This window comes from Dama dama, chromosome 26, assembly GCF_033118175.1.
Source record: "Dama dama isolate Ldn47 chromosome 26, ASM3311817v1, whole genome shotgun sequence".
Taxonomy (NCBI): domain Eukaryota; kingdom Metazoa; phylum Chordata; class Mammalia; order Artiodactyla; family Cervidae; genus Dama; species Dama dama.
Window position 1 is genome coordinate 40,627,343 of NC_083706.1, and position 137,370 is coordinate 40,764,712.

The following is a 137,370-nucleotide window of genomic DNA, read 5'->3' on the forward strand; positions in this document are numbered from 1 at the left end:
GGGAAGACCCTTAAAAATATAAGAAACAAATAAATAGCATGATGACAGTAACTGTTTTAAAGTCCTTACTAAGTTCCTGCTACTGTGCAAAGCACTTTAGGTGGATTATCTCACTCATCCCAAAATCACTATAGAAGGTGGGCACTGTTCTCTCCAGATGAGGAACCCGAGGTGCCAAGATCCTAATACCGTGGTCCCAGTGTCATTTCTCTCTCACACCCACCTCCGCTCAGCAGAGTGGATGTTTTTCTGATTCCCTCTTCCTTTACTCTCACCTCTCTTTGAGCCAAGGGAGGATAGACTGTTACAAAGTCACAGAGATTAGTTGCACCATAAGGCAAAGTGAAAGTGAAGTCGCTCAGTTGCTTTTTGGGACCCCATGGACTATAGCCTACCATGCTCCTCCATCCGTGAGATTTTCCAGGCAAGAGTACTGGAGTGGGTTGTCACTTCATTCTCCAGAGGATCTTCCCAACCCAGGGATCGAACTCAGCTCTCCCGCTTTGTAGGCAGACGCTTTACCGTCTGAGCCACCAGGGAAGTCTACCTTAAGGCAAAGCCTTAAGCAAATGCAAGCCACCCCCAAGGCTGCATCACTGCCCTACCAGCTCCTTTCCTCTATTCCTGCTCATCTCTTGGGTCCCCAAGACATGAATGATGAGGGAGAGGGACATGCCACTACCAGCGGAGAAAGAAAAGGGTCTTCTCTTCCTCCAGCAAACTGTCTCCAACCCATACCATTGCAGAAAAAGAGTTAATAAACTACTGAAAACCTTGATTTCAGCATACTTTTAGAATAACGCAGTTGTACTATGCACAAAGTAACTCATAATATACTTGGTTTATTAGGATCAAGCAATATTTGATAGTGGAACTTAGACGATATCTGATAAAAGTGGTTTTTTGTTTTGGGGTTTTTTTGTTTTGTTTTTTTGCCACACCCTTTAGCTTGTGGAATCTTAATTCTGCAACCAGGGATCAAACTCATGCCATCTGCAATGTAAAGTGCGGAGTCTTCACCACTGGATCACTGGGAAAGTCCCCTGATAAGAGCGTCTTGGATTCATGGCAGTTCTTTGTGAAACTGCACACAAGTAGTTTAAGTCAATGATTTCCCTACTTCTGTACTTGCACTCCAACACAGGAATCAAGGGAATTCTTTTTAAATGATAAATCATGTCTTTCCTGTGCTCAGATCCATCCAATGACCTCTATCTCACTCAAATAAAAGTCAGAGAGGGAAATTTAAGTCTTTACCCATAGATGAATGGATAAAGAAAATGTATACATACACATAATTCAACTATAAAAAGGAAATCTTGCCATCTATAAAAAAAAGGATGGACCTTGAGACCATAATGCTAAGTGAAATAAGTCAGACGGAGAAAGACAAGTACTGCATGATCTCACTCATAGGATCTGAAAAAAAACTGAACTCAGAAACAGACCAGATGAGTTGTTGCCAGAGGCAGGGGTTGAGGGGGAATGGATGAAGGTGGTCAAAAAATAGAAACTTCCAATTACAAGTAAGTCTTAGATATAATGGTTATTATGGTTAATAATACTGTATTGTCTACTGGAAAGTTGTTGAGAGAGTGATCTGAAAAATTCTCATGACAAGAAAAACTAATTTATAACTATGTAAGGTGATGGATGTTAACTTGACTTACCATGGTGATCATTTTACAATATATACTTATATCGAATCATTAGGCTGTATACCAAAAACTAATACAGTGTTGTATGTCAATTACATCTCAATAAAACTGGAAAAATGTTAAAATAAAAGCAAGACCCCAAGTTCTCGTCATGGCCTTCAGTGGATCAGCTGAAGAGCTTTGAAACCCACAGTTTCATATATACACTACTATGTGTAAAGTAGATAGCTAGTGCGAAGCTGCTGTATCGCTCAGTGCTCTGTGATGACTTAGAGGAGCGGGAACCTTGCAGAGGCAGGGGCGGCCGGTGGCAGGGAAGCTCGAGCGGGAGGGTATGTGTGTATACATATAGATGATTCACTTTGTTGCATAGCAGAAATTAACACAACATTGCAAGGCAATTACAAGTTGGACCTTAAAGAAGGCTGAGCACCGAAGCATTGATGCTTTCAAACTGTGGTGCTGGAGGAGACTCCTGAGAGTCCCTTGAACTACAAAAAGATCAAACCAGTCCATCTTAAAGGAAATCAACCCTGAATATTCATTGGAAGGACTGATCCTGAAGCTGAAGCTCCAACACTTTGGCCACCTGATGCGAAGAGCTGAGCCATTGGAAAAGACCCTGATGCTGGGAAAGATTGAGGGCAGGAGGAGAAGGGGACAACAGAGGCATGAGATGGTTGGATGGCATCACCAACTCAACAGATGTGAATTTGAGTAAACTCTGGGAGATAGTGGAGAACAGAGGAGCTTGGCATGCTACAGTCCATGGCGTCACAAAGAGACACAACTTAGTGACTGAACAGCAATAACAAAAGAACGTTTTTAAGTTAATATAAAAAATTTTTAATGAAACCCATAGTGTCTGGTTTGGGGCCTGAGTCCTTCCAGCTCCACAGGTGATTTGCATACGCAGGCAGTGTGGAGAACCAGTTCTGCAGGATCCAACCTCGTTTTCCACCACCCTCCTGCTCTAGGCCACTGGGTTGCTCGCTGGTGCCTGTGCCTGGTTTTTGCAGGTTCACCCATGGCTCAGCCATCTCTCTTTGTTCAAATAAAAGGTACTTACCGAACCACCTTCTGTGTCCTCTCCCCTCATCCTCTCTCTTCTCTATCTTCCCTCCTTGCTTTATTTGCATCTATAGCAATTGTCACTATCCCATATATTTACTAGTTTTTCATTGTATTTCCTGCCCTAATCCTCTCCACTAGAATGTAAACACCATCATGGCAGGAATACTTGCCTGTTTTGCTTTCTTATACGTTCCATGGACCTAAAAGAGCATATGACACTTAGTAGGTGCTAAATAAATAGCTGTTGAATGAAGGAATGATTTACAATTCCCTCACCTTCTTGATAATTTACCAGATAAACCCCATTCTTGTAGCTAAAAACAAATATGCTTTAGTCTGAACCTTGTTTGACAATTTATCACAAAATCTAAAATAATAGGATATGAATTAAAGTAGACAGTTTCTACTTGGGCGGGGGACAGGGGGGTGGGGCGGAGCTGTTCCATTTTGTTAAAATCAAACATAGTCCCTGAACTCCTGCTTTTTGCAGAACACCACGTAATTAACTCCTATTTCTTCAGAATGAGTGGGGAATTGGTGTTTTGTGAACTGAAAGTGATAGTGTACATTAACCATTCAGGGATTGTCAAATTTCAAAAAAATTAAGAGTCCAGAATGAAGCTCAGTTTAAACTTCCTTTGATTAATCAGAAACAACTGTAGAATTTTACTGTGACTGGATGTCATCATTAAGAATATTATTTGAGTTTTCTAGGAATACATGAATACATGCTATCTCAGGACTGCTGCTAATCATACGAGCAATAGAAGACAGTGCCTGCCTTAAGAGTTTACAGTCTAACTATGAAGACACATCATAAAAACTAAATCATTAGAAAACAAGTGATGAGGCAATATATCAATGAATGGTCATTTAAGTGACACAAATTAGGAACATAAATGAGGAACATAAATGTAACCTTAGTAGCCTTCCAGGAGGAAATGATTGACAACTGGATTTTGCAGAATTTAAAAGAGAGAACAGCAAGCAGGTTAACTCACTTAACAGAAGTACAGTGCTTTGATTTTTAGCACTTCACTCTGTAAAGAGTGAACGTTTGAGTAAATTTTTGACAACATGGGCTGATGAAGCTCATTTCCCTGTGCCTTGATTCACAAAGATTGAACTCCATCTGCATTGGCATCAGAAAACTTGTTTCTTAATCAGGAGTCCATAAGCACTGAACAAGTCCAGAAAAAAAGCACAGTTTTAGACTGAGTGATTGATACAATTAAAGTTATTAGTAAGTAAGGGCTTAGCTATAAATACAGAGCTGCAAGTTCAAACAATGAGACTATGCCTGGTAGCATTTCTACAACTTTTGGCTTACTTTAAAAAAAGAGCATAAAATTAACTAAATGGACTTCTTTAAGTAGAAGAAGAACTAATCATTAACTTTATTTTTGAAAGAACTAAAGTCTGTTATTAGCAAAGCTCCCATAGGTAAATTAAGAAGCATAAAATGTGTATATTAAGAAATCCAACATATTTCAAACTTGGAACAAAAGCACCCCTGAAGTTTCTATAAATCAATATACCTTAATTAAGCAACAATGAGCTTATTCAAAAGTTAAGGTTATTTCATAGTTAATCATATGACCTATTTCCTTGACAATCTTAATTAAATTCCTTTGTTTTTCTTTAATAAAAATGTATAACTCAACCTAATTATGAAAGTTTTCATTGTTACTCAATATATGAGGATTGAATTAAAATTTTTCAACTAGATGAATAAATTGATTTTTCCAGGCATGTATCTTTATTAGTTTCCCTCACTGAAAGCTGACAAGTTGGAAGTTTTCAACTGAGTTTTCCTTCCCAGTGAAAACAGCCCTGGGAACTCCAGAAACTGCTTTCTTGGGCCAGGCTTTGTGTCCACAAGCCTCCAGTTAGGGAACTTACTAATTACAAAAAGACAGTAGAAAACTTTTGAACTGTCTCTCTTCTTTTTCATTTAGAATTAGGGACAGGGAATGGGGGGATGGAGAGAGGAGAAATTTGTAATGAAGTGCAAATGGAATTATTTTATTTTGAAAATCACTTAGTGTAAAATGTTCTGAAATATTTTCTAACATTAATGTAGAATCAATTTATTTTATGTAACCCATCATCTTATTCACCTAATCCACCTCATTTAATTCTAGAGAGAAATCTGGGAATGACTATTGAGACATTTTTGGTTGTTATGTTCTCCAGTAAGCTGTCATTAATTCACTTCTTATGTGTGTTGCTGTTATTTATTTGCATGGGTTTTCTGGTTTCAAAACAAGACTGGTCTCAGATGCAGCTGTCCTGGCTTGTTGTTTGAATCTTTGCACATTCCAGTAGCGTCTTCCACTGGAATGTTGAATTTAATGAATGAAAGACCAGATGCTCCAGGTACGTCAGCCTGGGTGAGAACTGCATATGTGACAGGGCCCCCGCGTCTTTTAAAAAGTGTTAATAAATTACAAATCATTTCAACTCTTCAAAATTACCATACTCTAAATATAAGCTTAACATGATCTGTTAAGGAGAAATTTATGATATCTTTCAAAACGCTAGTAAGACCACTTCACAGACAATACAACTTCATTTACATGACCTGATAATATTAGATGAATCATCATAAAAGTGCTTATTCTGCTGTGACAATTTAATTGATGAAAAACCTCAGTAATTCAATACAATGTTTTAAAAGCAATCGTTTCAATGGTAAAAAGGCAGAGACTAGAGAATGTCAGACACTCAATAAGAGAAAGTTTTTAAAGCTATAGATAAATGAATAGCTAAAACTATCACTGTACAAATCCAGCATCACTTTTGCTCAACAGTCATGGCATGTGTACATGTATGTCACTAGTTGTGTTAGTTTGCAAGGGCTGTAACAGTTTGCTAGGCTGTAACAGACTACAACAGACTGGGGTAGATAAAACAATAGAAATTTTTTTTCCCTCAATTCTGGAGGCTGTCTGTAGGACTGATTCTTCCTTAAGGGCATGAGAGAAGGATGTATTCCACCTCTCTCCCCTTGGCTTATAGATGGTCATCTTCTTATGTCTTCACATAGTCTTCCCTCTGTACCCATATGCACCCAAATTTCCTTTTCTCATAAGTCACAGTTGATTAGGGCCCACCCTAATGACCTCGTTTTAATTTTATCTCTTTAAAGGTCCTTTCTCCAAATCCAGGTTTCCCAGGTAGCTCAGTGGTAAAGAATCTGCCTGCCAATGGAGCAGACATGGGTTCGATCCCTGGGTCAGGAAGATCCCCTGGAGGGGGAAATGGCAACCCACTCCAATATTCTTGCCTAGAAAATTCCATGCACAGAGGAGCCTGGTGGGGTAGCAAAAGACTAGGACACGACTAGCAACTAAACAACAAAATACTCCAAGCACAAACATATAAATTAGTAGGTGGAGGGCTGGAGTGCACAATCAAACTATAACATTAGCTTTATCAATGGTTTCTAACATAATTTTACCACCTGCAGGTTTGATAAGCCAAGACACTCAGCTAAAGCAGCTGCATTGATCGTATTATAGCTTCTTTCTCCTACCTAATGCCAAGGTCACATATCCATTGGTATTGCTTTTTAACAAATAGTACCACATATGATATAAATTATGTTCCCAAATAAATAAATTGTTACTGCAATGTATGCCATAGTAAAAATACTTGTTAACTGGAAAGACTCTTGAAGAGTCAGTAGATCTGGGTTCTAGTGTCTCTTCTAACTGCCCAGCTCTGTGACCTGAGCTCTCTGAAGCTGAGCTTCCTCACAGAATTGTGATGATCAAATACAACCATAATGTAAGAGCACACTGAAAGCCATCAAGTGCTATGCAAACATAAGTAATTTTTTAAATGTTTTTAAAAGGAAATATAATTCACATATAGAAAGGCACATAATCATACCATTTAAACTGCAGCTTTGTTTCCTTTCCAGACATTATACTTTTGTTTTTCCTTCTCATCTTACTATACCTCCAAAGCTCCCAGTACAATGTTGACTAGTTTTCATCATGAATGGATGTTACAGTGGACTCTTAATATAGACTCAAAATTCTCTGGAAGAATTTGTGGAGCCTTTACTCAACCCAATTATCTCTCCTTTGAAGACAATATGTCTTTCTCTTCTCTGATTGCTTTTAGGACTTTGTTTTTGTCACCAGTTTTGTTCGGCTTCATTAAGATGAGTTTAAGTGAGGGTTTTGGTTTGTTTATTTTCATGACTTACCTCACTTGAGAATTTATAATGTGTAGATTAGTATCTTTCATCAGTTCTGGAAAATTCTCAAGCACATGTCTTCAAACATTACTCTGTCCTATTTTCTCTCTCCTCTCCTTCTGGAACTTCAATTAAAATGCTAGATTTTCTCTCAATAGCTCTGTGTTTTCTAACTCTCTCCTTATTTCTCCACTCTCAGGATAATTTCTTCTGACCTATTATATAGTTCACAGATTCTATTTTTAGCTGCCTTTGATCTTGGGCTAAAACCACCTACTAAACTAAATTATTTCACATATGTGTTCATCTATGTCTGGTTTTTATATTTGATGGCTTCAAATCCAGCACAATCTCCCTTCCCAGTTGTCTTTCTGCCTGGTTATCTTTAATCATGCACTGCATATTTGTAAAAGGAATAATTTCTAGGAATAATACTGTAAGCAGGCTTACACTAAAGGCACTTTCCTCTAGAGATGATTGGTGTTTACTTCTGCCAAATCTTGCATTACCAACCCCAGACCACCTTACACTAAATTCAAGGTTTGACCTTCCCAAAGATCTGAAGGAAGTCAAACTGACTAGGAGATTTGAGTGGAGCTCAATATCTCTGAAAATATGTGTGATATTCCTTGTGAATGCAGTTTTGTTGGAGAAATATACATAGTTTTAAAGTCAAAAGACATCATTTTAAATCAAGACTGTATCACTTTCTACATGAATAACCTCGAAGCAGCCATTTAACCTCTTTGAAATTCATTTTTGTCATCTATGAATTGAAGAGTATAGTATTTACTCTTCAAGATATTCTAAGGAAGAATTCAAATATGGAAGACATTTTACAAAGCCTAGGACACACACAGAAAAACATTATTTGTCTTTATTTCAAGGCAAACCCCATAAAATGATGTTATAGTCTCTCACTTGATAGAACCTGTTTGAGAATTTTGCAGATAATCTCAGCTAAAAGGATTAACTCCATAACTAGCCAAGTACATTCTTTCTACTCAGTTGTTTTTGAATTAAAAATGTACACCTAGCCCCATTATTACTATTAATCATAGCTTTTCATTGGGGATTTATTTAAAGAATATTTTCATGCTAAATAAATAAAGAGATTTAATTTTTTTCCTTGACTGGACAGCTAATTCTGAAATTTTTTGTATATTTTGAATACAACGGAAAATGAAAAATGTTACTGTGGAAGAGAAAAACTATGTTAAGAATCTGTCTAATTTTAGTGGAAATGTTCATCTGTGAATATAGCATCAGCTTGAAATATTTAATATTTATAGTCAAGAGACTATAGGGAACTTCCCTGGTGGTCCAGAGGTTAAGACTTCATTTTCCAATGTAGGGGGTGTAAGTTCAATCCCTGATCAGGGAGCTAAGAAAACCAAAACAAGAAACAGACACAATATTGAAACAAATTCAATAATGATTTTTAAAGTGGTCCACATGAAAAAAAAAAATCTTTTAAAGAAAAAGAGACTATAGTAATTGCATTAGTGTCTACTGTCAGCTGCTGTTGTAAACTGCAACAGAAAGTTAACAGTACAATACAAGTAGGGGTAAAATTTGCTTTTCTTACACCCAGGATTTTGCTAGATAATAATGAAGCTAAATAAACTAGATGATATTTTTACTAGAAAAAGAGAACGCTTCTGGATGAAGACAGAGGGATTTTTTTCTTTCTATTGTTATCAAAGAATGTTGGTCTCAAAGTATTAACAATACAGGAACATTCAGAAAGAAATAAGGTAAACTGAGAAGAAGGTAAACTGAGGATAGACCCGGCAATCCTGATCGTTTGTGAGTGAATCCATGTAAAGGGATTCATAGGTATAAATATGGCTGATTCACTTTGCTATTCAGCAGAAAATAATGCAACATTGTAAAGCAACTGTACTCTAGTTAAAAAAGCTTTTCTTTAAAGTCTATTCATTGTTAAGTTACTCTGATTAAATTTTAAGCCCCTATTGGTATATTTGGCGCGAGATCTCAACTGTCTTATGTCCTTCACATAAAAGGAAAATCAGACAGAATGATTTTGATCAACATGACATGTTTGCTGAATTGTGGATTTAAAATCAACTGGAGTCAAATAATCTTATTCTAGAACTGATTCTGCCAATAACTCTGATCTTGGGCAAACATTTCCTTTCTACACAGGTCAAATAAAGTTGCATAAAATGGTCTTTAAAATCCCTTCCAGTTGTAAAGTTCTGTGGGTTATTTTAAAATTCAGTGTAAGACTGGAAGTGACTCTTTAGAATCATTCTCTTTCCTTCAAACTTTTCCTGGTTGAACATTAGTCCTAGAGAACAGAGTAGTGTTATGCCACAGAACTTTATATCGGTCATGTGTCTAAAACCGTCTCTCCCACCCCTTACCTCACCCCATTCTACCGGCCCCCACACACACGCACACATACTCCACTGTGGTTAAAAGACAGACCCAATGTCAAACTGAGGAAAGGACCAGGGGTTTCAGCAAGAAATGAAGGAGTCAAAGATAGGGAGAGTTGGGCTGAAGGTTAAGAGAAGTTGGGGGAGTCTATCCCAGTGAGCCTTAGTTTAAAGGCCTAAGTCACTGGCGTGGAATGTTCTGGACTCTGCATCTGGCTACAAGGAAAGGGAGGAGCCTGACTCAGTTACCCAAGTTCATAGGATGCACCTCAGCTAAAATGAAGGCATGTGTAGACTGAAACACTGTATCAGGTACTCTGCCATTCAGGGCTTAGGGAGTTTTGCTAAGAGATAACTGGGGTAGAGACTGAGTGATGACAGGAAGCTACCTTCCCTCTCAGCCTTGGAATCATCATGGACTGGGATAATAGGCAGAGGTCCACAGTGGGGTTGGTCAGATTTCCCCAGATACATCTCTGTGGGACCTTGGGGGCTCTTGACATGGTGGTCAGCAACCATATAACATCACCAGTGACATCAAGAGCAGATCTCTGGCGTGTGAGGCAACCAGCACCAGACGGCATGGCAAGGAGCCAATAGCTACAGAGGTTAGCCCCAAGGGACATTAGAGTTCTCTCTCCTCTAATGGATATTAACAGATGAATTACAATAACCCTGAAAAAAACCTGGAAATCCTGCTAATCAAATTACAGAATCTCGGGGGTCATTGTAATGTGGAGTAGTAAGGTAACAGTTGAGGCTGTTGAAGCCAGCAATATACAGATTATCTTTTCAACCATTAAAATTTCTTAAAATGAAGTCCAGTGGAGAGTCAATACAAGGATGGAATGGTGATTTCTGCATATTATATTTAAACATTCATCAAGAAAATATTGTTAGGAGTAACAAGAAGCCATGTTTATAAATCCTAACTCTATGAGTGCAACTTCATTTTAAAATTTATTTTTGTTTATTTGTTTGATCCATGTGACAGTTATTTTGTGTCATAGAGCTATAGTACCTTCATCTATTGTTTCCATGTAATATTTTGTCTTCAGGCTTGTGTGTAGTGACTGAGAAGAGTGCTATATATTCAAAAAATGCTTGTCAGAAAATACTATACTGAACATGTCAACATCCTTTAAAATCTTATTTTTATGATTCCAAAATAAATCACTTTTATAAAGCTATGAACTCAGTAGTCACTGAGCCACCATTTTGCAGGACAGAATGAAACTTACAGGATTAAGGCATATTTACTCATTATATTCTTACTTTATTTGATACAAACCTGTTATGCCATTTGTAAAACAGTTTTGACAAAGAGATATAAAATCAAATCTACTTTCAAATTCAAGAAAGAAATCACTTTGGCATATATAAAGTCTTAAAAGTCCTGCACGTTGAAATAAATCCGCTTCTATGGACTTCCAGCCTGTTCTGTTTCATATAGTCATTCAAAAATATGCCCAAGAAAGGCTCAGGAACAGATCCCACCATGCTTACAAATGCTAGAAAACTATGACAGTATATGTGTGTGCATATTTTTTGTGTATATTTACACTTTATACATATAAATATGCATGTGTTTTATTTATGTGTGCATATTTATATATAAATAAATTAGAATAAATTAGAATTACTACTAAGTCTTGTGTTCAGTTCATTTTCCAGTTTTTCTAAAGTGGCCAAAGTATTACGTGTGAAAAAGAAGTATTTATCAGAACACTATAGGTGAATAGTTTATGATTTCGAAAGACGTTCAGAATCAAAGGTAGCTATTTAGCAGCTGAGTTCCAACTTCAAAGAATCTAATTCACCAAGGGCTTCTGAGACTGTGCTCTTTGAAATCCGTCCACAGCCTTGGGCCAAGGCCACACCCCCCACGGCAGCTCCCAGCCAATGGGCGTCTGACAGGGTTAGGAGGGCGGGCCTCTTCCGGTGGGCCCTGGGACTCCTCTGATGGCGATTCTTACGCCAGGACTCCCCCAGAGGCTTGCTGAACTTTCCCTAGAGGACAGGACAGTGCAGACTGCCACCGCTCCGCCTGCTGTCCCACCACTCAGCACCGCTCAACCTGCTGTTCCTCTCCCCTTCGTTTGGGGTCAGGCCGAGGCCGCAGGCCGATGCCCCTCCAGCTTCCCCGAGCTCCCTCCCCGTTTTCTCTCGCTGGTGCTTTCCTAAGGAAGTTCATGTCCATTTGGTCCTATCTTGGAATCAGCTTCTTAGGGAACCTGAAATAACACAGGCTACAGAGCAATATAGCATATAATTATACTTTGTTTTTTAGCCATGAAGTCGTGTCCGACGCTTTATGACCCCATGGACTGTAGCCCTCCAGGCCCCTCTGTCCATGGGATTTTCCAGGCAAGAATACTGGAGTGGTTTGCCATTTCCTTCTCCAATTATTTCCTTCTCTTAATTATTATATTTTGGTTAGAGAGAAGAATATACCTGTGCAAGTCTTTATGAGTGTGCACATATGTATATTTACATTATGTATATATGTACATATGTATATCTCTGTTTACAAATTTTAAAAAAGCATAGAAGAGTGGTTCTCTCTAGATGGAAAGAATATAGGTAGCTTTTGGTTTATCTGTATTTTCTTAAATTTCTAAATTAAGTATGTGTTGTTTTTAATCACTAAGTCATGTCCGATTGTTTGCGATCCTGTGGACTGTAGCCCACCAGGCTCCTCTGTCCATGGGATTCTCTAGGCAAGAATGCTGGAGTGGGTTGCCATTTCTTTCTCCAGGGGATCTTCCCAACCCTGGATCAAGGGTCAAACCCACATCGCCTGCACTGGCAGGCAGATTCTTTACCACTGAGACACCATGTAAGCCCTAAGTATGTGTTACTGTGTAATAAATTAAAAGCAAATTTCTATGTTATTAATTTAATTTGATCTGTGACAGATATATTTATGCCTAATTTTACATTTTACCAGATTGGTGGAAGATACATCCATTCATTCATTTCTTCACAGAAACATGTATTATGCCTGTTACGTGCTAAGAACCCTGACAGAAGCAAAGGTAAAGATGAATCAAGACATCAGGGAAGCTGGAACCTGAGTGGAGGTGAGTGGCCGTGAGAAGTGCCCTGAGAGGCACAAAGTGCTGTGAAAGCCCAGAAGTTGCAAAGAGGCCGGGGTCTCACTTTTCAGCTAGACTCAGGAGGAATAGGTAATTTTTAAAATATTTTTGAATTTTATTGATACTACCTCAGCACTTTGGATCCCAGTTTAAAAGGGGTTCAGGTTTGAGAAGGTATGTTTATACTTTCTCATGCGTCCCAGTGCAAGTAACATTACTGATGGCCCTTTGCACTTCCCATGGCCATTTTCCTGTCCACCAGCTTTCTCCTTCTGGGGATCTCCCCGCCAGCCCAGTCCTGAACCTGAATTAAGGAGTCATTATCGAGGATCACAGTACTCTTAGTTTTCTAGCCAACTAATACAGTTTCCTCAAATTCTTCTCTCAAGCAGAAACAGAGACACAGACACAGAGAACAGATGTATGGACATGAAGAGGGAAGTAGGGGTGGGATGAACTGGGAGACTGGGATTGACATATATACACTGCCATGTATAAAATAGGTTACTAATGAGAACCTACAAAAAATTCTTCTCTCAGTTTAAAGGAGTTCTCATTAATTCAAAAGATGCTCTTGGTTTTCATACTGATCTCACCTTCATTTGTAATGATGGGCACAGTGGGTTTTGCCAGGCAGCTCAGTATCCTGCTGACTCCTCCTCCTCCTTCAGTAACAGAAGTCTGGGAGTTCAGTCTTCAAGTGTCTGTTTTAGTTGGATGAGCTCTCTTTTGGGAGCTTCAGAAGTTGGGTATGTCCTTCACCAGAGACAGACATGTTATAAAACAGGTCACCCTTTGATGAGTAGAGATGGAAAAAATGACAGGTGCAACAGCAAGAGGTTAGGTCCCAATGCTCTACTTTCAGTTCACAAAGCAATTGATTTTACAAATTAATAACACGTACCTGGTTTATCTATGGAAAACAGCACAGGTAAGCCACGACTTGCATCTCCCAGGATCTCCCATCATTTCGTCTTTAGGACTAGACTCACTTGTTTAAAAGGGGTTTACTGCTGCAGTCTTTCCAAATGTGGGAGCCATTGCTTGGAAAATGTTGAAAATTATTTTGTCACAATTAGAACATCTTTCTTCTCATTCAAATATCTTGCTGAAATGTCAAGTATTAATATAAGTGGGGTAGAGTTGGAGTGGGAGTGTGCATTATTAAGATAATCTAAAATCAAATTCTGCCACATGAGCCCGTCTTGTTATTAATACTTGACTCACCACAAGCTTGAAATTCAAATGCTGCAATAGCTTGTCTCTCTGAACACATTTCCTTTTTCCAAGAGCCCTATCCAAATCTCATGAGACTGTTCAGACTCAGGAACCATTAAACATATAAAAGCACCTCCAAGTCATTTTCTTATCTCCAAAGTCCTGCCTGTTCTTTGCCATTCATAGATGAGCTGTTAGAAATGAAAAATCCTGACATTATCTTGTGGAAAGAAAAGTAATTTGAAGGAAAAACAACAGAACACAAAGTTCCTCAGTGAAATGCTGACTTTGAGTGTAACATAGACAAAGCAGTTATTCATAAATCTGAGGTAGCATTTTTTTGAATTTTATTTAACCAAATGCTATAGTAGCTGAAACTAGAGTCTAAGGTGTTTCCTTAACATGTCATTTTTTCCTCCAATTCATATACATAGACTTATTATTATAAAGTTCTGCAGAATTCGTAAGGTTTTCCATTTTGCAACAGTAAGCATTTCAGCATTTATTTTGGAAAAAAATTGTTTAGAAAAATCTGTGAATTTTTCTAGTAAGTAGACCAATAATTAGGTCTAGAATCATGAAGATTACTCAGTGTCTCTCCTCACCCCTGCCTCTGAACAATCGAAGTTAGTTTTCATTTTTTATTTTTTGTTCTTGCATTTATATAGGAATTTTCCTCTAAGAGAAGTAAGAGGAAGAGTAAGAAGAGAGAGTGCTATTCAAAATGTCTATAGGATTTGGACTAAATTGTCTTACTGAAGACCAACTTCATACTCCATTCTCCTGGTGGGTTCACCAGGGCAGGAAAGCAGAGTGGGGTGGGGGTAGACAGCATATACGGAGATATGAAAGACCATACAAAGCTTATTATATCAATTTTGTAGTTTGTAAACTTTTTTGAGAATAAAAACTCCTTTTTAATCTAAGTCTCCTAATCAGGTGGCTCTCTCCATCAACGGCAGGTGTGCTTTAGTCAGCTCAGTGTTCAGACTATGCTTGGGAATTATATGAAATCACTGACTCCTTACAATAGCCCCCTGATCTATGGAGTTGGGCTCCCTTCTCCATCTCCAAGTCCTGAGGTTGAAACACAGTTCTTTTTTGTTCAGAGATGGGCAGCCAGTGTCATGAGTCACAGAACGATTCTGTTAAGCATGAGGCCCCTGAGTCACACAACAAAGTAGGTTGAACTAAGGATTTTCAACCTTTTTTTGTGCAATAATGGCTGAAGAGCCAAGAGGACTTAACATCCAGATAACACTGCAAATAAGATCAGGTTCAGCAAGGATAAGGAAAGAGGGACAGGGACCAGGAAAGGAGTTCTCTTGTACCCTAAAGCCTTACATACATGGAAATTTTCACAGATTGGGGAACAGTAAGGCAGGATGGAAAACCAAAATAGGATCAAACTACCTGTCTCTCCTCCAGTCCACCTCCCCCACTTCCCCACTCCTGGTTCTGGCCAGATAACCTGCTGCAAACTTCAGGCAGCCAGTGCTGCTCAGATTTCTTGTCCATTGCCCTATCAAGGCTTCTTTCTCTTCGATTCTTTTAACCATCGTGGAAACGAGGTCAGTACTCTATGATTGTCATTCAATCCAAATTCTTGAAATATTTTATTATTTACAAAAGATTTCCCTACTGACTTAGGATAAGAAAACTATGAATGTACAAAACCTGAGAGTCCTAATCATAAAAATTTCAATCTTCATGGCTTAGTTAAGCAAAGATTATTCCTAAAGGAATTTTGAAAGAAAATATTTAAGAAACAGCTTTGTTTATTTTTATTAAAGAGTTTTATTTTGTCTGTGGATGTATAAATAACATATTCATTGCTAAGAATTCAGAAAATAGCACTCCCCACCAAAAATATAAAACAAAATAAAGATGATCTCTCTTTTTTAATTAATTAATTTTTTATTGAAAGATAATTGCTTTACAGAAGGATGATCTCTCATCATCACTCGATGTCATGTTTTGGAACCTATCTTTTGAGAATTTTTTCTATACGTATACATGCACTGTTTTCAATGGGACCAGCTTTTTTTTTTAATAATCTGTCAAGCAATCTGCCTTCAGTATAATATGGTGGCATCTTTTCCTGTCAATGTGTGTAGAACATCACCCTTTTATGAGACTGACGCGCTGCCCACTGCGCTAAGAAGGCGCTTGCATCACCCTTTTAAATCACTGCATCATGCTCTTTATCAATGCACCATAATTTAGCCCTTTATTTATTAAGATGTATTCCAGTTGTTTTCTATTTGTTTTACTGTCAAAAGGATGACTGAAGTAGAAATCTTTGAACATACGCCTTCATATGTTTCTTCTTAGGAATGGAATGGCTAGGTCAAACAATTTGCATATTTAAAATACATGTTATTAAACAGTCTTTGTAGGAAGCTTACACTATTCTGCTCCCACTCCCAGGATATAAGAATGCCTCTGTCTCCCCTATACCAACATTGGGCTTTCATTTTTTTTTAATTTTCACCACTAATAAACAGCAAATTAAATCTCATTGCTTTTGAGTGAAATTGATTAATGAGGACGACTTTATTTTTCTGTGTTCATTAACCAGTAACAACACTTTTTAAAATAACCTCTTGATGTCCTTTGTCTTCTGTTGGCCTGTAGGTTTCCAACCTTATGATTTTTAATAAGCTTTTGTGTATTAGGGATAATAATATTACTCTATATAGACTATAAGCTCCATAAGGGCCAAGACCATTTTCATCATCACATAGCCCACCTTTAGTATAATGCCACACTCAAGGGCAGACACTCAAAAAATATCTGTGGAATGACTCACCTTGTCCCTCATATTTGCTGTAAATGTACTTTTTTCAGTTTATGTTTTTCTCAATCTTTTTTCCCCCCATCCAAAAATTTTTAAAATTCATGTAGTAAAAATTTACCAACACATTCTTTTACATATTTGAGTCTTATAGTTCCCATCTAAAGATTATAAAAAATAATATCAGCAGGCATTTGTGTGTACACCAAATGTGCCAAAACTGTTGCAACCACTTTACCTATGTTTCTTCATTTAATTCTTGTAATGAGCCTTTGTCTAGTAATCACAATCCCCTACTCCCACCTCAATTATTTTTCTTTAAAAAAAAATCATTTTAGCTCTTCCTCTCAATCGATTTCATTAATTTTAATATGTAATACTTCCATATTTTCTAAATCAGGAGGAAAAGTAATAAAATGAGATGCCCATATATATCATATGAAATCACTTACATGTGGAATCTTAAAAAGAATTGGTACAAATTAACTTATCTACAGAACAGAAACAGTCACAGAGGTAGAAAAGAAACTTATGATTAACAAGGGGGAAGCAGGAGGAGGGATAAATTGGGAGGTTGGGATTGACATATATATATTACTATAAATAAAACAGGTAACTAATCAGAACCTACTGCCAAGCTCAGGGAACTCTACTCAATGCTCTGTAATGGCCTATATGGGAAAAGAGTACGTACAATTGATTCACTATGCTGTACGGTAGAAACTAACATAACACTGTAAATTAACTATACTCTAATAAAAATTAGGATGGGGAACACATGTAACTCCATGGCTGATTCATGTCAATGTATGACAAAACCCACTGCAATGTTGTGAAGTAATTAGCCTCCAACTAATAAAAATAAATGAAAAAAAAAACGAAAAAAAAATTAATTTTTTAAAAGTGAGAAGTCTCCCTCTCTCTCCCTCATCTCAGCTGCCCCTGTTTTCCTCCCCAGTGTGTGTATGTGTATGTGTGTGTACTTCCCCCCTTTTTGACACAAACTGCAGCATGCTATACACACTGTTCTGAAATTCTTATTTAATAAAATATCCAGATGTTCTTCAAAATCACTTTGTCAACATTTGATTGTGGTTGAGTTAAATTTATCATCTTGGAGACAATTTTGCTCTTAAAATATTGTCTTACAACTCAAGAATGTTTATTTTTTTTTAAAGTTTTCTTTTGTTTTCTTCAGCAAAGCTTTTCATTTTCTTGTAAATCCTAAATATTTCTTAAGTTTTCTTCTGAGTAGTTGGTCTCTTCAATCTTTCTACATCTGATAGACTGGAAGAAAAAAATACCTCCTTTTGAAAAAAAACGTCATTTGCTTTATTACCAATGAGGTAACACATTTTCATACACTTATTGGCCAATCATATTCTTGGTAAATTCAATCTCTCATCTTTAAACATCTGAATGACAGAGGCTTGAAAAGGTGCAGAAAGCAATTAAAACCATTGTTCAACACACTAAAAATCTAATATACTATTCCCACCAAAAGCACTTCTGTTTCTGTTAATTAGGATAACAGTTCTCCATTCTTCAGCCTTTTTTGATACATTTTTTCCTTCCTCACACATTACTTTATTTCATTTGCCTAAAATGACTTTTCATAAAATCTACCGTTGAAATATCTCTTGCTCCTGACTCTTCCTTTTTATTGCCACAAGTTTGTTCAGGTTATCCATACCTTTGCCTAGAAATGATTGGCTTTGTGATCTTCTCACTCACTCTCTTCCTTCTGCACTGGAATAGAGGATAGATGAATCACAGATTCGGGGCTTCCGTGGTGGTTCAGAGGGGAAAGAATCTGCCTGCAAAACAGGAGAGATAGCTTCAATTCGCGAATCAAGAAGACCCCCTGGAAAAGGCCATGGCAACCCACTCCAGTATTCTTGCCTGGGGAATCTCATGGACAGAGGAGGCTGGTCGGCTAGGACACGAATGAGCAACTAAATACACACAAAACAGGATTCCAAGGTATATTGCGTTGCTCATAAGACCTGAATGGAATGCCACTGCCCAATAAACTTAGTTTATAGTGCTACTTTTTCTGTCTTGTCTCCTACCATCATCCTGCATTCTTCCTACACTTCAACAAAACTAAACTACTTAATATTCCCAAAATGTACTCTATGCCTTTCTGACTCTCTGGTTCTGCTTTTGCTATTACAGGGACCTGGAATGCCTTCCCTATTTTGTTGTTTGCTTTTTTGTTTGGTTTTGGGGGTTTTTTGCTTTCTTTTTTTCTAATCTTTTGCAATCCCATCACTTCTTCAAGGCCCATCTGGAATATCATCCCCAAGAAACCTTTCCTGTGATCTCCTCCTCTTTTGAATTCCCAGAGTAACTTTGTTTCTCATAAACTGCCCACCCTATTATTATCATCATTATAAATTGTTTCAGCAAAGAGAAGATGTCTTGCAAGATGGTAGGGTGAAAAGGAGCTGGGCTATGTGATCAGAGAATTTGTTCAAAGCCCCACTGTTCACTTAATAATTGTTTTAGATTACTCAATCTAAAGTAAGTCCTTTAACCTCTTGAACCTTCAAAATCTTTAGCTGTGAATTGGTGGCTGTAGTAAGGTATAAAACAAAAGAAATTGTGATGAACAGAGAAAATACATATGAAAAAAAACCTTGTAAATTGTAAAGTACTGTATAATAGTGGTTTATAACTGGTAAAGTTTGTATGGTTCCCGCCACATTTGTGTTTCACACTAGTGTATCAGTCTGTTATATTCTACATCAGACCATAGCAACATTTTTCTGATAGGGTCTTGAGATCTAGTCTCAGAAATGGAAAACAGCATAACTGGTTGGCTGGGAAGATAACAGACTTTTTAAATAATGGTTTTATAGTTCTCCAAAGGTGAAGACAAGCCTTAAAAGTACTGAGCACCCAGGTCTAGTCTAAAGATAGATTATAGATTGTAAACACTTGCTAATTATGCTGACATAAACTATTCTAAATGAAACAGATTTTTATTAAAGAGTTTATGATCTAAGGCGAAAGGAAACGGAGACACAAAGGTGAGAAGACTAGCCGTTCTAGTTCCCTTGGTTTTCAAGTCTAGTCTGGAGGCAAAGGGTAGCTGAGTCAGTGAAAATGACTGTTGATTTCTCACAGATCTATCTATTATTATTATTCTCCCGGAATTCTCTATTATTACTGTCTTTTTAAATTATTCATGACAACTTCTGGTGCTTCCACTCACCGTGGCATTACACAACACACACATACCATATTTTGTATGCATGAGAGCCCATGACATAAATCACATTACTGTATTTACCCTAAAGAAAATAAGGCAACAGTGAACGAGTGACCTTCATCCTTCGTATCTCTGTCTCCTTCCCATAAGTTTTTAATCCCATTCCCAACAATCTTAAGTAAAATTCTTGCTTTCTACATGTATGAAAACTTAGAGGCCCCCACAACCTCTTTCTTGTCTCTCTTTCTAAGATTAAATTTCTCTACAATGTTACCCATTGTCCTCCCTTTAGAAAATGTTAGTGAAGTACAAAATATACTCAATAAAGTACCTAAAGCATGTTTAACTTTAGTATATATAGAGCTCGATGGGTTTATGCATGTGTTTAAATGCAAACAACCACCACCCAGATCAAGATGTAGAATATTCTGGTACCTCAGTAGGCTCCTTCATGAATCCTAGGCTCCTTCATGAATCCTAATCAAAACTCCCCATCTTATAGCCCCCATGGGCAGCCTGCATGCTCAGTCGTGTATGATTCTTTGTGACTCCATGGACTATAGTCCGTCAAGCTCCTTTGTCCATGGACATTCCCAGACAAGAATACTGGAGGGGGTTGCCATTTCCTTCTCCAGGGGAATCTTCCCAACCCAGGGATCAAACCTATGTCTCCGGCACCTCCTGCACTGGCAGGCAGATTCTTTACTGCTGTGCCACCTGGGAAGTCCATCAGCAATTAATTCTTTTTAAATATGCAACATTTTATTAAGATATAATTCACACACCATATAATTAAACTTTCAAAGTGCAAAGTTCAATGAATTTTAGTATACTCAGCATTACTAAACCATCACCAATATATAATTTTAGAACATTCTCATCACCCCCAAAAGAAATTCTGTACCAGTTAAAAACCACTCCATATTCCACCCTTTCCTCCATCCCCTGGCAACCATTAATCTACTTTCTATCTCAAGAAAGATGATTTACTTATTCTGGACATTTCTATAAATGAAAATATACAATATGTGGTCCTTTGTGACTAGCTTTTTTCTGTCAGCCTAAGGTGTTCAAGTTTCATTGCTGTTGCAGCATATTTCAGTACTTCCTTCCTTTTTATTGGTGAATAATATTCCCATTGGTGGATATATCACCCTTTGTTTATCCCTCTATCAGTTGATGAACATTTGGGTTGTTTTCACTTTTTGACTCTTATGAATAACTATAAATATTCATCTACAAGTTTTTGTGTGGACACATGCTCTTATTTCTCTTGGTTGTGTATGTAACTTTTTAATTTTGATGAAATCCAATTAATCTATTTTTTTCTTGTCACTTATGCTTTTGATATCATATCTAAGAAACCACTGCCCAACTCAAGGTCATTAGGGTTTATTCCTATATTTTCTTCTAAGACTTTTAAAGTTTTAGCTCTCATATTTAAGCTTATGATCTATTTTGAGTTCATTTCTATATAATCGTGTGAGGTATAATTTGAACTTCATACTTTTGCATATGGATATCCAGTTGTCCCAGTACTATTTGTTGAAACAAGAATTCTTTCCACTCTTAAATTGTTTTGTGGAAAATCAATTGACTATAAATAAAAGGGCTAGTCTATTCTTTTTATTGCTAAGTAATATCCCATTGTATGAAAATACTACAATCTATTCATCCTTCTCTTGATAGTCATTTGGGCTGTGGCCAGTTTGGAGTTATTAAGAGTAAAGCTGCTATGAACATTCATTATTGGGCTATTATGAATAAATATGCTATGTACACTGATGTATGTGTTTTCTGATGGACATATGTATTTATTTCTCCTGAGTATATACACAGGAGTGAAATTGTTGGTGTATAAAAGTTCTCCAGAGAAAGAGAAACAATAGAATACTTAGAGACAATGAGGGAGAAATTATAAGGAATTGGCTCACATGATTATGGATGCTGTCAAGTCCCAAATCTACAGGATGAACAGGCAGCCTGGGTACCCAGGGGTAGTCAATGCTGTAGTTTCAGTTCAAAAGCCAGCAGGCTGGAGAACCAAAGCCTATGTTCCACTTCAAGTCAGAAAGCCATCTGCTGGACAATTTCTCCTAGTTGGGGAATAGTTGATCTTTTGTCCTATCCAAGCCTTCAGTGGTTGGATGAAGCTCATCCATATTGTACTCAAAGTCCACAAATTTAAATGTTTATCTCATATAAGAACACCTCATGGAAACACCCACAAAAATGTTCAGTCAGCTGTTTGGCCACCAGGCCCAGCCAAGTTGACTTATAAAATAAATCAACATATTGTATTTAAGTCAGAAAGTAGACAAATGTTTAGCTTCAGTAGACACTGTCTAAGAGTTTTCCAATGTGGCTGAATCATTTTACACTCCTGTCTGCAGTCTGGGTTTCCCTGATGGCTCAGACTGTAAAGAATCTGCATACAACGCAGGAGATCCAGGTTTGATCTCCTGGGTTGGGAAGATCTCCTGGAGAAGGTAATAGCTACTCACTCTAGTATTCTTGCCTGGAGGATTCTATGGACAAAGGAGCCTGGCAGGCCATAGTCCATGGGGTTGCAAAGCATCACATGTGACCGAGTGACTAACACTTTATTTCTGCAGTGTGTGAAAGTTCGGGTTGCTCTACACTCTTTTTTGCTAATACTTGGCGTTGTCAGACTTTTTAATGTCAGCCATTCTGGTGAATGTTACTAATATGTCATTGTGTTTGTAATTTGCATTTCCTTTAGAGGAAATTATGTTGAACACTTTTCAGTGGACCTACTGGCCATTTGGAAATTGCCTTGCAGGATACTTTTTCAAAAGTTTTCCCTTATTTTAAAATTGGGCTGATTAATTTTTCTTACCAATTTATGGAAATTTCTTTAATATATTTTGAATGTGAATCCATTGTCAGATATATGTATTGAAATATATTCTCTTCCATACTCACTTTCCTTATAGTGTCTTTTGATTAGCAGAAGCTTTTTTTAACTTCCCATTTATGTCTGTGATCCATCTTGAGTTTTTAATAATTGTTTGTATATGGTGTGAGGTAGGAGTGAATTATCCTTTTTTTCCATATGAATAGCCAGTTGTTCCAGCACCATTTGTTGAAAATATATCCATTCCTCGCTAAATTGCAACAGTGACTTTGTCGTAAATCAAGTTCTATTTCTGGATTCTCTATTATATTCCTTTGGTATATGCATCTATCCCTGTGCCAATACCACATTGTCTTAATTAATGAGCCTTTTAACAAGTCTTTAAACTTGGTAGTGTAAAATCTTAAGTTTGTTCTTCAAAACTCTCTTGGTTACTATAGACCCTCATATTGCCACATAAATTTTAGAATTGCCATTCAATTCACGCACACACAAACACATAGAAATGTTTTAGGATGTTTTGCCTTCCTTAATTATTTTTGTCTCATAATATGTCCCTTGTCTTAAAAAACTAAACTCTTTTTTTGAATTCCTCCCTCCAGCCTATAAACACAGCTAAATGTCTTTTCTTTCCTGCCAAAGCAAAACAAACAAACAAAAAAAGCAAACATTTTTCAACCTTAGAGTTACCTCAAGTTACCATTCTCTGTCTTTGCCATTTAATATTTTAAAATACATGTATATGTGTTTTAATTGCAAATTTTCTATAACATATAAAGTTCAGAAAATACATATACCATTTTTAACAGCTCCAAAACAATTATAATTATTTTATATATTTTAGTGGAGGGCAGAGGAGCCTGGCATGCTACAGTCCATGGAGTTGCAAAGAGTCAGACATGACTTAGCTGAACAACATGACTGAACAACAGTATCTTACATACGCACAAATATGTATACTTTTTGCTGTTATTATCCTTGTCGCTAGTGCTTTTTTAGTTTTCTATCTTCTTCTACTTAATAAGTATTTTTCCATATTGGTTTTCTATCTTCTTCTACTTAATAAGTATTTTTCCATATTGTTCCATAATCTTAGTTATTTTAAATGGCTGCATCACATACAATGGAGTACACAAATTCAAATTTTTAAAACGGTAATGTATTCAGAAAGTTCAGTTGCTTCTAGTTTTTAAGTCTTATAAATAAATATTGCTATAAACACATTCATTCATATAGCTTTCCCTTTTGTAACTACTAAACTTTCTGAAAGAATAGTCAGTATTTCACGCCTCTACCTATCTGCTTACCCCTAGCTCTTGAAAGATATCTGCTTCTACCTTACTATGAAACGACTCTGAAAGATCACAGTTGTCTAGTTGGCAACCCAGTGTGCCTAAACCTGTATCATCCTGAATCTCTCCATAGCACTTAACACTGTTGGCTTTCTTGAAACTCCACCCATTACCCCTTGATTTATGTGTAATGTTGTCATTATTCAGTTGCTGAGTTGTGTCCAACTTTTTGCAACCCCATGGACTGCAGCACATTAAGCTTCCCTGTCCTTCACTATCTCCTGGAGTTTGCTCAAACTCATGTCCATTGAGTCAAGGATGCCATCCAACCATCTCATCCTCTGTTACCTCCTTCTCCTCCTGCCCTCAATCTTTCCCAGTATCAGGGTCTTTTCTAATGACTGAGCTCTTCGCATCAGGTGGCCAAAGTATTGGAGCTTCAGCTTCAGCATCAGTCCTTTCAATAAATATTCAGGACTGATTTCCTTTAGGATTGTATTTGTAATCCTTTAGGGTGTGTAATGTACGGCCAAGGTGTGCCTACTTCTCTGACCGCACTTTCCTTGCATCCACCTTATTTTCTGAAATTGTGCTGTAGACCCTCTCTACCCCTCCTCTCCTTTGGCAATCTCATGGCTTCATTTTATCTCTGCAGAGGACATCCAGTGCATATTCCCAGCTTTGATCTTCATTCTGAACTTCAATCCCATGTTTTTACTTGATGATCATTTCTACCTAGATACCTCACATTAGAAGGACTTTCACAAAAATCATCTTTCCTTCCATAATTTCTCTTCTTCCTATGGACCCTAGTCATTTATGCTTTAATTTTGACTTTCACCTCTCCATCTTTGACTCCTTGACACTTGTTCCATCATGTGAACCCGAAGCTGTTTCATGAATAGGCATGTGATTCAACTATGGCCTAGGAGATGGGAGGGAAGTGAGAGGGGAAGTGAAAGGTGGTCCTGGGGGAACATTTTCCCTCTCCTTGTGCTGTGCTTAGTCGCTCAGTTGTGTCTGACTCTTTGTAACCCCATGGACTGTAGCCCTCCAGGCTTCTCTGTCCATGGGGGTTCTCTATGGGTTGCCATGGAGTTACCATGCCCTCCTCCAGGGGATCTTCCCAACCCAGGGATCGAACCCAGGTCTCCTGCATTGCAGTCGGGTTCTTTGTATCGTCTGAGCCACGTGGGAAGGCCTTCCCTTTCTTCAGAAGAACTCTTTTTCTTCCTCTGGACATCAAGACCTCAAGAATTGATGCCTGGGACTGCCATTACCATCTTGCTATTATCAGCTATAGAATGATGCCAACACCCAAGACATTAGAGCAGAGATGGCAAGAACCTGGTCTTTGATAATATTATCAAGCTTCTGAATCTTTCAAGTCTGAAGTTTACACTACTTTGTAATTACCAAACTTGTGAAATATAAATTTTCTTATTGCTTAAGATTGAGCAAGCTCTTGGGGCTGGTGATGGACAGGGAAACCTGGCATGCTACAGTCTATGGGGTCACAAAGAGTCAGACACAACTGAGAAACTGAACTGAACTGAAGCCATTTAAAATTGGAATTTATTATATCCTTACTTATAGACCACTTTATATCAACTCACTCTCTCTCATTTGGGCTATTGCAAAGCTATGTGGTCTTTAGGCCCTCAAACCTAATCCATTTCATAATCTGCTGCTAGATTATCCTTCCTAGAGAACTATTTGATCATATCTTTTGTCTTGTCCAAAGACCTTTAGTAACTTCCCATTGCCTAGAGATTAGTCCAAGCTCAGCAGCTTACCATTTGTGGTTTTGTACACCCCTATATTATTGTAGCTCAGTTGGTAAAGAATCTGCCTGTAATGCAGGAGACCCAGGTTTGATTCCTGAGTTGGGAATATCCCCTGGAGAAGGAAATGGCAACCCACTCCAGTATTCTTGTCTGGAGAATCCCATGGACAGAGGAGCCTGGCAGGCTACAGTCCATGGGTTCACAAGAGTCGGACACGACTTAGTGACTAAACCACCACCACCACACCGCTATAGATACCACCTGCCAATGCAGGTTAGACCCAAGAGACACGGGCTCGATTCCTGGGTTGGGAAGATTCCCTGAAGGAGGGCATGGCAATCCACTTCAGAATTCTTTCCTGGAGAATCACATGGACAGAGGAGCCTGGCTGGCTGTCGTCCACAGTGTCACACAGAGTCGGACAGGATTGAAGCGACTTAGCGCTCATAGGCACAAGCGCGGTCCCTTGAATATACCTCTCCTTTTCCCGATTTGTTCACATTTACTCTGCCTGGAATATTCTTGCTCCATTTCCACTTGCCTGTACACAATCTTCTGGAAATTGTCCCTGATGTTTCCCCTACTGCCAGTCTATGCAAGGTAGTCTCTCCTTCCTCTAAACCTCTGTGGTGTTTATTACCGTCTACTTTGTATTGACGTTATTGGTATTTATACAGTGTACTATTCTTGTCTACTATCAGTGCTGTACAATAGAACTTTCTGTGGTGATAGTTAATGAGCACTTGAGATATGGCTAATGCAACTGAGGGCCTGAATTTTTCCTTTTAATTAATTTAAATATAGCTACCGGTAGCTAGTGGCTACACGGTACTAGACTAAAAGGCTCTTGAGTGTAGTACAGGGATTGTATCTTGTTTTATCTCTGTAATCATTGGAGAGAGCATCTGAAAGGCACAGTATGTTTTGTTCCCTCTTGTTTTCTCCACAGAGCCTTGTGGATAATAGATACTGCATATTTATTGGATCACTAATTATAGATATCATATTTACCAAATACATAAGTAAGGGTTCCTAACTATTTGTTCCAAATTTAAATAATTTAAATAAGGGAGAAGGAAAGGTTGAATGACCAAAACTCCCATCTGTTACTGAGAAAGATGGCTGGTTCCATTGTGAAAGGATATCTGTCTTTCGCTATCTTTCATTGTGCAAGAGTATCTCTATTTCTCTACCTCACAACATTCCTTCTTTCGGTTAAGTAAGGAACTCTGCGATTTAAGGCTCAAATGTTTTATTTTGCAGTAATTCCATATAGTGAAAAATTGCAAGAAGAGTATGGAAATTCCCATTTTCACCAAGTTTTTAAAAAATATTTAAACGTATTTTAAAATTTAAAAATAGCCATGTAGTTGCCAAGGGTTGTGGGAAGGCAGTGAGGGAATTAGTGTTTAGTGGATGTAGTTTCAATACTTCAAGATGAAAAAGTTCTAGATATTCACAATAATTGAATATATTTAACACTACGAAACTCCAATACTTTGGCCACCTCATGCGAAGAGTTGATTCATTGGAAAAGACCCTGATGCTGGGAGGGATTGGGGGCAGGAGGAGAAGGGGACGACAGAGGATGAGATGGCTGGATGGCATCACCGGCTCGATGGGCATGGGTTTGAGTAAACTCTGGGAGTTTGTGATGGACAGGGAGGCCTGGCGTGCTGTGATTCATGGGGTCGCAAAGAGTCGGACATGACTGAGTGACTGAACTGAACTGAACTGAACACTACTAAACCGTACACTTAAAAATGGTTAAGATGGTAAATTTAAGGTTATGACTTTTACTACCCCCTCCGAAAAAAAAAACCCAGACTCCCACTTTCCAGCATGAGAACAGTTAAACCATCCTTGAAAAATAAGCTATAATGTTGTCATAAACTCCAAAAAAGGAAGTATCTTTCTTTTGTTCTGTGAAAGATCCTTCTTGGAATCCATCTGTTCTTGCATTTTGGAAATCTCACTTTTTATTAGTCCTTTGTTATGGCTCATTTTAAGTTCTTTGTTTTAGAAGATAACTTTTCCATCATATTTGAACTTCAACAGAAATTGATTCTTCAGTAAAAAAAAAAAATTACCTAGATTCATCAGTTTTTATCAATCTTTCTGTATACGTGAATGGGATATGTGAGAGATATGCATAAGGGTTATAATTTCTTTTTTCTGATCCATTAGGGAAAAAATTGCATACATAAGTTTCCTTTACCCCTTAATATTTCAGTGTGTTTTCTTATGAACAAGGATAGTCTCATACACAATATATTCAGGAAACTTAAATGGATACCGTACTTTATAGTTCATATTCCACCCACACTGATTATCCCAATAATGTCCTTCATAGCACTTTCCTCCCCCAATAAAGGATCCAGTTCAAGGTCACAAATTGCATTTAGTTGTCAGGTCTTTAGTTTCCTTTAATCTGCAGTTTTGTTCTGCTTTCAGGACACTGACAGTGTTTTAAGAATACAGGCCAGTTATTTTGTAGAATTTTCCTCTACTTGGGTTTGATGCTTCTCATCGTTAGATCCAGGTTAAAGCTTTTTAGCATTGCTTCAAGGATGTATTTATACATACCTTCTCTGCCACCCACTGGTTCTTAGACTTGAGCTATTCATACTTATTTGTATTCCTAAGATTATAAAACATTATATTTCTATTAAAATGTGTATATTTATTTCATTAAATAAATTTCTAACAATAGTTTGGATAAAATACATAATTCTACCATTCCAAAAGCAATAATTGGCTCTATATTTTATAGTGGTTTTGCTTAAATTTATTAAATAATGGATTCAATTGCTCTAAACTCATTTCATCAATTAATTTAACATTTAGTATGGATATAGTTCCTCGGAGAGAACTAATGTAAAGTATTAAGGTTCAGTGATCTTTTTTATTATCCAACATTGAACACATTAAAACTATAGTCTTCCCATTTTTTAAAATCCTAATTTACTCCTCTTAATGATATCGACAATAGAAAAAGTACTTAAATTCTGATATAGCAAGTAACAGTACTTTCGGCTTTTGATGTGAGTAAAGTTTTGAACTGGTGCCCTATCCCAATATTTCGAGGATTTTTAAATGATACTGGCAAAAGTACCTTAACCATAGAGAATGTGTGTGTTTATGTGTGTGTACACGCGCTTAAAGCCTCTGGCTGTATCCGTAGAGAAGCCTGTATTTCTTAAAGGGTGTGTATGTGTGTGTCTGTGTGTGTGTCTGTGTGGAAAAGACTATTTTTAAAGGGTGTGTGTGTGTGTGTGTGTGTGTGTGTGGAGAGAAACCTGTACTTCTTAAAGGGTGTGTCTGTGTGTGTAAAGCCTGTACTTCTTAAAGGGTGTGTGTGTGTGTGTGTGTGTGTGTGTGTGTGTGTGTGTATAGAGAAGCCTGTACTTCTTAAAGGGATGTGTGTGTGTACACGCGTTTAAAGGCTCTGGCTGTAACCACAGCGCTCATTCTGGAGGATTTTTCTGGGGAGTAAGAATCGTTTCAAGAAACTGGCAGGGAGATGGACATTTTGGACAGGGACAAAAAAAAAAAAAAATGCTGTAGTGTTTTGGACACCATTAAAACGCCGAATGTTTAAATATCTTACATTGTGAGAAATGTGTGAGTGTTGAACATGTTTTATTTCAGGGGGAAATTAAACAAATATTTCTTTAAGAAGATAGAAACAAATCTTTCCTTCTCCTCCCCCCCCCCGCCCCGCCATGTAAAAGTGTCTTTGGCTCAACTTCTAGGACTTCTAGGAACGTGCAATTAAAATAAAATCGAAACAACAAAACCCTCGCAGCATTTAGACTGGTTTTTCTTTCCAGGGCTCAAGAAAACTCAAGAGCCCAACACGCTTTTCTAGACTCGAAGCTGCGAGCTCCGAGCCTTTTAGGACGTATCCCGCACACCCTCGGGACGCCGCCGGTCTCCCGCTCGGGTCACCCCCGTCAGCCTAAGGCCTCCTAGCCGCCGGCCTCCGAGGGGGTGTGTCTCCGCCCCGCAGCCGCCGCACACCCGCCTCCGCCGCAGGCCCACCTGCCGCCCTCGGCGGCCCGGCCGGGAGCAAGCGCGGGGCGGCCGCGGCGTCCGGTCCGCCCCCGGCCGGGACCTCTGGGCCCCCTTCCCGCGCAGCGAGGCCGGCTGCCCTGCAGGTCCCGCCGCCCGCTTCCGGACGGGCCGAGCCGCGGGGAGCGGAGTTCTTTTCTCCTTTCAACCCAAACTGCGACCGGCCCCCATTGAGGGCGGGAGGAGAGGGGAAACCTGCTCTTTCCCTCCACACACACATCCCTCCAAGTAACGGCGGCCGGGATAAAACTTCAAAAGTAGGATCCCGGGCCCTCCCGGAGCCGTTTGCCTCGACGCCCCTTCCCGCACGGCCCCGGCGGCCGCCCGCGCCTATCCGCGCGGCCGGGCAACGTTCTCGCTCCAGCCTTAGCAAGGCGGGCGTAGAGGCTCCGAGTGTCGGGGGAGGGGTGCAGGGCGGAGAAAGAGCATCCCCGCGCCGCTGCCGCCGCCGCCGCCGCCGCCGCCGCCGCCGCCGGCCGCTCCCCCGCCGCCCGACTGGGGGAAGGCCTCGTCACAGCCGCCGCCTCAGCAGCGGTCGCAGATCTCGCGGTGTTTGCCGGCGGCCGCGCCGCCATATTGTGTGACAGTATTTTGATTTGCACTGGGCTGGCGGAGCCGCGGCGAGAGCGAGCGAGAGCTGGGGGGGTGGGGGGAGGGCAGGCGAGCGCGAGGGGGGTGGGGGCCGAGGGAGGTAGGGAGGCCGAGCGAGCTGGAGCCGAGGAGCGGGGAGCGGCGACGCCACCCAGCCATCGTTTTTGATCTGCAGCGGCCGCCGGCGGGGCGACCCAGCCCGACCCCCCTCCCCTCCCCCTCAGCCACGAGCGGCGGCGGCGGCGGCGGCGGCCGGAGGGAGTTGGCGGCGGCGGCGGCCGATCGGAGGGGCTGAGCGGGGAGGGAGGGAGGGCTGAGGTGTCCCCCCTGCCGGGTGGAATCGGAGGCGGCGGCGGCGCTGGCGGCGGCTGTGGTGGAGGCGGCGGCGGCGGCGGCGGTGGAGACGGCTGCCCTAGTGGGAGAGGCGGCGGCGGCGGCGGCCGAGGAGGAGGAGGGGGAAGCGGCGGCGGCGGCGAAGGGTAAGCGGACAGCGCTGCCGGGCCTCGGTGGGACCCCCCGGTCCCGGCTCTCCCCTCATTTCCCCGCACCCCCCCGCCCTTCATCTGGAAGAGACTCTGCCGACTCGCGAGGCCCTTGCGGGGCGCCCGCTTCTTCCTCGCACTCTTCCTCTCCTCCGCCTCCTTCCTTCCCCAGTGGCGAGGTAGAGAGGGAGCCCCCCCCGCCCCCCAAGTCCTGAGCGGCCGGGGGTGGGGAGCATCGGGCCGGGCCTGGGCTCGGGGGAGTAAGTGTGTAGGGGGAGGGGGAGATTCATTGGAGTCGGGCGCCGGGAGAGCCCCGGGTGGGGGAGGGTGCCAGGGGGGTGGGGAGGGCCCCTGCCTGCACGGGTGACCCCCGGTCCGCCCCTTTGGCGTGTGAGATGGGGGGTGGGGGAAGGAGAAGGCTTTTGGGGGGGAGTCGTGCCCCGAATCAAGATGACTTCGGGGCGAGGGGGAAGACCGAGGGAATCTGGTGGTGGTAGTGGAGGGGAGATCGTCGTTTCCCTTTCCAATATTGGTTTTTCTGCAGCCTTTTTTCAAGTGGGGAGCCAGCCCCTCTGGGAAAGTGTGGCCCCTAGATTTCAGTGGATAGATAATTCTAGCTTTCTGTCTGATCAGTCTCAAACCCTAAGACTGTGGTTGTGGCAGGAAGGCTGGAAGGGTCTTGGATATCGCCGAACAGGTGACAGGTGTATCTTTCTGTGGCTGATGCTGTGGGATGGCCCGGGCAGGGTAGTGTACCACAGTGTCAGAGACTGTGTGCGTTCGTATTTATGTGTTTGGCCACGTTTCATTCCATATATAGTATATTTGAGATGTTAGGTTTCCATTCTTCAAGTCAGCTTAATTGTTGTGGAGAAATTCTTCAAATGTTTCTGATAAGAGGGGTTTCCAGGAGGGTGGAGGGAATTTGCAGCTTCCCGGGGGTTTCTCAGGAGTCCGTGAGTTTCGGGTCGCCAGTACGAGGCCGTTTTGAGTGCTCTATTTCATTGGAAAGTTCTTGAACACTAAGGTCGTATTTGAGGCAACAGTGAGGCAGTATAATTTTGCATCCATTTTGTCTGTTTTAGGTAGGTTTGTAAAAGTGTCAGACTTCAAGGTCAGGTTGATTCACATTTTTATGAAAGGAATCACTTTGTGCTTTAGCTCACTCTGAAGAGTATGTTGCTCATTATGCAATTTCGGATTTGGCCGGGAATTTTGGTGGGCATGGGACAGAATTTTGCTTTCAGTTTTTACACTACTACTGCTTACCACACTTCTCGTACAGTGGCAGAGTATTGACACCTTTTAAAAAATATCTTTGAATTACTTGTAACAGTGAAATCGTGCTTGATTTTAATCCTAGTTGGAAACTTTAGATTTTGAAACCATTACATTTTCTAATAAAGACAGACATGCTTTTCATCTTGTGCGCTTTGGCTGAGCACTTAAATTAGAAACAATGGGAGGAATTGTTAGATAAATGAGCTACAAATTTTAAAAGGGTTAAGTTTTAAAAGGATCTATAGCTTTAAAAAAAAAAGTGTATGGAACGAATATATTGAATGATGGCACTACCAGTGTGTTAACAGGAAATAGAACAGAAATTCCAGTGATTCAGAACTTCTGTTAGTTTTTTTTTCCCCCCTTAAATCTTATCAGTTTCTAATAGAGGGTGCTTAATATTTAAATCTTTAAAGGATCAACTAAAAGTTGAATGTGTTAATTAGATGAGTAAGTCATCTACTGCATATACTATGTTACTTCATTTTTCTTTTGGGCAAGTGGAATACCTTTTCTTGAATTCAAAACTATTCTCAGGGAACACTGATGAAATGCATGCCTTTCACTTCTCTTTAGTGAACTGTCATATAGTGCAACCTGAGCTTTTGTCACTTGTTAAGTGTATAAACAGTCACTCTCATTTGATAGAAATTCTCTGAAAAATGTTTTAACTTAATCTGATCTGATTGAAATAACACCTATATTTGGTCCTCTCTTTACTGAAAAGAAACACTTGCCTTCAACTAATGATATTATTTAAAACTTGCATATAATTATTGCATTTAATGAAATCAGGAGGTTTTTAAACTACAAAGTAAGCATTACTCAGATCCCCAATTACATTATTACTGAGTACTGCTTCTTTAGTATTAGTAACACGTTACACTTGGGTAACTATCTTAAAATGATTAGTCTTATGTCTTGACAGAAATAAAAATTTATTATACTTCTGTACATTTCTCTGTAAGGAAAATTCTTTTCTCAAAATAGTATTTAGGATAAAATCGACATATGTATCTATGAACATATGGCACTGTACAAAATAGGTGTAATGTACACCATTTACATGAAACTTTGTGGGTTTCTGTGCCAAAAAAGTCCCATGAGGAATGTGTGAGTTTTCTGAAACAGCGTTTTTTTTTAATTGTATAAACTCAAGACTAAAATTTTTTTTTTTTTTTTTTAACAATTATCAACATACATTAAAAGGCAATGTTTTACATTGTTGTAGATGTTTTGGGGGAGAAGGAAATGGCAACCCACTCTAGTGTTCTTGCCTGGAGAATCCCAGGCACGGGGGAGCCTGGTGGGCTGCCGTCTACGGGGTCGCACAGAGTCGGACACGACTGAAGCGCCTCAGCAGCAGCAGCAGCAACAGCAGATGTTTTGGGAAAAAAGTTCCTGATAATCTTTACAACATATAAAATTTGTGAATTAAACTATAATTCAGGAAAGCTTCAGTTCCTTTGTATCTCTACCTGGCCAGGCTCCTATGACCCAAAGGAGGACAATAGTAGCACTTTTCTGTTATGTCACTTACGTCATCTTCATTTGATCCATCTAAGTTTGGGACTTTGTGAAATAGAAGGATTATGAGGTAATAACAGAGGCAAATTTGAAAATGGGGCAAAGTAGTAATGAGGAAGAAGATAGGGGCTAAGATGCTAGTAGAGGATTAGATGAGCAATTTTAGGCAACTAGGAAAATGGAGATGTGAATAGTGGTGGGTGCCAAGCATAGGAAAGTGATCATGCTGAACTGTTCTAAGGAGATGTGGTCTGACTCTTTTGATAGACTCTCACAATCTATATGTCATATTTTTTAAAATGAGTAAATAAAAATTAAAGTGAAAGTCTAAATGAAATGCATAACTTTAATGCTGGAATGCTAGTAGTAAGTAATTTTTAATCCTCTATATTAAGATGGTAAGGATTGGGTGACTGAAATCATATGAAATCTAAACATATGTATTAATATGTTTTTACTTTTTTGCCTCTGGCTTGTATTTCCAGAATACTTATATAGTATTTTAAGATTTCATTTTTTTGTGGTGAATGACAGAGTGTTGTTTACTCCCTCAGTCGTGTCCAATTCTTTTGTGACCCCATGGACTGTAGTCTGCCAGACCCCACTGTCCATGGAATTCTCCAGGCAGGAATACTGGAGTGGGTTCCAGTTTCCTTCTCCAGGAGATCTTCCTGACCCAGGGATTGAACCTACATCTTCTGCATTGGCAGGCAGATTCTTTAACACTGAACCAAGGACGCTGACCTAATCAGAAAGCTAAAATCCCTGAGTAAGTACTAGGGGTAGCCAGTACTGTGCTTTATGTTCCCTTTGTGATATGCTTAGTCACTTGGTCATGTCCGACTGTTTGCGACCCCATGGACTATATAACCCGCCAGGCTTCTCTGTCCATGGGACTCTCCAAGCAAGAATAATGGAGTAGGTTGCCGTGCCCTCCTCCAGGTGATTTTCCCAACCCAGGGATCAAACCCAGGTCTCCTGCATTGTAGGCAGATTCTTTACCATCTGAGCTACCAGGGAAGCCCATGTTCCCTTTAGTTAACTACTAAACTTGCCTGTGATCTTGGTAGAGTTAGAGATTAAGAATGGCTCTTTTTCTTAGTTTTTCTAAGTATTCCATTCCTTAAAACACATTGTTTGGTATTAAGTAGTACTTAATATTAGCCTTCCAGCATTAAAGTTACTCATTTCATTTAGACTTTGATTTTTATTGACTCATTTTGCAAAATATGCTTAGTTTCTAATTTCTGAATCCTCTAAAGGAATGGGCTCCTGTTAAAAAGTGCAGTAAGATGTGTCAGCTGAGAAGTTGATGTTTTGGAAGGATATAGAAGTCAGAATTGCCACAAGTCAAAATTGTGAATATTAATTTCAATAAAGGACTTCTGTGAAAATTGATTTAAGTTTTGGCACTTAAAAAAGTGCTTTGTTTGAAATATAATTTATGTAGACCCCAATAGACAATGCTTGCTAAATGAGACTTTGCTGAATGTATCTTTTTTTTAATTTGCCATAACATTTTACTTTAACAAGAACTTCTGTTGGATTTCTCATCTGTTTCAGCTCAAAATTTGGTATCAAGGAAGTGGTAAATTTCTTTTGGCATTTAATATCTTAACATTAACCTTTTTAGTGTTTCCTACATAGTAAAAGAGAAACTAATATTTGTTGAATACCTACTGGGTGTCAAGTTTTCTATTATTTCACAAATATTTATTGAGCACTTACTATGTGCCAGGGCTCTTTGAGATGTTGGAGATGACAGCAGTGGATAACATAGACAAGATTTCTGTCCTCATGTAGTTTACATTTTAGTATTGGAAGACATAATAAATGAGGAAAATCAAGTGTGTCTGAGAAAGAAAAGTACTGTGGAGAAACATAATACAGAAAAGGGGGTTAGGGAACAGACATTGCCTATCTGCTCTTTTAAAAACTGCATAATGGATATTATATTTGATTTCAGAAACAAAATCTCCCATACATAAATTTTTTTCTTTTAAGAATATATTTCATAACTTGGGAGCGACATTATGTTTATACTTCGGAGTTTTAATTAATAGCAGTTTGGTGTTGGTAGTGCTTCAGAAAGCTGCTTTTTGGCTCAATAGAAAACTTGGGAGTATGCTCTACTGGTTTGAATCCTGATTTTGCCACTTACTAGCTTTGTGATTTGAGATCAACTACAATTTCTCAGCCTCTTTGAGCTTATTTTCATCTCTGAAAAATGAGTGTATCATACATTTTGTGTAAATTATCTAATTTACAGAGGGGGCTCGATAAATTGCAACTTTTTTGTCTGTTGCTTATCTGGAGTTCTGTTATAAAACAAACATAGTTGAAGTTGGTAACCCTTCCAAGAAGCTTTCACAGCACTGTGGGGGACATTGTTTAATACACATTGTATTTGAACAGTTACCACTCTTCTCTGGTAGAATAAGGTTAATTAAAACTCAACTGTAATTTGTAGTCAGACTTTCTGGAGAGTTTGTACACATTGTGGAATCAGTGTGCTGTCAGGAGTACACCTGGTCTTTATGATGAAGACACATGGTGACAGATCTTATTAATGAGCCGGATGTCAGCATTTTGAGAAGTAGATAAAAATAGTGTATAGGATCCGTGGAAGCACTGTGAAATCTTTAGTGCAGTCTAAGTATTCAATAAATGTTCACTTTTTCTGTAATTATTATGCCTTTATTGTGTGATGGGGGTAATCCAAAGTATTCACGAAGTATTAAGGAAAACTTTACAAAGAGAAAATAATGTTAATTGTGGATAAGTTTTCTGAAGAAAGTGGAATGGTCGATCAGATTGCAGTTATTTGTTTCTCATTTTTAGCCTGGGAAATCACTCAACTGAATTTTTCAAGGACAGAGCATGCCTCATTTTCCTTTCAGTCTTGACTTCACCATATCTTCAGTGCCTGGCCTGCACTTAGGAGCTCAAGAAATACTGTATGTTCAGTGCTGAACGACTCTTAGTGATAGTTTTCCTTTGGTATCACAACTCTTTTTGGTAGTAAGCACCTCCTGATTTTGAAAAGTGCTTGCGCTGGACTTAAGCCTTTAAATCTCTTGTTTTAAGCACAGACTGAGGTATCACACAGAGTCTTCCGAATGCCTTTTTTTTTTTTTTCCCCTCAATTTAGCCAAAAGTTTGAAAAAAGATCCTACAGATTAGAAGGAAGAAAAGAAATCAGTTATTTACAACTAGATTGGTATTTGTGAACCTATTCATATGAAGTTATTGACATTAAAGTAAAGTGAATAGCAATTTTTAAAGCAGAGTAGAAGAAATAATTCATGCATAATTTTACACTACCAACCTTTAAAAGACAAACTTATCTCGTTTGTCTCTTTAAGGCAATTTCAGTGAAACTGTAGATTTATACCGACATTATAAATTAAATGGCTGTCAATTTCTTACATTCCTATGATGTGGAGAATTTTGGTGTTTTCACGGAAAAGGGAAAACATCCCACCCCACCCCACCCTTACTAGTAACCATTTTTCAGATGTTAAATCTTAGCATCAGTCAGCTTTTTCCTGTTCTGTGGCAAGTTATTCTCTGCCTAATGAATACAGTAATAATTTTAGCTTTCCTAAAACTAAAGACTTGCCTTAGATCTAAGATCTTTAGTCATTTATATAAATTATTTCTTGGCTTAAAAAAAAGCCAAGATTTTTTTGAAGATTTATAGAAACAAATTGCTTGATATTCAGATTTGTTTTAGAAATGAGCTAGAAATACCTGCAATTGAATATTTTTATACTCTTGTGGGATTTTGCTTGTTTGCTTGTTTTGAACTGTAACAAAACCTACCACTGGAAAGGGATACTACTATAGGGTGTCAGCTTGAGTGGCTTCAGAAAGAAAGTTTTGATTTATCCATAAACAGATACAACATAGATAAGGGCATTTTAAGAATTTGTAATATTTTAATTGCCTTTTAAAAGAAAATGGCATTCTTGTTTCACTTAAGAAAAAACAAAACACAGTCCTTGTACAAGCCTCAGAAGCCAAAGAATAAAATAGAGGTTGGAATGGTCCCACAGAGAGAAGCAAGAGTAACAAAGTGTAGGATTTAAAAGATTTTGGTGGAAGTATATGAATGCTGATTGTTTTTAATAAAATGATTCGAAAGAATCCATCTGTTAAAGAAAATGTGTGACCCCTGCAACCAGCCCCTGCCCATGCTTGCCACAATGTTAATAGTAAGTCAAAAGCAGTGCCACATACTGAGGTATATTCTAGAGATTAGTACTATTACCAGAAACTTCAGAGTTTCTGGGGGGTTGATTCTGATCATTTAATTTTTCTATTTGGCTAGTGCAGAAGACAGATTCTGGGAGAATAACAGATGACAGTGGATTATTAAGGTGAAAAAAGTGCAAAAAAGTAAATTTTCACTTAGTTAACTATACTTGAATAATGGGAAGCAACTTTACAGTTGGAATTCAGTTTTGTTAGGTTTTTCTTTCAGGATACCTGTTCAGTTCATTTTTCTCAGCAAGTAAAATAAAAGGGAAGTAACTTCTATATTATTTAATTTACAGTAACTCTTCAGACCAAGGATGAAATAAAACATCACCAGCGTTTTTTTTAATTCAATAATATTATTTTTTATGTCCATATCTCACATTCAGAAAAGAGTTAGTGCTAAATTACCTGATGTTTATTACTGGACTGACTGATTTTTTTTGCTTTGATTTTTTTTTTCTAAAAGTTTTTTATGTCAATTCATCGAACTAGTGGTGGTTGTAGAATCTTTTGCTCTACTGATGAGTATAATTGCTCTTTGTATAAATAATGTTTAACAGATTAGTGATAGACTCGTATTACACAGCTATGCTTATACTAACATTTTCTTTTCATCAGCTTTTATTGATGGTGAGTTATCACTAGAAAATAGTTACACAGAAGATAGTAATACAGGCAAGAAAATCTACTTTTTAAAAGGAATTCAGAACAGGGTATGTGTTGCATTTTAATTCGTTGAGTACATTGTGGTAAAATTGCTTGGGTTACTTTTTAAAAAACTATTGGTGACCAGATAAACAAGAGCATCTACTCTTTGGGACACAAGCTGATGTATGTAGGAGTCACAGTTAAGTAGTTACCAGAATTGAAGGGGAAAAGTTCTCAAGATATCTTAAGGGATCACTGTTAAACAAGAAAGTTGAAAATACAGGCCCTGTGTATTTGCATTGAGAGTAATTTGGTGTTTACCTTGTGACAGGTGTATACCTGCACTGTACTTACCTGACTGCAGTTTGCTGCTTTATGATGATTTCCAAAGGAAATGGAAAAATAAACTTGTGGAAATGAGGTTTCAAAAAAACTTTCCATTTCCACAAAGCCAATTCTTCTTTTTTACATATGAAAATGTATTGACACCTGTTGGTTGAGCTTGATTCTTTTTCTTGAGATTTTTCTAGCTGAGGTGAGGGTTGCCCTGAATGAGACATCCTCATTCTCTTTGTGAGATTTTCCCTTCGTGAACACTGGCGTGAATTTATAGGATGACGGTTCAGAACCGTTGCTGTAGCTTTGTGAATGAAATAAATCCATTGTATTCTTTTGAGGAAGGAAACTGGTTCATGGGAAAATTGAACTGGTGATCTTAGCCTAACCAAACTGCAGAATCAGTACTTCTGTAGGGTAATACATGACCAAAAGAATAGAAAGAAACTCCATGGAGTTTGCTTCATATGCCTTCTATGATACACCTGCGCACAGTAGCTGACTAACCCAAGAAGTCCTGGCTGATTCATCCTTTCACCGTGAGTCAAGACTGGTCTACTAGTCAACCTAATTCACCTATCCAGGAGTTTTGAATTAGTTTTGAGTCCTGCTTGTGTGCCAGGTACTTTGCTAGGTGAAGAGATTGGAAAGATGAGTAAGATATGTCCTTGCCCTCAAGGGACAGGTATTCAAACTAGTATAGTGAAGTGAAGTTGCTCAGTCGTGTTCGACACTTTGCAACCCCATGGACTGTAGCTTACTGGGCTCTTCCATCCATGGGATTTTCCAGGCAAGAGTACTGGAGTGGGTTGCCTAGCAAATGCAGTGACCAGGTTAAATGTAAAACACTTTAGCGATCTACAGAAGGGGGTGTTCAACCCTGTGAGGGAAGGAAAGATATGAGAGGGAATTCTTCATAGGAAAGGTGACACAATCTGTGTGCCAGATAGGCAAGGAAGAGGAGAATTTGGGAGAAGCAAGGCCATTTCAGTCAGAACAACATGCATAAAGGATGGAGGTAGGAGAGGACACACCTACTCAGTACAGTGTATTAGGTACCAGTGGTGGGTTAATCGGAAGTGAGGTAGAAAATGAGAAGAGCATGAAAATACTTGTATACTCTATAAAATAGATTTGACTTCATCCCATAAATGATGGAATGTTTAAATTAACATCCTAGAAAGATTTCTCTGGCTCTAGAATAGAGAATATTTAGGAGCTGGGGGTGGGGTGGAAGAGGTAGCTTTATAACCATTTATTTGAGAATTGATGAAGCGATGAGTTAAGGCTGTAATTAAGGAGAAGAGTGGGTGATGAATTTGAGAATACTGAGTGTGAAGTAAGGTAAGAATCTCACACGCCCCGGCTTGAGTACCTGGGTGCAAAGTGTAATGCCTGTCAATCATCGATAAAAGAACATGCCAGGGGCACTAGCAGGTGAGGAAGATATTTGAGTTCTGTTTATGGTTGTATGGCTCCTATAGAGAGAGAAAGAAGAAGAAGACATCACTTTATGTGTGTGGGGGGGAGTGGTAACAACTGGGAAGTCTTCTCTGATTAGATGACATTTGAGCAGGTATCTGAGTGAAGTAATAAAGAGAAAACTTTCTAAATAGAGAGGTGGGAGCATGCCTGCCATGTTCTAAGAGCATGAAGACCAGTGTGGTTGGAGTTGAGAAAGGGAGAAGTGTAGATGAGATCCTGGTGAGTATGTGCTTTTCATGTAGTGCCTTTAGATTGTAGTAGGGATTTTAGTATTTAGGATGAGCTTAGAAGCTACTGAAGGGTTTTAAAACATGAGCTATTTGCCTTTTCCCCTCCTCTCACTTGTTAAAATATGATTTGTCAGTGGCTATGTGTGTGTAATTCTATATTATTTTCATGTAGGTAAATTCATGTAACCCTCACAGTCAGGATACAGAACTACATCTGTTCCATCATCACAAAGAAACTCCTCTGTGCTACCCAGCCTTAACCACTGATCTGTTCTCCATCACTGTAATTTTGTCGCTTGGAGAGTGTTATAAAAGTGGAATCATACATTATGTGATCTTTTGAGATTGGCTTTTTTCCCCTCAGCATTATACCCTTGAGATCTATTCTAGTTGTTTCTTCTATCAGTGATTCGTTCCATTTTAATTATAAGAATTAAAATGTGAGTGTGTGTTTTAGTCACTCAGTCATGTCCGACTCTTTGAGACCCCCATGGACTGTAGCCCACAAGGCTCCTCTGTCCATGGGATTCTTCGGGCAAGAATACTGGAGTGGGTTGCCATTCCCTTCTCCAGGGAGGAAGTTGGAAGGGTACCATTGTATGGTGTACCACAATTAATTCAGTCATTGACTGAAGGACTTTTGTGTTTCTAGTTTGGGGCTATAAACACAAAGCTGCTGTGAACAGTTTTGCAGGTAAAATATGTTTTCCTCTCTCTAGGATAAGTCCCCTGGAGTACAGTTGCTGGGTTGTATGATAAATATATATTTAACTCTATAAGAAACTGCCACTTTTCCAGAATGGCTGAACCATTTTTCACTCCTACCATCAGTGTGTAAGAGATACAGTTTCTCTGCATCTTTGTCAGCATTTGATACTGTCAGGATATTTTTTTATTTCAGCCATTCTAATAGATATGTAGTGATGTCTCCTTGTAACATTAGTTTGTATTTCCCTAATGGCTAATGGTGTTGAATGTATTTGCATGTGCTTGTTTGATGTCTGTATATCCACTGTGAAGTGTCTCTTCAGGTCTTTGCTTATGTTCTAATGTGATTGTTTTCTTCTTGTTGAGTTTAATGAGTTCTTTATATATTCTGAATAGAAGCACTTTGTCAAATATGTGATTTGCAAATATTTTCTCCTGGTCTGTAGCTTATCGTTTCATCTTCCTAATGGAGGCTTTTGCGGAGAAAAAGAAATTATGAAATCTAATTTATCTTTTTTCTTTTATGAATTGTTCTTTTGTTATCAAGTCTAATATCTTCTTAACTTTAGGTTCCAAAGATTTTCTCCGGTTTTCTTCTAAAAGTTTTCTGAAAAGCTTTATGTCTTGCATATGTAAATCTGTGATCTGTTTTTACTTAATTGTCACATAAAGGTATAAAGTTTAGATTGAATTTCATTTTTTGTCTGTGAAATGATCAGCTGTTGCAATACCACTTATTGAAAAAAAATTACCCTTCCTCCATTGAACTACTTTTGCACATTTGTCAGAAATCAGATGGCTGTGCTCTGATGGTCTACTTCTAGACTCTCTGTTCTGATCCATTGATCTTTGTGTTTACCCCTGGACTCGTATCTCATTTTCTTGATAACTGTAGCTGTATGGTAAGTCCTAAAACCAGATAGTGAAATTTCCCTAATTCTTCTTTTTCAGGATTGTTTTTAACCATTCCATTTCCTTTCCATGTAAAATTTAGGATCTGTTTTTTTAAAAAGCTGGAATTTTGGTAGGAATTTCATTAAACTCGTAGATGTATTTAGGGAAAATTGATATTTTCATTTTGTTAAGTCTTTCAATCATAAACACAGTTTATCTCTCCTTATATTTATAGATTGCGTTATTTCTTTGATCAGCATTTTATAGCTTCTGACACACCCACATTTTATATATGTTTTGCTAGATTTGTACCTAGGCCCTTTTTCTTTTTTTTTGGAGCAGTCATAAATGATACTGTGTTTTAAATATTGGTTTCTAGTTGTTTATTGTAATTTATAACAATGTGGTTGATTTCTGTGAGTAGATCCTATATCCTGAGACTTTGCTAAACTAATAAATTCTAGTAATTTTTTTGTGTGAGTTTTCTAATGTATCTGTGAATGCGACAGTTACGTTTCTTCTTTTCCAGTGACTTTTATTTCCTTTTCTGACCTTACTGCTCTGATAAATACTTTCAGTACTATGTTTAGTAGGCATGGGGAGATTAGACATGCTAGTCTTACTCCTGATCTTAGGGGAAGGCATTAAGTCTGTCACCATTAAGTACATGTTAGCTGTAGGTTTTTTGTAGGTGCCTGTCTTTTCCTTATTTGAGTTTTTATCGTGACTGGGTATTGAAATTTCTCAAGTGGTTTTTCTATGTCAATTGATACGGTCATATGGTTTTTCTTATTTAAACTGTTAACTGAAGGTAACTTCCCTTTTTAAAGATACACTGTGGCAGCTCTTTGTGGAATAAACTCTTAAGGGCAGGGCAAACATGTCAACGGAGAAGCCATATTGGAAATTATTGCAGTTATCTAAGTGAGAGCTGATAGTGGCTTGGACCACAGTAACAACAGGAAACGGTATGAAGAGGGCAGATTTTGGATATGTTACAAACCCTGAGTGGCAGGCAGGATGTGTTGATGAATTGGATCTGAGGCATAAAAGAGCAGTCAAGGAGTACTCAAAGATTTTTGACCCAAGCATTTGAAAGTATGGAGTTGCTGTTGACTGAGTTGGGGAAGACAGTGAAGTAACAAGTTGGGCTGGACAATCAAGAGGGTTTTTGTTGGGGCATGTTAACTTCGAAAGGCCTACTAGACATTTAACTGGACCTATCAAGTGAGTAACTTGAAATTCAAAATGGAATTCAAGCAAGAAATTCAGGCTAGAAATAGAAATTAGAGTCATCAGTTGAGTTGATATATGAGAAATTACAGTGATATTTATTAAAAATTTTACCTGTAACCTTTTTCTTTTTACTATACTGTTATTTAGGTTTATTAGCAAAAAACATGATTCTCCTAGCACATGAAAAACTTTGTGAAAATTTGGATTGTTTTGTTTATTAACACTGTTGCCTTATCTCACATTAAATGCACCAGAAATTATGTGATTGGGAGACAATTTGGGAGATATGTATGTATTGTAATGTGTATTTAATCATGCTTATTTGATAAGTAGATGGCTATAATAGTAGTATAGACACATGTGCCTTACTAATTTTGAGAGCTTTGTCCTAAATCTTTGTAAACAAAGTAAAAAGTTTATGCATATTGTAAACAAGTTTTGATACTGTTATTAAGTGGCTGAGAGGCTTTCTGAGGCAACATTTCTTTTGTAGAAAAAAACAGGTAGCCAGAGAGACAGATCAAAAATAAAAATTAAAAATGAGAATGCAAAATAGATAGCAAGGAGAGACTTTTTTATTTTTTTAAGACTTCTGACTTAGAGCCAGAATTAAATTGGTAAAGGGAAAGGGTGAGCCTCTGTTTACAAACTTGATAAAAAGATACCCTCTGAGTTCCATTCAGATGTGTTTTCTTCATATTAAGGTATTCTGGAAAATGCTTTTTAAGTGGCATGACATTTTCTGTTGTAGCTAATTAATGATCTTTTCTTATTTATAATATAAATATCTCTAGCACATTATTTCCCCTGTTGCAGGGTTTGCCATATGACATTATAATATTCTGTTTATTTTTCAGTTTCTCCCACTGATTAAGGTTTTACAGCATTAAGTACAATGCCTTAGTACAGTAAGCTCTATGTAAATATTTATGAATGAATGAGTGAACAAACACACTACTAAAGTTTAAAGCTATTAGATTTACTTGCTTTTGAAAGTGTGTTTTTGAGATTCCACAGTATAAATTATGGTCGAAAGTCTTTGCTGAGTAGTGCCCTAATGCTTTCAAACAAACATTATACCCTGGAAAAGTATACCCAAACATAGCACATTACTAACCCAAGGTCAGTGAGGCACATATTTTGCGTCTTGTTATTTGTTCTTTTTTCATAGTAATAGTGGTTTTAAAGAATTCCCCTGCCAATGAAGGAAACACAAGAGATGCGGTTTCAGTCCCTGGATCATGAAGATCCCCTGGAGGAGGAAATGAAATGGCAGCCAACTCCAATATTCCTGCCTGGAGGATCCCATGGATACATGGAGCCTGGTGGGCTGCAGTCCGTGGGGTCGCAAAGAGTTGGACACAACTGAGTGCATATACACACACACAGTGGATTTTTACAAAATCTAAACCTGGCCTAGACTTCTTGTATGCAGTGGAGCACACATTGTAAATAGTAGGTTGGGCTTAGAGTTTAGTCTATAGTAGTATCTCATTGGAAATTTCCTATACACATTTTAAAAGAAAGTAACTTTCATCTTCCTTTTACCTACTCCCCCGTCATTTCCAGGTTGATGGTAGAGGTATAAGCCAGGTTTCTTTTCAGTAATGAGTATACATACTTTAAAAAACATTTTCATATACCTTTTCTCCTTTGAGCTTTATAAGACAAAAATACCCTGAGTCTTTACTGTTGCAATTCATATTTAAGCCCAGGAGAACAGTTATTTTTGAAAGCCGTAGTATTTTATTTCCAAATCTCTAGTGTGTGTTTTTTGTATGTGTATGTTTATGTACGTGTATGTATATATCTGTGCATGCATGCTCAGTTGCTCAGTCATGTCTGACTCTTTGCGACCCATGGACTGCAACCTGCAGGCTCCTCTGTCCATGATATTGGCCAGGCAAGAATACTGGAGTGGGTAGCCATTTCCTCCTCCCAGGGATCTTCCCAACTCAGTGGTCAAACTCACATCTCCTGCATTGGCAGGATGATTCTTTACCTCTGAGCCACCTGGGAAAAGAAGAGAGAAAGTGAAGTTGCTCAGTCATGTCCAACTCTTTGCAACACTGTGGACTGCAAACCACCAGCCTCCTCTGTCCGTGGGATTCTCCAGGCAAGAATACTGGAGTGGGTTGCCGTTTCCTTCTCTAGGGGATCTTCCCCACCCAGGGATCAAACCCAGGTGTCCCACATTGCAGCCAGACTCTTTACTGTCTGAGCCACCAGGGCCTGTCCAGTGACCTGGAAAACCAGGTATATATCTGTATATACATGTATATATTGTGCTAGTCCATGAAACATTAATGAAGTTTATAGGAAAAATGGCTTTCCTCTGATATGGTTGACACCAGTGTAGTAAGTATAAGTTGTTTAGTGCTCTGTTTTAGGCATTGTCATGGAAAGACAGGGAGGCTGTATAAAATAATCCTTATTTTCTCTGGGAGAGACCAGTATATAGTCAGCTGAGGATTCTTGAGAACATTAAATGAGCAAATGCATTATAAATCATTTGACCTAGTGCTTAGCACATAAATGTTTAATTTTACTCATTGTTACAAAATTGTAAACTTTGTTATAATAAACTAAAACTTTATTGTTACACCTCTTTTCATTTGACTTTCTTGGTTCAGTTCCTTCTTGCATTTTATCTAACTTTTCTAACTCCTTTGTTGTTAAGTTCTTGGTTTTTATGTCTCCTCTCTTCCTGTCCAACCTCTTTTCCATTATTCCCTAGGTCAATGTCATCACCTTCTACTGAAATGCAGTGCAGTCTAATTCTGCAAAATCTCTTACCTCTCTTAGGAAGGAAAATGACATGATCCAGCAGTGTTTCAGGAACTGGAAATCTTGTTGCCACTCTGAAATATAGCTTAGAAGACCTAAGAGTAGAGTAAGCTATCAGATAAGAGATTACTGTGTTGCTTCAGTTGTCCCGATAACAGGGACCTGAACAAGGGTGTTGTGGGAATAGAAAGGGGAATTAATGCAAGAAGCGCTTGTGGGAGTAATCAGTAGAACTTTGCCACTGATTGTATATGGTGAAGAAAAGAATTGAAGACCTTGAGATTTCTAGCTTCAGAATCAGCCCTGTACTATTAGTAAGTAACATATAGATATATTATTGTGTGGGAGGCAGAGGGTTGAGTTTTGGACAAGATATTTTAGTAGCGTGGCACTGTCAGACTATTAGTTTATTTGTTCCAGTCCCACCCACTCATCCTCCCCCCTCACTCACTCACTGAATTCCATTGCTATTAGTCTAAGAACTTCCCTTTAAGAAAGGTAATTTCTATTTGGTCATAATCAGCACTAGAGACTGAAATATGTGGAGAGCAGTCTTTTGTTTCCTACCCACATTCCCATTGCCCTCCTCTTTTGGAACCTTCCAAAAAGATTACTTAGAGTAATATTTACCACCATTACTACTATCACCCACCCCACTTCTGGGATATTCATAGATAATTTTTTTTATTTTTATATAAAGTAAATGGGGTGACTTGGCTGGCCTCTTTGAAGAAAAATAAAACTTTATGAAGTGTTTGTGATTAAAAGATTAATCAATGAGTAGAGTAATACCTCATTCATCTAGTATTACTGGGCAATAAATATTCTAAATAAGACAATTGAAACTTATCCACAAATCTGTTTCCATGTAGACTTTGTGTATATAGAGCTTTTAATGCTATTTTTATATATACTATGAAGATGATAAATAGCTCCAAATCTATTTCTTTATAATGTTTTATAGGACTTACTGCCTTCTGAGAACATTTCTCCACCCTCACTTTACCTCCTGTTCTCCTTTTTGTTCCAGGGTTTCAGAATGAGAATCAGGAGTCCCTGATTCTAGTCTACGGTCTAAAAGTAAATTCTTGTTTGAGGATCTCTGTTTTTTTGGTTGTTTTTTACGATTGAATCTGTGAAATCTGGATTTGTGCCTAGCATATAGTAGATGCTTAGTATTTTTTTGAATGAATCATTGTTTTATGCCTACTTTAGCACTCTTCCCCTGATTTATTACTTGGAATTCATCACTGCCTAGTAAATAACTTTCTGAGTTTTTAATATAATATGACTATCTAGGTTCTAATTGGGTTGAATTATTAATGTTAAACTTCCTTTATGAGTCTGTTTTTGCTGCTTAGTAGAATTTTCAGTCCTCTTGATGCATATTCTGGTCCTTAAACTTTTGAAAGAAACAGTCTTCTACTACTTGGTTTATAGAGAATGAGTACGTTAGTCACTCAGTTGTGTCTGACTCTTGGGGACCCCATGGATTATAGCCCACCAGGCTCCTTTATCCATGGGATTCTCCAGGCAAGAATATGGGAGTGGGCTGCCATTCCCTTCTCCAGGGGATCTTCCCAACCCAGGGATCGATCCTGGGTTTCCCACATTACAGGCAGGTTCTTTACCATCTAAGCCACCAGGGAAGCCCTTATTGAGAATAGTTTCTTTACTGAATACATTCTATGGGCCTGTATTACATATAGGCAGTGCCGCTATATACAAGTATGTCACCCATGTCCCCAGGGATCTTACACTTTAGATGAAGAGACACAGAAATGGAGCTCTAAGAGAATAATTACATTTTGGGTCATGAAGCACTGATCCACAGGTGCATTAGGAGTTCTAGAAAAAGGAGGGATCCATGTGGGCTGAAGCAGTGGGAAAATAATGCAAAAAGGAGATGGAACATGAATTGCTTTTGAAGAGGTAGTTAAGATTTTGACAAGCATTCGGTGGAGAAATGACATCCTAAGATAGAGCAGTAGTGTAGTCAGGAATGAAAACAAAGTTGAAGATGTTTAGACAAAGTCCAGATTTCTCTGAGTGTGGGGACTAGTGGGAAGTAAAAGCAACTAGATTTAATAGGATTTTACTCTAGACTCCAAAACCCTGAAGAGGATCTGAGGACAGAATTTAGAGGAGTCCCTGCATTTAGATGGGGAAAAAAAGCTCTTTATATTGTTACTAACAATAACCTGTAACTAAAATTTAACCTTTCTTTCTCTTATGATTTTAATCAGTAAAGCACAGTAGTATTACCAGTGCTATGATTTTATTAGTCATAGAAAAAGCACAAATATTATCTTTACTGTTTTGGCTGTCTCTGAATATAGTTTATGCAAATTACTACATTAAAACTATAGTTGTTATTAGATTCCACTGGAATTTACATGTTGGGTGTTAGTAAAGAAGCTGATACATAAATATATCAAAAATATGGGTTCTGAAAAACACTTGGTAATTTTCAATATAATTGATTTTCTTTGTGATCATTGATTTTATTTTACTCATTTAAAATAAAGCTGGCCTTCTTTGTAATCCTATGTACTGTGTTTTATGTATTTCAAGTCATTCTGAGAGGCAATATGTAGCTTTCTCCCTGCCAAGCGGGGGTCCAAGGTACCAGTTCCAGTGGAACCAAACTGGAGAAGGCCTTGAAAAGCACACTGAGAAGTTTTAATTGAAGTGATAAACAGGGGAGGAACCTAGTATATTTTTCATTTGTTTTTGTTATTTTAACGAAATTGTGTATTTACTCTGTACTGAGTAAATTTTTAAAATTTCATCAGGTTGGAGAAAAGAGAGCCTCTTCTTAGCTTACAGTTATAGATAAACTAAACTTTAAAAGTGAACAGAAGTTTGAATATAATACTACAGTCACTATCTTTACCCTCTTATTATGTGTCTGTTCCAGTTTCTTAAGTTCTTGTGCAAAGGAATGAAATATTTAGGGTGGTTATATAGGAACCTCTCTTAATCAGCTCTACTATACGTGATTGGTCAAATGTGAAGGACTTAATGGCTGGGATGTAAGCTGTGGGTCTGGTCATTTAGAAGTCGGATGATTGGGATAATGTGGTAGCAGTTAGGGTGGAGTAGAATTGGCAGTTGTGGTATTTGGAAAGAAGAACCTATAGGACTTGGTGGTAGATATGAATGCTGAAATGGATGGAGTGGTGTTAGGGAAAGTATCAAAAGGAAAGTTAAGAATAGGATGCCTGAATTGGGGTGTATATATTGTATATTTTGTAACACCCCCAGCAAAGTTTGACATATCATGGGTAAACAAGCTTAGTAGTTTAGAAGTGTTGCAGTGGAAAACTTCCTTTTAAAATAAGCTCTTAATTTTCAGAGTCTGTAGACTCTGGTGTTGAAATATTAAAGTACTTCTAGCTTGAGAGTGGTTGGAAAGGTATTCCTATATAACTAGGATGGTGGCTGTCTCGCTAAAAAAACCTGGCTGATAGACTGAAAGGAGTGGAGTAAGGTAGGGGGGTCCTCTAATAGGATGCCTGTGTGTATGGCTGAATCATTAGTATGGCTGTTTTTATAATCATATGAATATATTCAGAAGTAGTAATTGCTGGAGAAGCAGTGGTAACTGACATGCTTTCAGTGCTTACCACATACCAGGCGCTGTTTTAGGCCGTGTTCAGCAGACAGTCTAGTGGTACCTGTCCTGCCTTGTAGAGAAGGTTGTGGTTATCAACCTCGGTGGGAAGCATTAGGCTAGATGGTGGTATGATTTTGATTCCCAGGTCCCCTTTAAACATCTGGAAGATAGATGACTAATGCATGAGTTTGTGAAATTGAATAGGCTTTAACTTTATTGCCATTCTGTGACTTTAAAAAAAGAAACTTTGGTGAATGGACTCATACATTAGTATTGTCATACTAGAAATATGGACAAGTATCTTTAACAAAAATGAAACAGGGTCCAGTAATTACTGTTGAACTTTGTTTAGTTGCTTTCTGTTTACTATATATAAATATGCTGTATAAGTGTATATTTTATGATTCATAAATTTAAAAAGGCAAATATTGTCTTAAACTTTTATTCAAATTCTCCTAGTGACTTGTGTGAGTTGAACTTTATGTTTTTCTTCTATTAAATAAGGATGTTGGACTAAATCTCTAAGGCCCTCTTCAACATTGAATTCTATGATTCTGATTGTTAATTTTCATCAGATAGAACAGAAAGCAACTACTTAAAGAAGCCTCTCCCTAGATTAGTACTGTAAGTGTAGATAAGATACCAAAGGAAGATGTGAAAGAAGAAATGTCATAGTTTGTACTTAAATCCTTTTGACAAAAATATTAAGAAACACTGAAACAAGGAACCTTGGAAACTAGAAGAATGTGCAGTGTTGACCAGAAAAGTTTCCAAGAAGAGCATTATCAGAAAGCATTCAAGTTAGTATTTAATTAATGAGTCAAGTTAATAAACTATAGAGGAAGGAGCCCTGGACCTGAAGTTAGAAAGCCACAGATACATTTCTGGCTCTAACTCTGCTGCTTATTGGAGTTTCGATGATCAGTAAATTACTTAATTTTTCTGAACCTTGCAAAGGAGAGTAATAAGTACCTGGCCTTACTTGGTGGTTTTTCATAGGAATCAAATGATATGGTAAATTAGGTGGCACTAGTGGTAAAGAACCTACCTGACAACAGAGAAGACATAAGAGATGCAGGTTTGATCTCTGGGTCAGGAAGATCCCTTGGAAGAAGGCATGCAACCCACTCCAGTATTGCCTGGAGAATCCCTTGGACAGAGGAAGCTGGCAGGCTACAGGTCACAGAGTCAGACACGACTGAAGCGACTTAGCACACACACACGCAGTAAAACTTAAAATATTCTGTGAACTAACTTTCTTTTAAAAAGCAAAATTTAACTGAGTACATTTGAAGATGTGATTGGATTTATTTTTAAAAATATATGAATCAAGCAGCAAAGTTATTATAAAATGATAGGTAAGGATCCTGAAGAGGTTATTGAATTTGGTGATTTGAATGAAACTGTTACCAAGGGAGGAAACTTGAGGGCAGGTTAAAGTAAAGTTGAGGCAGAGCATTATTGCTCAGTGGAGAAGTTTGGAAAGGCACAGATGTTAAGAGAGAGGTGGCCTAGCATACTTGTTTATTCCTTGCGTTGTTGTTGCAGACTTTTGTTTGCCTGCTTGTCTTCCTTACTGGATTAGAGGCAGGTAGAAAGCAGGAGCTGCAGTCCATTCTCGGTGCCTTGGATAGAGGAGCGATTTTAATAAGTGGCTTTGTAAATAAATGCTCGCTGAACAAGACTTAGCTGGTAAAGAAAATTTTTGTGGTACGAATTTGTGCATGGTGTATGTTTAAGATGGTTAAGACTTAAACGTATTCATAGGTTGAAGTGAGAGATTGAAAAGAAAAGGTGTTGGTTTTCTCAAAGAAACAGGAAAAAAAGGGATAGGATCTGGAGCCACAAATGAAAATGCTGGTCTTAACTGGTAGAGAGACTCTTCCTTATGAAAAGCACCAGATAATTATGTATTTCAGAACATAGAGGGAAAAAAATAAGCTTCCATATTCTTTTTGCAAAACCAAGATAACATAAAATAAAAGCATAAAAGATTACACACCAGTCTCACATAATTTGATGCAAAAAATACATAATAAAATCAAGTGAAATCTAGCATTACATTAACAGAATACTACAAATGAGTGGTATTCCTGTTAGGAATAAATAAAATTAAGTCATATTAGGTGATGGGACATGTGAATATCCTGAGGGATATAGAAAGAAGGGAGATCAACATTTATTTTCTAATAAGAATCCTTAGTGAAAAAAAAACAAGTGAACATAGATATATAAGATTTTATATATCTCAGACCAGAAGCCAACATTTTGTTACTAGAAATGGTGAAATACTAGAATTTCTATTTTAGTGTTTAGTGAAATACTAAATTCCTTTTAAAAGCTCATGAATCAAAAAAGGTCTGGCTGGCATTACTGTTACATAACATTGTCTTGAGAATGCTGGCCAATATAATTAGACCAAAAACAAAATAAGAGGTGTAATTATTGAAAGGGAGGAGGCACATTTATTTGTAAATGACAGTTTACATCTGGGAAATCGAAAAGAATCAACTGAAACATTATGTGAGGAATGAGATTTCAATGTGATAATCTGGTTATAAAATAAAAACCCCCCAAAATTAATGGTTTATCTAGAGAAGTGTTTCTTTCTTTTTAGATGGTCTGTAAACTGAAAGCTTATCCATATGGGTTAATGAATGGGTATCCTCAATCTTAAATACTCTTTATTATGCCTTCTGGCAAAACTTACTTAATCTTATCAATCTCTAAGTAAATCGCAGTCTATTTTGAGTAAGATTCTTTCCATGTTAACTTTTAAAACCTCTTTGAAATAAAGTTGTAATAGTGAACACATTTCAAGTAAACTTTAAGAAAAGAATTTTTTTTTTTCTTTTTAGAATTCCTTGTGGCTTGTGATACTTGCTCTATTACTTGGTAATGCCAGGGAAGGTGTAATCTGATCTCTGAACCATATTTGGTAAATAATAATTTCATGTGGAACCCACTGTTCTATCAGTAAGAGGAAAATTATTGCTCAAATGTAAGGCTTTTCTATGCCCTTAAAGCATTTCCTGACTTAAAGACCAAGTTAGATCATATATTGATTCCTTTTGTTTTTTAAAAGACATTGTATCCCAGTTCTATAATGTTTTGGTTTGACTAGAGGTGTGCTGACAAAAGTATTTTCTACTTTACTTGGATGAGGAAGAATTACATGTCTACTTGTTTACCGTTAATTCTCTTTATCCTGAGTGTAAATTGTTGTATTTTTATTTATCATCAGTTCTCAGAATTGAGCTCTCTCACATCTGCCTTGTTCTGGGATCAATGTTGATAAATCAGGTTCTCTGTCTTAGGATGTGATGCAATTGAGTTATTTAAAGCTAAAGCTTGTTACGCAGCTGTCGTTTCAGCACTTTATGAAAATGAAAGCTTAAGTATACTCAGATGTTTAGAGCAAAGCTTCCCAGGTGGCACAGTGGTGGAGAACCCGCCTGCCATTGCAGGAGATGGTAGCGTGTGGGTTCGATCCCTGGGTCCGGTCAATCCCCTGGAGTAGGAAATGACAACTCACTCCAGTATTCTGGCCTGGAGAATCCCACAGACCGAGGACCCTAGCAGGCTCTAGCTCATGGGGTCACAAAGAGTTGGACACAACTGAGCATATAGAAATCTGTGCTGAATACCTACTGTCTGCCAGGTTGTTCGGTGCTAATTCTCATGACAGTCCAGTGAGGTAGGGGATGGTGTCCCATTTAATAGAACAGAAACTTCTGCAGAGTTTTAGTTTGTACAGGAACCAGATTTGGAACCTAGATCTTTCTCTACCAGAATATTTTCATCTACAGCATGCCATTACAAAAGGTGGAAAATTGACCTTGTCCTTAAAAACTACTTTGATTCTATTTTGCTTTGTTGTGTCCTAGTTACTAGAAATGCAGGGAGTTAAGTTCTTTGCATCCTTGTCTTCACTCATTTTTGTCCTGTTACAGTCCTCACCATCTGCCATCACTGGACAGCAGCAGAGGATTCAGTTTATTTTGACTACTGTGGGATTGATTCTCTTCTTTCTCAGACACTCCTAAAATTATCAGCTTGCCAAGCATAAGAACATCATTTCTAGGCCCTAGTATCTAATTAGTACAACAGTCTTAACATTTTTAATAGCCTGCCATTTCTGTAACCTTTGAACTTGCAAGTTTTTTTTGTGTGTGTGTTAATAATGTGGACCTAACCAAAAAAAAAAAAAAAAATCATTGACTCTATTTTGGTAATGGAAAAAAGAATTTATAGTGTGGTTAAGAACCACATCTTATGAGCTGTTCTTTGCGTCCCTCTTTAAGAATTACCAACTATTTTTAAAAATTGGAACTTTATTTCACTGCTTAGATGTATCCAAAGCATTTCTTAAGAAAAGTCTGAGAACTGATTGTAGGAATTTAGGGAAACAGAAGGTAATTGGAAATAAGATAGCAAAAGAGAAGAGTAAAGTGACGTAAAAATGAGAACTTTACAATTCCAGTCTTATTAATGAAAATGAACTTACTGTTGGTTTTCTCATTCTGTATATGCCGGTCCCATATTGGACAGTCTGTTGCTGAAAGCCAGTAGAGATTTCATAAAGGCTACTGGTTTAGTTTCTAGAATTGGGAGTTTAGAGTGGAGTTGGGTAGATTAAGACAATGACTTAAATAATGCAAATAGCATCTTTTGGTAACTTGTAATTTAAGAGAGTCTTTTCCATTTAAGAGTATTTCCTATGTGAGACACGGGGGACCCCCTCCCTGCCATTAGCTCACAATGTCATCTGGTCTCGTTTCTTGTTCTGCCTACCTCTAGTTTACTCTAGTTTCTCTTCTGCTTTCAAGGCTCCAGACCCAGTTCCTGGACCTGCCCTGGAAAAGAAGTATCCAGTAGAGATGAGCTCACTGCAGTTACTTAATTAAAAATTTGTAAGCTGCAAAAATGGCAATGGGCCAATCAAGAACAGCTACCATTTGAATTTTTCTATTTCCAGGTATGCTAAAGTCCATGGCACCAGTCAAGCTTAGCCATGTAACTACCTTACTATGAAATCTATAATAACCAAAACTTTACTTTCAAAACTTTGGTCATCTTGCTCACAGTTTGGTAACATCCCTAACCACTCGGTGACATGCAACTAGTATTGACTTTAACGTACCTTTTGCCTGACTATTTCTAATTTGACTTGTTTGTAACAGCAACTAATGGAAAAACCATTAAAGAAAAATTAATTGGAAATGCTATTGAGTTAAGCCCTGTAAAAATGTACAAAAAGTACTCTGGTCTTCGTTTAGAAGTACAGAAACAACCAAACTGTCTTCCTTTAAGAGGTTCACATATGGTACAAGTAATTTAGAGAATTAAATAAATGAAACAGTTCTCTGTCCTGAGGTCCTCAACTCATCTACACTGTGAGTGCCTTCACATAAAGAGTTAATATGGTCTTCAAAAATGGGGGTGGGGGTGGGAGTGGGGAAATTGAAAGAAAATTCCTGGACAGAATCAAGTAATGTATTATGTAATAGTTTTACCTGAACAATTTAATTCTATTTTAAATGTAAGTATATAACTAGTATTTGCTATATTTTTACTTGATTGCCCAAAAGAAACCAGATGAGAAAGTCATCAGTAGTTGGAGTTTCATGGAAGGTAACAGCAAAACTAAAAATTAAGGTTTCTTACTACCTTAGATTTTAACTGAGAAAAAACTACCTGTGAATGTTTAGAGGGCTAAGTTAGCTTTTAAGGACATTTATCACTTTTACTAATTTGTATAGATTTAGGAAAAGTTAATCCATGAAAGGTGACTTTATTTGCTAAAGGGTAGATGACCGTACATATCTTTTGATTTTAAAGTTCAGTTCAGATACGTTAGAGATTACCCAAAATTGAACAAAGGAATTTTATATCCCAGTTGTGATTTTAAAAGATGATTCTGATATCCTAGCTTATGCTTTGTATGCCTTCCTCCAGTGTTAATACATAATAAATTTAATGTCAGCCAGTCTTGTCAGCATTAGGTCACTGATTCTGTGCCACTTCATTTGTTTAGCATTGAAACAATTATATCTCACTGAGTGTTGAGTTAGGGCAGGAAAGAGAGCTACTGCCAGAGTTACTAGTGTCCTTACCACTGGTAGATGAATTGAAGGGGAGATAAGAGAGAATTGCTTCTGAATTTGAAGTCTTACTAGTTATCACTGGGGCTAAGAGTAAAGGTGAAAGTCTTCTTCATCACTGAATGTAAATTGTATATAAAACACTTCATTAGGTGCACTAGGGATGTAAAAATAAATTAACCTTGTTTTCAGTGGGCTTATGGACAAGTAATACCATAAAAAAGTATAATAGAGGTAGAAAAAACTGGAGAGAATCAACTTTGTAGAGAAAGTAATATTTCTACTGAGCCTTGAAGAGTAGATAGAAATCTTTAGCAAGAAAGACAAGAGTATTCCTAAGTTGTAGAAGTCAAAGTATATAATATGTTCTAAAAGTTGTAAACAGTCCAGTATGCCTGCAGAATAGTAGGGTATAGAAGGATATGATGGATGGTGGAGCTATGCCACACATGCTTTCAAATGTATGATGAAGGGGTTTGTTTGGATTTAGTTTAGTAGGTGATGAGAATCCATTGCAGATTTATTTCTTAGCATTCTCGCACTTAAGTCAGTGAGTTTTTTGAAAAGCTGACTGCAATAGAGTGAGGGCTGAAACTTGAAAAAGTTAGAGATTAGGCAGTAGCAATACCTATGAAGGCCAGCACTTAACTCTTATTTGATCAGGCATCATGTGTAAAGAATTTTACCTATATTTTCTCACTTACTCCTTACAGGAATGGTGTGAGAACTGGAATAATACAGGTTAACACTGTTGCGCACAGAACGTGATCCGTGGTGAGTCACAGTGATCGTGCTGTGAGCTCAGAGGAGAGTGCCCTTGCCCACTGTATGTGTGGACATTTAAGTCCCGTCTGTCAAGACTCCTGATGGTTGAGCATTGCTGCAGTTATTAAGTGTATCAGTAACAATTTCAGCATTGATAGCATAGGCTTAGAGTTATTTGAAAGTACATTGAATTGGCTCAGTTCTGGTACTTTCAAATAATTCTTTCTGTGCTCCTCCTACTCTCTGACCCCCCATATCAGAATACAAGTAGTGTTATGGGGAAATACATAGAAAATATATAGGAAATACTTTTATAGGGAAAATACTCTGCTCTAGTCTCTGTTGCTTATGCTTAATTATACAAAAATACATGAATATATATTCTTATAAAAAATTAAAACATAACAGAGATGACTAAATCTCCTTGGACCACCTTCTGTCTATGTGTTCGTTTCCCCAGTCAGGTCTCCAGAATAATTAGTGTGTATCCTTTCAGAGCATTACCAGTGCATTCATATAAAAATATCTGTTTAACACTTTTTTTTAATAAAAAAATAAAAAAGAAATAAAACTTTTTTTGGTGTCTTTTTTTTTTTTTTTAACAGAAAGGGCAGTTTGCATCTTTTTTCATCCAGTAATGTCTTAATAGGCCTTTGCATATAATTATTTGGATATCTTATTTGACTTAAAAAACCACATTGCTGTACATTAATTTACTCATTCATTCCTAAATGGTTATTCAGATTGTTCTTTTAGTGATATACGCTGAAGTGACATTCTTATATGTCCATGGGGTTGCAGAGAGTCAGACACAATGGAGCGACTGAACTAAACTGACATTCTTATATGCTCCTCTTTAAACACATATGCTTGTCCGTGGGTTGGATACTTTATATTGTTATAGATGGGGCTCTGGTACTTCATGTTCAGCAACAAATTTTCATTCACAGCTGATGGTGCTAGCACCGGGTAGTGACGCCACAGTTGAGAACTGGCCTAGAAAACAGCTCTGCCACTGACTTAGTTGGAACTGTAAATACATTTATTAATACGTCTTTCCATGATTCTCTTCAGTTAAAAAGAAAGAAAAGTGGGGTAACATTTGTCTTCTCTGCTTCACGTGTAGGGAGGATAAAATGAGATAAATGCTATAAGAAGTCTCATTTAAATCTGATTTCTACTAGTTTATGATTTTCTCAAAAGCAGGAACTATATTTTATTCATCTCAGCATATTTAGAGCACATTACCTGGCTTACAGTGGGCAGTGTTTGTGGAATGGATCACAGACATTAAGGTGAACCAAAAAGTAGATTGTATTTGTGAAAATTCCAGGCCAGTAGAATTTTCTTAGATCTTATACATAATCTGGAATCTGTGCCATTTTTCATTGAAAACTTTCCACCTTTTTAGCTTTATCTCACTTCCCTTCTGCAGTACAGCTATAATTCTTCAAATTTATCCTATTCTTTCATGGTCTTTTTCGTAATACAAACAGTTGTCAGTGATATCCTGCAAGACTCTTTATGATTTATCTGTTATGGCTAAATCCAAGTACCATGTTCTTTGTGAATTTCTCTTGCCTCTCCTCAGTTCCTACGTTTTAGGCACTTCTTCCTCCTGATCTCCATGGCTGCTTACCCACCTCTCAGTGCCACACCGTGAGTGTTCCTGAACCACTGCATGCCTGCCTCTGGGACTGTGGAATGTCACAGAACCAGGCAGGGCTCGGAACTTCAGAGATAAATTAGGTGGATCTGGAAAGTGAGAGGCGTGTTGTTCTTGCTGACTTGCGGGATTCAGCACATATGGGGCAGGGGAAAGCAATTAAGATTATCTATGATATGCCCATGCCTACCCTACTTCTTCAGCTTCATCCTCTATCACACTTTCTCCCTGTCCTCTGACTCCCTGCCCTTCAACATGAACCAGCTACTTGTGGTTACCCAAACTTGCCATGCTGTCTGATTCAAGTCTTTTCCCAGGCAGCTGCTTGTGTTTGAAATCCTCTTCCCCTCTTGCCTGTCCACCTGGTAAACATATTTTTATCATCTAAGACCCAGCTTAGGTGTTGCCCTCTTTAATTACTCCTACCCTTGAACTCTCCACTTGCCTCAGAATTGATTGGCCCCTCCTGCGTTTCCCCTGGGCACTGCCACACAGCTCAGTTACAGTTCAGTCATTGTGTTTACTTGTTGATCCATTTGTCTTCCTCTACTAAAATGTAAATTTCTTGAGTGTAGAAAAGTGTGCTTTTATTTTTTCAGCACCCACTATAGTAGAGAGTGAGTAGTAGACACGCAACAAATGTTTGCATAAGCAATGTGTATACTATATAGTATGTATGAAAATATTTAACAGTAATACATTAGAAAATGTGTCATAAATCAAAATGTTGAGTAGATGATCACTTTCATATATGTTCATAGTTCATATTGTTATGAAAGTCATTCTAGATTTATGGATAAGTATTAGATAATGAGATTTCTGAATATCAATTATATGATATTAAATATTCTCTAAGGGTATCTATAATTGGAGAATTGTGAAATAGCTTTATATATAGTAAATATGTTGAGATAGAAGTTTCTGTACAATTTTGAAATTATTCTTGACCATCTAATATAAAATTCCTCCCCCATAACTATAACAAGATTAGCAAGCAACTTTTTAACAGTTCCATAGTGTTAGATTTGAAAGACTGGCACATGCTTAACAAGATTATGTTAAATTCAAAGATGAACAGAAGAAACGGGGGTCAAGTAAGGGGCTGAAACTGCATGGGAATCAGAGGGTGAAATTTCTTCTAACTTTCTCTAAATCTTCATCTTAAAATGTCAATTTAGATTAATATTTTAGCCAAGTTATTGTAATTTTCACATGTCATTGAGTCCTAGTTAGTTCATTCCAGATGTTTATGGTGGATGGAAGATGAAAACTGGTTCTTTCAAGTGCTTTCATTTTCTTTTCTGCTCTTTGTTTCCCTTTATCTATAAACAGGAGCTCATTATCATATCATTTATTTATATTGTGCTTTCTTTTAAAGATATTTATAAACGAGATGGATTATCCAAAAATTACATTGAAAGGGGCACACTCAGAAGTAACTTTGTTTCCATCTTAAAGCCCTTATGTATTGGAAAATAATAATGAATTGGAAAATACACACAAGGTAGTTAGTTATATAATATGTTTTGATGAATTATAACCATTCTGCCTTAGATTTATTGCACTTTTCTTGATCCTTAGAAAATGGTAGCACTCACCACAAAACCACAGTACATAAATTGCCAAGTGTGGCTGACTTGCACATTCCTTTTAGAGGAACTTATAACTGCTAAACCTTTTAACCATAAGAAATGGTCAGTATTCATGGACTTGAGACAGTGTATTAATGAGTAAATTGGGAATTTTTTTTTTTAAGAGGAGATAGAGTATGGCCATTCTTAGCCATTTGACATGTATAAAATTACACTATTAGTGTTTATTGTTTTTCTATAGAAAATAAATTACTATAGGCTTATAAAGTTGAGAAATACATTTTCTGGTAACATAATAACTTTGTTCCCTTTAAGCTTTTAAGTAACACTAAATCTGAACATGATAAGTAATTCAAGTAAGTAGCATTTAGATGACTTAATTTGGTGTGTTTCTGTTATTTCATTTTTGCAAATATCTATGTAAAGTGATTCAAGACTACAGCTGTTTTATGCTAGTTTATGCTAAAGATGGATTGTACTTATTCTTTTTTTTATCATAAATGGTGATAGTATTTGAATTTTAGATTTTTAAATGCCATAGCTGTAATTCTTACATTTTAACTCTTAGGAAAATAATCTGATATTATAGAATTTGGAGAGCAGCAAGTTTTCTTTCCTTTAATAAAGATGTAACATCATATTCCAAGAAATACAAGTCTAATAATTTGCTGTTAAAAGTAATTTTGAAATTTTCATTCAGTTAATGACAATTGTAGATTATTTTAAAATTAATCAAATGTGAAGCATCAACTATTATATACTTGCTTGACATTTGATGAGATAGTTACATCATCAGTAATGAAAGAGGTACTTACAATACTGTATATAATTAGATAATACTTTTTTTTTTCAGTTTACTTCTGAAATCCTTATTAAGGCCAAAAAGTTTCAAAATTTGCTTTGACTTCAAAAAAAATTAGCAGCTAAGTCACTGCATAGTCATCAGCCAGTCCACAGAAGAGACACAAGTTAAAATTAGTAATAAAAAACTGTTAACATCATGTTGACAACCAAGTACATAAGTTGAAACACTCTCCCTTCCCATTAAACATCCTGGGAAATTTAGTAATGGTTGTTGAGGTTGTGTGTCCCTAAAAAGCACCACTATATCAAAAAATAAAAAATAGAACACCACAGGACTGAACAAGAAAAATGGAATTGAGGTACAACACTCAGAATGTCATCAGTGAACATTTTAAAAAGTAGAAACCTTAAAAAGCATGATAGTGTAATTTTACACATGTCAAATGACTAAGAAATACGTGTAAATACTTACATAATATTTACACAAATAAATACTGTACTTGGCTTTTAAACAGTCCCAAAATTTGCCTTATAGAAGGAACTTTGACATAGTTGTGGAAGCTTGTTATTGTGAAGTGAAGAAGGGTTTTTTGAAATTGGAAAGTTGAACACAAGTAGTGGATGGGTGTGACTGATTCCTCGAAGCTGCAGTAAGCTGAGGTTGCTGGCAGATGTTTGAGGTGTGTTCATATTTATATTTTGAGTGTTCATAGGCAGCTTGTTTCAGCTGAGTGTGGTTTTTTGCATTTACCTAGTGTTTCTGACAGATGAATTCACAGCAGAGTTCATTTAGTGCTTAAATTGTTGCTTAATATATCAATTGCATTGATGCAGTTTCAAAACAACTATTATAGTAGCACTCACATATAGCCAAGGGTAAGACAAACACTGTAGTTTGGAGGGATAGCTACCACTTTCTATAGTAGTCTTTAATCTAGATGTATTCTGATCTTTATTTAGAGATTTATTACAACAGATACTTACTGAGCATCCACTACTTGCCTTCCACTTTCTAAATATTTAAGATACAGTAGTGAACAAAATAGTCTCTCCACTTTGAAACTAATATTACTTGTGTAAAAATTTCTGTTTGTTGTCACAGGTTGGTTTTACGAGGTAAAATTGGATAGATGAATGGACCTCTGATTAAAAAAAAAAAAGAGTTTCCTGGGCATCAACACTTTTTCTCTAACCCACTAAATTATATACGTTTACAAGATAATTTTCTAGGGGTCTGTCCAGGTCGAGACTCCATTGTTTATAGAAAAAAATTAGTATCTCTGGAGGTTGCTATGGAAATCAGAGTTAAATTTTAGGATAGTATATATGTTAAAATGGAACAACCTCTTACCTTATTGTCTATAAGCTAAAGGAGAATCCCAGTGCAGTTGAGAAGTGAATTTCAGTTTTATCTATTTTGTCCTGTTCTTCCATGATATTCAACATAAGCTATATTTTTCTTTGTTATAGTAGTAAATTTGTTCTGGTAAAACTCAACCATGTACAAACAGGGCAGAGATGAAATATGTATATTGGTTTACATAATAGTAGGCTAAACCATTCGTGTATCTCAAGACCTTCTATAATAAAAGCCACTGTTCACTTGCAGCCTTCATCAACCTTTCTCATCTTCTCTTGTAGATATTCCCCGCCCCAAACTCTTTCTTCATAATCCTCTTTTCTCCTGTCCCTCCTCTTCTAGCCAAACAGGTGACTGACTCATTGTCTCCAGAACCTGCCTAGTGTTTATTGGATTGCCTTGCTTCATACTTCAACCTTGTGGTGATTCAAGGCCCTTCCACCTCCTCCCTCAGGCCTGAGAGCACTCTGAACACCTATAGCACAGTTTATACTGCTTATCTGGCACTTACTTTCAACCTAATATTTGGTTTCCAGGTAGCTTTGTCTGAGTTATCCAATTAAGACAAATGATTTGTCCCATATACATGCGAAAGGAAGGCCTCAAAGGCTTTGTTAGCAAAGTAATGTCTTTGCTTTTTAATATGCTGTCTAGGTTGGTCATAACTTTTCTTCCAAGGAGCAAGCGTCTTTTAATTTCATGGCTACAGTTATTTTGGAGCCCAAAAAAATAAAGTCTGTCACTGTTTCCATGTTTCCCCATCTGTTTGCCATGAAGTGATGGAACCAGAGTTTATACTTAACCAAACATTTAATTGTCTCATCTTATTAAATGAGACAACCCCTACTGATATAGAATTGTGGGTGAAATATTTAGCAGTGTTATTTCTGTTTTTAGCTATTAACATGTTCTTTCACCAGAAAATTTTAGAAACACATAGTTAAAACAGAATATTGTTTCTTGAAATTCTACTCCTTAGGAAAGTTTTAAGCTTACCTGAGAGTAACATTTAGTTTATTCATTAATAAGACTTTTATACTAAAGGGCAACACTTTGACTGTCAGGTTTAAATTATGTAAATCTAAGTAGTTTATATAAGGTATATTACCAGTTACTCCTTTTTTAAAAGTTGGATCTCTGGGAATTTAGCTTTGCTCCATCGTTTACTTTGTATGGTACGTCCTGGTCAGGAACAGGCGACTTGATTCTTTTACATATTTGTATAGTCACCGTTTGGGAGTTTTGTTTGTTTTTTAATCTTTTATCAAGGTTTGCTAATAAGTAACACATCTCACCTAAATCTGTCACTTCAATGGTAGAATAGTAATGTTTACCCCATCCCCTCCACTCTCACGTCTCTCCATTTCCCCTAGGGTTAGAATTGCAAGAGCTTTGCTGTTTTATTGGACTTAATGGAAAGCCAGCTTTTAGTCATACATGATTAATATTCTATAGCTCTTTCATTAACAACACACACACTTTTCTTCCCAAAAGACTAGTTTGGAAAGGACCTTGGTGATATAGTCCACCCCTCATAATCTATTAACTGGCTAGGCTGATAGTATTTACAGGGAAAAGTAATATAAATATTGAATATGGATTTAAGCAAAAACTATGAAATAAGTAATTGGGCAGATGGACGTAGGATTAGGGAAGGATGGTTATATTATGGCATGAGAACTAAGTTATAAAGCTAACTCTTCATTTTCCATAGTAGGAAATCCATAGAAAATGTGTAAAATTGAAAAAAATCAAGAAATAATCCTATAAATCATCTTGTATAGGAATGTGAAGAAACAGCTTAGTGTTGACACTGGAATATGGAATAGGATAAAAGTGGAGAGGCATGAGGCATGGAAATTGCTGGTTTCTCCAATAAACTTTGTAATACTGTTTGGCTTTTAAAAACTATGTACATATGTTCTTCTTTAAATTTTTATTTAAATTTTTCATTATAGGGTAGGTCGAAAAATTAAGATGTCTTAAAATCAATTTTTATATATAATGTTTAGTATTTGGGCTGGAAGGAATATTGGCCTTTTAGGGAAAAATTAATAGTGACTATGTAATTTTCATATAAAGTATAACCAAGAATATTTTTCTTTGTGTATTCTTAAATTATATGGTAGGATTGTCTCATCTACACTGGTTAATTAATGCCAGCACCAAGGATGCCTCTCAGATGTTTATCTGCAGCCCAGAACTCTGAGCTCCAGGTCCATATATCCCAGCTCCCTCTGTGATATCACTGTTTTGAATTTGTAAAGGTACCCTAGACTCAGTATGTTCAAAACTAAACTTTGTTTTGTTTTCTTGGACCTTTTCTAGTTTGTTCCTTAGTTTATAGATGGGACCACCATCTGAACAAATAAGAAAGCAACCTTTACACCTCCTTCTTTACCCCAATATCTAATCCATCTCCAGGTTCTATTAAATTTTACTTCCTAATTATCCCTTCAGTTTTTCCTTCTACTCAGTGTCCATTGCTATCTCTACAATTACAAGGTATTAACTATTTCTTAGCTAGTTCAGTTCAGTTCAGTCGCGTCCAACTTTGCAACCCCATGGACCGCAGCATGCCAGGACTCCTTGTCCATCACCAACTCCCAGAGCTTACTCAAACTCATATCCATTGAGTCAGTGATGCCATCCAACCATATCATCCTCCGTCGTCCCCTTCTCCTCCTGCCTTCTTAGCTAGACTAAAGTATTTTTCTAACTGGTCTTCTCATCTTTTGCCATTTTCTACATACTGTAGCCGTTCTTCACACATACATGATTTCTTGATCATGTCACCTTTCCTGCCTCTGAGCTTAAATCTTTCAGTCTCTTCTCATTACCCTGAGAATAAACCTCCAAATTTTAATGGCCTGTAAAGACACTGTATGATTTGGCTCTTACCTTTTTCTTGCTGCTATCTGTAGTTTTTCCTAATATACTCCCTTGTAGTCTGTTTTTGAATGATGTGAAAGGGATGAAAAACATTATTGTGTCAGCAATGAGATCAACTGAGATAGCAGTCAGCAGATCTGGTAGCAGAAGGCAGACAAAAGATAAAATTGTGGGCAAGTTAAAATAGTTACCTAAATTATTAGTTTGTTTTGATGTGTCTTTAATGCAGGAATTTCTGTGACCTGGAGAGCAAGGGTATGGACTCTAATACTTTTATCTCCAGCATGGTTATCTGCTATGTACTAGGCACTTCTTAAATTTGTGGATTGTGAATGGATGATGAGAGTCCAATTTTAAATATCCAGGTACCTCATAAATGCTCAAATTTTGTTCAGACCTGTAAGTCCTGTGTCATTTCTTTGTTGTTGTTTTTTGATCTGGAGGCTATGGTCCCTTCTTGGGAGTACAGTTAACAGTTACATGTGTTAAACTGCTATTACAGTCCTGGAAAAATTCACCATAGTAAACGGTAGTGAAAATGAAGACTTGATAATTATCATAACATGAAGTCTGAGTGAGCCATTAACTGATACTTAGTACTCTGCACTGTCATTGAGAGGTTGGAAATAAGTTGCTTACATACTCTAGGAAAGGAAATAACATGGCACATTTTGTAAATCTTTCCAGTATACTTACGGTTGGGTTTGTAGTGCTATATATACTCTGCTGGGCTTGCCAGGTGCCTCAGTGGTAAAGAATCCTCCTGCCAATGCAGGAGACACAGGTTCAATCCCTGGGTCAGGAAGATCCTCTGGCGGAGGAAATGGTAATCCACTCCAGTATTCTTGCCTGGAAAATTCCATGGACGAGGGAGCCTGGCAGGCTACAGTCCATGCGGTGGCAGTCAGACACAACTTAGCGACGGAGCACAGCACACAGCAGCAGGTATACTCTGCTGCTGTTTAAAATCATTGAGAACTTACTCCTCCCAGATTATTTGAGCTGGCCGCAGGTTAGGTGCTAAAACTTTGCCCCTATTGTTAGAAGCATTCCTGTGAAGCATGATTTCTTTATTCTTTTCTCAGAAGAGCAGTCATTTTGCATCTTAACCTTAGGAAATGCATTTCTGTTTATTATTAGAAATAATTTTCCAGATTAAATTGTAAGGTATTTCTTGGTTTTCCTTTCAAAATTAAATAAATACCTGTTTGTTTCAATAGTGTGTTAGTTGTAAAGCTTATTCACTCACCCACAAGGCTACATTTAAAAATAGGTATCCTGCCTTGTTCTTAAAGTTTACTTTTGCTGGATGCAGAATATGGGTTAATTGTTTCTTTTCCCATTCAGCACTTGACTTTTGTCTTTTCAGTATCTTCTGGCCTACACTGTTTTTGATGAGAAGTCAGCCTTCATATAAATTGTTGTTGCCTTTTATTTTATTTCTTTGATTGCTTTCAGGATTTTCTTTTTCTTTGGTTTTCAGCACTGTGACTATTATGCCTATGTGTGATTTCTCTGACTTTTCCTTTTTAAGACTTGCTGATCTTCTTAATCAAGATCTTTTTGCTTGTTTGTTGTGTTTAAAGCAGACTCTGACCAGTTTTATTATAGAAAATTTTTCCATGATTTACTTTTCACTGATGTGTTTTGGCATGCTTCTAATGATACCAAGTCAGCTGGATCAGTGATAGCCATGGTGCGTATTCTGGTATTTCCCACACCCTGTGCCCAATTCAACATCATTGCCACTGCAGATGGATACCAGTTCTGCCGACATGGCGTAATCTCTGTTTCATATTTCTTCAACCTGGGCAGCTGTTGATGAGGATGACCAGTTTCACATTGCCTCGTCTCACCATTGTCAGAGCCTGCATGTACCCCAACATGTGCTTGCCACTTTTCATAAGGAGTTGGAATCTTGGATTGATACAGAGTCTAGAGTTGAGTGATCTAGGTAACTTTATTGTCTTCCTTGTGACCACAAGCTTCCTGCTTTAGGTGTGGGATGGCTCCGAACCAAGAGCAACCTCCAAGATGGCCAGGGATCTTGGTCATCTCCGAACCAAGAGCCTGTCAAGTTCTTCTTGATGTGTAAATTTAGATCTTTTACTAACTTGGGGAAATTTTTAGACACTGTGTCATTACATACTTTTTTCTATCCCATTCTCTGTCCCTTTTCCTTCTGGAATTCCAGTTACAGGTTATGTTAAGAGTTACTGATTCTTTCTCACAGGTCCCTGAGGTAGGTTCATTTCCCTGCCTCAGTCATTTTTTTTTTCTCCATCCTTCAGGTTCTAATGATTTCTATTGCTGTGTCTTCAAGTTCACTGACTCTTTTGTCATTTCCAATTTGTGATTACCTAGCCAGTGAATTTTGTTTCAGACATTTTATTTTTTACTTCTTGAATTGGCATTTCTTTTATAGTTTTTTTTTTTTTTTTCCTTGACTGAGAAATCCAAGCATATTGGCCCTTACATTCCTGAACATAGTTAAAATAGCTGCTTTAAAATCCTTATGTGCTAATTCTAGCATCGGGGTCATCTTGGGCTTGGTCTCCCTCAGTTGCCTTTCTCTTGACAATGGGTCAGTTTTTCCTGTTTCTTATGTGTAATAATTTTAGATTATAACTTGGATGTTATGAATGACACATTGTAGAGACTTAAGTCTATTGTGTTCCTTTAGAATGTGTTGATGTTTGGTTAGTGGTTTGCATGCTTGCTTGTTTGTTTTAGTAGGCAGTTAACTTGGCTGAACGTAAACTACAAACTGAAACCTCAGTTCTGTTACTTTAACCTTAGCCTGATTGCTTGGAATCTCAGGTTTATATAGTTTGGGAACCAGAGATATGTGTAGATATTATACACAGAAATCGTTGTTTCTCTCCTTTCGGTGATTTACTCGCTAGGTTTTCAGCTGTTGTGGTCATGCCAAAATCTGTCCTTTGGTTCATTAAGCAAATTAGACTGAAGATTTACTTGTTTGTGCAAGCTTTTGCTGCTCAAAAACAACTGGGATGTGCTCTCTGGCTAAAAACCAGTTGAAAAATGGAAAGTCACCCCATGTTGTCTACTTCTTCCGACTACTGCCTTCCACTCCTCCTCCCAACCCCCAGTGCCACCACTCCCACTTTGCTGTTTCTGCCTTCACGCTCTTTATATTTTGTCCAGTTACAGAAGTTATTCGTGAGAGCATTAGTCCAGTAGGAGCTACTTTGCCATTTCAGGAAGTGGAATCCCTAAAATACAATTGTGCGTTTAAACAATTTTCTTGTTAGTATACTTGATAGTCATATAAGAGTTTTTTCAAAGAACTTCAGAGATTTCTGTATATGTATTAATAATAGAATGAGTTGAAATTTATTTTCAGCCTCTTTTAAATAAGAAAGGTTGTCCTGAATTAGACTGAGGATTTATTTATTTGCCTCTCCTTCAAATTATAATTTCCAAATCTGGATTACTTGAAATGCATTTTAGAAGCAAAATACATCAATAAACCATACAGTAAAACCTTTATTTCATCCAACAAATGTTACATCTTGGACCTACGTCCTGGGAATACAGCTGTAAACTTCAAAGTTCTTGATCCTGTGGAGCTAACGCTTTAAGGATAGGCAGGTAGGTAGGTAGGTAGATATGTCAGTATTGATAAAAATGCTATGAAGTAAAAGCAAGGTATGAAGATGTGATAGGGAGGGAGAGGAGAGAAATGTGGCAATATTTTAGGTAGAGAGATTGGTCAAGGAAGCAGTCTGATCAGAGATCTTAGTGAAGTGTGAGAGAGAGAGGGAGGCATGCAAATATCTGAGGGGAAAGGATTCCAAGCAAAAGGGGCCACAAGTCTAAAAGCCCCAAGGGAGGAATGAAGTTAGCTTCTCTTTGAGAGATAACCAGTGTGAGGGAAATCATTGTGGAACTGAGGGAACAAAGATAGTGCTAGGAGATGAAGTCCCAGGTGGTAGTTAGAAAGGGGTCTTGTGTTACAGGATTTTGTGCTGGGGAAATGATTGTTCTGATTTACTTTTCACAAGGATCACTCTGTTCAGTAGAGTAAGAGGTAGGGGTGGAGCAAAGAGTTAAGCAGGGTGGAGACCTTGGCAGTAGCAGTCTAGGTGAACTGTAATCATGGCTTGAATAAGAGCAGTAATAGAGGTGGGAAAATGTGATCAGATTCAGAATAATTCTTTTGCAGATAACAGCCAGCAAAACTTGATGATGGATTAGATATGGCATGTGAGAAGGACCAACTGAGTGACTGATGGTACCATATATGGAGATAAAAGAGACTGGGAAAGATTTGGTTTGGGTGGGGGAAATTGAGAGTTCAATTTTGGACATACCAAGTTTGAAGTGAATTTTAGATATCCAGAAGTAGATGTGAAGAAAGCAGCTGGTCATGTAGCCTGGAACTCAAGGGAGAGAGAGCTCCCTTGGAGTTGGACAGAGAGATTTGCAAAGCCTCTGTTTAAAGTACTGTGTTTGGTTGAGATTACCTTGACGAGGAACGTAGGTGTAATCGAAAAGAAACCCTGGGTCTGAACTGCATAACTCACCGATGTTTAGATGTTTAGAGGAGGATCTGACAAAACTGACAAGGAACTGCCAATGGGTGGGTGGAAATCCAGAAGAGTATAAATCTCAGAAGCCAAGTGAAGAAATTGTGTGGAGAATGAGGGAGTGGTTGACTGGTTTATAAACTGAAGAGAGATTAGTGAGATGAGGGCTGAGAAGTGATTGTTAAGTTTAACAATCTGAAGATCCTGGACAACTTTGATAAGTAGTTTCAGTGGAGAAAAACTTTGAAAACCTGACTTGGTAGATTTTAAAGTGATAAGAGGGAGGAAATGAAGACAAAGTATAAACCATCCTTTCAAGGAGTTTAGCCTGAAAGAGGAAATGGGCAGATAAATGAGTTGATAGCTGGAGTGAAGTCCAGAGAGAATTTCTCAAGATCAGCAATGCTATAGCATGTTTACTGTCCCTTATATTATATTTAAATATCATTTACTAATTTCCGGTACTTTCTTTTCTCTTGCAACCCATTTGTAGAAATATTACATTGGGTGCTAAAATATTGTGTGTGTGTGTGTGTGTGTGTGTGTGTGTGTGTGTTGGAAATAGATTTGGGAAATCTGTAATGCAAATAATTTGGTTTGGTAGTGCTTTTACCTAGGAGATGTAACTAAGCTGAAGTCACAGACAAAAGAATTAGGGAAAAATTAACCAAATGATGATAAAAAAATTTGAAAGTCTTTACCAAACATGATATCTAAATGAGCTTTTATTCTATTGAGGATTCAGGAGTTCTTTCATAACTAAATTTACTCCAAAGTGTTTTAATATCTACTGTTATGCTGAAAACTGTCTACAGAGTGCTAGGTGTGCAATAAGGACATGAGAGACTAATTTCTGTATTCATGGAGTTTATAGACTTGTATTTAAGCTTACGGAAAAGAGAAATATTACAGATAAGAAATTTGTTTTAAAGAGATTGTCTTATTGTTAAATTTATTCTAAAATGAATTGTATTTTAACTATTGTGCAAATAGTGTGATTTTAAATATTTTAATATGTTATATAGGTTTAATATATTTATATGCTATTTATATCCCAAAGAGGCTTTAAGATTAAACGTGGTTTATGTTAAGAATATTAGGGATATAAATAAATTTGGTATTTCTCAACTTGGGCCATACATTAGAATCACTTGGGGAGCTTTTAAAAATCCATATGCTCATGTTGCTCCCAGCCAATCAAATCAGAACCTCTGGGGTTGGGGCTCAAGCATTAGTATTTTAAAATACTGGTTTAAAAGAGACAGAGGGAATAAAATGCTACCAAGCCCCTGAGAATGAATTGATTACACATTTAAGGATTAAGTACATCTGAAAATTAAGACAAAATAGCAAATGTTTTTGATTTACAGATCATTTTTTAGATACAGCATGCAAAGCTATTTGTAGAACCAAACTTTTTTAGGATCCAAAGTTTAAAAAATTTTAGTAGAATAAATAAGATTACTCACCTTAGGCTGTCCTCTGATAATTAAGAAAAAAATCAGTGATGTTACTCATTTTTTCCCTTTTAAAACAAACTTGACGGTAATTTCTTATTTGAATGCCTTTAGACACATCTATTATAAAGTATACACAAATACATAGGAATTAGAAAATTTTAAAGTTTGCCATCAGTAGTTATAAACTGAAAAGACAGTATAACTATACTGGAAACATTATAAGACTAAATATGTTTATAATTTATACTAAATGTTAGATACTAAAGCACATACCCTTTTGTACTGAAATTTTAAATCCATGATAATATTAATTCTATAACAGTTCTCATTAAAATTTTTTTTCTTTCTTTCACAGAAAATGCTTGGACAGAAGAGATGAGTACTATTTCCACTAAGGCCTAGAATTGCCTATTGTACAGATAGTCCTGATCAGGCAATATACGAATGGCCCAAGGAAGCCACCAAATTGATTTTCAGGTTTTGCATGACCTGCGACAAAAATTCCCTGAAGTACCTGAAGTTGTTGTATCCAGGTGCATGTTACAGGTCAGTGTTTAATGATTTCTGAATTTATTAATACAACTTGGTATTTTTTTAAACATTGGAAGAAAACACTTTTATCTGTTTTGGCATTAGTGCAGTGTGATGGAGAGATGAGCTTTGATGTCTGATAGTCATTTGGCCTTTAGCAGGTTCTAGGCTCTCTGTTTCCCATCTGTCATATGAATAATACCTGCTTTGTAAAGTAGATGTGAGGATTAAGTGAGATCTTATATAAAGCATTAAAATATGGTCCACATTTACGATGAGCTTGCTTGACTCCTCCCTTACCCCATTTTGCCAGGAGAACTTTTAAAACTTCCAGGTCTTCCACTTCATGTGAAAATGAGAAAATCATTAAATAAGGAATCAGGAAACTTGGGATCTAATCCTAAATGGCACCCTAAGCATATTTGACAAGTAATATGCCTTCTTTTGTCCTTTAGTTTTCTTATCTGTAAAATGGAGGGATTTGACTAGACAATGCCTGAAGCCCCAATTCTAAAGAAAAAAGTTTATTTTTTTTTTTTAATTTAATCTGTAAGTTTTCCATTTAATATCACTCTCTAATACATTTTTAGATTTTTCTTAGTACATACAATTTTAGAAATACATAATTCTAAATATTTCGTGATAGTGTACCTTCTCATTTGATTAAACTGGAAATCTTTCTGTCAAGATCAGTTTTTCAGCTTGTTCAAATGGAGATTAAAAAAAGGTGATTGGGGCTCAGACATATTTACTCCTGTTGAATGATTTTTAAAGTTTTAAATTATATGAAACTTAGAAAGGCCCAATATCTATATTTGATTTCAAGTAACTCCATTTTGTTCACACTCTGTCACCTGTTCTCTGCACACTTAATTAGTCTGCCACCTTTAGTCTAGCCCAGTTTTGGTCTTTCCAGTCTGTCCTTCTCACTTCTGCTAGAAATGTCCTTTTAAATTCAGATTGTATCATATATTTACCTGCTTAAAAGCCCCATGGTTGTTACCTATACCCTTCAGAGTAAAGCTGATAAATATTGATGAGGGCGTACTAGATCTGTGATCTAAAATCCTGCCTTCTGCAGCATGACCTCTTGCCTAGTCCTTCCTCCCTCACGCCCTTTGCCATAATCATCCTCAGCTAGTTGGAATTCTCCAAATATGTCTGGCTCTTTCTGTGGTACATTATTTAATAGCATATGTTTTGAGTTAATAGTACTGTATTGTATATTTGAAATTTGCCAAAAGAGCAGATCTTGAGTATTCTTACTGCAAAAAAAAAAAGGGGAAGAAAGAAAAAATTGGCAGTGTGGAGTAGTAGGTGTGTTAATTGTGGTAATCATTTCACAACATATATGTATATTAAATCCTCCCACTGTAACCTTTAAAAAGAATCATGTTGTCCAACCTAAATATATACAGTTTTTATTTATCCATCATACCTCAGGTAAAGCTAAGGGAAATAAATTAAAAATTTTAATAATAACAAATAGCGTATGTTTTATGAGTAAGAGAGACTTGAGTTCAATATTTGACAGTTAATAGAAGCAATTGAATTAACGTCTCTGACCCTCATTTTCCTCACGTATACAATGGAAACTTTAAAAAGACTTCACAGAGAATTAAATGTGATAATGCAGGAAAGCAGCTAGTAGGATAACTGATTCATAATGAGTGCTCAAGTAATGTTAGCAACCAATATGAATAACAGTAATAATAGTGGAAGGCCTATAATGAATATTTGGTGAGTGAATTAGTAGTCCATATTTGTTGATATCAGATGTGTAATGAAAATGAAAGAGGAAGGAAGGGTAATAAAAATGGAGTCAGAAACTAAAGAAAGTCTTAAAAGGAGCAGCAACAGTGAGGGGACGGTATCTTCTCCTACAACGCAGGTTCAGGTCAGTTCAGTTCAGTCGCTTAGTCATGTTCAACTCTTTGCAGCCCCATGGACTGCAGCACACCAGGCCTCCCTATCCATCACCAACTCCCATAGTTTACTCAAACTCATGTCCATTGAGTCGGTGATACCATCCAACCATCTCATTCTCTGTCATCCCCTTCTCCTCCTGACTTCAGTGTTTCCCAGCATCAGGGCTTTTCCAATGAGTCAGTTCTTCGTATCAGGTGGCCAAAGTATTGGAGTTTCAGCTTCAGCATCAGTCCTTCCAATGAATATTCAGGACTGATTTACTTTAGGATGGACTGGTTGGATCTCCTTATAGTCCAAGGGACTCAAGAGTCTTCTCCAAAACCACAGTTCAAAAGCATCAATTCTTTGGCGCTCAGCTTTCTTTATAGTCCAACTCTCACATCCATACATGACTACTGGAAAAACCATAGCTTTGACTAGATGGACCTTTGTTGGCAAAGTAACGTTCTCTGCTTTTTAATATGCTGTCTAAGTTGGTCATAACTTTTCTTCCAAGAGCAAGCATCTTTTTAATTTCATGGCTGCAGCCACTACCTGTAGTGATTTTGGAGCCCAAGGAAATAAAGTGAGCCACTGTTTCCACTGTTTCCCTATCTATTTGCCATGAAGTGATGGGACCTGATGCCATGATCTTAGTTTTCTGAATGTTGAGCTTTAAGCCAACTTTTTCACTCTCCTCTTTCACTTTCGTCAAGAGGCTCCTTAGTTCTTCTTTCCTTTCTGCCATAAGGCTGGTGTCATCTGCATATCTGAGGTTATTGATATTTCTCCCGGCAGTCTTGATTCCAGCTTGTGCTTCATCCAGCCCAGCGTTTCTTATGATGTACTCTGCATACATAAGTTAAATAACCAGGGTGACCATTTACAGCCTTGACGTACTCCTTTTCATATTTGGAACCAGTGTGTTGTTCCATGTCCAGTTCTAACTGTTGCTTCCTGACTTGCATACAGATTTCTCAGTATTCATGCCTTGAGAACCCCATGAACAGTATGAAAAGGCAAAAAGATAGGACGCTCAAAGATGAACTCCCCAGGTCAGTAGGTGCCCAGTATGCTACTGGAGATCAGTGGAGAAATAACTCCAGAAAGAATGAAGAGATGGAGCCAAAGCAAAAACAACACCCAGTTGTGGATGTGACTGGCAGTGGAAGTGAAGTCTAATGCTTTAAAGAGCAGTAGGAACCTGGAACGTTAGGTCCATGAATCAAGGCAAATTGGAAGTGGTCAGACAGGAGTTGGTAAGAGTGAACATAACATTTTAGGAATCAGCAAACTAAAACGGACAGGAATGGATGAATTTAACTCAGATGACCATTCCGTCTACTACTGTGGGCAAGAATCGGGATCTTAGAAGAAATGGAGAAGCCATCATAGTCAACAAGAGTGTGAAATGCAGTACTTGGACGCAGTCTCAAAATGACAGAATGATCTCTGTTCGTTTCCAAGGCAAACCATTAAGTGTCACAGTAATCCAAGTCTACGCCCCAACCAGTAATGCTGACGAAGCTGAATATTGAACGGTTCTGTGAAGACCTACAAGACCTTCTAGAACTAACACCCAAAAAAGATGTCCTTTTCATTAAGGGGGCTGGAATGCAAAAGTAGTAAGTCAAGAAATACCTAGAATAACAGGCAAACTTGGCCTCGGAGTACAGATTGAAGCAGGGCAAAGGCTAATAGAGTTTTGCCAAGAGAACGCACTGGTCATAGCAAACACCCTCTTCCAACAACACAAAAGAAGGCTGTACACATGGACATCACCAGATGGTCAATACCAAAATCAGATTGATTATGTTCTTTGCAGCCAAAGATGGAGAAGCTCTATCCAGTCAGCAAAAACAAGACCGGGAGCTGACTGTGGCTCAGATCAGGAACTTCTTATTGCCAAATCCAGACTTAAATTGAAGAAAGGAGGGAAAACCACTAGACCATTCAGGTATGACCTAAATCAAATGCCTTATGATTATACAGTGGAAGTGAGAAATAGATTCAAGGGATTAGATCTGATAGAGTGCCTGAAGAACTATGGATGGAGGTTCATGACATTGTACAGGAGACAGGGATCAAGACTGTCCCCAAGAAAAAAGTGCAAAAAGGCAAATGGTTGTCTGAGGAGGCGTTACAAATAGCTGAGAAAAGAAGTGAAAGGCAAAGGAGGAAAGGAAAGATAGACCCATCTGAATGCAGAGTTCCAAAGAATAGCACGGAGAGATAAGAAAGCCTTTCTCAGTGATCAGTGCAAAGAAATAGAGGAAAACAATAGAATGGGAAAGACTAGAGATCTCTTCAAAAAAATTCTAGATACCAAGGGAACATTTCAAGCAAAGCTGGGCACAATAAAGGACAGAAATGGTGGGGACCTAACAGAAGCAGAAGATATTAAGAAGAGGTGGCAAGAATACACAGAGCTATACAACTCAGGTACCTCTTCCTAATTTTTTAAATCACGTTCTCTAATAAGACTATACTGAGAATGTTCACTGAATCATTGAAAAAGAGAAAAATACTATATTCTTCAATAAGATTGTATAAGATTTGCTACTGAAAGAACTGTCTAAAATGTGGAGGAAGGGAGGAGAGAGAAGCTCTTAAAGTATAATCTTCAGGGTGTATTAAGTTAAATAAAATGAAGAGTATATATAGATGTATCTAAATACATCTATAAATAAATATACATATGTATATATATTTGACCCTGTTTGCATGAGGAAATACTGGAAGAATTAAAAACAAAATAAAAGGTGGGTTATCCATGATGGGCAAGAAGGAACAGGCCAGATGAGAGGACACTTCTCAATGTATATCTTTTAGTGTTGTGTTGATCTTTGTAAATAAATTGCCTATTTCTTAAAAAGATAAAATAAGTAAACAGGTTTTTAACTACAAGAAAAAAAAGAAAATAAATAATTTAGAATTTCTTTTGGGCATTCAGTAGTGTCAGCTTCAATGTGTTAATCTGGTTATATGAAAACAAAACTCTGTGTGACATGCTTCCCAATACCCAGCTCTTTTAACTTGAGTTGATAGTCTTTCTGGCCTTCAAACAATACGTCTTCTAGCTGATATAACAAAACTGTGACAAGTGAGGGATGGGGAGGACTCCTCTAGGGATACAACTAGGGTGTGAATCTTCCCAAATTTAGAAAGTTACTTTTAAACTGTCACAGCAGATAAACTACCTCTAGCTGTAGTGTAGAGCTCTTATTTAGTGACAGCCTTTCTTTCGGGAGCTGCTCCCCCTTACTTGGGCTTCCCAGATGGTGCTAGTGGTAAAGAACCTGCCTGCCAGTGAAGGAGACCTAAGAGACCTGGATTCGATCCCTGTGTTGGGAAGATCCCCTGAAGGAGGAAATGGCAACCCACTCTAGTATTTTTGCCTGGAAAATCTTATGGACAGAGAAGCTTGGTGGTCTGCAGTCCATGGTGTAACAAAGAGTTGGACATCACCGAAGACACTTGCTCCTTGGAAGAAAAGCTATGACAAACCTAGACAGTGTATTAAAAAGCAGAGATACTCCTTTACCAACAAAGATCCTTATAATCACAGCTATGGTTTTTCCAGTAGTCATGTATGGATGTGAGAGTTGAGCCATAGTGAAGGCTGATCACTGAAGAATTGATGCTTTTGAACTGTGGTGTTAGAGAAGACTCTTGAGAGTCTCTTGGACTGTAAGGAGATCCAACCAGTCCATCCTAAAGGAAATCAACCCTGAATATTCATTGGAAGGACTGATGCTAAAGCTGAAGCGCCAATACTTTGGCCACCTGATGCAAAGAACTGACTCTTTGGAAAAAACCCTGATACTGGGGATGATTGAAGTCAGGAGGAGACAAGGACAAGATGGTTGGATGGCATCACTGGACTCGATGGACATGAGTTTGAACAAGCTCCAGGAGATGGTGAAGGACAGGGAAACCTGGAGTGCTGCAGTCCATGGGTCACAAAGTGTCAGACACAACTGATCAACTGAACAGCAACTCCCTTTCTCAGTTGGGTAGGCTTCTTTGTCTTTTCTCTGAAGACAAGTACATTATCCTCCCTATAATATACTGGTTCAGAACTTTTCTAGATAAAAAAATAGTATACAGAATATTAAAAATCAGTAGTTAAAGGATCATGTCACACTGCCACTTTGTATACATGTTCTTAAACATCTTGGGCTTCCCTGGTAGCTCAGATAGTAAAGCATCTGCCTGCAATGCGGAAGATTCGGGTTCAATCCCTGGATCAGGAAGATCCCCTGGAGAAGGAAATGGCAACCCAGTCCTGTACTCTTGTCTGGAAAATTCCGTGGATGGAGGAGCCTGGTGGGCTACAGTCCATGGGGTTGCAAAGAGTCGGACATGACTGAGCAACTTCACTTTTCTTTCTTTCTTTCTTAAACATCTTCTTAAGAGAACAGAAGTATCAGTTTTCTGTTCTCTTCTGAGTTTGTTTACTGCTCAGCTGCCTCTTTTTGGAACTACTCACATCATTTCCTTGGGCTGTGGATTCTCTAAGATAGCTGCGTTTTCAACAGGTGTAATTCATATCTTTAACATTCATATTTGGTAATTAAATCATAACTTAGAATAGTGTACGAATGTTGTGTAGCTGGCACTTTCAGTTTTTTAACTGAAATTTTCACTATTTTTTAATTCTCTTAATATGACAGTTAAATCTGTAAGTTTAAAGTTGCTTTTCTTTTCAAAATAATGCATTAAGTATTACTTGTAAGCCTTAGTAGTTAAGTACTAAAGCTGTAATTGAAGTCTTCTCAGATGACCTCCACCCATAAACCTTATCTATATTCCTATTAAAACACCTACCATTGTGCATTATATTTATTTATGTACACATTAATTTCCTCCACTGGACCATGAGATCCTTAAGACAGCAATTATATTCCTTTCCACTTGCCTAATGGGATGCTCAGTAAATATTGGTTGAAATAGTGAATGAATCAGTATGAGAAGGATGATTATAGTGTATACTTTGATATTGTCTATGCAAGAAGCTTGGGGGAAAATGAAAGATGAACTGTAAATAACCATTCAGATTCTCCTGTAATTTTGAAGAGAATGCAGATTTGTATATGTACAAAAAAGCAGTGACTTTCAACCTTTTAAAAACTCACCCCACCTCTTTTGATACACTTAATGGAGTCCTGTACCATTTCCCACTAAAGTAACCAGGGCTTCTTTGAGAAACAGATGATCCTACTTCTGGGATAAGAGCTGTACAAGGTGATCTTGAATGTCTTGTCATATTAGAAAGCAAGGAAGCTATGAAAGGCTACTGGGCTCATGTCCCAGGTACACTGGAGCCAATGTGGAATCTTTCCCACTAGCCTAAAGATAGGATATAATGACCATAAATGACAAACATTTGACACATATCAAAATGTTAAAGATACAGGAGTTTATCATGATACTGAAAATGTGTCACCTTTGGAAGTTGCTAGGGCACCAATTCATTATTCTAAAAACCAGTAAAGAGAAAGAATTTATTTATCCTGCCTCTTCTGTGCAAAAAGTAATAGTTGAAAAGATCAAATTCTTTGAGGAAGAATTGCAGCTCAATACATGAAGAAGGAATCTTTTAATTGGAATACTATCCTTTTGCATCCCCTAATAAAGTTTCTCAACGGTGACGATCCCTGACTGCTAAAAGTCATTAGCTGGATCAAGCTGTGACATCAGAACCTACCAATCAGCCTTAAGGTCACAAAAAGACAGGCAGATATATTATTGTGCCTCCTGTGAGATACAGTAAGAAACAAAGCCTACAACGAGACTTGCCAAAAACATGTGTGCATGAACCTGTGCACACCTGTTGTGAAATAGTTTACAGTGAAATACAGGAAGTAGTCATACCACAAGGGTGCAGTCAGCTACTCCAGATGGGAAATTCTGCTGGACAAATGACCCATTTTTCAAAAAACAAATGACTTAGAAAATTATAGAAAGAGGAGAGGCTTAATTTTTATTATAAGATATCTAAGAGGCATGTCAGCCAAATTAAATATGTGAACCTTGCTCAGGTCCTGATTTAAACTAAAAAAAATACCTGCAAGACAAAGGACTGTAACACTTATTTGAATGTTACGTGATATTACAAGACAGGGAACTTTAATACTACTTGTATATTATGTGATATTAAGTACTGATTATTTTAGGATATGATAATGCCATTTGCGGTTATGTTTTAAGATACATATTGATGTATTTACAGATGGAAACAAAACAGTGTCAGGCTTGATCTAGCTTAATGGGAGCAGCTGGGGCAGATAAATTGGTGAAGAAAGATTTGCCATATAAAGATTGATAATGAATATGGGAGAGTTTGTGATATTTGGACTTCCCTGATAACTCAGTTGGTAAAGAATACACCTGCAATGAAGGAGACCCCAGTTCGATTCCTGGGTCAGGAAGATCCCCTGGAGAAGGGAAAGGCTACCCATTCCAGTATTCTGGCCTGGAGAATTCCATGGACTGTATAGTCCAGGGGGTCACACAGAGTCAAACACGACTGAGCGACTTTCACTTCACTTCACTTCACTTGTGATATTTACTGTGCTTTTATATGTGTTTAAACTTTTCTGAAATAAAATGTTTAAAAAGTATATTTCCTTTTATCCTATTGTAGCCTTATAAAAGTCCCTGTGAACTCTTTTGTGGTTTTGCTAATAAGAAAGTAATGTCTGTAGAGAGTAAAAAAATCTAAGGACTTGTGAGTTATGGCGTAGCTGGTACTAGGATGTATTAATACTAAGTAATGAGAGATTATAAAGAATTAGGAATTTTTGAGAGCTCAAGAGAATTAAAAGGTTTTGTAAATATGGATGTCAGCTTTTGAAAAGGAAGTGTGGAATTGGATTTAGTAGGGAATATGCATTTTAATTTGGGAATGTTAGCAAAAAGATGAGAAGATGAGGTCTTTTGTGACTTAGAAGGGAGAAGAATTTACTGGGAATAACAATAAACTTAGCTTGAAGCAAAAGCACCAGTTAGGTTTGGCAAAAGATATGGTCTTACTCTGATAAGGAGTAATCAGTTGATAAAGATTGTGATAAATTTTTAAATTTTCTTTGAAAAACTAGTGTATATTAATTCAGAGCTGTGTGTAGGATAAAAGGATTTTTATGGCATGAAAGATTTGAACTGTTGGTTTAAGAGGGGAAAAAGTCCAACCTTGCTCACTAATCTTTTCTTTTGTGTTACCTATTCAAATTGTGAACTACCGTTTCTTAACAAGACTTGGAGATGCCTTTTAGTACCATTTTCTCTACTAAGGTTTTACGTCATATCAAATCACCTGTAGACATTTTAACCTGACTATTCATCCTTTTATCTCTAAAATTCCCCTTTCTGTCAGGCTCTTAGTCTTTCAGTTCTCCTTGAATTCTTTCTCCCTTATAGCCCAATTGTGTTGACTATTTGTGAAATGAAAGTGAAAGTCACTCAGTCGTGTCCAGCTCTTTGTGACCCCATGGACTCTACCATTCATGGAATTCTCCAGGCCAGAATACTGGAGTGGGTAGCCTTTCCCTTCTCCAGGGGAATCTTCCCTACCCAGGGATTGAACCCAGGTCTCCTGCATTGCAGGCAGATTCTTTACTAGCTGAGCCACAAGGGAAGCCCAAGAATACTGGAGTTGGTAGCCTATCCTTTCTCCAGCGGATCTTCCCGACCCAGGAATCAAACTGGGGTCTCCTGTGTTGCAGACAGATTCTTTTCCAACTGAGCTATCAGGGAAGCTTTTCAGGGAAAGACTATTTGTAGTCTTTCATAATTTGTTTTCACAATCAGTCTTCTAACTGATCTTCTTGTCAAAAAGTTTCCCCTCTCCTCTTTATCTTAAGTATCAGTGGAGTTCTTTATCTTCCCCAGAGACCCTTTGTGTCTTCACTTCTCTGTTAGCATATGTTGATTGGCTCTTCCCATTTCCTATATTAAAGCCCAAATTCCATAGTGTAGTCCTGACTCATTTTTCAAAATCGTGAATTATTTAATCCCAATCTGCTTTTCTAACAGTTTGTTCCACAGAATTTCCAATAGAAACCTTTAACTCCTGCCAGATCTATTCCAATCACTTTGTTTAGAACATACTTTTACTTACTGTCACATTTATGTCTGTATTTACTCATGCCATTCCCTTCACTAGGAATGCTTTTTTTCCTATTCAGGTCCTCCATATACTAAGGAAATCAATGAGATTGTACCTCCTCATTAACACAGTAGCCTCGTATATTCTTTTTTACAGTAGCCTTTTTACAGTAGCCTACAATATTAACTCTCTGTTGAACTTCAGTACCACTTATTATTTGGCACATGTTCATGTTTTTAAAATGTTACTTTTTCACAAATCCATATTTTGTCTTCCTAACTGAGTTGCAAGCTCTTCTAGGGAAAAGTCTGGGTTTATACATCATTGGAGTCCTCCACAGTCCCAAACAGAATGTTGTACACATCGTAGGTGTTCAGTAAATATTTTTATGGATAATTTGTGAGTAGTGGTTAGTCAGTCTCTTCTTAAGAAACAATCCAGTCATTTTTTGGTTTGCTTTTATTTTTTTCATTTCTCTGGAGTAGAATTATTGATGCTCTCTAAAGGCAAAGATGTGAACTCAGTTACTCTGGGGGCTACCTTGAGCTTAGATTACATACATATACGTATGTGGTTTGTTTGTTTTTAACACTAAAGAGGAAGCACATAAGGAATTGTGACTCCTTTGTTATGAATTTTAGAACTTTTTAACTTAAATACCACAAAAAATAGTTTTTAAAAGGTCATTGGTTTGAAAGAATTATACATAGCACATGAACATGCAAAGTATTAATTATACAGCTAGCTCCAATACTTTGGGCAACTGACTCATTAGGAAAGACCCTGTTGCTGGGAAAGATTGAAAGCAGGAGGAGAAGGGGACGACAGAGAATGAAATGGTTGGATGGCATCACTGACTTGATCGACATGTGTTTGAGCAAGCCCCAGGAGTTGGTGATGGACAGGAAAGCCTGGCGTGCTGTAGCCCCTGGGATCACAAAGAGTCGGACACGACTGAGCGACTGAACTAACTAATATGCTTAAGTTGAGTATTTATATTTTGTTCAACATTCAAACTGCATTTTTTATTAAGTTGCAGTGTTACAATAATTGCATGAATCTGTTCTGTAAATCAGTCAGTTCAGTTCAGTTCAGTTCAGTTGCTCAGTCATGTCAACTCTTTGCAACCCCATGGACTGCAGCACACTAGGCTCCCCTGTCCTTCACCATCTCCCAGAGCTTTCTCAAACTCATGTCCATTGCCTCAGCAATGCCATCCAGCCATCTTGTCCTCTGTTGTCCCCTTTCTTTATTTCTACTACTATAATAACTCCGATTATGGCTATTGTTTGTTAGAGAACTTACCATTACTTTAGTAATGAGGATTTTTTTTATCTATTGAATTTGTTAAAATATTGTTTCTGTTTTGTGTTTTGGTTTTTTGGCCGAGTGGCATGTGGAGTCTTAGCTCCCTGACCAGGGATTGAACCCACACCCCCTGCACTGAAAGATGAAGTCTTAACCCATGGACTGCCAGGGACGTCCCAGCAATGAGAATTTTTAATTCAACTATTTGCATTAATATTAGTTTCTCAAGAGAAAAGACTCAAATGTATCTGTAATAATTGTACTAACTAATCTCTGATTAATCTTGTAATATTTTAATAGCAATAAGAGTATATGCATTGGCTTCTGGTTAACACAAGCTGTTTTTATTTTGTCTTATAGAATAATAATAACCTGGATGCCTGCTGTGCAGTTCTCTCTCAGGAGAGTACAAGGTATCTTTATGGTGAAGGAGACTTGAATTTTTCGGATGATTCTGGAATTTCTGGTCTACGCAATCACATGACTTCTCTCAACTTGGACTTGCAGTCACAGAATGTTTACCACCATGGAAGAGAGGGAAGTAGAATGAATGGGAGCAGGACTCTAACGCACAGCATTAGTGACGGACAACTTCAAGGTGGTCAGTCCAATAATGAACTGTTCCAGCAGGAGCCACAGACAGCACCAGCTCAAGTTCCTCAAGGCTTTAATGTTTTTGGAATGTCCAGTGCATCCAGTGCTTCTAATTCAGCACCACACCTTGGATTTCACTTAGGCAGCAAAGGAACATCTAACCTTTCTCCACAAACTCCAAGATTTAATCCCATTATGGTAACGTTAGCCCCAAATATCCAGACTGGTCGTAATACTCCTACTTCTTTGCACATACATGGTGTACCTCCACCTGTACTTAACAGTCCACAGGGAAATTCTATCTATATTAGGCCCTACATTACAACTCCTAGTGGTACAACTCGACAGACACAACAGCATTCTGGCTGGGTATCTCAGTTTAATCCCATGAACCCTCAACAAGTTTATCAACCTTCACAACCTGGTCCCTGGACTACATATCCTGCATCCAATCCTCTGCCACATACCTCAGCCCAGCAGCCGAATCAGCAAGGCCACCAGACCTCTCATGTCTATATGCCCATCAGTTCACCTACGACTCCACAACCACCCACGATTCATTCGTCTGGTAGCTCACAGTCTTCTGCCCATAGCCAATATAACATTCAGAATATTTCAACAGGACCTCGAAAAAACCAGATTGAAATCAAACTTGAACCCCCACAAAGAAACAATTCTTCGAAATTGCGTTCTTCTGGACCTCGAACCTCCAGCAGTTCCTCTTCAGTCAACAGCCAGACCTTAAACAGAAACCAGCCCACTGTTTACATAGCTGCCAGTCCCCCAAATACTGATGAGGTGATGTCCCGTAGTCAACCTAAGGTCTATATATCAGCGAATGCTGCCACAGGAGATGAGCAGGTCATACGAAATCAGCCCACTCTCTTCATATCCACCAACTCTGGAGCATCCGCTGCCTCCAGGAATATGTCCGGGCAAGTGAGCATGGGTCCTGCCTTTATTCATCACCACCCTCCCAAAAGTCGAGCAATAGGCAATAACTCTGCAACTTCTCCTCGAGTAGTGGTCACTCAACCCAATACAAAATATACTTTCAAAATTACAGTTTCTCCCAATAAACCCCCTGCAGTTTCACCAGGGGTGGTGTCCCCTACCTTTGAACTTACAAACCTTTTAAACCATCCTGATCATTATGTAGAAACAGAGAATATTCAGCACCTCACGGACCCCGCTTTAGCACATGTGGATAGAATAAGTGAAGCACGGAAGTTGAGTATGGGATCTGATGATGCTGCCTACACACAAGGTAATAAAAATACTGCCATGGGATCATTTTCCGTTCTGGGTAAAAATTGGTGTACTTTTGACTTCACTGCAGAAGTGGGTATCGGTATCATTATTTTATGTTGTAAGTGTCCAAAATAATACTATCTTAAGAACTTTTGAGAATATTCATATAAATTTTAAATATATTAGTTTTATTATGTTATAAATTGAAGCTTGAATGATAGCCTTATCAGATGTTCCAAATAATCACCTATTGATTTGGTTGTTTTCTTAATATTCATAAAAGTTTGTTTTCACCTGTAGTGATGCTGACTTTCCCTTTAAATTTCCTGCAAATAAAAATTCATAAAAACATACATTTTAATAAGAGATTAGTGAACTAGTATAGCAAACTCTGCCGTCTTTGGCCAGAAGAATCCTCTGTTCTTCATTGTTCTAATACGGTTCTGCCTTATTTTGTATCAAAGTCTAAATCGCTATGCATTCTTGAATAACTCAAAAGTATCAGTAACAGGATTCAAATTTCTCTTTTTCTTCTTTTCAGCCTCCCTTAACCATCTGTTAATGCAATCTTTTTGTTTGGAATTGTGAATAAGAGTTTCAAATCTATCTCACTTGATTATGCTTTTCAGGAATAGACTAGTTAATATTGGCATAATACTAAATTACATCTATATTCAATTAGAGAGCATTTATATTATATCTGACCTCTTAAGTTATTTAATCTTCAATAGGAAGCTATTAAATTCAGTTAGATAAAAAAAGAAGATAAGTGTTTGTTTCTTCAGTATTGACACAGGTTTTGTAAATTAGCCAGAGTCCTTTAGAGTAAGGATGTATCATAATCATCTATACCCCTGGTAAACTGTTCTCAGTATTACAGGTTGGAAAATACTACATAGTCACCCCCATGCAGTAAATAGCCTCCTACTACTACTAGTACCACTTGTCCTTTTTAAAATTTCTGAAAATACTGATTTCACTGCTGACTTTCTTAGAGGAGTCTGAGTGGTTTGGTTTGTTTTGAACAATTATATTCTAGTGATTCTCAACCCATGCTGGGCTGTGGTGTGTTCAAATTCTGTAATCACCTTTGAAGCTTTCAAAACATAAAATTGCACAGGTTCAGCCCCAGACTTGCTCAATTAGAGCTTCTGAATGGTAAAGCCTAGGTGCATGTGAGCATATGTGTGCATTTGTGCACATGTGTTTTAAAGCTCTGTAGGTTATTCTAGTTTTCTAGAAATTGTGCTGAGACTTTACGTTCCATATATCTGTGACTAAACTGGAGCCATTTCTGTTTAGGTTTGGCAGTAAGTGATTTTTAATATAACACCATGTTTTTCCACTGATACTTAATTCCTATTCTTCCCCCAAAGTCATTTCTTCTACTCTTTCCATCAAAGTAGATTTCCTATGTTTGGATAGTTGCTAATTTTTAAATGGAGAGTTTTTTCCTATCAATTTTATTAATATATAATTGACATAACAGCACTGTGTAAGCTTAAAGTGTACAACATAATGATCTGACTTACACACATCATGAAATGATACTGCAGTAGGTTTAGTGAATATCCGTCATCTCATATAGATACAACATTAAAGAAATAGATTTTTTAAATATTTTTTCCTTCTGATGAGAACTCTTGAGATTTAGTCTTTATACAGCTTTCATTTACAATGTGTAACAGTGTTTTTTTATTTATTTATTTATTTATTATTTTTTTTTTTTAGAGAAATATCTTAATTTTCCTTTATTACTCAAAGGTAACACTACCATGATTATTAGAGATCTGAAGAGCAAATGTTCTGTACCATACAGTACACCAGTCAAAATATACATTTTAATCTTGTTTCTTTTTTTTGTATCAAAATTTTTTTTTTTTTTAAATAGTTGGAGGCTAATTACTTCACAACATTTCAGTGGGTTTTGTCATACATTGATATGAATCAGCCATAGATTTACACGTATTCCCCATCCCGATCCCCCCTCCCACCTCCCTCTCCACCGGATTCCTCTGGGTCTTCCCAGTGCACCAGGCCGGAGCACTAACAGTGTTTTTTTTAATCTTTACTGTATTGTATATTACATTCCTAGTATTTATAACTAGAAATTTGTACCTTTTGACTGTTTCCATCTAACTCCCCTTTCTCTCCTCCCCTCTGATAGCCACATATCTGATGTCTCTTAAGTTATTTGTTTGCTTTTGAAGTGTAATTGACTTACAGCACTGTTTTAATTCCTGGCACTCACATCATAGTGATTCATTATTACTGTACATTTCAAAATGATCATCATTAGTCTAGTTGTCATCTGTCACCGTACAAAAATATTACATAACTGTTGACTACATTCCCCCAGAGTACATTTCATACCTGTGACTGAGAATTTCATAACTGAAAGTTTGTACCTCTTAATCTTCCTCACCTGTATCTCTGCCCTCCCGCCCTCCCAGATTATAATTGTCTTTATGAAGATAACTTGATAAGGGGAATTTTTTACTAAAGTAGACATAAGATACTCATATATTGACTGGTATGTGAAAATAAAGTGTTGCTTAAACCTGCTGTCTCCAGTTTCTCTCCCCTTCTTTCTTGAGCCTGCTCTGTAGTCAGGGTCTTCCCCGCTGCAGCACACCTGCCCCTGGCAAGGCCGTCATTGACAGCGTCACTGGGACCCCGTGGTCTTTCAGCCCTTGTCTTCCTTGAGCTGAATCGCTAGTGTTTGCTGCAGGCGAGCACCCTCTCCTCCGCGAAGCATTTTGCCCACCTGACTTACTACAGTATACCACCCTGGGACTGCACCTCTCCTTCTGTTCTTTGGTGGCTCTCCCTCATCTCTCTGCTTTTTCACTTCTTTGTTCAAAGAAGTGAGATCAAATCCTCAAAGTTCAGTCCTTGGGCTTTCTCTCTTTTCTGTCTTTACTGTTCCCTGGATGATCTCTATCAGCCTCATAAGTTTAAATTTTATGCCAAATGCTCCAAAATTTGTAACTCTAACCTGGATTTATTTCCTGAATTTCAAGAAATTTATTTAACTATCTCCTTAATATCTCCATTTAATGCATCCCAAGTTTACTGTGTCTGAAAAAACGTCTTACATTGCACCCAGCTTACTCTTCCTATCTCCATTAATGACATCTTAATCAGGCCAGAAACTTCAGAAACACCACTGACTCCTTCCTTCCTTTCACATTTCACATCTAATTTGACTAAATCCTGTCAACTTTAACTTTCAAAGTATATCAAGAATTCTCTTTTCTTGACACCCCCATCCATTGTCACCACTCTGGTCTGAGCTACCATCTTCTCTCAAGTGGATTATTGCAGTAGCCTACCTGCTTTCACCCTTGCCTACTTAGGGTCTTTTGACTCAGCATCCACAGGAATACAGTTTGAAAAACGTAAGTCGGGTCGTATGACTCATCTGCACATGATCACCATCTTTCCATTCAGAGATCCACTGGCTCTCCCTCATCTCTTACTTTTACTCACCACCTCAGTCACTCTGTTCCAGCCCTGCTGGCCTTCATACTTCTGCCCCTTAAACCTTAGAAGGCATACGTTTAGGGCCTTTGTGCTTGCTGGTCTCTTTGTCTGAAATTCTCTTCTCACTGAATACACAGTTAACTCCCTCAGTTCCTTCAGGTCTTTACTCAAAGTCACCTTTTCAATGAGACTATTTCTGAGATCCCTATCTGAATCCACCCCCCAGTATTTCCTGTCTCTCCATCTTTGCTTACATTTGCTCAAGGGGGAAATGAATAATGTTAAGATCAGATCAGTTCAGTCGCTCAGTTGTGTCCAACTCTTTGCAACCCCATGAACCACAGCACGCCAGGCCTCCCTGTCCATCACCAACTCCCAGAGTTTATCCAAACTCATGTCCTTTGAGTCGGTGATGCCATCCAACCATGTCATCCTCTGTCATCCCCTTCTCCTCCTGCCCTCAATCTTTCCCAGCATCAGAGTCTTTTCCAGTGAGTCAGCTCTTCACATCAGGCAGCCAAAGTATTGGAGTTTCAGCTTCAACATCAGTCCTTCCAATGAACACCCAGGACTGATCTCCTTTAGGATGGACTGGTTGGATCTCCTTGCAGTCCAAGGGGCTCTCAAGAGTCTTCTCTAAAACCACAGTTCACAAGCGTCAGTTCTTTGGCACTCAGCTTTCTTTATAGTCCAACTCTCACATCCATACATGACCACTGGAAGAACCATAGCTTTGACTAGATGGACCTTTGTTGACAAAGTAAAGTCTCTACTTTTTAATATGCTATCTAAGTTGGTCATAATTTTTCTTCCAAGGAGTAAGCATCTTTTAATTTCATGGCTGCAGCCACTACCTTCAGTGATTTTGGAGCCCAGAAAAATAAAGTCAGCCACTGTTTCCCCATCTGTTATTTGCCATGAAGTGATGGGACCTGATGCCATGATCTTAGTTTTCTGAATGTTGAGCTTTAAGCCAGCTTTTTCACTCTCCTCTTTCACTTTTATCAAGAGGCTCTTTAGCTCTTCTTCACTTTTTGCCATAAGGGTGGTGTCATTGGCATATCTGAGGTTGTTGATATTTCTCCCAGAAATCTTGATTCCAGCTTGTGCTTCCTACAGCCCAGCGTTTCTCATGATGTACTCTGCATATAAGTTAAATAAGCAGGGTGACAATATACAGCCTTGACGTACTCCTTTTCCTATTTGGAACCAGTGTGTTGTTCCATGTCCAGTTCTAACTGTTGCTTCCTGACCTGTATACAGGTTTCTCAAGAGGTAGGTCAGGTGGTCTGGTATTCCCATCTCTTTCAGAATTTTCCAGTTTATTGTGATCCACACAGTCAGAGGCTTTGGCATAGTCAATAAAGCAGAAATAGATGTTTTTCTGGAACTCTCTTTTTTGATGATCCAGCAGATATTGGCAATTTGATCTCTGGTTCCTCTGCCTTTTCTGAAATCAGCTTGAACATCTGGGAGTTCATGGTTCATGTATTGCTGAAGCCTGGCTTGGAGAATTGTGAGCATTACTTTACTAGCGTGTAAGATGAGTGCAATATGTTAAGATACATAACAACAACTAATACCTGCTGAAAGCTTGCTATGTGTTAGGCATTGTTCTGAAAGCCCATTTATTTCTCGTAACCAAATATAAAGTAGACACTAGTAATATTCCTATTTTCAACTTAAAATGCTTAAGAACAGGTAGGTTAAATACCTATACAAAGGGCAGGTAGCAGCATCAAGAGTCTCATCTCGGCAGTTAACAGAGCCCACAGCACTATAATGTCTTTTCAGATTTTCAAAGTGAGCCCTCTGAGAAGGTGGCGCAGGTTTACCTTGTGCCTTTGTATAAGCCCTGCTCTACCATATATGGAGGGCCGTGTAGGCCTCAATTTGAGAAGCATGGAGCTGAAAGATGACTTAGTAAAAAGAAATAAAGGCAGCTATTAGGAAAGAAGTCACACATAGATTATATGTAGATATAATTAGAAATAACTTGGAACAATAAAGGAACACCCTGGGTAGGGGTAGGAAGCACTTTATAAAGACACTTGAAGGTAGAAAAAAAAATTGCTAATGAATAAGGGATCTGGTTTGAGAACTCAAATCCTACCCAAAAAAGCAGGGTTTCCCATGATTATTTCTCTTTACTAATCACCTTCAGACAGCTGGGACAAACATGGTCACTTTCCTTACGCATACCTGCATACATATGGAATTTCCTAACACTTGTATGGCTGTGTACCCTTGTGTTATCTGCATGTGTGCACCGTAGTGGGGGGGCTGTTCTTCGACCTCTTATCTCTCTTTCCTTCTAGTTACCATGGAACGGTGTTGACCGAGACTTATGTATCATCCAATCAAATCAAAGGACTGTTCCTTCCTACACAATGCATCTCTTGCATTGTTAACTTAGACATGTGTAATGCCTTACCATTTGCCCTGCAATAAATGAGGTGACCCAAATAACATTGGTCTTTAAGTAAGGATCTTTTCTGAACTCTTAATTTGTGTGGTGTGGGTAATAAAGAGAAAATAAATGTCCCTGCTTCCTGCAGTGAAATTGATCTTGCTAAAGCTCCTGTAACACTGTTTCAGAGTAGAAAAAAGAGTTGATCGAAGTACTAGAACCACAGGAAAATATTTTTCTCAAATTGAGGAGAGAACATGAATCAATAACTTGGTAACTGAAATGCATTATTTTTAACTTACCATTTAACATTTGAAATATATACTACAATAAAGATTTCAAAGATGAGAATTTCTGTATAATTCTCTGTTGTAGAATGAGAGGGAAGGAGGACAGTTAATGAAACTGTTGCTGAAACTTGGCCTCTGTTCACCAGTGCCTAATAGAAACCCGGAGACAGAGTTTTGGGTGAAGTAGAAAAGAGTAGCTTTTATTGCTTTGCCAGGCCAAGGAGGCCACAGTGGGCTAGTTCCCTGATGACCATGTGACCCACCGTGGAAGGTTGGGGAGTTTTATAGTGTTCAAGGAGCAGGGCTGATGACCTCATGGACAGTTCTTCGATTGGTTGGCATTAGGGTGAGGTTTCAAGTATCATATTAGCCTTCTGATTTCAGGTAGTCTAAGATCTGTGTTCTTGTAGTCAGCAGTTTTCATCTGAAGTGTGGTCCTTCCTGTATAAACAACTTAGGAATGTTTGTCAGGCCTTTATCTCTATCTTTCAGAAAACTAAGAGTTCGTGACTGTGTTATATGGCCAAGTTATAGTCTCAGTTGTTACCAGTTCCCTAGCCCAACAGCTATTCTGTTTCTGCATCTTCACATTTCCCAGTCATTAACTCTTGAGTCAGCATTTTACTTCAGAAGACAAGGACACAGAGACTGCAGTCAGGACCTTGCTCATCTCAGCACCAAGTCAGTCACTACTGCCCCCTGTGAAGGAAATAAATTATACTTGAGTCCTTAAACCACTATAAGAATCAGAGACAAAAATGAGTCCCAAATAGAAAAAACAAATTCAGGTTAGAAATTTCAGTTCAAAGTCTTGTCAGCATGCAGTAGATTCTTACTTTACTTGCTAGGAAAAACAAATATTAAAGTGAAAATTGCTTACCAGTAGTAAGATTACTGGCCAGATAGCTCCATTTCCTTCCTTGAGTCATACCTCCTGACTTTACCTAACTTCTGAAAAGAATCAATAAGCACTTTCATCATTCACTATATTCTGAGATTTTCTGATGTCCTCTCCCATTCATAAACGTATGCTTTTTTTTTAACACTGGCAACTTATGTAAGTGTGGAGAACAAATGCTCCACTCATTCAAACCAGTTTTCATTGGGGATTAGGGGAGGAAAGGGTTGGCCTGTGTTCTGTATTTTGTTATAGTTGCCCGAGGCTCTTACCAAACTAACATTGCTGCCAGATTGACTTCTCCTTCTCCATTATCGATACAGAAAACGCCTATGGTATTGAACTTTTCTTATAATCATTTTTATGATACTTTAATACTCTCCAGTTATATTTATGGTCCTATTATATTGAAAAGCAGTAGCTTTGACTTTGAACCTAAAATAGAAATACAAATAAAAAAACTTATGAGATGAAAATTAGCTTCTTGGAACTTCTCATTCCTTGTCATTTTTTCAGCAATATTTCCCTCCAAACCACAGCACCTTTCTACTTAACAAGATTTAATAAAAATGCTAATCATGACAAAAATTGGGGGTGTTAGATACTCTTTTCAAAAAGAACTAAAAATTAATTAAATTTTAAAATTTGCACTTTACTATTCATCTGCTAATTGGAAATGCCTTGTTTTTTTAAACATTGACTTGCTTTGTTAACATTGAGATCATGTTAAATTAACTCAGTAATTACTTGACATCAGATCACTTAAAGAATTTTTTTTCTTTCGGAGAAAAGAATGGCCTACTCCTCATAGATTCTTCCCAGTCTTAAGACTAACCACCTTTTAAGTTGGAATAAATCTCAAGATTGGAAGAGACTCTAAACATCATCTAGAACTCTGCAGCAGACATTATCCAGTCCACTTACCCATCCAGCAATTGGACCCTATCAAATGTGAATCCATCCTATTGTTGGGTACCTTCTGAGAAACAGGCTACTTCCTGAGGTAGTACATTCCATTTGTGAAGAGTTTTGCCTACTAGCAAGTTATTTCCTATATTAAGCTAAACTTTTTAACAACTATTAATGAAAATAACATATCCATATGGTAAAAGAAATTTAATGCCTAAAAGGGAAGGTACAATAAAAATGTCTCCTTTTGACCCTTGACCTCTCCCTTTGCCCAACCTTCCCACCATTTAATTATCTGAGGAAATCTCCATTATCAGTTCTTTATCCTCCTTGCCTTTATAATTACAGTCTTTGCCTCACACTTTTTTTTAATGAAAGTTTTATGAGGCTTTCATAAAAAGTTCTTTTATGAAAGAAAAAATATGTATTTATATATATATGAGTATATATAAATACATATGTGAGGAATTGTATATATACTGTACAGTATGTATAACATAAACATACTGTGTGGGGCTATATGATATACAATTTTGGTTAATGTATCTTAAGATCATTTTATTTCAGCATGTACAAATATTCTTTTGCTTTAAAAAATTTTTGTCACTATTTTAACATTTATTGAGATAAAGTTTGTCATTTACAGTGTGCACATCAGTGATTTTTAGTATAATCACATATGTGCAACCATCACCACAACCAATATTAGAACATTTTCATCACTTCAGAAAGAAACTCAATACCCTTTATCGTCACCTCCTATCGCATCACCCCTACCCTCAGCCATAAGTAGTCATTAATCTGCTTCCTGTCTGTAGATTTACATATTCTGGATGCTTCATATGAATGGAACTACATAATATGTAGTCTTTTGTGACTAGCTTATTTCACTTAGGATAATGTTTTAAAAGCTCATCCAAGTTATAACGTATGTTAGTACCTCATTCCTTTTTCTGGTGCATTCTGCCATTGTATAGATACACTACATTTTGTTTATTCATTCATCAGTTAATGGACATTTAGATTGTTTCTAACTTTTGCCTATTGTAAATAATGCTGCTGTGAACATTTGTGTACAAGTTTATGTGGACATGTGTATACACATAAGTGTAAGTATACACGTGAGTAGAATCGTTGGGTGCTACCATAGCTCTGCGTTTAGCCATTTGAGGAATGAGCTGCCACACTGTTTTCCAGCGTGGCTGCACTGTTTTGTATTCCCACCAGCAGTGTATGAGGGTTTTGATTTCTCCATATCCTCTACCACAGTTGCTGTTTTCTTTGATTCTTACCATCCCAGTAGCTGTAAAGTGGTATCTCATTTTGATTTACATTTTTCTGATGACTAATGATATCGAGCCATTTGTGTATTTTCTTTGGAGAAATGCCAGTTTATATCCTTTGCCGATTTTTTAATTAGGTCATTTGTTTTTATTACTGAGTTGTATGAGTTCTTTGTATATTCTGGTTATAAGTCCCTTATGTGATTTGCAACTGTTTTCTCCCATTTTGTGAGTTATCCTTTCACTTTCTTGGTAAGTGTACTTGAAGCACAAGTTTTTAATTTTGCTGAAGTCTAACTTACCTCTTTCCTTTCATTATTCATATCTTTGGTGTCATATCTAAGAATCACTGGGTAAATCCAAGGTGATCAGGATTTACTCCTGAGAGTTTTAGTTTTAGAGTTTAAATTTTGGTCTCCCATCTACTTTGAGTTAACTTCTATATAAGGCTATGACATAAGTGTCCAGATTTCATTCTTTTGCATGTGGCGGTCCAGGTGTCCCAGCACCACTTCGGTTTGTTGTTGTTGTTGCAAAATTTTCTCCTCTGCCATCAGTTTCCTTTTTTATGTTGGAGTGAACAATGTTGTCAGTTCCAGGTGTACTGCAAAATGATTCAGCTATTCATATATTTGTATCTGTTCTTTTTCAAATTCTTTTCCCATTTAGGTTATTACAGAATATTGAAGCAGAGTTCCCTGTACTATACAGTAGGTCCTTGTTGGTTATCTGTTCCCAGCACCATTTGTTGAAAAGACTTTTCTCACTGAATGGCCTTGGGACCTTTATAGAAAATCAGTTGACCATAAACAGATGGGTTTATTTCTGTACTTTCAGTTTTTTTGTTTGTTTGTCTATATGTTTGTCCTTATGCCATTACTACACTGCCTTGATTGTTGTTACTTTATAGTAAGTTTTGAAATTGCAGTGTGTACATTCTACTTTGGTTTTTTTTAGGTTGGTTATTTGAGGTCTCCTGCTATTCCATATATATTTTAGAATCAGCTTGTCAGCTTCTACAAGCTTGGATTCTACAGGGATTACACCAAAATATTTTTCTAAATATACTTGACATTTTTTTTTTTAAATGTAAGCAAACCAAAAGGATTTATAATGAAAAGTTCTCTGCACCAGACAACCAATAGCTATTCGCAGTTCATTTTGTATTCTAGAAATTGAAATTGTATATGAAGCATACATATATTTATACATTTTTAATACAAATGAAACATAGTTTACTTTCTCTTTTTATCAGAGCTTTTGTTTTTGTCTCTTTGAGTATTCCAAGTCAGGAATTGCAGATCTGCTTCTTTTAAAAATGACTATATAGTATTTTGTACCATAATTTCTAATTACTCCTTTTTTGATAGATCCTAGGGTCTTGTTTTTACAAACTGCTGCAGTAAAAATTTTATGCATGAAAATTTTAACCACACCCAGATATGTTGGCAGAAGAGATTACCAGGAGTAGGAAACTGCTGTGTCAAAGGATATTGTATTTTTTTACTTTTGATAGATGTATCATTTAGGCTTGGTTATGCTGCTATTAACAAACTGTGTCTTTAAACAACAAAGGTTTATTTCTAGCTCACTTGACAAATAGATTAGCTGGTGGGCTCTGTTCTACATCACCCTCACTCAGGTACCCAGGTTAAGGGAAGCTCCATCTCTGTGCTTCCATGATTGTTCAGGCAAGACAAAGGACATATGCAAATTAGCTCTGACTCCTTAATTTTCTGCCCCGACACGTGTTCCTCTTTGGAAAGAACAAGTCCACCCTTAATTCAGAGAGGATGAGGAGGCGCACTTCTACATATACCTGGAAAGCAGAGAGGCAGAAGTGTTTGATGAAGAACACAAATGACTGCCTCAGTACACACTACCAATTTTAATTTTGAGTCTCTCTAAAGAGATTCTACTAGTTTATAGAGATTCTACTTGTTTATTTTTAACAACCACCAGAGGGAGTTGTAAGCTTAAAACTTAATTAAAACTTAATTTTTACTGAAAGAAGATTTAAGAAGTACTGAGTATAATTTTCTCTGTTATTCCTCCTCCTTTTTTTGTCTATTTAAAAGGGCAGGTTAGACAGTTAAGTTTGGAAAAACTAAAGAAATCACTATATGAAGCGTTAAGTATATCCCTTATTTCCTTGGTAGAATTAGCATATCAGAGAGCCACCTTTCTGAAGTGTCAGCAACCTAAAAAGTCTTTAGGTTGCTTATGCTTAAGCATCCTGTACTTAAGATTCCATAGGATGGGGAGAGGTTGACTGTTCTATCCAGAGACTTGAAATTAAGCCCCATTTTCTGGTCCATCCCTCACTTCTGCCTTTTGTTATTTACTTGCATTCTCCAAGAGCCTCTTTTAGGTTTCTGAGTGGCAAATTAGCTGCTTCTTTGCAGTACCCTCCTTGTCATGAGTCTGTAGCTTTCTCTGCCCTCCATTAGTCTGTTCCATTTCATCTGCTTTCAGTCTTCTAGAAACTTGTTGAAATCTCTTGCCACTAATTGCCTTCTTCCTATTGTTTACCGTTGTTGGATTCTATCCATTTTATTCCTCTGTAATTTTCATGAGGTTTCAAAAGGCAGAAGATTGTGGCTCAGCTGGTGAAGAATCCACCTGCAATGTGGAAGACCTGGGTTTGATCCCTGGGTTGGGGAGATGCCCTGGAGAAGGGAAAGCCTACCCATTCTAGTATTCTGGCCTGGAGAATTCCATGAACTGTATAGTCCATGGGGTCACAAAGAGTCGGACACAACTGAGCGAGTTTCATTTTCACTTTCAGTCACCTTTAACTGGAAATCCTCTCTAATATAATTGATTCTTTGTATTTGACTTTTAAAGTCCATATTAGTCTAAATGTCAATAATTGACAGGAATGGAGAGGATCTTTTCCTTAGCTTACCCACTGGAGTCTGTTTAACAGATCACCCCTCCTTGTTTACAAGTAACGTATCACTACATTGTGCATGAACTTAATTCATCTGTAGGTGTGGTTGATATTTTGTTTATAGCAGTTTTGTTGTATGCCAATGAAAGGGGGAAAAAACCCAAAAAGCCAGTCTAAGGGATTTCCTCAGATTCCTATTCACAGTCTTTTCCTATAACAGAGGTGAACTGTTCTAGTCTTACCCTACAACTGCAGCCATCATTTTGTCACCCTTTCTGTTTCTAAGCTGTCTGCTTCTTTTGGATGCTGGAAGTATAATTGCCATATTTCTTTCTCCCCAGTCAATACCCAACTCCTTCATTTAGGAGAGACGGATCAAAGCAAAAGTGTCTTCATAAGTAAACGTTATAATCATTCTTCTTTATTATGAGTCTTAATAATGTTTCTTAGTGAATATGTATTGTGTAGTATTTTGTACAGTGAGGATTAAAATTGTAGACAAAACCACAACTGGAGAAAAAGTTTAGCTTTAGGTGAATTTTCTGTGATTTTTAGAAATTCACCTTGATACTACTTTGTAATTCATCTTTCTCAGACTCCTGTCTAAAACTCCCAAACCACATTTGAAAAGTGAACTAGACACATAGAAGTCCAGGCACCTACTAGAGAAATTGAGATCATGTCTCTCTTATACTATTTCCAGAGCATTTTTTAGTTTATAATTAATGGACATACTTAAAAGATCCTGAATAGTCTGCATATTGTTATTTCTAATATAGTCATAAGTCTGCTCCAAGACTTTGTTTTCACTGAAAAGAAATACCTCTTAGATAAGTTCTAAGACAGTGGACTGACTTTAGGGTTTCAGCCTGTCACAGGTGGTATCTACCTTTATTCCCAAGGGTGAACCGTATCTTCAGCCATTGCAGAACCCCGTTTCTTTGTGAATCCCCGAAGATGTAGTATTTTTTCTGTTTAAGAAACATTCTGAAGTAGTTACTCTGTAACTTTAAAACATCCCCATAATAATACCTTCAGTAACTATGACTCCTTCATCTCTCTTACTATATCTTTTTCTTAATCAGTTTTTTATCTCCTACTAATATTGACCTTCCAATCCCAAAGAAAGGCAATGACAAAGAATGTTCAAACTACTGTACAATTGCACTCATCTCACATGCTAATGAAGTAATGCTCAAAATTCTCCAAGCCAGACTTCAACAGTACATGAACCATGAACTTCCAGATGTTCAAGCTGGATTTAGAAAAGGCAGAGGAACCAGAGATCAAATTGCCAACATCCACTAGATTATAGAAAAAAGCAAGAGAGTTCCAGAAAAACATCTACTTTTGCTTTATTGACTGTGCCAAAGCCTTTGTGTGGATCACAGCAAACTGTGGAAAATTCTTAAAGAGATGAGAATACCAGACCACCTGACCTCCCTCCTGAGAACTCTGTATGCAGGTCAAGAAGCAGTAGTTAGAACTGGACATGGAGCAACAGAGTGGTTCCAAATCGGGAAAGGAGTACGTCAAGGCTGTATATTGTCACCTTGCTTATTTAACTCATATGCAGAGTACATCATGAGAAATGCTGTACTGGATGAAACATAAGCTGGAATCAAGACTGCCACGAGAAATATCAATAACCACAGATATGCAGATGACACCACCCTTATGACAGAAAGTGGAGAACTAAAGAGCCTCTTGACGAAAGTGAAAGAGGAGAGTGAAAAAGTTGGCTTAAAACTCAACATTCAGAAAACTAAGATCATGGCATCCGGTCCCATCACTTCATGCCAAATAGATGGAAAAACAGTGGAAACAGTGACAGACTTTATTTGGGGGGCTCCAGAATCACTGCAGATGGTGATTGCAGCCATGAAATTAAAAGACACTTGCTCCTTGGAAGAAAAGTTATGACCAACCTAGAAAGCATATTAAAAAGCAGAGAAATTACTTGGCCAACAAAGGTCCATCCTGTCAAAGCTATGGCTTTTGCAGTAGTCATGTATGAATGTGAGAGCTGGACTGTAAAGAAAGCTGAGTGCCAAAGAATTGATGCTTTTGAATTGTGCTGGAAAAGACTCTTGAGAGTCCCTTGGACTGCAAGGAGATCCAACCAGTCCATCCTAAAGGAAATCAGTCCTGAATATTCATTGGAAGGACTGATGTTGAAGCTGAAACTCCAGTACTTTGGCCCCCTGATGCGAAGAACTGACTCATTTGAAAAGCCCCTAATGCTGGGAAAGATTGAAGGCAGAAGAAGGGGATGACAAAGGATGAGATGGTTGGATGGTATCACCGACTCAATGGACATGAGTTTAAGTAAACTCCGGGAGTCGGTGATGGACAGGGAGGCCTGGCATGCTGCAGTCCATGGGGTCGCAAAGAGTCAGACACAACTGAGCCACTGAACTGAACTGAATATTGACCTTCTCTCACTCAGCTTTTTTCCTGAAATGAGTATTATTACACTGGCTTTATTTCAGTTTTATATTTGCCTGGTATATCAATTTTAAAGTATCTCTATCAGCCTTCAAGATTTCCTCTGTATCTTTGGTTTTTCAGCAGTCTTATTATATGTCTAGGTTTTGTTTTGTTTTGATGTTATTTGGAGATTCCTGGGCTTATTGGATCTGTGATTTATTGTCTTTCATTAATTGTGGGAACTATTTAGCCATTATCCTCAAATACGTCTACTGTTTTTCCATTTCTTTCACCAATTACATGTATATTATAGACTCATGTTGCCCATCACCTTTTGGATGCTTTGTTCTTCTTCCCTCTTTTTCTTCGTGTTCAACTGAAGTAATCTCTTGATTCTTCTGTATCCAGCATGCTGATAAGCCTGTTGAAAGAATTCTTTATCTCTGATACCATATTTTATTTCCAATATTTGGCTCTTCTTTAATAATTTCCATCTCTCCTCTCAGATTATCCATCAGTTCCTACATGTTGTTCATCTTTTTACCTAACTCCTTCAACATGTTGTGTGTGTGTTCTGTTGCTCGGTCGTGTCCAGTTCTTTGGGACCTGCCAGTCTCCTCTGTCCATGGGATTTTCCCCAGGCAAGAATACCTACGTGGGTTGCCATTTCCTTCTCCAGGAGATCTTCCTGACCCAGGAATCAAACCCGAGTCTCTGGCGTCTCCTGTTAGCAGAAGGATTCTTTACCACTGTACCACCTAGGAAGCTTCAGTCATAGTTATTTTTCAATTTCCCGCCAGCTACTTTCAGCATCTGGGTCATCTTTGAATATGGTTCCATTGACTGGTGATTCGTTGAATTTTTCTCTCACTTTTCTGTGTGTTGTTACTTTTTTCTTTTATTATTATTGAATGCCAAAAACTATATGTAAAAAAATCAGAAGAGACTGGGACCTTTACATCCAGAAACTAGAATACGTTTTTCCTGTCAGTATATGGTGAAGTGTTGAGTCAGCTTAGGCAGGAGTGGAGGTAGGTCTGGGTTTTGTCATTGCCTTTTTAGTTCCTCCCAGTTTTCAGATGCCGCTAGCAGTGGCTGCTCTTACTTTGCATCTCTTAGAGTGCTGCCTAGAGGGCAAAGTTTACTTTACTTTCGTCCTTTCATTTTCAGCCTTTCTGTGCTGTGCTGGGTCCCCATTCATTCCATCTCCACATGATCTGATAAACAGCGAAATACTAAATTATGTGGAATTTTACAAGCCACGTGGTTTCAGTTGTAACAAAAACAGACATAGACAATAGGTGAACAAGTGAGCATGGCTATATTCCAGTAAAACTTCATTCACAAAACAGGCAATGGCCAGATTGGGCCCTTGAGCCATAGTTTGCTGACCCCTTTTTTAGAGCTTTTATCTTGGGATACATACATACATCACACACCTGTATCTCCAGGCTCCAGCAGGGTAGGGATTTTTACCTGTCTTGTTCATTGATTTCCTGAGTGGCTACAACAATCCTGACGTGTTATATAGGCTCTCAATATATTAAAAGAATGGATTAGCAAATTACATTTTAAGTGTTTTTTGAAAACAGCAATGCAGCTGTAGATCTTTTGTATCTAAACAGATTCATTTAATTAGATTACAGTTATTATGATTACTGATATATTTGGAATTATTTATGTTCTAGTTCTTTCCACTTTCCTCCTTTCCTGCTATCTTAAGTTTAATCAAATTTTATTTCTCCTTTTGTTCTTTTAGAAACAATATTTAGCTTTCTCATATACTCTTCATCTTTATCCCTAGATATTTAACATGTATAATTGGTTTAGCAACATTTGAGAATATTCTTTTCATACTGTTCATGGGATTCTCTATGGGGTTTTTCCAGTAGTCATATATGAATGTGAGAGTATAAAGAAAGCTGAGTACCAAAGAATTGATGCTTTTGAACTGTGGTGTTGGAGAAGACTCTTGAGAGTCTCTTGGACTGCAGGGAGATCAAGCCAGTCAATCCTAGAGGAAACCAGTCCTGTATATTCATTGGAAGGACTGATGCTGAAGCTGACACTCCAATACTTTGGCCACCTGATCCGAAGAACTGACTCATTGGAAAAGACCCTGATACTGGGAAAGATTGAGGGCAGGAAGAGAAGGGGATGACAGAGGATGAGATGGTTGGATGGCATCACTGACTCGATGGACATGAGTTTGAGCAAGCTCCGGGAGTTGGTGATGGACAAGGAAGCCTAACATGCTGGAGTCCATGGGGTCGCAAAGAAGTCGGACACGACTGAGCAACTGAACTGAACTGAGAATATTCTGTATAAACACTTTTAAAACTTTAGAATGCTTTTCGTCTAATTTTCGTATTTCCAAAGTTTCTTGTTATTCTCTAACATTTTAGTTTTACTTTCTTTTAAACAGTCTTTGACTCCCCACCCACTGCCATGGTCTTTTTCCTTTGTTTCAGAGTTAGAACTTTTTTTACGTTCATTATCTTATTCCTTCCTCTTGTATTAATGTCCTCCATGTCAAAAAACATCTTTAGTAGTTCTTTCTTTAGGAGCAGTCCATGGTTTGTAAAATCCCCCAACTTTATCTGTTCATCCCTACTCCAGTAATTTGCTTAAGTGAATTAATTATTCCATTAGCTTCTGGAATATTATTTCATTTCTTCAGCAGGTTTCTCTTCAAATTTTGCCATTCACTCTATCGTCTCCTTCTAGAACTCCTTTTTATATTTATTCAGATCTTTTAACCCCTCTTTCATGTTTCCCATCACTTTATCTCTGCATTTTGAGAATACTCTTAGATTTATCTCTTGGGTCACTAAATATGTCTTGGACTATGTGTAATCTACTGTTTAATCTATTTGGTTGACTGTTTCAATGGCTATTTTCCACTTCTAGAGGTTGTTTATGGTACTTATCCAAAACTTGTTCACGGTGTCTTATTGTTTTGTTATATTCTTCTGTAATCATTATAATCATCTTAAACAGATATTTCCATAGCTTCTTTCAAACTATTATATAACCAAGTTTTAAGGGGCTCCTCTTGGGCTGTTGATTCTCATGGTAGATGGTTTTCTTGCTCGGTCATACTTTCCTGCTGAGAGCTTCTCTTCATTGAGGATTTTTCCTTTTTGGATTCCATAGTAGGTGCCGCTCCGTACTGGAAGTAGGTTGCCAGAGCAGTTTGCATTTGCTTCTGCTGGTTACCTCAAGGAAATCACCAGCCTAGAGCTAATTGTTAACAGTAATTCCTCACTCAGAGGTTCTCTCTCTGCCCTCAGCATATAAATCATTTTCTCAGAAAATCTATTCTTATCCCCTCTCCTCATGTAATATTGAATAATATCACAAATGTGTGTCTTATTTTCTAACTCAGTACAAATATAAATTATCACTTAGTCATTAGAACCACTAATAAATGTGTGTTTTAAAGTTTTTTTTGTTTTGTATATTTAGGGAAAAGCTTTTAGGGAGATAATCTCCATTAATTTTTAAGAAATACTGCTTTTAAATAGTCATTAATTTGAACACATGTCTTACTAATGGCATTTGAGACTTGTTGGTAGATCATCAGAGTTCAGAAATGAAGGAAAGTATGTTATGTTCTTGTGGTTTTCCTTTGCCTCGCCCTTCGTTCCCACTTCTTGTCTCTGTCTGTCTCCTCTTACTGTCCCACTCAGAAATTAACAATCCACTCCTCATCTTCTTTTAAGAGAATAAAATAAAGCCTAATGCACAATTCTTATGTTTTGGAAGTAGAGGCTTAAAATTTTGCAATTCAAGTAAAATAAACCAAATTAATAAAAACCTGACAAAACAATCTTGGGGTGGTTATGGATACACAAAGACACAGTGAGTTTTCTATCAGGAACATGTGTACCTCCAAAACACCTCCCTGCGTTTTTAGAATATATATTAAAATGAGAGATAAGATACCAAGAATCAGTCATGGTTTTTAAAACTTGAGACATATTCCCCTAATACTCTTTTCTTCCAATAAGTAAGAGAGGAGAATTACAGAGGGAGATACCTGTGGATTGTATTAGTGTCAGATTTTTGTTGAGAAAAATTACCTACCATTTAAAGTTAATTTTAAAGTACTTGAGCCTAACTAGCTTCCCCGCACCCCACACCCTAATTCAGATTCTATAATACACTGCTGGACTGAATGGCCTGAATATATATAGCCTTTTCCTTATTTTTTAGCTTCTTGAAAATTTTAGTTTGATTGATGGTGACTATTTAGCATTAATCTAATCTGTTTAATTGACTTGCCTTTTTTAATTGCTATTTTTCATTTTTAGAGGTTATTGTGCTTTCCCAAATCAGCGTGTTTTCTCGTGGTAGAGTCATCCCAAGCCTCCATTTAATAGTAAATTCAGTTATCTTCACCACCAGTCCAGTATCCTAAAAAGTCAAACTCACTTTGTCCAGAAGTGGCAAGAACATATATGCCAATTTTTATGGTTTACTAAAGTTTCCCAAGCAGTTCATCATTCATGTGACAAGATTAATTGCTTATTTTCTTTTTTAAAAAATCTTAGGAAAATATTTTCACAAAATATAATTGGAATATAAGAAAATGTATTTGGTTTATCTGAATGGTTTTGTTTTTGATTTGCAGTTTGAGCAATCTAATGTTAACATTCATGTGGATTGAAATCAATCAGTTTTATTTATTGCATACATCAAAATGGATTTAACCTAACCCACATTCCCATTAAGACGTTTATATGCTTAAATGATTCTCAAGTCAAAAAGAAAATAATTCTCTAAAGTTAAAAATATTGAAATTTTAGATATTTAACACACAATACTTTGTTTTAGTGTTATCTTTGAGATTCTTCGCAGCCTCCTGCTTGTCACAGAAATAGTTATTTGTTTTGTTTTCCCAAGATTGTTTAAAGGTTAATTGATTAAACTCGGTGGATCTTCATATATACTAATATGTATTGCAGCTCTTTTGGTACACCAGAAGGCCAGAATGGAACGGCTTCAAAGAGAACTTGAGATTCAAAAGAAAAAGCTGGATAAACTAAAATCTGAGGTCAATGAGATGGAAAATAATCTAACTCGAAGGCGTCTGAAAAGATCAAATTCCATATCCCAAATACCTTCAGTAAGTCTTTCTTTCTGTAACTGTTATAACTGCTATGCTTGAACATGAGAATAAGCAACCTGTCATCAGTATAAAAGCTTGACCTAGTTTTCTAGAAATGCTCTTAATTCATACTTGTTTTTCTGTCCTTACCTCCCCCTGCAAAACTTGACTCCTTCTTAACTAATAACACAAGAGTTCTATGTAGATCCTCACATGGAATTGTTTTTCAGCTCGAAGAAATGCAGCAGTTGAGAAGTTGTAATAGACAGCTCCAGATTGACATTGACTGCTTAACCAAAGAAATTGATCTTTTTCAAGCCCGAGGTAAAGTTCAATGCATATTCAGCTGAAATTCTTTGTATTAATTTATCAGCTCTTCCTGTGGCCGAAAACAGACTTATCAATTGTAATCTTGTTTCAGATTTCATTTGGAGCCATATAGTGCTTATTTAGATTTTTATTTTCTCTCACTCTCCACTCCTCCCTCCAAAGTTGTATATTTGGTTGAGGAGTAGTTTGATACATCTAATATCCTTCAAATCCCCTTTAGTCATATGTTAAGGGAAGACAGTGATTAGTATGTCTGGCTATATTATCAAAAGTATTGCTGTTATGTATTAATATAATCTGTTACAATGTTTATTAAGATTGTAATATATACTCATATTACTTTTTCCTGTTTACCTTTTTTCCTTCTACCTTTGAAGAATTATGCTTTTAAGGACATGATTAAAAGATATCCCCACTCTAATAGCACTTTCTTAATTGATGAAGTAGAGAAGAAAATTAAAATATGACTTACAGTATTTTTAGGAAAATGATAGTTTATGATATTTGAACTATTATTGACCAGCAATAATTGCTTATTGTGGAGTAAAAAAAGATTGGGGCATTTGGCACAATACGTGAGTAAGTGAGTAAAAAGTGTTCCATAGACAACTAAAAAGAACGTTTATAACTTAAACCTAATTCTAAAGTTTGGAAATAATAGAAATATATAAATTGAAAAAGACAGGAAAGGGAAGAAGCCAAAAAATAAGCCCTTAGTCACACTGCTGAGTATGTGCCAAAATCCATTAAACTGAAAGATGATTTATTTTATTTTCTTTTAGTAAGTAAGCTGTTTGTCTTGAAACAGTCATAGAAAATGCCATAATTTAACTTTGGTGAGAAAAAAATTAGTGCTAGTCTAGAAAATGTAATCTTTGAACTTGTTCCTTTTGTTTAAAATCTGAAGCATCATATTATATTAGTTCGGGTTTTTATACTTACTTGAGGCCAAGCTATTTAGTGGCTTAAGACCATGCTAAAATTATATTTTACATTGTCAAGTTATAAGTTATCTTAACTTGTCACATACAACAGGGATCTGTTCTAATTCTTTTACTGTCTTACTAGCATTAATCTAACTTCTCAGTTTACAGCTTGGACTTCTGTTACGGGTATTATCAATATATTACACCTATTTTAGCTGTTTTTTGAAATCCTTTCATGTAATTGGAGATTAGAGGTGTAAAATAAAAGTATTTTTTCTATTTAACTGTAATTTTTTTTAAGAAAGAAAATGTTTGCTTTTTAAAATTTTTTTTAATTTTTTTGAGCTATAAACATTGATATACTTCTTTTTATATATTTCAGGACCACATTTCAATCCCAGCGCTATTCATAACTTTTATGACAATATTGGATTTGTAGGCCCTGTGCCACCAAAACCCAAAGGTTAGTGTATCCAGTAAGTGTGAAAACTGTTGCATTTTGAAAAGCTAGATTTTAGAAAATTTTATTCTTAGCAGCCTTCCACTCTAGAAGTACTTCCAACTTTGGCATTCTTGGATGGATTCATTAGGTAGATACTTATTTTCACTTAACATGCTGGGAATTGTGAGGGTTCAAAAATGTAATGTACTTTTAACCCTTTAAAAGTAATATGCCTGTCCTTAGGATTCATTGTATACTCCCAGAACAGCAAATCTTGGCCAAAAAAAGAATCACCAGGGTAAAACCTTGTATTCTTTGAAATTTGAGTTAAATGTTAAGGAAAGACACCTCAGGAAAGTTTATTTTTCATAAGTATTCTGTCCTATATCGTTTATGCGTAGTTCTCTATCATCAAAATTCTCTGAATTTCAGATAAATGTTTTTTTTTAATTATTACCTACTATCATTTTTACGTCATTGATACAGATTATGTACACACCAAACTAAGAAATGCTGAAACATTTATATGGGTTTTTTACTCCAAGCGTTAAAAAATATATAGAAACGGGAACAATCTTTGGTTTGTTACAAGAATTTTCATATTCTCGTTCAGTATCCTGTTCTCTCCACTCCTTTGTTTTTATTCAGTTATAATTCAATTAGGCCTAGCTGTAGCTTCATATTTTGTATTATTTAAAAGTTTTTAAAGATAGTTAGCTGGAATGTAATGAAGTCTTATTACAGAGGAACAAAAGTGAAATTGGGCTTTTGACACAGCACATGAGTAAGGAAGTGTTGAGACGCTGGATGTTAATTGAACGAAGGAATAAGGAAAGCAGTGTACAGCCTAGCTCCTTAAAATAAGCAAAATGGATATTTTAGACTCTGAATGAGTTGCCTTAATATAATCTTTTTATTCTCTTTGGAAAACTAGAAATTCTCGTATAAAAAGATCCTGTTTTATCTCCATGTAATTCAGTGCTTATGTGTTACGGGTAGGAGGGAGATGGGATATAGATGCAATAAGGTTTGTCTTGACAGTTGTTGAAGCAACGTAAGGGCTGAGAGTTTATTTCACTGTTTTCCCTACTTTTGTGTGTGTTTGAAAGTTTCCATGATAAAAAGTAAGGAAAAAAAAAAAAACTTAAAAAGCTTTTCACAAAAGATAAATGCTGGTATACTGGATATTTTTAGAGAAATAAAGAATTAGTCATTTTTGCCTTAAGGCTAAAATAGGGAGTTAACTAGTTTCACTTAGAGAGGTTTACTTAGTTCTTAAAATCAGTTCTGCTTTACAGCGTGGGTTTTTTAACAACTAGAAGTGTGGCCATCGCAAGTCATCTCATACTGTGCTCCCGAAATAGCGTCCTCTTTTCTCTATTCTGGTGGTTACTTAGCTTCCAAATACCACTAATAATGAAGAGTCATAATTCTAAGGACCAGAAGATTTTGTGCAGTTGCAAGAAAGCCATTGGAGATTTTTTTCATTTTAAAAAAATTAGGTCCTCTATTTGATTACCTTAGATATTTAAATATTGAAGATAATCCTGGCACTTAGTAATAGAATGAAGAGTTAATACAGATTGAATGGCCCTCCTAAAAAACCTTTGTAGTTAACAAAAAGGACAGACAAGGTTTTACTGAAAATGTGCCAGATCAGAATGTTTTCTAACCTCAGTGAGACCAAAATTCTAAGTAGACTGGATTATCCCCAGATTAAAACAGTTGTTCTATAAAATGTTTCCTAAGTATGGAAGGTGGAATAATTGTAGGTGGTAAAAAGTCAAACTTTTTAAAACTACTCATTTTAATGAGTTTTAGGTGGATACTAACTCGTATTGTCAGACCCTTGATTTTTTAAATATTTTTGCCTAGATAAACCTTAAATAGATAGTTTCTTTAATATGTATTTATTTGTTTGGCTGTGCTAGGTCTTAGTTGTAGCATGTGGGATCTAATTCCCTGACCAGGGAGTGAACCTGGGCCCCCTGCACTGGGAGTGCAGAGTCTCAGCCACTGGATCACCAGCAAAGTTCCCTAGATATTTGTTTTAAAGCTATTCAATTTAAATAAAATTACTATATAAATAATACTTTCATGGTGCTCATGCATGTGCCAAAAATCATATTGATGCCTAAAAATTGTGACCATGCCTAAAGTGGGAATTTTGCAATAAAATGTTAACCTTGAGACCGAACAGTGAATAAAGTGCCACTAAACAGAGTACCGTCACTTAATTATTTTGAATTCGTTACAGAAACTTGACTTCCGATATTTTTATCCACTATGTATCATAGTTTCTTTTAAAATAGCATAAAAGATATCATTTATTTACCAGCTCAGTGGAATAGGTAGAATTTGCAAATTAATATACATTTTTTAAAAAATTTGTAAACTACAAATCATAAACCTTGACTGGAGAGATCCAGTAATGCATGCTCCTTTTACTTCAAACCTCCCCAAAATAATTTATAGGAATCCTGTTTTTAAATTACAAAGATACCTCCCTCCCCCAAAAAAGTAGTTTTATAAATGTAATTTCATCTTTGACACAACCATGGAGGAATATATTTCTTATATTTAAGATACCTCTGTACATTCAAACGTTTAGAACATTGACTTCATAAAACTGCAGTGACTATTTTATAAGAAAGAAAGAATAGATATAGAGAAAACATCATTATCTAAGATCACAGAGCAAAGAAATTAGGAGTTAATAGCAGAACCATGAATAGAACTCCATTCTCATAACTCTGGATCTGGTAGTCTTTCTAGTGTTCCATAATAAATACGTTTTCAAATAACATGAGAAATAAAGTCTGATGAAATTTTATACTGATTTGCTTCTCCAAGTCTGTTGTTGACATTTAATTAAATAAGATTTTAGAAATTAGTATGTATTGTTCAATTTTAGATTTTTAGCAGATGGAGAACATTTAATAAACACTTCCATTCATGATAGAAATCAGAAATATGACTACTACATCAGTGAGAAATGAAACTCAAACTTGAATGAGACATAAATGCACTAGCAATACTGCATTGTAGTTGGATACCTTTCTACATTCTTAGGTGACATTATGGCTATTAGTTGCCGTATGAATTGATTTCCCTTTTCTCCTGCTATAAATTGGGGGAAGTGATGCTCTTTTCCCATTTGAGGAGATATTGAGGTGATTAAGTCATGTCCATGTTGCTATTCCCCGGCAGAGATGTGCCCGCCTGATAGATACAGGTTGTGAGGATCAAGCATGTGGATCAGTTTCGGCTAGATGCTTCGTTTGATTAACAGGCTGTTTCCTGCTGTGTGGTGGTAGTGTTTAACTGACTGAGCTATGAGGAAAGCCCAGTAGTGTTTATAGTTACCAGTAATTTATGACTGTGATTTTGCTTCTAAAATCATTCTTTTGCTTCCTTACAGATCAAAGGTCCACCATCAAAACACCAAAGACTCAAGACACAGAAGATGATGAGGGGGCTCAGTGGAATTGTACTGCCTGTACTTTTTTGAACCATCCAGCCTTAATCCGTTGCGAACAGTGTGAGATGCCAAGGCATTTCTGAGCCAGGAGGCCCTATATCTTCTCTAAATCCACATCTGAAATTCAAGAAACCAGTCTGTCATCAGGGGAAAAGTTTCACTGCTACATAGGATTTTGTAAAATTGAAGGTGTGACAAGATGGTGTTGTGCTAATGTTAAATGTCAACCCACAGAGCTAATAATACCTCAGTCTAATGTCATGGGCAGTTGAAATTCATCACATGAAAGGTAATCTGCTGAAAGACTTGGTTGCCCACTGCCTAACCATGTACAGTGTTACCAGTAGCCCATCATGGATAATTCTCAACATATTAATATACCTAGATGTTCCCAGTACTTTTTTCCCTCATGTCACTACTGAATTTTGACAGGAGGAAGGAATAGAACGATGGCTTTTTTTTTTTTTTTTTAAGCTTTCGGTGAAACACTACAAACATGAAGAAAAGCAACAAGGTTTTAACTATTTAAAAACTGTTTGCTGCTGTATAGTGCCAATGGGAAGGGGAAGAACTTCACAAATCTGTGGTACACTTGGCCTTGTCTTTGTCTTCCCTGAAAACGTCTCCACTCTGTGAAGCCAGCATCTAGGGCCTAAAGATGAAAGGAGAGCAGCAGCATTGTCTGTACAAACATGGTGTGAAATACCCCAAAGCTTTTCCTACTGTACAGAGCTCTCAAGTCTGCTTTAAGTGATTTCTTTTCTTCCTTATTATTTTCTTATATTTCTATATGTATAGTGTAATAGTCTTTTGTTAACTAATTTTCTTTTTTCCTTTTAGTGATTAAGTACTATCATGTCCCTTTTTAAGCCTTACATGAGAGAAGCATTGCCTTCAAAATAAAAAAGCATTAATGAAATGAAACTATGCACAAAATAACTTTCCTCTACTTATTCTGTACTTTGCCCTCATGAGTGCCGATGTTCTGTGAAGACATACAGATGCTGCCCAGTGAATTGCAAAAAATATTGCAAGACTTATATGTCTATAGATCACATTATATACTGACTTTAGTGGTGGGTAACACAACATGGTGTTTTATCTTCCACAGGGAAGCTTAAAACAAAAGGTATTTTTAACCCGCTGACAGCAACAAGGTTAAGTTTGCTTTATCTGCCTGTGTCCCACAGAACTTTCACAAGAGATTACTTTTGGGAAAGTACAGTTTCAAAACCAGCAGCAGTACCTACAGCCCTTTTTTTGGAGAGAAATTTAAACGCTTTACTGTTGGGGCAGTCCGTTTCTAAACCTGACTTGGTGGCAGTATCGTGTATATTTATAAAACAAGGCTAGTCATATTTAGGACAACTGAAGAAAAGCTGGAAAAAAGAAAAACAAGCAAACTTGAACACTGAAGCAACCTCAAGCATCTCTTTATTTTGATGATATATTTTTGTAAGGAAAATAAATATTCAGATGATCAGGAATGTATATAACGAAATGAAATCAAGGAAAAAATAACTATGCATTTAAAAAAACAATTATGAAATTATATATCAGTGCTTAGAATGGGGTTAAGGGAAGTGCTGAAATGTAGCAAAAGATAGGAGATAATGTAGACTGGCACCCACTGTAAATGTTTGCCAATGAATATTTTTTAAATAAGCAAGATTATTACAGGTGATTCTATATGAATGTCAGAGCCTTAACTTCCAGGCTTTGCATCTTGTATATGAGAAGAACTATGACAATCCTAGTTAATTAGATGAGAAACCCAAAGCCCTTACATTTGATGCATTTTGTTTTAAAATAGGCCTTGTTTTTCAGCTTCATCTGCAGTTCTATGTGAAGATTGATAAATCAGTTTTTACTTGTTTTATTAATAAAACGTAATTTGGATATCTTGAGTTGATGGTTTTGTGATTTAGCTGGGTAAACTATCTTTGTAACAGATAAGTTATTTATAAAAATTAAAAAACTTATATTCTAACATGGATTTTGTGACTTGTTCTTAAAGTTTTGTGGGACAGGAGGTAAATTATGCCCCAGCAGAACATTTGATAGTTAATAGAAATCAGAGGAAACTCAACCTCTAGAGTCTCCTCCTGACATCATGGCATTCTGCAGCAGTTCTCGGATTATTCGTATCAATTTCCCCAGGCTTCTTTTTTTTTTTTTCCCCAGGCTTCTTTTTAACTAATGAATGTTTCAACTAAGCCAGAGAAATGAATATTCCTCTTTTCAAAGTTTATTATAGCTTTCTTCTTTCACTTCTCTTGAAGTTTTGTTTTTTAAGTTTACCCCATTGTTGCAATGTGATTTCTCGGGGCATTTAGCCTGAGTAAGTCGCTTAGTTCATAGTTGCTCTCTCACACTATGTGTATGTGCTGAAGATGGCAGTACTTCTCTGAAAGAGAACCTCTAAGAGTCTTCAAAAACTTATGACTCAGGTTTTTTCTGCGTTTGAAAAAGAGCCAAGTAGCGCTTGCTGATCTCATTATGACATAACTTCGAGCCCTGCCATGGCTTCTCTGGCGGCTCAGACGGTAAAGAACCTGCCTGCAATGCCGGAGGCCCAGGTTTGATCCCGGGGTCAGGGAGATCCCCTGGAGAAGGGAATAGCAATCCACTCCAGTGTTCTTGCCTGGAGAACCCCATGGACAGAGGAGCCTGGCGGGCTACAGTCCATGGGGGTCTCAAAAGAGTTGCACAGGACTGGGCAACTATGTCTGCCGTGACTGGTCTTTTAAACCTAGTAGGATGTGTATATTCTTTGCCAGGGAACATGAGGTCTAGAGACCACCTTCAAGAATTATTGCCGTAAAATAGAATTACAGGTCCTATGAGCCTCATGGAAAAATGAACTTCACTTCTCATTGCTGATCATATGTGGGTGCTGACATTATTTATTTTTAAAAGGGAGGTGGGCAGTTAGCGGCTCATGTAAACTGGCCCTCTCAGGAAAGCTTTTATTTTTAACAAAATATTGGCCAGTATCTACTATCATAGCTAGTACACTATACAGAGACGATGCACATTGTATTGAGAATTTTTTTAGAAAATATTACAAAATTTATTTTTATAATTTTTTTAAATGACCAAGAAGGATCAAGCTACAGCATAATGTTAATTGACTTTATACTGGAGAACTGAAATTGTGCATAAAATCATATCTATGATAGTCCAAAACTATATTAGCTCTTAGCTTTAAATTTGTAATTTAATCAAAGCATGTACAAATAGCAGAGTTAACTGACATTTCATCAGTTTCCTGTATCCCAGCTTAATGTTGATAGGCAATTATAGTGAACAATGATAGTTTAAGAAATAAATGGTAAAAGATATAATAACCTGTGAGTAATTGAAGATGTTCATGCTGCTTTAGGAAATAATAAGTCTGCAGTGGCACCAAAGGCCATTCCAGATTTAATATATGCTTGCTAGGTATTAGTATAGTTTTACACATAATATTACAAAATACTTATATTTCTCCATGACAAGTGAGCATGTTTTATTATGGCTCTAGTTTTTAGAAGCTATAATTATATCCATTTTACTTGAAGATGAAATGATTCAGGGTTGTGATTTCATTTTTATTTCCATCTGAAAATATAACTAGGCAAATGAGAGAAAAGACTTCCTCTAAAGAAAGCACAATTTTTGTAGCTTTGTATTTGTTAAATTGGATATCCCCCCTTAATATGTACTAGGCTGTTCGGTGTTTTTTGTTATTCTTGTCTTTTTTTTTTTCCCCCAGGGAGTATAGTTAATCATTAAACATGCTTGGTTATGCATTGTCTTCGCAACTGTTAAGTTTTTTCTATGTTACAGATTCAAAACTAGAGTTGCTTTGTTAACAGTCTTAATAGTCCTTTTATTTACTTAGTTATTTAAGAAGGTTCCGGAAGCAGTTGCTTTCTTACTACTGCCACCTTGTTCCACAGCTAGACCCCCTCAAGTCTTAAAGAGCTGGGACAGCCGTGATCCAGTTGGGCATCTCCCTGGATTTACTCTGTGATCCTGGGATAGTCACTTGCTTTTCACTACTTACCTTGTTAAAGGAAGATGATATTCATATTAAACGCTCCTCACAGGGGTGTTGAGGGGCTTAATGTGAATCCATCAGAGCCAAACTCTTCTCTCGCTAGGAACCAGATTATCCTAAAGCAATGGGTTACGTTTCTGTATGAATGGGTTTTGAAACATTTTTCTCAACAGTATTAACAAACAGAATGGTACCTTGACTATTTATTTCTTTGAGTTGGCCTCAGAACATTTCAGTCTTTCAGAGTTTGCTATTTGAGTCACTGTGATTGAATTCTGTCCCTCTTTTGATGTCAAAAGATTTATTGCTTTGCAAAGGTTTCAAGGCTGACCTGAAGATCAAGACTGTTTATACATGTCCAGCTCTCTAAAGAATGTACTTTTTATGATGGAGAATAACAAATTATTTCTCCAGGAAAATAAATACTTTCTTCAAAGGACTTAGTCCAGTGTTTGCACATCTGCATATTTGTTTTAACGCTAAAATTGACCCAAAGTCCACTTCATTCTAGCTACTCTTTACAGATGCCCTTCTTTACCCCCTTTCCCCCACCCCTTTTCTGAGGGCAGGACTACATCCTTCCTTTGATCCCAGCTGCACTCAGCACTCCATACCTACAGGTTCTACATCTTCAGATTTAAGCAACTGTAGATCAAAAATACTCAGGAAAAAAGTTTCAGAAATCAGAACTTGAATTTATTGTGCATCAGCAACTATTTACATTGTATGAGGTATTGTAAGAATCAGAGATGACTTCAGACATACTAAGTACTCTTCCTTTTTATATAAGGGGCCTGAACATCCACAGATTTTGGTATGGGGTCAGGAGGATACCAAGGGACGACTTAAATAATAGAATCATGACAACTTACTGATCCACATTTCAAAAATGTTTATTGATCCTCATAGCACACTGAATAAAGACTGCAGTATCTTCACTGGGGAAATGTTTTCCAGAAATTTTAAAAAGGGAAAAAAAAAAAAAAAAACACATTCCCACCTGAGAGACCAACTAGTTCCTAGTAGGCTCACGCCTTTCACACTGATCTGAGTGGTTCCGCGTCCAGCTTCCTCTTAGCTTACACACTGCAGCTAGATTAACGAGAGAACGTCCTATCCATGTTCTCTTCAGAAATGTCAACTGTTTCCCCATTGCTAACTGGGCTGACTTGAAAGATTCTGTAGTCTTAGGATGGTTTTACTTTCCAATAGAATACACTTTACAACTCAGCTGGCCTAACCACTTACTGTAACAGATCTTGCACGTTCCCCACCATCCCCCCACCCCACCCGGCCCACCGGCCACCATGTACTTTTGTCCATCCCATTTCCCCAGTCTCTACTTAGGTTTAACCCTTCAAGCATCAGGTCAAGGGTCAAGGCTAGGAGAACTTTGCTAACTACACCTTCTCATAACACTTGCTGTATTTTCTGCCCGCTTGGTGTTCATTGCTGCTTTGACCTATTTACATACTGACAGTAGGTATTGTGACATACCCTCTTTGTGTCCTCACAGTCAAAGACCCTATGCATAAGAAGTCAGTAATTGATGGTGATAATGATGCTTGAGGACCAAGTTAATTTCTAACATTTAGTCCCAAGTTAATCAGCAGGTACAGCCACTTTAAACTTGATGTATATATTCTCATAGGAGCAATATCATAAGTGATAGGTTCCCAGACCAAACCACTGACTGACCGGAATGGTTTGCATCTGAAAACAGGGCGCAGTGCTATTGGCATAGATAAATCAACAACGAAGTGAGAACGTTTCACCTCTCAACATGGATTTCTGGAAGAAGATGAGGAAGGCAAGAACCCTGGATATTCTAGAACATTCAGAAATTTGGCATTTGAAATTGAGTCTCCTGATTCTATTACCTCTGATTTCACTTTAGAGCTTTAATTTTATCTTTCCTTAGATCAAGATGTGTGCATGACTTATTCTTAAACATACAAGGATCATTTGTTTTTTTAACTAACAATTGAAGCATAGAAGAAAATGGGAGAATATTTTTCTGGGAAAATTGGTCTCGAAAAGACGAAAGTTGAATGTGAAATGTGTGATAACTCTCCTCCCCTTTGCCAAGAGAGGGATGGAAAAGCAGACTTTTGACCAAAGGAACAATAGCAGAGAGCAGGGACTAGGTGTGTATTTGTGACTAGGGCGTGTATAACCAAGACATTGCCTGTGTGATGGATGCCATGAAATGTGTACATTTTATGACATGAATCAACTTGAAGTCAAAATTACTACCTTTTTGAGTTTTTGTTTGTTTTCTGATTTTTTTTATTTTTTTTATTGAAGGATAATTGCTTTACAGAATTGTGTTGTTTTCTGTCAAACCTAAACATGAATCAGCCATAGGTATACATATATCCCCTCCCTTTTGAACCTTTCTCCCATTTCCCACCCCATCCCACCCCTCTAGATTGACACAGAGCCCCTGTTTGAGTTTCCTGAGCCAGAATTCCCATTGGCTATCTATTTTGCATATGGTAATATAAGTTTCCATGTTATTCTGCATACATCTCACCCTCTCCTCCCCTCTCCCCATGTCCATAAGTCTATTCTCTATGTCAGTTTCTCCTTTGCTGCCCTGTAAAATTCATCAGTACCATTTTTCTAGATTCTGTATATATGCATTAGAATACGATATTTCTCTTTCTGACTTACTTCACTCTGTATAATAGGTTCTAGGTTCATCCACCTCCTTAGAACGGACTCAAATGTGTTCCTTTTTATGGCTGAGTTCCATTGTGTATATGTACCACAACTTCTTTATCCATTCATCTGTCGATGGACATCTAGGTTGCTTCCATGTTCTAGCTATTGTAAATAGTGCTGCAATGAACAATGGGATACATATGTCTTTTTCAATTTTGGTTTCCTCAGGGTATATGCCTAGGAGTGGGATTGCTGGGTCATATGGTGGTTTCACTCCTAGTTTTTTTAAGGAATCACCATACTGTCTTCCATAGTGGCTGTATCAGTTTACATTCCCACCAAGAGTGCAAGAGCTTCCTTTTTCTCCACACCCTCTCCAGCTTTTATTGTTTGTAGACTTTTTGATGATGGCCATTCTGACCAGTGTGAGGTGATAGCTCATTGTAGTTTTGATTTGCATTTCTCTAATAATGATGAATGTTGAGCATCTTTTCATGTGTTTGTTAGCCATCTGTATGTCTTCTTTGGAGAAATGTCTGTTTAGGTCTTTTCCCCACTTTTTGATTGGGTTGTTTGTTTTTCTGGTATTGAGTTGTATGAGCTAGTTGTATATTTTGGAAATGAATCCTTTGTCAGTTGTTTCATTTGCTATTATTTTCTCCCATTCTGAGGGTTGTCTTTTTACCTTGCTTATAGTTTCCTTTGCTGTGCAAAAGATTTTAAGTTTAATCAGGTCCCACTTGTTTACTTCTGTTTTTTGTTGTTTTTTTTTCTGTTACTCTAGGAGGTGGGTCATAGAGCATCTTGCTTTGATTTATGTCCTCGAGTGTTCTGCCTATGTTTCCCTCTAAGAGATTTATAGTTTCTGGTCTTATATTTAGGTCTTTAATCCATTTTGAGTTTATCTTTGTGTATGGTGTTAGGAAGTGTTCTAATTTCATTCTTTTACATGTAGCTGTCCAGTTTTCCCAGCACCATTTATTGAAGAGACTGTCTTTGCCCCATTGTATATTCTTGCCTCCTTTGTCAAAAATAAGGTACCTATAGGTGCCTGGGTTTCTTTCTGGGCTTTCTGTCTTGTTCCATTGGTCTATGTTTCTGTTTTTGTGCCAGTACCATCCTGTCTCAGTGACTTTTTGTAGCACAGTCTGAAGTCAGGAAGGTTGATCCCGCCAGCTCTATTCTTCTTTCTTAAGACAGCTTTGGCTATTTGGGGATCTTTTATGTTTCCATGTGAACTGTGAAATGTTTTGTTCTAGTTCTGTGAAAAACGCCATTGGTAATTTGATAGGGATCGCATTGACTTTTTGAGTTTTAATAGAATTATCCACAGGCTGTTTCACTGAAGTGCCAGATTCAATATCCCAAAGCATAGTTATATTACTATTGAATGGCAGAAACATACAGCAAAGTTTTTTAAACTTGTCACCTGTATTTCTTCATTAACCACAATTTTATTCTCTTCTACTGTTCATAACCATTAACATGCCGTAGTTAAAAGCACTGGTTTCATATTACTGAAATAAATGGCCCCCACATTCTAAGACAAGTGAAATAATAAGCAGGACTCCAGCCACAGTTGTAATATATAGTGGAACTATATGTAACCTTTTCTGTATTTTCCAGGTCTCCTATAAATGTGTTATCATACTTTCATAATTTAAAAAATAAGAGAAAAATTTTTTTAAAGAATAAGCAGGACTCGCTGAAAACCTTTAGCCAATAGTCATTTTTCCCCTCTGAGTATGTGTACTCTGGCACCTATGTTTGCTACAGGGCAGAAATCTTGAGACCCTCAGCATTGTATAAACCTTTCATTTTTCATGGCATTTTTACATAATCATGAGTCCACAAGTAAAAAGATTTTATTACTATACCGAGTCATTGGTTCTATTTTCTCAGATTTCTACAAGCAAATAAGGGGAAAAATACCCTTCCATTCTCAAAAAATGCAATTTAGTAACACCAGCTTTCTCCTATAAACAGAGGAGTGAACTTCAGTTATTCCTCCTACAATCTGTTTTCATTTCCTAAGGTCCCAGGTTGCTCTACTGTGCTTTAAAAATTATAACTGGACATAGAACCTTTGGCATCTTCATTCATTCAGAAAATGGGCTTAATATGTCTTTCCTGGTGCTTGCATGTCCCATGCGTTGCCTGCACGCTGGGGGCATGTTGGAGTTCTCCTCCCACCGTGTTTGTAACACAGCTCTCTCTCTCTCTGCCTGTGCTGTCCAGGACCATTTCATGGACCTAGTTGACCTCAGAATTGTGCTATCCAGTTACACACTCTGGTTTTTGGTTTCACTGAGAAGGGCAGAAGGGGCCCTCTGGAGTGACGGATGTGCTTACACCTTGACTGTCAAAAAATCACATCAGTTTAGTCGCTCAGTCATGTCTGACTCTTTGCGACCCCATGGACTGCAGCACACCAGGCTTCCCTGTCCATCACCAACTCCCGGAGCTTGCTCAAACTCATGTCCATCGAGTCAGTGATGCCATCCGACCATCTCATCCTCTGTCGTCCCCTTCTCCTGCCTTCAGTCTTTTCTAGTATCAGGTCAGGGTCTTTTCCAATGAGTCCGTTCAAATGGATCCACTTGTCACAGCTCATTTAAAAATTGGGAACTTTCTATATAAAAATCACACATTTTATGTGAGTGCACTTTACTGTATTAAAACAATACATATTAAACTAAAATAATGAATGTGTCTTAAAAGAAACTTTAGGGGAGGAAACCTCTAATACATTTTAGTACTTTGAGGTGAGAAGTAATGAACAAACACTCGTGAGAAAGACAAATAAGGGGAAAAGCAGAAACACAAAAGAAGTACCAACCAGGTGCCCTCTTGTAACGATCAGGTATAAGGTGGTACCTTCTCACATCTGAAGCTAAGGACTCACAGACATCATCCTATGTGAGAATTTCCATTATCCATACTGTCGCTAACTTGTGTTTTATTTACAAGTTCATAGGAGTGTATATACCAGTTTCTCTGAAAGCTGTCACTGTCTATCAGGTGACCAAGATACCTGGTTGGTGTTCTTCTCAATCCGCTGACACCGTTGAATTAATGCTAAGAAAGATGAGGACAATCTGCCGAGGAGCGTCGTGTCCTCATTCACCCTAGGGAGCTCAGCAAGAGATCAGCGCCTATGAACACACTGTGGAAGCAGCTGGTGAACTATACCCCCAAGATCAGCGCTGTCCTAGAACCTTGGTTCCTCTGGTCCCTCCTAAGGGTCGTTCTTTGTGAGGGAGGGAAGAGCTGACCTGTCCTGGTGGTGCTCAGCCCCATCACGCCAGCACCCAGTGTCCCACAAAGGGACACAGCATCGGGGCGGGCATCCCCAGGGCACAGCCTCTGGCAGCTCAAATTCTGCAGAACAAACAGACGTCCTCCCAGGGTGACTGCCTTTTCATTAAATTACTTAATTCAAGTAATTTTCTTGTATATAAAATTAATACCTCTGGTTACACTTGCTATGTAACATTTTATGCTTATACATCCTCAACAACCATCAGATGCTTCTACTGAGTTAAACCTTGCTTTATAAATTTCTTTTTTATTCATTCAAAACATGCAGTCCTATATACCTAGGCTTCTTCTGGTTCTAGGGACACAGGCAGGCCGTTGAGGTCTCCCCGGAGCCCACCTGGCCCCCGGGACCTCTCGCCTTCCTGCACTGCCTGTCACGTGCCTGGTTTGAGAGTGGTCTTGTCATATCTTAGCTTCATGTTCTCGCCTTAGTAGCCTGCGCTCAAATTCAAGAGAATACGGTTCTAGTAGTTGTTTGGGTGGTTTTGTTTTGGCTGCACCATGGGTCATGCGGGATCTTAGTTCCCCAACCAGGGATCGTACCCGGGCCCCCTGCATCGGAAGCACAGAGTCTTAACCACTGGACCGCCAGGGAAGTCCCAAAAATACACTTCTAAATGTCAGCAGCCGTTTCCTTTACTGAAGAACTGTGAACTGGCTTTTCTGGCTTCTGCTTCTGTGAAACAGTGGAGAACCTCACCAGGCAAGACGTGCTGCAGAGTGCTCCAAAAGCCAGCTGTCAGTCTCTTCAGAGTGGGTTTCGGTTGTGAGGTTGAGGTGGGTGGAGAGGGGAACGGACAAAGGAACCGCTCTGGGGTCCCTGCTCCTGAAAGGCTGCAGAGGGTGGCTCTGATCCTATACTCCTTGCCTCTTGATTTACTCAGAAGCTGCTGACACTAAGTTGGATGGATTCCTAAATCTGACACAGTGTTGCTTCTTTCTTGCTGTCTTTCAATGTTCTCTTTAATAAGGAGGGAAGAGTGAGAGTGTCTTAGAAGGATGCCTCCCCCCTTGACCGCCAAGCTGTGATGTGAGGGACTCAGCACACATGTGGCTTCTCCCCTTGGGCCCCCCTTTCTTGCTTTCTAAGCACATCATGAGAACATCCGCCCAGCCCCGGGCGGCACGGCTCCTGACTGCTGAATAAACAGAATGGAAGTCGAGCAGCGGAAAATCACGAATGCACACAGAGGCATAATTACAAGGGAAAGTTTTTGACTTGAGCACATTGCTCACCTGGAAAAAAAACTTTAGAGAGAGGAGTTGAAGCTGTTTTCAGTTTGCCCTTCAGAAATAGTTTCTGACAGGGCTGATATTTCCAGAGTTCAAAAGCAACTCTTCGAGCAGAGGATTAAAGTTGGGATTAATTCCACCAGACGGCACGGACATGGTTCAGCAGGCTTCAAAAGCACCTAGGATGCTGATCACAGGAAGGGACGTGGAGTGGAGGAAGCAGCGGCTCCACAGAGGGGTCTGGGCTCCCCCACACCTCGGAAGGCGCTGCCTGAAAGTCCCCGTGAAGCCATCACCTCCAGTGCCTGAGAACGAAGTCGTCCCCGCCCCCCAGCAGTGGGCCTCTGCCGACCACCTACATTGGCTGGGCTAAGGCATTTAAACTTGTGTGAGTCCCATCCCTAAGCCCTCTTCACAAAGCACTAACAGAAAAAAAGAAAAAGAAAAAAACCCACAACTGCACACCACGTGAGCACACACACTGAGTTCACCTGCTCATCAGGAGGATGAGCAACAGAGCCAGGGAAACAGAGGAGCCCCGAAGAGGGATGTGTATTCCGGTGGCCCCCTTACCCCAGGCTTCAAGCTACTCCCAGCCCACGCCAATTCCTTCAGCGATCTGTAGCAAATAAGAAAAAATGAGAACGATACGCTGCATTTCCATAGCTGATTTTTTTTTTTAAGGCTGCCTTTTCTTCTAAACATTTTTAAACTTCTCTGTAGACCCTGAACCCCTTGAGACATGACCCAGCAGTGAAGGTTTTAAATCCGAAGGGCCTCTGTTAGTTCCCAGCCCCCAGGAAACAGACACGGTGAGGAGATTAGAGAGGCGAGATGGGGGTGGGGGGAGCCTGTAGAGCTCGAGGTGGGCCTGAGCCCCAGGGTTGCAGGGGGAGGAGGCGAAGGACTAGGCAGACAGTCTGGGACCCCAGCACACATCTAAGGCAGTTCCTTCCAGCCGGGGTGATGCGGAGTCATCAGCTCTAGCGACCTATCCCAGGAAAGCAGAGGAGCCCATGTCTGCATGGACAGGGTCTCACCCGGTACTCCTGGGTTCCATCAGTGGCTGGAAGCCTCAGCAGAGATGCCGCGATGGATCCGCAGGGGGCAGCAGCTGGGGCCTTGTGGTACCGGGATGTCTGGATGGTCCGTGTTCATGGCTGTCGCGGACCAGCCACATGCTTCATGGATCTACCTCATCTCTTCCCATGGGTCTAGGGAACAACACCTCCACGGGTCTATGGGCCTCTTCCTGTGGAGGGAGGGAGGTGGTCCGACTCCAGCTCCCATCACTGCAGCTGGTCTTGGGGCCACAACCCATACTCACTGCCTCCCTCATCCTCTGCCCACTCCAGTCTCCCCTCACCCTCCACTGGTCTTTGGGGCATCCCGGATGTAACCCAAACCTTGTTCCCTGAGGATCCTGTGTCCGGCCAACCACCAACTGCATGGCCCAGGGCAGCACTGCCTACTAAGAGCCGCGGGGAGGCAGGTAGCCAGAGGCCAAGCCCATCACCTGGGCTCCTTACATATGCCTCCTTGTCCCCATTTTTTAAGAAGCAGCCCGGCCTCCTCCGGCCGACCGTGACCATGACCTTCACACACTGGTTGCCGGACACAAGTATTGCAGGTGCCACCACGGTGCTTGTGGTTCAGTGGGCCTGGCCGTGCACTCTGGCAAGAAAGCTCCCCATTTCTGACCCTGCAGAACCCAAAGTTGGGGAAGGAGAAGCACACAACCCCCAGGGTCATTAGTGGTCTTGGGAAGAGCAGTCACTTCTTCTCCACCCCCCCGTTTCCCAGCCCTGTGTACGTCTGATCCTGCTGGGGCTTGATTCTGGGTGGACCATTCCCATCCCAAAATGAACTGATGGTGGTTCATTCAACCCCATGACTTGAGGGGTCTGGTGGAGCCCATGATGGACAGTTCTGCATGGTCACTTGCCTCCCATCATCAAGGCCCAGTAACACATATGTGTGCTAAGTCGATTCAGTCGTGTCCAACTCTTTGTGACCCTGTGGGCTGTAGCCCACCAGGCTCCACTGTCCATGGGATTCTCCAGGCAAGGGTACTGGAGTGGGTTGCTGTACCTTTCTCCAGGGGATCTTCCCGACCCAGGGATGGAAATGGATACTAATGAACCCTCTGTGCCACCTTTTTCCCACCAAACCTGGGCAGCTGCAGAAAGTACATGTGAACCTCCTGGTGATGCTGACTCCCTTTCCCCCACGCATTCCTGATGGCCCCTCCTGGAGTATTTCCCCCATGAGTCTTCAGCCTCACCTAGGACCATTCCCCTCCTTTCCAGCATGGCCATTCCCCTCCATCTCCATTCCTTCCTTCACCATCTGTTAGGGCAACTCAGGCCTGCTCACCTCACTCAATGCTGGCTGCCACGCTTCAGCTTCAGACAGCCACCTCAGCAGGAGTTTTCCCCACCTCTGGAGGCCTTACCAGGGTGTTAAACCCCATTTCCAATAAAGCGCCCCAAATTGATGAACTCTTGCTTATCCAATCTTATATTCCGTCCCCCTTTGATCAAGGCCCTCAAAATCCAATTCCAGAGATGCCCGTGGCTCCTGTCTGTAATGCTTTCTGGTTCTCCCAGCTCCTTGGGAATATAATCATGTTCCTCCTTGATCAGATTCAGTCTGTGTGCTGGAATCGAACTGGCAGCCAGGAGAGGAGATGAGGGCGACTCCGAGGGGCGCTCCTGTGGCACAGGGCAGGGCCACCTCTTCCTGGCGAGCAGCCACTTCTGCCAGCTCCGAGGCTCGGGGATCTGCAGAGCCAACACCCTCAGAGGCGTCGGTCCAGATGTCCCCGTCACATGCTCACGGGTCATGTGTCCCATCCAGGGCGATGCCCTTAGCAACCTGATAGACCTGCCTTTGCTGAGGCATTCTGTGTCTATCAGGTCCTCAATCTACTCTTCAGCTGTGTCAGTTTTTCCACTGTAGAAGATAAAGACTTTTAGCAAGGGGCCTCCCACCCAGCCTTTAATTGCTCATTAAGGGCCTATTAACAACAATAGTAATAGTAATATTTATCATCCTTCTGCAGGGCCTCAAGGCAGCTTTGCTTAGTCACTCAGTCGGTTCCGATTCTTTGCAACCCCATGGACTGTAGCCCGCCAGGCTCCTTTGTTCATGGGATTTCCACAATATTTTGGAACGGATTGCCATTTCCTTCTCCAGGAACTAGATAATAGGCCTCAGCATACCTGTTTCTTAGCTTGCACCTAGTAAACTAGCGATAAAAGCTTTATGCCAAAGATATTTATATTGATAGCAAAAGACAAATAAATAATGTGCAATAAAGAAAATTATAGTCTAACAGATCAAAGCATGTAATAAGATGAGAAATTGCTCATTATAATATTATAGGAAAGAATATGATTTTTAGTTGTATCTGGAGAAAGATCTCAACTATACATCTGCAAACCAACAATAGCAACAAAAACTTTTGAGAGCGTATCAGAAGGAAATACACCAAAATGTTATGTAGTTGATTTGATTTTTTTCCTTGTCATTTTTCTGTATCTCCTTATTGTCTATAGTGAGTATGTATCTCCTTAACAGTGGGATAATATATGTGCACAGTATTTTCCCAAGAATACTTGGCGTTAAGGCATTGCGCTCAGGATATGGATATCTGCGATGTCCGTCTGGTGACATGTGGTGGGTGGGGACCATTCCCCTGCTTGTGAGAAGCAGCAGGAAGCAGAAAAGCGTGGGGTGGAGGCAGCTCTGGCCGTCATGTGACTTTTCACTGCATCATGATTTGGGTTCAGCTGCCTTTTTATATTTCCCCACGCAAAGCCCAACTCCTTGGAAAAGATCCTGATGCTGGGAAAGATTGAGAACAGGAGAAGGGAGTGACAGAGGATGAGATGGTTGGATGGCATCACCGACTCAATGGACATGAATTTGAGCAAGCTTCAGGAGATAGTGAAGGACAGGGAAGCCTGGTGTGTTGCAATCCGTGGGGTCGCAAAGAGTCAGACACAACTGAGTGACTGGACAATGACAGGGGAAGCAATGGTCTCAAGTAGTCTTTATCACATTTCCCAAAGAGCCCATTCAAGGGAGGAGAACACGAGATGATCCCCGAGGAGCGTCACAAGCTGGCCAGCATCAGGCTCACAACTGGACTTTGTGCAGGACAGCAGCTGTGAGCCACGTGTGGCCACTTAAATTTAGAATTAAGTTAGCAAACAAAACAAAATTTAAAGTTCACTTCCTCAGCCGCACTAGCCACATTTCAAACACTCAGTAGCCACACATGGGTAGTAACTACTCTCTTAAACAAAGCAGAACATTTCCATCATTACGGAAACTTCCACACTGCTCCACAGTTAACAGAGAAAATTAACCAGCTTCTCCCATTTGCAGAGATGACTCAACGTTAATATTATAAAAGAAACTCATACGGGAATTCCCTGGCTGGCAGGTTAGGATTTGGTGACTTTCTAACTTGGTGAACCAGGGGACACTGGTTCAATCCCTGGTCAGGGAATTAACTTCCCACCAGCCATGTGGTGTGGCCAAATAAATAAAGAAAAGAAATGCACATGAACCAATTAAAGGGGAAAACTGAATCTTCTCAATAGATGTCAACAAAGCATTCAGGGAATTTAAGATTTATTTATACAAAAATAAATACACCAAAAATAGACTATGGGGAAAAAATAGACTATGGGAAAATGGAAAGAAAAAAAGAATCCATTTATAGTAACAATAAAGACTACAAGGTGTTCAGGAATAATTTCAATAGTGGATGCACCCATACCTTTGTAGAAAAAATTGCAAATTATTACTAAAGGAAATAAAAGACAACCTAAGTAAATCTAAATATATGCCATGTTCCTAGATGGAAAGATTCAGTTCTCCATGAACTATTCTACATGTCTATCAATTCAAAGCAATTCTATTAAAATTTCCACTAAGGTTTTCTGTGGGACTTGACAAGCTGATCTCAACATTTATCCAGAACTATTAAGAAGAAAGCTGAGCACCGAAGAACTGATGCTTTTGAACTGTGGTGTTGGAGAAGACTCTTGAGAGTCCCTTGGACTGCAAGGAGATCCAACCAGTCCATCATAACGAAGATCAGTTCTAGGTGTTCATTGGAAGGACTGATGTTGAAGCTGAAACTCCAATACTTTGGCCACCTCATTCGTAGTGTTAACTCATTGGAAAAGACCCTAATGCTGGGAAGGATTGGGGGCAGGAGGAGAAGGGGACAACAGAGGATGAGATGGCTGGATGGCATCACTGACTCGATGGACATGGGTTTGGGTGGACTCCAGGAATTGGTGATGGACAGGGAGGCCCGGCGTGCTGCGGTTCATGCGGTCGCAAAAAGTCGGACACAACTGAGTGACTGAACTGAACTGATTAAGAACCAAAGATAGTGAAGACTCTCCTGAAGAAAAAGGAGAAAAGAGACTTGCCCTAGCACCATTCATTCATCTGATAAATCCTACTGAACACTTACTATGTACTAGAGCTTTAGATGCTGGGAATATAGAAGTTAGTACAACGGTCATCAATCTGTGCCCTTGTAGAGCTTGGTAACATTCCAAATATCAAGACTTGCTGTCAAGCTGTAATAATGGAGATGCTATGTATCAGCATAGGCCCAGAGGAACAGACTAGAGAGGCCCAGAAACAGCAACTTGACATGGGATGTGATTTGAAAGAGGAAAAGGAGTCTATACGGAGAAAAAAAATTCCTTGTCACATGCAAGAACCAAGTACAGGTGGATTAAAGACCTAAAGTGAAAAAAAAAGAAAATCTAAAGTGAAATGTAAAGTTTTAAAACTTTTAGAATATAGAAAGATTATTTTGGTGATCTCGGGGTAGGAAAATATTTCTTATAAGACGCAAAACTCACACACCCTTACCAAATTGTTGATAAATTTGACTACACAATCATGTATAACTTTTGGAACTTCGTTGGTGGTCCAGTGGTAAAGAATCTGATTTTTCCAACTCAGGGGACAAAAGCACAATCCCTGGTTGGGGAACTAAGATCCCACAGGCGGTGGGGCAGCTAAGCCCAGGCATTGCAACTGGAAAAGCCCACATGCCACAATGAAGAGCCAGCACAGTCCCCCGCCCCCAAAATTTACAACTTCTTTCAACAAAAATCCCTAGAGTTGAAGTAAGCCACAGATTTGGAGAAGATATTTCCAAAGCATGTAATGGAAAAAAAATTATTATTATACACACACACGCATATATATAAGGGACTGCTACACATCAGTAGGAAAGGACAGTACATTAGAAGATGAGCAAAAGAATATGAATAAGCAATTTATAGAAGAGGAAACTCAAAAAGTCAGTAAGCACCAAAAGAGAGAAATTAGGAAAATGCAAATTAAAACAACAAAATGATAACACAAATCAGATTGGCAAAGAAAAGAACAAAATTAAAGAACATAGACAAAGAAGAAGGGAACACACCACTGGTAAGAGTGTAAATTGATTCAATCACACAAGGAAAATAAGGCAAAATTTGAGAATCAAAATACACATGCTCCTGGCCTTTGCAATGCCACCCTTCATGGGAGAAACTCTTTGCACATGAGCAGAGAGACCCACGTAAGGATGATCACTGCACAGAAAATATAATAACAGTTGCCTGGTTGTCCTGAGTCTGGGGATTTATGGTAAACAGGCATGGAGCCTTACTGGAATGATAGCAAAATATCTGAAAGCTGAATTATAGTAATAGTGGCACAACCTGGTAAATTTGCTAACAGTCCTTAAATTTGTACACTTAAAGTCAGCAAACTATTTGGTATGCAAGTTATTCCTAAGTAAAGTTATTTGAAAATTGTCATCGTAACATTTGCTGCAATGAGTAAAAAATTGAAATCAGCCAATAATTTTATAAATTGATTGTTGTAGAGATGCAATTGAATACAATAAAGTGGTTCAAATAAGTAAACCAGAGCTACTCATATCAACATGAGCAAACCTCCAAAATGAAAAATAATGACTGAGGTTGTAAAAGCAACTTGCAAAACAATACACATAGTGTGGATAGTAATATTTACCTAAAAATTGAAAACACACAGAATGATATTATATAATGTTTATGAGTACATATAAATACAGTGGTGGCACAGAAATACACAGGAATGATAAACACCAAATTTAAGATAGTATTACCAGAGAAATATGTCTTCAGGGTTTTGTTTCTTTAAAACAAACACTGAGAAAAACATGGCAAGATATTACAGCTCAACTCAAATGTTTCTCATAATAGTCTCTGCAATTTTCTGTGTATTCAAAGTAGTTTACAATGAATTTAAAACTACAACATAAAAATAAAATTTATTTTCCTTTTCAGTAGATCGTGATACCCACAGCTCTTACATCTTCCATTAACAAAGAATGTAACTGCCAGAGGGCAAGACAAAGAGTTATACCTATATTCTATAAACTTTATGCACGGTTTACTGATTTCTGGCCTCAGTCTGGCCACTGCTGAATAGTTGAAGCTGGAACGCGGTCAATCGCCTGGAGTCCCGGTCAATACCAGTTGTGTGCAACAGTGACACCTAATGGTCAGACAAAGTACTTCCCTATGCTCTTGGGTCTTGAAGGGCTGGGTGGTGGTGGTTGTTTAAGTCTCCAAGTCGTGGACGACTTTTTTGCGACGCCATAGCCCGCCAGGCTCCTCTATCCATGGCATTCTCCAGCCAAGAATACTGGAGTGGATTGTCACTTCCTCCAGGGGATCTTCCCACCCCAGGGGTCGAACCTGTGTCTCCTGCATTGGTAGGCGGATTCTTTACCGCTGAGCCACCAGGGAAGCCTCTAAGGGCTGGGTGGTGACAGGTGAACACTACCAACCGTATGTGGGGGCGTGTTCTTCCAGTGACTGTTAAGTGAAACAGAACTAATGATTCTGGACTAGAGTGGACTGTAGTTGATCAGGTCCCTTAGCCAACTCAGATGAACACTCCCCCCAGAATAGAGGAACTAATTTGGAGAATTCCGATGCTGCTTTTTCTCTCCTTTCAGGGGTAAGGGAGCCAAGCTCTGAGTCCTGAAGAAGCTTTCTCCAGGCATCCTCAGCACAACCGGGGCAGCGTCTGGAGCCCTTTTAAAAGGATGCCTCCAGCCCACATGTGAAGTGAGATTTGAAGGGAAGAAATGTTTCTGCAGTTGGATAGGAAAGACTCCATGGGCACATGTATTTTTACCCATTTCAAAGCAAGCTGTCTAGTGATGCTACATAAATGGGGAGGAAGTAGTTTCAAAAATCACAGAGTGCTGGGGCCGGACAAGACTTTGGAGCTCGTACTTACCAGTTCCCCACAGACACGGGACATCTTGAGATGCCTGAGAACGTAGTCTTGACCAAGAACAGAAACGACTAGATAACACTAAAGTTTCTAGCACCACACACAGGACCAGTGGCCTTAGCATGAGTTCCCCAAACAGAAAACACGCTGAGATGAGCCAGTTTTCTCCTTCCACAGTCATTTATAAAGCCTTTGAATCTGCACAGTAACAGGCCACCAACAAAACTTACTGCTTATTATCTGCTTTGACATTGAAATCATCACCAGCTTGAGTCTTTCAAAATTACTAAAAGTCAGCATCTTAATTTGAAGGGTGTTAAGTAATCAGTGCAGGGAGAGCTAAAGTCATCAGTACAGTAAAGTTTCACCAGAGAAACAGGCCTGATAGGAGAGAAAGGGAGAGAGAGAGAGATTTACTATATAGAACTGGGCCCCACAAGAGCTGATGCTTCAGTTCCAAAGGCCTGAGTCCAAAGTTCTGAGTCCAAAGGCCTGAGAACCAGCAGAGCCCAGGAGTAGTTCCCGTCCAAAGACCAGCAAGCTTGAAACCCAGAAAGAGATGATGTTTCAGTCAGAAGGCTGTTAGGAGGAAGAACTCTCCAACTCAGGGGAAGGCCAGCCTTTTGGTTCTGTCTATGCCTTCACCTGATCAGATGACACCCACCCATACTGGGAGAGCAATCTGCTTTATTCAGTCTCCAAATGTTACAGAAACATCCTCACAGACACACTCGGGATGCTATGACTAAACATCTGGGCACCCTGTGGCCCAGTCAAGTTGGTACATAAAATTAATCATCACAGTCAGAAGCTGTTAAGTCCCTCCAGGGTGAGGGTGGGAGCTGAGGGAGGCAAGTGCCCACTGGGCCCCACAGGTGCCCAGGACAAGGGCCTGATTCCTAATGGTCCAGCTTCTCGTTGTTTTCTGTCCCTGGAAAGTGGGTTACCAGGTTTATATCAAAACCCTCTTCCTGGGAATTCCCTGGCGGTCCAGTGGCTAGGATTCCACACTTTCACTGCCAAGGGCACAGGTTCAACCCCTAGTTGGGGAATTAAGATTCCACAAGCCTCATGGCCTGGCCAAAACCAAACAAAAAAAAATAAAAGCCCCTCTTCTTTCCCTTCTTCAGGAGACGTTCTAGTCATTGTGGATATCAGGGCTGAAGGAAAGCAGTAGCCATTTTTTGTAGCATTTCAGGAGTCTTTCGACCTGTCAATTCACCGGCGTCCAGGTCTCTTCTGACCCCAGCTCCCCGCACTCCCCCGGTGAGGACAGGGCAGTTTTCTACGCCACAGCACATCCCCTGATGAAAGTGGTTGCTGTCAAGCAAACTGCCGTGGCCACCCTGCAAGCCCCTAAGAAGCTCCCTCCAGCCCTGCCACAGCTTCCATCCACTCCTGATGGCCTCCACATCCCCAGAAGTCCCACCAGACAGCCATGCTTTCTGCTTCACAAAGAAAAGAACTATCAGTGGCTGCCTGGAATGGTCCTGGGGCTGGAAGCTCCCCTGGGCCTTGAGTGCGCCTCCCGGGAAGGAGGCCCCTGGGAGTGTCCTTCTGGGTTCATCCTGACGGGAAAGCACTGAGTCTGGTCTACCAGCTGCAGCGTCTCATGCACAGCCCTCAGCTACAGGCCCCAAGAAGGAGGCCCGAGTTCCCAGGGACCACAGGGCCCAGCTGTGCTCACAGATGCTGTAAGGAGCTGACCCATCAGAATCAATATGAGGTTATTTGACTCAGCCCACCAGCAAGCAAAGAGCAAGCTGCTGGGGAAGAATGCTAGGGACGAAGCTGGGCTGCAGACAGTGGCTGTGCAATGAGACACATCACAATGGGAATCTCCTTGGGGGTTTCTGGAAAGGGGTTAAAAGCCAGAGACCATGAGTGACGTGGTCCAGGGAGTCCAAAGGATCATGGCCTGTCTGAGATATGGGGCCAAGCTCCGACTAGGGCGTGGGGCCCAAGGGCAGGGGCCACGCACGTGGTCAGGCCGTGGGCTGGAAGAACCAGGGAACCCTTCTTGGCGCTGCAACTCCTAAATCACTCTGGGTAAACAAGCAAAGGAAAGGCTCCCCAGGGCCCCAGGCAACAAGGCAAAGGTCAGCAAAGCCATAAATCAACCGTATTTGCACCAAGTAGATCGTAAGGGTTATTTTTGAAATGGCAAAAAAAAAAAAAATCCCTGGCACTGAATCAACTCAACAAACACAAATAGAGAATGGGAAATGTCCATCTTCCTCGTCTCCCAGGCAATAAGCCCGAGAGACCTCCGCAGTGAGAGCTGCCGCCTTTACCCTTCAAGGGGGCGATCCAGATGTGAGTGTTCATGGACTCGGGTGCCAGAGGTGATGGGTCTTCAAGGACCACCTACTGCAGCTGACAGACATACACCTGGGGTGCGGGTTGCCTCCCAAGAATCTTCAACCTTCCTGGGGTCCAGGGCGTGGATCCAGTATGCTTTCCAAGAAGTCAGTTCTTCTTTGTTATCTGGACTATGACGTCACTGACCTCAGCCAGGTGTGACCCAGGTCCTAACCCATGAGGATTCTCTTTCAGTTAAATATGCATGCATGTAGGGAAAGAGGTCTGGAAGGATCTACACCTTGGTGTTATCAGATGTTAATTTAAGAGGCCTGAATTTCCTGGATCTTTTATAATGAATGTGTATTTTATCATTTTTTAAAGGCAGCATTGTTTATCAAGGAATTTTTTTCTTGTTACCAAAATTAGTAGCTATAGAATGTTTAGGAGACTATACTGACCAAAGAAGAAAGAGGGTCACTTGTAATCATAATCACCCCACCCAGATATATTCTCTTGACCTTCTACTAAATTTCCCTTGGGTCTTTTCTATAAGTATAATAAGCATTTTTTTGAAAAAAGAGACCATATGCTTTCATTTTGGTTGTTGTTTTTATAATCTACTTTTCTACTTCATAATATAGGCTCAACATTTTTTGTGTCATCAACATCTTCCTTTGATAGCATTTCAGTGGCTTATAGTATTCTGTTAAATGGATGCACCATGATTCATTTAATTCATTCCTTCTGTTGAGGTTTCCAATCACCAAACATGTCTCTCTAAGCCACCACAGGCAAATGCTTGTAGTGCTGTCCTCCAAATATACCTCTCATATACAGACATACAGAAGAGTTGCATTTTCCTGCCCCTGGGGAGTTAGGTGTTGTCATGTCACTTGTTTTGGCCAATGGAACGTGGACAGCCATAAACCTGGGCAGGAGCCTTAAGGGAAGGTACCCATCTGAGAGTAGCCTCTGCACACACAGCCCCCGCCAGCCAACAGACATGGAGCACAGTGGGGAAACGAGCTCCGTGCTCTTAGCTACTGGGATTCAGTTCAGTGCAGTTCAGTCACTCAGTCATGTCTGACTTTGCCACCCCATGGACCCCCTGGAAGCACTCCAGTCTTCCCTGTTCCTTGCCAACTCCTGGAGCTTGCTCAAACTCACGTCCCTCAAGTCGGTGATGCCATCCAATCATCTTTTCCCTCTGACATCCCCTTCTCCCCCTGCCTTCAATCTTTCCCAGCATCAGGGTCTTTTCCAAGAAGTCAGTTCTTCACATCAGGTGGCCAAAGTATTGGAATTTCAGCTTCAGCATCAGCCCTTACAACGAATATTCAGGACTGATTTCCTTTGGAATTGACTGGTTGGATCTCCTTGCAGTCCAAGGGACTCTCAAGAGTCTTCTCCAACACCACAGTTCAAAAGCATCAATTCTTCAGCACTCAGCTTTCTTTATAGTCCAACTCTCACATCTATACATGACTACTGGAAAAACCATAGCTTTGACTAGATGGACCTTTGTTGGCAAAGTAATGTCTCTGCTTTTTAATATAGTCTAGGTTGGTCATAACTTTTCTTCCAAGGAGCTAGTGTCTTTTAATTTCATGGCTGCAGTCAATATCTACAGTGATATTGGGGCCTCCAAAAATAGTCTCTCACTGTTTCCATTGTTTACCCATCTATTTGCCATGAAATGATGGGACCAGATGCCACGCTCTTCGTTTTTTGAATGTTGAGTTTTAAGCCCTTTTTCACTCTCTTCTTTCACTTTCATCAAGAGGCTCTTTAGTTCTTCACTTTCTGTCATAAGGGTAGTGTCATCTACATATCTGAGGTTATTGAGAAATATTGATATTTCTCCCAGCAATCTCTATTCCAACTTGTGCTTCATCCAGTCCAGCATTTCTCATGATGTACTCTGCATATAAGTTAAATAAGCAGAGTGACAATATACAGCCTGGATGTATTCCTTTCCCAGTTTGTTGTTCATTTTCCGGTTCTAACTGTTGCTTCTTGACCTGCATATAGATTTCTCAGGAAGCAGGGATTAGGGGCCACTTTGTTTCTAAAACATTACCTTGCTGACCCTGACTGCCTGGACCCAGAGTTGACGGAGAGACAGGGTTAAAGGCAGATTCCCAACCCTCCAAGTGTGCACAGTCGTGCTGGGGATGTCCAGCCTGGATACCAGGGAAGAATTCAATGATGAGCCACCAGTTATCATTCAGAGGCACGGTGCCATGGAGCCGACCGAAAATGTTCAGCCCCCGGAAAGACAGCATGATGTGATCTGAGCAGAAAGTCTGCTCACCAGTGCTGGGACAACCTGAGGAGGCTTCGTGGAGGAAGCATGAGGAGAGGACTTTGAAGGTTTGGGAGGTTTGAGGGCAGGGGTGGGGGCAAGAGATCAAGGAGGTGAGAGCTAAGGAGCCAGGATTGAGCAAAACACGGAGCCCAGAGGGCTGCCTAGCAGGTGATTTCATGTGAAACAGGTGTTTTGAGAAAATGAGAGATAAAAACAGTCTGAGAGAGAGACAAATAACACATTTGGAAGAGACATCCCGTCTCCTTCCTGGGCTTCCTATCCTTCCTTTGAAGAAAAAAACTGCCTCCATAAGCTGCGTCATTAGGAACGACATCGGTCAAACTGACCTTTGGAGGCTTAATACAGCTTGTTTTAGTCAAGCATCCACTTGACTTGAAAACAAGAGTAAGGTGACTGCAGATAAAGTCAAAACTATTGTGGGTTTTCAAATCCTGTTTGAGTAATCTCTCCCCACAGCTACAGGCACTGACCACGCTTTCCACTTCTCATTAATCCAGTGTCAGTCAGTCAGAGTCAGTCAGCCTGTGAGTGTCCCAATGTCAATCAATCCGCCGATCATTGCCAGTCATTGTCCACCAGCCAGTGACGGTCAGTCAGTCATTCAGTCTCAACTAGTGTCTGACAGTGTCAATCAATCAGTGTCAGTCAGCCAGTCAGTATCAGTCAGTCAGTCAATCACCTTCTTAATCAGTGTCTGTCCATTACAGGTTCGATTCCCGGTCAGGGAGCTAAAATTCCATTTGTCTCATGGCCAAAAAGCCAAAACATAAAAAAACAGAAGCAATATTGTAACAAATTCAATAAAAACTTTAAAAAATGGCCCACATCCAAAAACAAGAAACTTACAAGAACAATCGATGTCAGTCAGTCAACCAGTCAGTGTCTGTCAGTCAGTCAGCCAGTCAATAAGAACAGCACTCAGCTGGCTTCTGAGCACCGTGCCTGTTTCTGATTATGAAGACAGGTGTCCCCTGCCTCCATGAGGACATTTAGGGGACCTGTTTCTCCAGGAATCCAGAACAAAGCAATTGCCAAGCTGGGTCAGGCCCTCAGCCCTCATTTTCAGCCCAGCCATAAGCTGCTGAGCTGAGCTGCCGTGATTCTGAGAGCTTCCTGAGGGCATCAGCTGAGAAGTAAGTGACTGAGAGGGAACCAGGTCGCCTTTGACTCTGAGGAGCCGCTTCCTCCCCCGCCGGGGTTCTGGCAGCCTGTCACCTAACTACTCACCTGGCCGCAGTCCCAGGACTGGCAGGACAAACACCACGATACCTCAGGCGCTGTGGCAGCAGGCCCTCCCCACTTCCTCCCACAGAAAGCTCTGCTCTCTGCTGTCTGTGGATGTGACTAATGGGGACAGAATAAACAGCAGCTTCTTTCTCAGGTAGGGCCATCGTTGAGGGTACTAGAGGGTGAGGCCGTTCTGAGCCCTGAGGAACAGGGACCTTCCTCAGTGCAGACCCAGTGTTCTCCATCTCTTGCTTGTAGAAAATGCCCTAGTCTCCAAGGCTTCCCTGAGTCCCAAAGAACAGACTCAAAGCAGTTAGTGATTTTTGTTGTTCTTTGGTCACTCAGTTGTGTCTGACTCTTTTGTGACCCCATGGACTGTAGTTCCCCAGGCTCCTCTGTCCATGGAATTCTCCAGGCAAGAATACTGGAGTCGGTTGCCATTTCCTTCTCCAGGGGATCTTCCCAACCCAAGAGTCAATCCACGTCTCCTGCAGTGCAGGTGCATTCTTTACCACTGAGTCACTGAAAAACCAGTCAACTAAAAAAAAAAAGTAATGATAACCTAAATAATAGATCAGCTGTAAAAGAATCATAAGACTTCTAGTTTTCCTTGAGGGATACAGACAACCTTCTGATCACACTTTTTAAGCTGTTTTCACAGAAGCCAGGATCCCACCAGGTGAAAACTGCTGATTACAAACAGGTGGATCCTAGACGAGCTGAACTGGTAGTCTGATGACTGAGATTTTGAAAACACCACACTGTTACCTCATCACCAACCAATCAAAAATTTGTCTAATGTTGCCTTTTAAAACGCTTACCTGAAAGCCATTGGGGGAGTTTGGGTGTTTTGAGCATCAGCTGCCCATTCTCCTTGCCTGGCTCCATCCAATAAAACTACTTTCTTTCCCCACAACCCAGTTTCAGTATGGGCTTCCCCAGAAGCTCAGGGGTAAAGAATCTGCCTGTAATGTAGGAGCTACAGGACACTCAGGTTCCATCCCTAGGTTAGGAAGATCCCCTGGAGAAAGGAATGGCAACCCACTCTAGTATTCTTGCCTGAAGAATCCCATGGACCTGAGGAGCCTGGGTTCCAGTCCATAGGGTCGCAATGAGTCGGACATGACTCAAGCGACTTAGCACGCACAGTTTCAGCAGATTGGCTTTCCTGTGCATCGGGTATTCGCTTTGTCTGCCTGGACACTGTCCCCACGTGTTTGATGGAAGCTCTGACCATCTCCATCAACTCCCCACAAACCTTGTGGATTCAGGTATGAACTGACAATCAGTGTGCCCCCTCACTCTGCCCACAGGTGGACCTGAGGCCCAGCTAGACCAAGGGCAGAACTTCTAGGCAACCGGTTGGGGTGGACATGTGATCCAAGCCCGACCAATCGGAATTCTTCCCCAAAGTTTTCTGAGGCTGCCTCTTGAGTCCTTTAGCCAGAAGGATACGTGCCTGTGTGCCAACAGAGTGGCTTTCATTATGTGCTATGTGCTACGTCACTTCAGTCGTGTCTGACTCTTTGTGACCCTGTGGACCGTAGCCCACCAGGCTTCTCTGTCCATGGGGTTCTCCAGGCAAGAACACTGGAGTGGGTTGCTGTTTCCTTCTCCTTCATTGTATAGGTGAGTCCTTAAAAGGAGAGGCTAATTCCACATATGGAAGACAACAGATGAGAGAGTCCTGACAGGGTTCAAGCCCCTAATTTCGGCCCCATAGTTGCCCCCATCCTAGCTCCCACCTTTAGGTTTGTGAGCAGTGCTTGTGAAAAACCACCTTACCTGATAGCAATGAGTGTGATTGCTGCCCTGTTAGAGCCATCCCTACCTACATCTCCTATGCACTTGCAAGGGGCTGATCCAGTGTGCGGTTTGCCCAAGCCTCCCAACTTCTCTTCTTCAGCCCCTTGCATCAGAGGTGGGCACTTAGAAGGTCTTGTTTCAATGCTTAGTTGGCAATGTCTTGATATTCTTTTATATGTATATAGTATTTACTTATTTATTTATGGCTGTGCCAGGTCCTTGTTGCTGCTCATGGGCTTTCTCTAGTTGCAGTGATTGGGGTCTACTCTCTAGTTGCAGTGTGCAAGCTTCTCATTGCAGTGGCTTCTCTTGTGGCAGAGAACAGGTTCTAGAGCACGCTGGCTTCGGTAGTTGTGGCACACAAGCTTAGTTACCTTGCAGCACATGGGACCTCAGTTCCCGGACCAGGGATCGAACCTGGGTCCCCTACATTGGCAGGCGGACCACCAGGGAAGTCCCGATGTCTTGAAATTCTTGATCACTTTTAAACACAGAGCCCTGCTTTTTGATTTTGTGTATGCCTCACAGG

General features: G+C 38.7%; 1 protein-coding gene across 4 annotated transcripts; it reads left to right on the forward strand.

Annotated features, from left to right (window-relative positions):
* Window positions 1-30,651: 30,651 nt before the first annotated feature.
* Window positions 30,652-111,491, forward strand: TAB2 (TGF-beta activated kinase 1 (MAP3K7) binding protein 2). 4 transcript variants are annotated; one of them, XM_061130217.1, is made up of 8 exons: window positions 30,666-30,778; window positions 54,625-54,773; window positions 71,347-71,537; window positions 83,209-84,709; window positions 104,263-104,423; window positions 104,636-104,729; window positions 106,044-106,137; window positions 109,525-109,660. In XM_061130217.1, exons 3-7 carry the CDS (start codon window positions 71,436-71,438, stop codon window positions 106,127-106,129), a joined length of 1,944 nt encoding a protein of 647 aa, XP_060986200.1. In that variant the 5' UTR covers window positions 30,666-30,778; window positions 54,625-54,773; window positions 71,347-71,435; the 3' UTR covers window positions 106,130-106,137; window positions 109,525-109,660. The 4 variants fall into 4 exon arrangements, with proteins under 4 accessions (XP_060986199.1, XP_060986200.1, XP_060986198.1 ...); XM_061130215.1 differs by having other exon boundaries at window positions 30,667-30,778; window positions 106,044-106,124; window positions 109,525-111,491; XM_061130216.1 differs by lacking the exon at window positions 54,625-54,773 and having other exon boundaries at window positions 30,652-30,778; window positions 106,044-106,124; window positions 109,525-111,491.
* The last annotated feature ends 25,879 nt before the right edge of the window (window positions 111,492-137,370 follow it).

Bases quoted from the DNA above. Each gene is read 5' to 3' on its own strand.
- TAB2 (XM_061130216.1), top strand. From the start codon at position 71,436: ATGGCCCAAGGAAGCCACCAAATTGATTTTCAGGTTTTGCATGACCTG. The intron at 84,710-104,262 runs GTAATAAAAATA...TATGTATTGCAG, and splicing joins TGATGCTGCCTACACACAAG to CTCTTTTGGTACACCAGAAG. The intron at 104,424-104,635 runs GTAAGTCTTTCT...ATTGTTTTTCAG, and splicing joins CCATATCCCAAATACCTTCA to CTCGAAGAAATGCAGCAGTT.